The sequence below is a fragment of the Carassius auratus genome, unplaced genomic scaffold (assembly GCF_003368295.1).
Source record: "Carassius auratus strain Wakin unplaced genomic scaffold, ASM336829v1 scaf_tig00214211, whole genome shotgun sequence".
Lineage (NCBI taxonomy): Eukaryota > Metazoa > Chordata > Actinopteri > Cypriniformes > Cyprinidae > Carassius > Carassius auratus.
The window spans coordinates 142,521-283,847 of NW_020527560.1; the positions used below are offsets into that span (position 1 = coordinate 142,521).

At 42.0% G+C, this 141,327-nt stretch overlaps 3 protein-coding genes across 4 annotated transcripts; 2 read left to right on the forward strand and 1 right to left on the reverse strand.

Annotated features, from left to right (window-relative positions):
* The first annotated feature begins 42,893 nt into the window (after nt 1-42,893).
* LOC113091545 (myosin heavy chain, fast skeletal muscle-like) lies at nt 42,894-56,041 on the forward strand. The gene is made up of 40 exons (XM_026257124.1): nt 42,894-42,944; nt 43,096-43,308; nt 43,437-43,580; nt 43,650-43,806; nt 44,154-44,181; nt 44,285-44,396; nt 44,486-44,578; nt 44,665-44,728; nt 44,833-44,931; nt 45,015-45,118; nt 45,286-45,424; nt 45,507-45,625; nt 45,741-45,890; nt 45,978-46,148; nt 46,224-46,524; nt 46,782-46,852; nt 46,932-47,019; nt 47,100-47,217; nt 47,323-47,446; nt 47,810-47,946; nt 48,031-48,286; nt 50,391-50,633; nt 50,907-51,083; nt 51,181-51,326; nt 51,412-51,502; nt 51,605-51,994; nt 52,072-52,198; nt 52,295-52,413; nt 52,534-52,730; nt 52,822-53,005; nt 53,088-53,253; nt 53,351-53,475; nt 53,681-53,989; nt 54,096-54,299; nt 54,394-54,519; nt 54,662-54,832; nt 55,355-55,459; nt 55,548-55,643; nt 55,759-55,890; nt 56,024-56,041. Exons 2-40 carry the CDS (start codon nt 43,108-43,110, stop codon nt 56,039-56,041), a joined length of 5,802 nt encoding a protein of 1,933 aa, XP_026112909.1. The 5' UTR covers nt 42,894-42,944; nt 43,096-43,107.
* Nucleotides 56,042-69,928: 13,887 nt separating this feature from the next.
* LOC113091542 (myosin heavy chain, fast skeletal muscle-like) lies at nt 69,929-83,540 on the reverse strand. Its single transcript, XM_026257121.1, has 41 exons — nt 83,518-83,540; nt 83,077-83,122; nt 82,701-82,913; nt 82,427-82,570; nt 82,201-82,357; nt 81,690-81,717; nt 81,468-81,579; nt 81,286-81,378; nt 81,136-81,199; nt 80,934-81,032; nt 80,747-80,850; nt 80,441-80,579; nt 80,240-80,358; nt 79,975-80,124; nt 79,717-79,887; nt 79,342-79,642; nt 79,012-79,082; nt 78,847-78,934; nt 78,643-78,760; nt 78,418-78,541; nt 77,808-77,944; nt 77,471-77,726; nt 75,273-75,515; nt 74,959-75,135; nt 74,716-74,861; nt 74,540-74,630; nt 74,048-74,437; nt 73,844-73,970; nt 73,629-73,747; nt 73,305-73,501; nt 73,030-73,213; nt 72,790-72,955; nt 72,567-72,691; nt 72,053-72,361; nt 71,743-71,946; nt 71,523-71,648; nt 71,210-71,380; nt 70,580-70,684; nt 70,396-70,491; nt 70,149-70,280; nt 69,929-70,027 (listed from the first exon to the last, which is right to left on the reverse strand). The coding sequence occupies exons 3-41, from the start codon at nt 82,899-82,901 to the stop codon at nt 70,010-70,012; spliced, it is 5,802 nt and encodes a 1,933-aa protein (XP_026112906.1). The 5' UTR covers nt 82,902-82,913; nt 83,077-83,122; nt 83,518-83,540; the 3' UTR covers nt 69,929-70,009.
* A 20,193-nt stretch (nt 83,541-103,733) lies between these two features.
* On the forward strand, nt 103,734-120,215 carry LOC113091543 (myosin heavy chain, fast skeletal muscle-like). 2 transcript variants are annotated; one of them, XM_026257122.1, is made up of 41 exons: nt 103,734-103,757; nt 104,061-104,106; nt 104,270-104,482; nt 104,612-104,755; nt 104,825-104,981; nt 105,454-105,481; nt 105,592-105,703; nt 105,793-105,885; nt 105,972-106,035; nt 106,140-106,238; nt 106,322-106,425; nt 106,593-106,731; nt 106,814-106,932; nt 107,048-107,197; nt 107,285-107,455; nt 107,530-107,830; nt 108,091-108,161; nt 108,239-108,326; nt 108,415-108,532; nt 108,639-108,762; nt 109,687-109,823; nt 109,905-110,160; nt 111,200-111,442; nt 111,580-111,756; nt 111,854-111,999; nt 112,085-112,175; nt 112,278-112,667; nt 112,745-112,871; nt 114,992-115,110; nt 115,211-115,407; nt 115,499-115,682; nt 115,765-115,930; nt 116,028-116,152; nt 116,358-116,666; nt 116,773-116,976; nt 117,071-117,196; nt 117,339-117,509; nt 118,032-118,136; nt 118,225-118,320; nt 118,436-118,567; nt 120,198-120,215. In XM_026257122.1, the coding sequence occupies exons 3-41, from the start codon at nt 104,282-104,284 to the stop codon at nt 120,213-120,215; spliced, it is 5,802 nt and encodes a 1,933-aa protein (XP_026112907.1). In that variant the 5' UTR covers nt 103,734-103,757; nt 104,061-104,106; nt 104,270-104,281. The 2 variants fall into 2 exon arrangements, with proteins under 2 accessions (XP_026112907.1, XP_026112908.1); XM_026257123.1 differs by having other exon boundaries at nt 108,094-108,161.
* The last annotated feature ends 21,112 nt before the right edge of the window (nt 120,216-141,327 follow it).

The following is a 141,327-nucleotide window of genomic DNA, read 5'->3' on the forward strand; positions in this document are numbered from 1 at the left end:
AAACGCCTAATAGTAGACCTGTCATCTCCGCATAATTCCACAGTCCCGAGCATTAATAGTTTGATACCCCTCGACGAATTTTCACTCAAATACCAAGACATAGATCAGGCAGTCGAACTGATTAAAATCGCGGAACGAGGAGCCTGGTTAGCAAAAATAGACATCACTTCTGCTTTCAAAGTGATGCCTATCCATCCGGATTTTTGGCACCTGTTCGGGATACGATGGCTCGAGAAATACTATTTCGCCGTCCGGTTAACCTTCGGATGCAAAACCAGCCCCAAAATTTTCGATATGCTATCAGAAGCCGTTTGCTGGATCCTTTCCAACAATTACGCAATCAGCATTGCCCGCACGCTCGACGCCATGTTCATCCTTGCCTTTTTCGGTTTTCTCAGGTGCTCGGAGCTTACGATCTCTTCCAAATTTAATCCTAAAATCAACCCCACTGTGTCAGACCTAACCATACTAGATGACGAAACAATCGCTTATTTAATCAAACAAAGCAAAACGGACCAAACCAACAAAGGCCATTTCATATACATTTTCAATCTCCCCTCCCCAATCCAGCCTTACCAATCCGTCCTCGCCTTTTTACACCTTAGAAATTCCCAGGCAAAGTCCCCACATGAACCCCTATTCACCGATGAGTCCAAAAAAACAGTCACTCGTTTCTGGTTCCAAAAACACCTCAAATGCGTCCTGCAATTATCAGGCATCCCAGCGAACAATTTCTCCACCCATTCATTTCGCATCGGGGCAGCAACTTCAGCTGCACAAAAAGGCCTCTCCAACCAACAGATCCAAACTCTAGGAAGATGGTCCTCAGAAGCATACCAAAGCTACATCAGAATAAACCAGTTTCACATAAAGAAAGCCCACCAAACCCTCATCGGCCATATTTAAAAAAAAAAAAAAAAAAAAAAAAAAACCCCAGCGACACATCCCTATTGAATAACGACGAGTACATTTCTATAAATACCGCCGACTCCAGCCGCACACTCCCGGCCAAACAACCTAACCTTTTCTATCCTATGACCAGCGAGGCTTCTCTCTTCGATGACAGGAGCACGAGCTCCCATCGGATGCTGACGAGAGCCTCCCGGCCAGACAACCTCACCTTTTCCATTCTGCGGCCAATAAGGCTTACCCGTTCATTGCCAGGAGCTCACACTCCCTTCGGACGTAGGTGAAAGCCCCCGGCTACCTGCTTTGCCATTCTGTCTTACGTTCGGAGAGGTTTACCCGTCCAATGCATGGAGTCAAGGCTCCCATTGAACGTAGGCGAGAGCTTCCCGGCTAGACAACCTTACCTTTTCCGTCCTTTGGCCAGCAAGGCTTAACCGTTCTATTCGGGAGCTAAGCTCCTGTCGGACGAAGGTAAGAGCCTCCCGGCCGGACAAACTTTTCCGTCCTTCAGCCAGAGAGGTTTTCCCGTTTACCAGTTAGAGGCCCCATCGGATGCTGCGAGAGTCCTCCCAGTCGGGTTTTCCTTTCCAACCCTCCCCGTCCGCCGAGGCTTACCCGTCTGTCGCGTGTGCTCCCTTCAGACGTCTGGCGAGAGTCTCCCGGACGGGCCTATGCTTGCCAGCCGCAAGCGAGTCTCATCCATCCGATGCCGTGAGTCGGGATCTCCCTTCGGATGTTGCCAGAGTCCTCCTCGTCGGCTGGCCCAAAAGCTTTTTATCTGCCAAACCGAGAGGACCCAGACGTCCGTCATCCTGAGTCTCAATTTCCTGTCGGAGGCTTCATGGGCCCTCTCGGTCAGCGTTAGGCCCTTCACCCACTGAATAGCAGGGGCTATCAGCCAGTAGGGCCCGTACGCCGACACCGTGACCTATTCCGGTCGAGGCAACTCGGGTCCTCCCGGTCAGGCGCCACAACCACGCCGCTCCTCCTCATCGGCCGGTAGGGCTCACCGTTCCAACGCCAAAAAGCTCCAGTTGAGCATCGGCCCGAGCCCTACCGACCGGGCTGTCCTCTTGTACATTTGCCTTTTTGGGGGGTACTCTAGGTTCGGGCAATTCCCGAGCTTGGAGCCCTTCCCCGGACAGCACGGCAAATACGCATACCATACCTCAGCTAATTATATGTAAGCGTGAACTAGTGAAATGTAATTATCAATGAAGATTCGGGAGGAGCGCGTCAGATACTTAGCCTAATCATCACAGGTGGACCACAATCAAGTAATCAATCCCACAGTATAAATATCGCTGACTTACCTCTATTCATTGACGGTTTATCAGCATCCCTCCTCCACCCCATCTCCTCACTTCAAGTTCACTTTACAATATACGGGGAAGGGGGGGTACTCTAGGTTCGGGCAATTCCCGAGCTTGGAGCCCTTCCCCGGACAGCACGCCAAATACGCATACCATACCTCAGCTAATTATATGTAAGCGTGAACTAGTGAATTGGCCTTCAGGCCCTTTTAAACAGCCTCCAGAGCAGATAAATTTGGGATGCTGTTTTCCTGTTGTAGTATGGACTGTGGATATAGAGGCTTAGAAACGATGTAGCATGTTTAGTTTTATAAACCATTGTACCAATAGACATGTCTATAGCAGTAACGTTAATTGCAGTAATGTGATATTCAAATTCAAGCAGTTTCTAAAGATATTTACTTTGCATGCTTTTCATATTACAGTCCTAAAAAGACAATAGACAATTTACTCACACTTGCGGTTCTGCAGCCAAACACGAGGCAGTTGCGTTTTTAAAAAAATTCTGAATAATCATGCCAGTAAATGGTGAAAAACAAAAAAAAAAATCTCAGGCGTGCCGCTACGATGGCGACGAGCGCTCTGTGCAAACTTTGCTGTTTTTCGTGTTTTTTTTTGTGTTGTTCGTGTTACTTAGTATACTTACTTTTGCTCAGACAGTACAGACTCTAATACAATACGATCGGCAAACACTACTGGATATCCGATCAAATTTAAACTTCGGTTCGGAAACAACGCCGCCTCTGAACTCCAGCTTCAGCGTCTACGCGCTCCCTCTGTTGCCGGCTTGCGTCCTAAGACACCGTCGGAAAAGGAGGAAAGGCAAGCGTGCTGGAATTCTATGCAGATCACAGAAAAGAAGTTATAATCCTCCTCTCCCTACCATCTTGTTAGCCAGCAAACAGTCTCTGGATAGCAAACTTGACAAACTTAATGCGAGAATCACGTACCAACAGGACTTTCGTAACTGCTGCGTTCTGGCTTTCTGTGAGACGTGGTTACACTCAGAGGTACCCGATACGGCCATTACACCGTCTGGATTCTCCGTTTTTCGTCATGACCGATCGCTAAACTCCAGTAAGAGCAGAGGTGGAGGTGTGTGCTTTATGATTAGCACTCGCTGGGGCACTGATGTTACAGTTTTATCTACACACTGCTCCCCTGAGATTGAACTGTTCACCGTTAAAGTGCGCCCCTTCTACCTCCCGCGGGAGTTTAATTCAGTCATTCTCACAGTTGTTTACTGTACAGCACCATAAACAGATTGGAAATTGCTCATCCTGACTCTGCTTTTATCGTTGTTGGGGATTTTAACAGGGTGAATATGAGGAAAGTTCTTCCCAAATTCTACCAACACATAAATTTCCCCACACGAGGTGATCAGACATTAGATCGCTGTTATTCAACACTAAAGGACAGTTACAAACCCCTCCCCCGACTAGCATTTGGCAAAGGTGACCACATTAGCATACTGCTGTTACCAGCCTACAGACAATGTTTTAGAAACCGTTTTTTCCTGTTTGAGGCAGTCTACAAATGGAGTGAAGAGGCCATCTCCACACTGCAGGACTGCTTTGATTTCACAGACTGGCAGATGTTTCAAGATGCAGCTGGAGACAACATACAGGAATACACAGACTCTGTGATAGGCTACATTAACAAATGCACAGAGGATGTTGTTCCATCCACTAACGTTAAATCATTTCCAAACCAGAAACCATGTTCTAACCACACACGAAGTAAGGCCTCCAAGAGAGTCAACGGCTGCAAAGGTCCAGATGGCATACACGGACGTGTCGTGAGGGCCTGTGCTGTCCAGTTAGCAGATGTCTTCACCAACATCTTCAACCTCTCCTTGAGACTTACAGTGATCCCCACATGCTTCAAGCAAACCACCATCATCCCTGTTCCCAAGAAAACAACCGTCTCCTGCCTGAACGACTACCGCCCTGTAGCACTGACATCAGTCATCATGAAGTGCTTTGAACGACTAGTCAAATCCCACATCTGCTTCTCTCTGCCTGACACCTTGGACCCATTACAATTTGCTTACCGCTCAAACAGATCCACTGATGACGCCATTGCAATAGCCATACACTCTGCCCTGGAACACTTGGAGGGAAGAGATACCTATGTGCGGATGCTGTTTGTTGATTACAGCTCTGCATTTAACACCATCATCCCTACCAAACTTATAACCAAACTGAAAAATCTGGGTCTTAACAGTCACTTATGTAACTGGGTCCTGGACTTCCTGACCGGCAGACCCCAGGTGGTCAGAATTGGCAATCACACATCCTCCTCACTTATACTCAGCACTGGTGCCCCACAGGGTTGTGTACTCAGTCCTCTCTTGTACTCCCTGTTCACTTATGACTGCTCTGCTAAGCATAGCTCCAACACCATCATCAAATTTGCTGACGATACAACTATCTTAGGACTCATCACTAATGGCGATGAGACATCCTACAGAGATGAGGTTAATGCACTCACAACATGGTGTGCTGATAAGAATCTCTCTCTAAATGTCAGCAAGACCAAGGAGATGATTGTGGACTACAGGAAGTCACAGAGAGAGGGTCACGTTCCCATTCACATCAACGGAGAGATTTTCTGATAAATAAGTTTTAACAGGGTGGGTTACAGTAATGGCATGTGATTCAAATGAACCAGTACCTGTAGGTGATGGCTGAAGATCAAATTTCCATTCTTTGGATATAAGGAGACCCGTACCACCACCCCTCCCAGTGGTACGAGGAGTGTGGGAACAAGTGAACTTAGTGGAGAGGGCTGCAGGGGTGGCAGTATCTTCAGGTTTGATCCAAGTCTCTGTCAGTGCCATGAGGTTGAGACCGGAATGAGTAGCAATAGAAGAAATGAAGTCTGCTTTGTTAACTGCAGACTGGCAGTTCCAGAGACCAACTGGAATAGAGCGCATAGTAGTAGAGGTCAGAGGGACATGGCGTAGGTTTGTCAGACAGGCCTTCCTGCGACGTACATAGCGTGCTCTCCGAGTGTTAGTAGTGATAGTAGAGATCTGAAAGCACATAGTGACTACAAGTTTAAGATATATTTGAGAGGCTATACAAAAAGTAAAGAAAGAGAAAAGCAATACTCAGGTACCCTGTCTGTGTCCTTGCTCGGTGGAGTCGCGCAGGTGGAGTCGATTGTCTTTACACTCGTCGGTCTTCACACGAGGAGGAGTCACATGAGGGCTGCCGCGACCGCTGCCGCGGTGAAACCTAGCGCTTTGTATTAGCCTGATTACCTGTGATTGAAGTCAGCTGGACACGCCTCACTATTTAGCAGATCGAAACCAGGCAGTCCCGCGATAGGCAAACGCAAAACCAAGCGCCACTTTCAGCACGTATTAACCAGGTTAAGACGCACACAATTTAAACCAAAAACTTTTCTAGCAATGATGATCAAACACTAGTCTGATGAGGAAACAAGACAAAACACTCACAAGCTGCTGTCCTTCTATGTTGCTCGACTGTTTCTTCTCAAGAAACCGTTTCATTTCAAGAAACAGTCATAGAAAGACATTTCATAACATCATAACTTTCATAATCGGATAATTCAACCCGTTATAATTAAACTGACATACTGACATGACAGTCTCACGCATGCACGCACGCACGCTTTTCCGTCAGCGCGACCCACAACTTCACTTATATCCACTTATTGTAGTAGTAGCTATTATAAGCTCTAAAGGAATTAAATTGTAAACAGCACGAGACCCTGCTACCGCAACTGTCAAGACTGGCTTGCTCTGTGTTTAGTGTCCCATCTGCAGCAGCAGCAAAAGTTTCTTCAGTGCAGCGGGAAGAGAGGAGGACAGGGTTAAAACCTTCCACTCTGGATGCTATTCTTTTCTCCATGATGCTCTGTAAGAGACTGTTCTAACTTTTCATTTGACTTTATTTTCGTTTAACTGTTGGAAACTAATGGAAAAAAGAATGGACGTTCTGTGGTGCATTTTTGAGGTAATAGCCTATAACCTGCAAGTTTGTTTTTAATTAATTTGTTTAGATTGTAGGCTATTTCTCAGTTCGTTTGCGAGCGCTGTTGCGAGCCTGCCTCAGTATTTCAATTTGTTTTATTTTATTTTACTCACTGTGGTTTAATAAATAAACATTTATTAAACTAACTGTCTGTGTGATATGCTTGAAGTGTTTTATATATGGATTTTATTGTAGCCAAGTAAAGGATTAGCATTAATTTGAGAGGCTTAATTGATTAAATATGTTTTAGGCTACTCGCTGTCGGCTCGGCTGTTTAACGTTAATCGTCATTTTAAAAAAATGCTCCAAACATTTTTCTAAATTAACTTGATAAAGAAATGAAAAGAAACTTAACAAAAAACTGACCCATTTTTTTAATTGTTGCAAATAGGGCAGGCTTCTGCTGTGTAATAAAATAAATGAATAAATAAAAACATGGGCTCGTGTAGGACTTGGGCTGATAATTCTGATGAGCTGTATGACACGAGTCGGGCTAGGGCCTGAGCGTCTCTGGCCAGGTCTCTAGCGTCTCTAGCTCTGACCCCCGACACATGTGGCAGGGCATCCAGATCATCAATGACTACAAGTCAAGCAACTCCACTCCTACAGTCACGGATGTCTCCTTTTATGCTCGCTTCGACAGCGACAGCAAAGAGACGGCCACCAAAATTACACACTCAGCACACCACTAACCTCTCAAACTCACTTCCACAGATGTCCACACTGCATTGAGCCGGATCAACGCACGCAAGGCTGCTGGCTCGGACGGCATTCCTGGATGTGTGCTTAGGGCATGTGCAGAGCAGCTTGCACGGGTCTTCACAGACATTTTCAACCTGTCCCTCACCCAAGCAACTGTGCCAACATGTTTTAAGTCCACATCCATTGTGCCAGTACCGAAACACTCCTCCCCAATGTGCCTGAATCACCCTGTAGCACTCACACATATCATTATGAAGTGCTTTGAATGACTTGTCCTAGCTCAAAAACTACCTCCCAACCACACTGGACCCACACCAATTTGCCTACTGTAAAAATAGGAGCACAGAGGATGCAGTATGCACAGGGCTGCACTCTGCACTCACACACCTGGACAATAACAACACGTATGTTAGGATGTTGTTTGTTGACTTCAGTTCAGCATTTAACACCATCATTCCCTCCAAGCTGACCACAAAACTTGGAGTCCTGGACATTAACACCTCCCTCTGCAACTGGATTATGGACTTTCTGACCAACAGACCTCAGGATGTTAGGTCAGGCCACACCCACTCCACCACCATCACACTTAACACCGGCGTACCACAGGGCTGGGTGCTAAGCCCATTTATTTTCTCCCTTTGTCAATAATGCAAAATGATAGTTAAAGGCAGTTCATCATTGAATTCAGTTATGTCATCTCTGTTCAGTTAAATAGTGTATGTGCATTTATTTGCAATCAAGTCAACAATATCGCTTTAGATGAAGTGACCCCAACTAAGCAAGCCAGAGGTGACAGCGGCAAGGAACCGAAACTCCATCGGTGACAGAATGGAGAAAAAAACTTTGGGAGAAACCAGGCTCAGTTGGGGGGCCAGTTCTCCTCTGACCAGACGAAACCAGTAGTTCAATTCCAGGCTGCAGCAAAGTCAGATTGTGCAGAAGAATCATCTGTTTACTGTGGTCTTGTCTCTGCTGTCTTTCAGTACAGTAGAGGTCCATGGGAAGTGTTTCCGGTTTACCTAATTAATGCAACCTTAAAATCCTTTAACGGATTTGGATATTAAAAGCATATTAGTATGTTATGTGTAAGCCAGGTTAAAGAAATGGGTCTTTAATCTAGATTTAAATCAATCAATCACCTTTATTTATATAGTGCTTTAAACAAAATACATTGCGTCAAAGCACTGAACAACATTCATTTGGAAAACAGTGTCTCAATAATGCAAAATGATAGTTAAAGGCAGTTCATCATTGAATTCAGTTATGTCATCTCTGTTCAGTTTAAATAGTGTCTGTGCATTTATTTGCAATCAAGTCAATGATATCGCTGTAGATGAAGTGACCCCTTAACTAAGCAAGCCAGAGGCAACAGCGGCAAGGAACCGAAACTCCATCGGTGACAGAATGGAGAAAAAAACCTTGGGAGAAACCAGGCTTAGTTGGGGCGCCAGTTCTCCTCTGACCAGACGAAACCAGTATTTCAATTCCAGGCTGCAGCAAAGTCAGATTGTGCAGAAGAATCATCTGTTTCCTGTGGTCTTGTCCTGGTGGTCCTCTGAGACAAGGTCTTTACAGGGGAACTGTATCTGGGGCTCTAGTTGTCCTGGTCTCCGCTGTCTTTCAGGGCAGTAGAGGTCCTTTCTAGGTGCTGATCCACCATCTGGTCTGGATACGTACTGGATCCCGGTGACTGCAGTGACCCTCTGATCTGGATACAGACTGAATCTGGTGGCCACGGTGACCTCGGAACAAGAGAGAAACAGACAAATATTAGCGTAGATGCCATTCTTCTAATGATGTAGAAAGTACGGTGTTATGCGAAGTGTTTCCGGTTCCGGTTTACCTAATTAATGCAGCCTAAAAATCGTTTAACGGATTTGGATATTAAAAGCATATTAGTATGTTATGTGTATGCCAGGTTAAAGAGATGGGTCTTTAATCTAGATTTAAACTGCAAGAGTGTGTCTGCCTCCCGAACAATGTTAGGTAGGTTATTCCAGAGTTTAGGCGCCAAATAGGAAAAGGATCTGCCGCCCGCAGTTGATTTTGATATTTTAGGTATTATCAAATTGCCTGAGTTTTGAGAATGTAGCGGACGTAGAGGAGTATAATGTAAAAGGAGCTCATTCAAATACTGAGGTGCTAAACCATTCAGGGCTTTATAAGTAATAAGCAATATTTTAAAATCTATACGATGTTTGATAGGGAGCCAGTGCAGTGTGGACAGGACCGGGCTAATATGGTCATACTTCCTGGTTCTAGTAAGAACTCTTGCTGCTGCATTTTGGACTAGCTGTAGTTTGTTTACTAAGCGTGCAGAACAACCACCCAATAAAGCATTACAATAGTCTAACCTTGAAGTCATAAATGCATGGATTAACATTTCTGCATTTGACATTGAGAGCATAGGCCGTAATTTAGATATATTTTTGAGATGGAAAAATGAAGTTTTACAAATGCTAGAAACGTGGCTTTCTAAGAAAAGATTTCGATCAAGTAGCACACCTAGGTTCCTAACTGATGACAAAGAATTGACAAAGCAACCATCAAGTCTTAGACAGTGTTCTAGGTTATTACAAGCCGTATTACGAGTTTTTAGGCCCTATGATTAACACCTCTGTATAGAGCTGAGTATCATCAGCATAACAGTGAAAGCTAACACCATGTTTCCTGATGATATCTCGCAAGGGTAACATATAAAGCGTGAAGAGTAGCGGCCCTAGTACTGAGCCTTGAGGTACTCCATACTGCACTTGTGATCGATATGATACATCTTCATTCACTGCTACGAACTGATGGCGGTCATATAAGTACGATTTAAACCATGCTAATGCACTTCCACTGATGCCAACAAAGTGTTCAAGTCTATGCAAAAGAATGCTGTGGTCAATTGTGTCAAACGCAGCACTAAGATCCAATAAAACTAATAGAGAGATACACCCACGATCAGATGATAAGAGCAGATCATTTGTAACTCTAAGGAGAGCAGTCTCAGTACTATGATACGGTCTAAATCCTGACTGGAAATCCTCACATATACCATTTTTCTCTAGGAAGGAATATAATTGTGAGGATACCACCTTTTCTAGTATCTTGGACAGAAAAAAGGGAGATTCGAGATTGGTCTATAATTAACAAGTTCTTTGGGGTCAAGTTGTGTTTTTTTATGAGAGGCTTAATAACAGCCAGTTTGAAGGTTTTGGGGACATATCCTAATGACAATGAGGAATTAATAATAGTCAGAAGAGGACCTATGACTTCTGGAACCTCTTTTAGGAGCTTAGATGGTATAGGGTCTAACATACATGTTGTTGGTTTAGATGATTTAACAAGTTTACACAATTCTTCCTCAGGGGGTCTATAGTGCACTGTCTGATGTGGTTGAATGAATGGTTGCAATTTTATCTCTAATAGTATCGATTTTAGAAGTAAAGTAGTTCATAAAGTCATTACTGTTGTGGTGTTGGGAAATGTCAACACTTGTTGAGGCTTTATTTTTCGTTAATTTAGCCACTGTATTGAATAAATACATGAGGTTATGTTTGTTTTCTTCTAAAAGAGAAGAAAAGTAATCAGATCTAGCTGTTTTTAATTTTTTTTCTTTAGGATATGCTACTTTCGCGCCAAGCAATACAAAATACCTCTAGTTTTGTTTTCCTCCAGCTGCGCTCCATTTTTCGGGCTGCTCTCTTTAGGGTGCGAGTATGCTTATTATACCATGGTGTCAAACTGTTTTCCTTAACCTTCCTTAAGCGTAAAGGAGCAACTGTATTTAAAGTGCTAGAAAAGAGAGAGTCCATAGTTTCTGTTACATCATCAAGTTGTTCTGAGGTTTTGGATATGCAAAGGAATTTGGATACATCAGGAAGATAACTTAAAAGGCAGTCTTTTGTGGTTGAAGTGATGGTTCTTCAATACTTGTAACAAGAAGTAGAATTTACAATTTTGGCTATATGAAGTTTGCACAGAACTAAATAATGATCTGAGATATCATCACTTGGCTGAATAATTTCAACACTATCAACATCAATTCCATGTTACAGTATTAAATCTAAAGTATGATTTCGACAATGAGTAGGTCCTGAAACATATTGTCTAACACCAATAGAGTTCAGAATGTCTATAAATGCTGATCCCAATGCATCTTTTCCATTATCAATGTCACGGAGACGAACCCCGTGATTCCCCCTACTGGCCAGCAGACTGTCCGTCCACTTCTCCTGCTTCAGCTGGCTTCTTCTTTGTCCGTAAGAAGGATGGAGGTTTGCGCCCTTGCATCGATTATCGTGGACTCAACGAGATAACGGTAAAGTTTCGCTATCCACTTCCACTGGTGCCCTCTGCATTAGAACAGCTACGAACTGCACAATACTACACCAAATTGTATGCGCTGCGCATACAACCTCATCCGCATTAGGGAGGGGGACGAGTGGAAAACAGCTTTCTCAACCACCAATGGGCACTACGAATACCGGGTTATGCCGTTCGGACTGGTCAATAGTCCTTCGGTTTTCCAATCATTTGTCAATGACATCTTCAGAGACATGTTAAACAGGACTGTTATCGTATACATTGACGATATCTTGATCTATTCAGATACCCTGGAGGAACATATCCAACATGTGAGGGCCGTGCTGCAGCGACTCATTGAACACCAACTCTATGCCAAGGCGGAGAAGTGTGAATTCCATACCACCTCTACCACCTTCCTGGGGTACGCCATCAGTCCAGAGGGGGGTCGCCATGGATGAGAGCAAAGTCAACGCTGTTCTCAAATGGTCCGAACCCAAAACACTAAAGGAACTCCAACGCTTTCTGGGGTTTGCTAATTTCTACCGCCGTTTCATCAGAAACTTCAGCTCTGTGGTCAGTCCCCTCACGTCAATGGTCAAAAAAGGAACCCATCGGCTACACTGGTCAGAGGCTGCTCTCCAAGCATTCCAAGAACTAAAAAGGCGGTTTGTGACTGCACCCATACTCCACCATCCTGACCCATCTCTTCCATTTCTCGTCGAAGTGGACGCCTCCAACACTGGTATCGGGGCTATTATCTCTCAACGCCAGAGTTTTACCACTAAACTCCACCCATGTGCCTTTTACTCCCGCAAACTCAATGCTGCTGAACGTAACTACGACGTAGGGGACCGTGAACTCCTCGCCATGAAGGCGGCCTTCGAGGAGTGGAGACACTGGCTGGAGGGGGCCTTTCACTGTACTAACAGATCCTTTCACTGTACTAACAGATCATAAGAACCTTGAGTATTTGCGCTCAGCCAAGCGCCTCAATCCACGGCAGGCAAGATGGTCATTGTTTTTCTCCCGATTCGACTTTTCAGTTACCTACCGTCCGGGCTCCAAGAACACAAAGGCAGATGCGCTATCCCGTATTCACGAAGATGAACAGATCTCATCCGAACCTGAATCCATACTCCCTTTCAAGGTAATCATTGCACCCGTACAATGGGACATCATGACGCTTATAGAGCAACACAACTCTCAACATGCACCTCCAACAACTTGCCCTCCTGATAAGGTTTACGTACCACCCACTCTACGCGATCAAATACTCAACCACACGCACTGTCTGCCCGCATCCGGCCATCCAGGTATCACAGCTACCATTCATCTGCTTCAGAACCGGTTCTGGTGGGAATCATCACCCAAAGACACCACTGCCTTCATCCAACAATGCCAAATCTGTAATGCGCACAAGACTCCACGCCAATTGCCAGCCGGATTACTCCAACCACTCCCTATCCCACAACGACCTTGGTCCCACATTGCAATAGACTTTATCACTGATCTACCTGTCTCTCAAGGTAACACTGTCGTTCTTACTGTGATTGATCAATTCTCCAAAGCCTGCCGCCTTATTCCCCTGCCCAAACTGCCTACTGCTCTGCAAACTGCTGAACTACTCTGTAACTGGGTCTTCCGTCTCTACGGACTACCTGAAGATATCGTCTCTGATAGAGGCCCTCAGTTCACATCTTGTCTCTGGAAAGCCTTCTTCCAAGCCCTCGATGTAAACGTGAGCCTGACCTCCGGTTACCACCCTCAATCCAACGGTCAGGTCGAAAGACTCAATCAGGAACTCACCCGGTTCCTGAGATCATACTGTAGTTCCAACCAAGAAGATTGGGCCCGGTACCTCCTTTGGGCTGAGTACGCACAGAACTCCCTGGTCAAGCCAGCTACTGGTATCACCCCCTTTAAATGCATCCTAGGCTATCAGCCTCCCATGTTTCCCTGGTCCGGGGAACCCACCGACGTACCCGCCATCACGGACTGGTTGCAACGCAGTGAGGAGACTTGGAACCAAGCTCATGTACATCTTCAACGAGCCATCCACCATCAAAAGGAACATGCTGACCACCGTCGGCGTCCTGGGCCTGTATACCAACCAGGACAATGGGTGTGGCTCTCTACCCGAGATCTCCGTCTTCGACTACCCTGCAAGAAGTTGAGTCCAAGGTACGTGGGTCCATTCAAAATTACACATCAGATCACTCCTGTTTCATTCCGTCTTGCATTACCTGACACCTATCGCATTTCTCCCACTTTTCATGTATCTCTGCTCAAGCCCGCTGTTGCCCCTGGAGAGGAGGGAGAGGGGAGGTCCCGTGAGCAGAGTCCCCAGCCCGTCCAGATTGAGACTGAGGAAACTTACCAGGTGCGAGAACTTCTTAACTCCAGACGTCGTGGACGCATCCTGCAGTATCTGGTCGACTGGGAGGGGTACGGTCCGGAGGAACAATCCTGGGTCAATGCTGACGACATACTAGACCCCAACCTCATCACTGAGTTTCATCGGTTACATCCGGAGAGACCGGCCCCTCGACCACGCGGTAGACCCTGACGTCGTCTACCATCTCGCGCCAGGAGTCGCTCGCAGGTAGGGGGCTCTGTCACAGAGACGAACCCCGTGATTCCCTCTACTGGCCAGCAGAGGGCTCCATCTCCTGAATATTGACACTCACGCACCCACACACTCACTTAAACTGATTCACAACTACACTACCCATCTACCCCGTGCCTTGGACTCTGATCACAACCCAGGTGCAGCTTATTTGTACTGCTATATAAGCTGCACAACTACATCAGTTTAACGCGAAGTCTTGTTTTGCTCCGGCTGACATTTCCAAGCGTTATTTCACGTGTTTGATTTCCCGTTTACCAGTTCTGTTTGTTTGCCGTTTCTTGAACCATTGCTGCCCGCCTCTTGACCTTGGATTGTTTATTGGACTCTGAATATTGCCTGTGATCCCGTTCTATTGCCTGTGTTTGACGACGATTCTGGTTATATCTATTGTTGTGTTTGCTGGTTTTGACCCCTGCCTGTACGACCACGAGTCGTTTAATAAAGCTTGCAAGATGGATTCCCCGTCTGGTGATGACTCATTACAATCGACATGGATATTACAATCACCAACTATTAAAACTTTATCTGCAGCCAAAACTAACTCGGATGTAAAATCACCAAACTCTTTAATAAAGTCTGTATGGTGCCCTGGTGGCCTGTATACAGTAGCCAGCACAAACATAACAGGGGATTTATCATTAACATTGGTTTCTCTGGATAATGTTATATGAAGCACCATTACTTCAAACGAGTTATATAAATTGAAGCAACTCCTCCCCTTTTGCGTTTTAGACACGGCTCATGTTTATAAGAGTAATCTTGGGGGGTGGACTCATTTAAAATAATGTAATCATCAGGTTTTAGCCAAGTTTCTGTTAAACAGAGCACATCTATATTATGATAAGTTATCATATTATTTACAAAAAGTGTTTTCGTACAAATGGATCTGATATTCAATAAGCCAAGCTTTATCATTTGTTTATCCATATTGCATTTGTTTTTTATTTGTTGAACCTCAATTAAATTGTTATCCTTAACTTGGTTTGGACGTTTTTTGTATTTTCTAGCTAGCAGACTGTCGGCTTAGCCAGTCTGTCTGCTTCCTGACCTGGGACCAGTTAGTCAAGTATAAACACTAAGACTATTTGCCATATTTCTAGAGAGAAGAGTGGCGCCACCCCAGGAGGGATGAAGACCATCTCTTTTAAACAGGTCAGGTCTGCCCCAAAAGCTCGCCCAATTGTCTATGAAACCTATGTTATTCTGTGGGCACCACTTAGACATCCAGCCATTGAGTGATGACAATCTGCTATGCATCTCGTCACCACGGTAAGCAGGGAGGGGACCAGAGCATATTACAGTGTCTGACATCATGCTTGCAAGTTCACACACCTCTTTAAAGTTATTTTTAGTGATCTCCAAACACTCGAATATCGAGTCGAACATCATTAGCGCCGGCATAAATAACAATCTTACTGTATTTACGTTTAGCATTAGCCAGCACTTTTAAATTTGCCAAGATGTCAGGCGCTCTGGCTCCCGGTAAACATTTGACTATGGTGGCTGGTGTCTCTATATTGACGTTCCGTACAATAAAATCACCAATAACTAGAGCACTTTCATCAGGTTTCTCAGTGGGTGCATCACTGAGTGGGGAGAACCTGTTTAATGTTTTGATCGGAACAGAAGAGTGGTGTTTTGACACGTGACTACGCTGCCTTACCATCACCCAGTTGCCCTGCTGCAGGGGCTCTGTTTCCAGAACCGAACAATGTACAGGAATACCTGAGCTAGACGCATCAGAAGCTGTATCTAGAGCCCTAACATTCCTACTGTCCTCAATTAAAGTTTGGATGCGTGTCTCTAATTCTGAAATCTTCTCTGTCAGCCTAACTATTTCCCTGCATTTAACACATGTGAATCCCTCATCAGCGACAGAGATAGATAAACTGTACATGTGGCAAGAGGTGCAAATAACGATAGCAGGCGAAGCCATTACTCACCGTGCTTGATGAAATATTCTTACTGCGGTTGTTTGATGAACTTGTGAAAAACTGCAGCGTGAGAGAGGAGAGGAGAGGAGAAAAGAAAATGCTAATGACAAGCTAACGAGTGCTAACGCTTTGCAGGTGTACTGCAGTCACGGAAGAGTGAACGATCAAAGTTAATCTGATAAGATTGATCGATAATATCAGAAATATGGTGTGAATTAAGTTATATTTTACAACTTAAAAAACAAACAGACAGTGATAGTAAGAAAGATTATAGAGAAAAAAATAAATAAAATAAAAACAGCTACACGGAGCTACGATTAGCTACAGAAGGCCAACAGGAAGTAGAGAAAACACTGTCCAACAGCGACACCAACAGGCAGGAGGCTCCCTCGAGATATTCTGGGCCCTTCCCAGTTAGTCCAACAGTTCATTTCAGCCAAGGCATGAGGTATCCATCGAACTCATAAAACTTGTTGAGGCGGCATAAGTCATTGCAGAAATGGAGGGTGCCATACCATTTTGTGACCATTACAATTGGGCTGGACCACGGGCTGCATGATGATCTTGACCAAAGCCAATGTAGTGAGGAGGACTGTCTTTAGCTACATAAACTTAAGCTGTACTGACTGCAGAGACTTGAAGGGCTCCTGCTTCCATGCCATCAGGACCAATGGGAGATTTCAAGAGGGTACCAGGTAAGGGCCCAGAGGATTCAGCCTCCTTGCCCCCCTAAGGAGCCTGATGACCAGGTCGTGCTTCCTATGGACTGCATCATGATGTGCAGCAATAGTGGCAACATACACTTTGTGGGTGGAGGCAGACAGCCTTCACTCCAGCCCATCTTGCAGAAAGGGGAGCACAACCACGATCAGGCATCTACGGGGGTCTTCACGGTAGAAAGAACACTAATCGATGAACAGGTTCCACTTCAGCATGTAGGCAAACCTCAAAGCGCGTAGGCATGCTGGCTTTCTTGGTGCCAGCTCCATGCCACAACCGGTGTGAAGGCTGCTGCTAAGCCTGGGCTGGAGCAGAGGTGGAGGCAGCAGGAGAGCTCCCTCTGTGATGAGCAGGTGGAGGGTAACAGCTGGTGGCGGGATGTTGACAGCAGCATGGCGCTGGGGCAGGATTGGTTTAATCGCCTCCGTCTGCTTCTGTGTGGCAGACCTGGTTCAGAACTACCCTCGTGGAGCTGCTTTAGTGACTTAGACTGTTAGACCTCCAGGAGGGCCATGGCGTGAAGGGTGGAGATGCCTGTCCAGCAGCTCCATAAGCCTTGGCCATCAGGGTGGACGAGAACTTACAGACCCTGGACAGGAGGCCTGTACAACTCCGCCAGGTGGCTGTGCTTTGTCAAGGGTAGTAAGGGTGGAGGATGCACTCGATCTGTTCCGGGCAGAAAAAGGTGCCATCCAGGACCAAATACCCTCCTCATGCTCTCCAAGAAGAATGGATCCGGAGGTCGGTGTGCGGCACCCCCAGGAACCAATCATCCAGCCTTGAGCATTTGGGAGATGAAGGGGCCTTCCATGGCAACCAGATGCTCTCTGTGGCCCAGGCAAGTATAACAGTCAGCTCCAGATCTGACTCAGGCAGCGCCACTCTCCCAGGAGGAGGCAACACAGCCGAGTCCTTATCTCCAGATCCAAGCTCATCCCCCAATGCAGTGTTCGATATCAGGTCATCTACTGGTGGCCCAGATGAATTCTTAAGCTCCACCCTGTCCTAGGCTTCAGCATCCACATCCTGGTACACCAAAGGGTATGATGCGCCGGAGGAGTGAGGGGCTCATGGAGACTCACTCATCGGGGATGCCATCACTGTATCCCTCAGATCATCCTGGCCATGATCCAAAGTAACCCTCCTCTGGGCAGAGGACATAGAATTGGGCATGGGGAGGGGGACTCTGAAGTGAGAACATGACTCATCCACAAATGCTGCCTCCACGTGCTAAAAGCACAGTCACTTGATGTATCAATCGTGACCATCAAATAAAGGCAAGAAGTGACCACATCCAGAAACGCATCAGTGGAAAGAAATCTTTTGAAAGACTCTGCGTCACTCATGGAGCTCTTTTAGTTTGAAAGGAATTAAATTATTTCCTTACAAAATTAACTCCCCAAGCCAAAACTCAAGAGCTCAAAGAATACCATTCTGCCATGCAATAAAACAGTAAAACTGATCTGGAAAAGAGATCTTCAAGGAGTGTAAACAACACCTATTTACGACCTCCTTCCTCCCTCTACTCTCCCCTCCTTGCCTCTGACTCTCACTCTTCTCCTCCAAAAGCAAGAATATCCATATGCCATGTTATATCTTGGGAAAATGTTTTTTCCACTACATGTTTAGTATCATTTTAAACGTCTCTGTGCGATTGGTAAAATGGTTTAAATTTCAGAATGTCATTTATATTATGTGTAAGATTAAGAACCTTTGTAGAATTGTGTTCTGCTTAGGAGGGGTGTGTTCCCCTTTAGGGGTCTTTGAGAATGTTTAACTCCAACCAGGTCTGACCCTCATGTGACCACGGGAAACTATTGAACCAAATTGACCGTTATGTTTTTACAACTGATTTGAAGATTTCTTTGTTGTCTGGTCTGAGTATTTAAGGGGAGTGACAAAACAGTACGGGGCGATTCTGTAGTCAGATCAGCCCATAATGTGGAGTGTATCTCATATTGTGGCACGTGTTATGGGCTGAGCGGTCACACCGAGGTGAGCTTCCGCCAGTAACAGATCAATCAATCAATCAATCACCTTTGTTTATATAGTGCTTTAAACAAAATACATTGCGTCAAAGCACTGAACAACATTCATTTGGAAAACAGTGTCTCAATAATGCAAAATGATAGTTAAGGCAGTTTATCATTGAATTTAGTGATGTCATCTCTGTTCAGTTAAATAGTGTCTGTGCATTTATTTGCAATCAAGTCAATGATATTGCTGTAGATGAAGTGACCCCAACTAAGCAAGCCAGAAGCGACAGCGGCAAGGAACCGAAACTCTTTCTGTTTTTTCAGAAATTAGCAGTAAGAAATTACTCGTCATCCAGTTTTTTGTATCGACTATGCATTTCATTAGTTTTTCAAATTGGTGTGTTTCAATGGGCCGCGAGGAAATATAGAGCTGGGTATCATCAGCATAACAGTGAAAGCTAACACCATGTTTCCTGATGATATCTCCCAAGGGTAACGTATAAAGCGTGAAGAGTAGCGGCCCTAGTACTGAGCCTTGAGTTACTCCATACTGCACTTGTGATATGATACATCTTCATTCACTGCTACGAACTGATGGCGGTCATATAAGTACGATTTAAACCAGGCTAATGAACTTCCACTGATGCCAACAAAGTGTTCAAGTCTATGCAAAAGAATGCTGTGGTCAATTGTGTCAAACTCAGCACTAAGATCCAATAAAACTAATAGAGAGATACACCCACAATCAGATGATAAGAGCAGATCATTTGTAACTCTAAGGAGAGCATGGAGCACATGGCCTCCCGACAAGGTGAAACAGAACGCGAGCTCACCGCCCCCTCTGCAGGACCGTCGCCATGCAAACTCCACTAACTGACCCCGAGCCCTGGCTACCCAGCTCATCCCCCAAGATGACTGTGCATGATGACGTCAAGACATTCCTCCAAATGTTCGAAACAATCTCCGCCCTGGAGGCATGGCCCAGGGACGAGTGGGCATGGATCGTGGTGCCTTTGCTGATGGGAGAAGCACAACGGGCGTACTTTATGCTTAGCCCCGGAAATCTTTGGGCGGGTTGGACTGTCTCCCATTAGTGCCGCCCAACTCTTCCATGACTGGTCCTACAACCCATGGTGGCCGGCCCGTGAGCAAATTACTGACCTCTCATGCCATGATCAACACTGGCTACTGGCCGAGGGTCCCACCGTACACCAGGTAGCGGAGCGCTTAGCAGTGGACAGCCTCTTACTGACTCTTCTCCCCCCTCTCCGGCAGGTGGCCGGTATGCGGAACCCCACCAACGTCGACTAGCTGGAGGCCATCAAGCTGGCAGAGGTCACCCAACACCGGGAGGCTAGGGAGCGAGCGCAGCCCTTTCCCCGAAGTGTGATCCAGGAGCGACGCACACTTGAGGGCACCCAACAACCAGAGAGCAGGCCGGTGGTCCCCAGGCCACAGGACAAGCCCATGCCCATCGAAGCTCCCCGCTCCCCACTCCCCTGGACGGGCTTGGCTGGCAGACTGTGCTGTACACGTGGAAACTCTGAAACAGGCCCCAAGGGCGGTAGTGAAGATAAATGGCCAGGCCTCGCCCTCCTTGTTTCTGGCAGTGCAATCACCCTCGTCAGGCCAACCGTAACTTCCTCCACGGCCCATACCCAAAGCCAGACTGCCCATCACTTGCGTCCATGGCGATACCAGGGAAGTGCCAGTGTGACGAGTCACCATCATCGCGCCATCTGGCGCCTGGTCGGTAGAAGTCAGGATAGTCAGAGATCTGCCAGTTCCGGTCCTCCTCAGCAGGGGTTGGCCGGGAATCGACCGCCTACTCGCTTCCACTAGCCACCCTGTCAGCCCTGCCGGGAAACGCCCACCGAAGAAACCCCAACGACACCCCGTGCTGCTAGCCTCGGACAGCCCCAGAGAGGGTGAGTCATCCCACCATAACCCTAACCTCTACTTTGACCTCTTCCAGCAGGTAACTAGGGCTGGGGCCTTCACCAGGGAGCAGCACGAGGATGACCGCCTAATACACTGCTGGGCCCAAGTGAGGATCGGCGATGGGAAGGAGCTCCAACCAGCACCTCATGCGACGCCTCACTTAGTGGTGAAAAACAACAGGTAGTCCCGCAGACCAAGACAGAAGGGGTGATAGAGCTGGCACATGCCCATCCCATGGCAGGCCACCTGGGGGCCCAGAACACTGTCCAGCGCATATGTGACCGCTTCCACTGGCCGGGCCTGGAGGCTGAAGTCAAATGCTTCTGTCAGGCCTGTCCCACCTGTCAGCGGACATCTCCACACACCCATCCCCCCAGGCTTGCTGATTCCACTGCCCATCATCGAGGTGCCCTTCAAGCAGATCGGAATGGACCTAGTGGGGCCGCTGCCGAAGTTTGCCCGGCGACACGAACACATCCTGGTCATCCTTGACTACGCCAACCGCTACCCTGAAGCCATCCCCCTCCATAAGGCCACTGCAAAAGCCATCACCCAGGAGCTCTTCCTGCTGAGTAGTCGGGTCGGCCTACCATCCCAGATACTGACTGACCAAGGCACCCCCTTCATGACCCGGGTGATGGCTGACCTCTGCAAACTGCTCCAAATTAAACAGCTCCGCACCAACGTGAATCACCCACAAACGGATGACCTAGTCGAGCGGTTCAACCAAACGCTCAAGCAGATGGTGCTTTGAATGGCAGCTGAGGACAAGAGTGACTGGGATAAGATGCTGCCCTATGTCCTGTTTGGCATCCGGGAAGTACTCCAGGCTTCCACCGGCTTTACCCCTTTGAGCTCCTCTTCGGCCGACAGCAAATTCCCCACCACTGCCTACAAATTCTTGGCCGGCTGCAAAGGTCCCTACACCGTCACAGAAAGGATTGGCCCTGTCACCTACTGAGTCCTCACCAAGGGCTACTGGCAGATCCCCTTAACTAAGCAGGCCAAGCCAAAGACGGCATTCTCGACTCCTAGTGGCCACTGGCAATACTGGGTCCTTCCCTTCGGCCTGCACGGGGCTCCCGCCACCTTCCAACGTCTGATGGACATTCTCCTGCAGCCCCACCCAGCCTATGCGGCTGCCTACCTGGAAGATGTTGTCACACATTCTGAGACTTGGGAAGATCACCTGGAGCGGCTGCGAAGGGGTGCTGTCGGAACTCCGCCGGGCTGGGCTGGGTATTTTTATAGATACAACCACGATCAGATGATAAGAGGAGGTCATTTGTAACTCTAAGGAGAGCAGTCTCAGTACTATGATATGGTCTAAATCCCAATGACAATGAGGTATCAATAATAGAGATCGCTAATGTGTCATCATCATGACGTATTCCCAGTGGTGAACGCAAAGAATTTTGGGAATCCATGGCACAAACATTAGGCGCTAGACTTCTTTGCATGGAGGGAAAAATGCAGTGTTCAAGATGCCGTCTACCTGCTGTGTTATAAACTGCAATAGTCGTTCTCACGATAGAAGTGGCATAAAGCTTAAGAACGGAATATCCTTTAATCGTTTTCCAGCATGGAAAAATAATAGTACAAACCATGTTTCAGAGGTGACAAAAAGGCGACGAATGGCATGGATAGCAGCGGTAAGAAGGCAAAAATTACCTTTCATAACACTCCACCACACATGATGTTGATCTCTGTAAATGTTAACTGTTAACTAGCATGACATGGCTAGAAAATGAGCTTAAGTTACCAATGTACTAAAGCGTAACGTTAATCAGTTTTAAATGTTGTACATCTTGGCTACATTGCAATTTATTTGGTGACTGTGTTTGCAGGCAAACCTGCCTATGAAATGTTGGAGTGTGATCCTACTTTGATTACAGGAATAAATTAGTTTAAAATATATTAAAATAGAAAAGTCATTTTAAATTGTCATAATATTTCACAATATTACATTTGTTATTATTATTATTATTATTATTATTATTATTATTATTATTATTATTATTATTATTTTATCCAATAAATGCAGCCTTGGTGAGCAGAAGATGCTTCTTTTAAGAAACATTTACAAATCTTACTGACCCCAAACTTTTGAATGGTAGTGTACAGTATGTTGTGTGTATCCTGTGTATAGCTAATCTGGATTCCTCAGGAATAGAAGTTGTGATATGACACAATTTCTTTATATTGTTACTGTCAGACACTACACCTGCACCTGAGATGGAAGATCCTCTGAATCCACCCCATCGCCGGGCACTTTCCACACCGGTCATGAGACTGAGCTGAAGACTTTGCTGGATAAAATTGTGGTTGTTTGCTGTGCTTTGACCAATATGTGTCCAAGTATTGTTGTGAAGGTGTCATGTTAGAATTATACAGCATGCTCACATTTAATATGTAAATGTTTTGTGTTTTCCAAAAGATTTTGTAATGTCTCTTCTCACATGTAATGTTTTTTAGCCACATCTGTCAATAAAATACACAAAGATTGAATTAAATTCTGCCTCCTTTATCTGTATTAAGGAAGAATTGTGCAAAATCAGTGTTCTTTGGTTGCAAACACAATTACATAACTTAAATAATAATAACATCCAACTTAATTTCAATTTCTTTACATATTTAAATACATTTGGGGTAAATGGGGTAAATACATTTAGATGAATACATTAACATGTAAATACATTTAGATGAATAAATTAACATTATAAAGAGTCCAGAGAAATGATGAGAAACTGAAGATGTATGAGGTAGGTTGTGGATGATAAGTCACAGACACATGACTCTTCTCTGGCTGGTACGCTGCTGAGTCCAACGCAGTCTAAATGGAACCACTGTGTAGGACAGTTCTGATTATCGCAAGCAAACATGTCATCAAGCTCTTCAGGCTGTTTGCAAAAGCACCACAACACAGCCTTTTCACATGCCCTTCTTTTGGGCTGGAGGGTGTTACCTTATTTCATCTGTGCATTACGATTTAATTTTAGGCGGTATGGTCTGACAATGTTTTCTTTAGCCCGCTGCATTTTGTAGGATTATATTTAGTTTTTCACGCAAATTTTTCATTATTTTCATGCCAGAACATTAGCCTGCAATGCCAAACTATGTTAACTGGCCAAACATACCCATAATTCTTTGCATTCTGATGACGTTGCTGCCCAGTTGGTCACATGTGCTAGCGATCTCTATAATCAGAAGAGGATCTATGACTTCTGGAAGCACCTCTTTTAGGAGCTCAGATGGAATAGGGTCTTACATACATGTTGTTGATTTAAATGATTTAACAAGTTTATACAATTCTCCCTCTCCTATAGTAGAGAATGAGTGGAACTGTTCCTTAGGGGGTCTATAGTGCACTGTCTGATGTGATACTGTAGCTGACGGCTGAATGGTTGCAATTTTATCTCTAATAGTATCGATTTTAGAAGTAAAGTCATAGTTCATAAAGGCATTACCTCTGTGATGATGGGCAATGTCCTCACTTGTTGATGCTTTATTTTTCGTAAATTTAGCCACTGTATAGGATAAATACCTGGGGTTATGTTTGTTTACTTCTAAAAGAGATTAAAATTAATCAGATCTAGCAGTTTTTAATGCTTTTCTGTAGGATAGGTTACTTTCCAGCCAAGCAATATGAAATACCTCTAGTTTTGTTTTCCTCCAGCTGCGCTCCATTTTTCGGGCTGCTCTCTTTAGGGTGCGAGTATGCTCATTATACCATGGTGTCAAACTGTTTTCCTTAACCGTCCTTAAGCGTAAAGGAGCAACTGTATTTAAAGTGCTAGAAAAGAGAGAGTCCATAGTTTCTGTTATATCATCAAGTTGTTCTGAGGTTTTAGATATGCTAAGGAATTCAGATACATCAGGAAGGTAACTTAAAAAGCAGTCTTTTGTGGTAGAAGTGATGGTTCTACAATACTTGTAACAAGTCTGCACAAAACTAAATAACGATCTGAGATATCATCGCTTGGCTGCATAATTTCAACACCATCAACATCAATTCCATGTGACAGTATTAAATCTAGAGTATAATTTCGACAATGAGTAGGTCCTGAGATGTGTTGTCTAACCCCAAAAAAGTTCAAAATGTCTATAATAGCTGATTCCAATGCATATTTTTCATTATTGACATGGATATTAAAATCACAGACTATTTATCTGCAGCCAGCACTAAATCGGATGTAAAATCAGCAAACTCTTTAATAAAGTCTGTATGGTGCCCTGGTGGCCTGTATGCAGTAGCTAGTACAAACATAACGGGATTTATCATTAACATTTGTTTCTCTGGATAATGTTATATGAAGCATCATTACTTCAAACGAGTTATACTTGAAGCCTGCCCTCTGAGAAATCCTGAAAACATTTTTATAAATTGAAGCAACACCTCCACCTTTGCCTTTTAGACGTGGCTCATGTTTATAACAGTAATCTTGGGGGGTGGACTCATTTAAAATAATGTAATCATCAGGTTTTAGCCAGGTTTCTGTCAAACAGAGAACATCTAGATTATGATCAGTGATCATAATATTTACAAAAAGTGTTTTCATAGAAATGGATCTGACATTCATTAAGGCAAGCTTTATCATTTGTTTATCTGTATTGCATCTGTTTTTTTTTTGTTGAACCTCGATTAAATTGTTACTCTTAAATTGGTTTGGATGATTTTTGTATTTTCTAGTTCGGGGAACAGACATAAGCCCTATTCGGACGGGACTAGTTTTACAGGGGGTCGTTAGAGAAATCTGCGTTTCACAGACGTACTTGGTGATTTTAATCCCGTCCGAATCTGTCACGTCTGTGTTTTTCTCACACAACCTCTGTGATAATTCCAGAGCAAATTACCTACCGTTTTTCAGCAAACTCAGTGATCCTCTGAGAAAACTAATCCCGTCCGAATGCGAATGTCTGTGATTGCCGGTGATATTTTATTTCGCAACGCGTTTCCTTCTGTGTTTTGGCCAACGTGAATTACCGTAGATGCTCTTACCGCGCGCATGTTTCATATATTTGCTTAGCGGCAAATAAATAATAATAAAAAAATAATACAAATAATAAAATCAAGAGCAAGATCGCGTAAACTGTTAATACCGGCTATTGTAATATCAGCATCAGGTAAGATTACTCAGGTTCATTTATGTAATCAGTTACATAATGTTTTAATTACATTTAATAAAAAAAAAGAAAAGAAAAGAAAAACAAGTTAAACTAAAGGAACCACACATTAACATGGTTTTGCTATACTAGCCATTTAGTATTTCTTGTGTAATAATATTAAGGCAATCATTCTGAATGAATTAAATGCACGCATTCAGAGCGCGTGATCTCTGTGACGCCCAGATGCACAAATCAGACCCTCCCACCTCTGTAATAAACACGGAGATACTAGTCCCGTCCGAATTGGTACATGAAAATCACAGACGTCAGGTGGCAAGAATCAGTCTGTCTGCTTCCTGACCTGGGCCCCAGTTAGTCAAGTATAAACACTAAGACTATGTGCCATATTTCTAGAGAGAAGAGTGGCGCCACCCCAGGAGGGATGAGGACCATCTCTTTTCAACAGGTCAGGTCTGCCCCAAAAGCTCGTCCAATTGTCTATGAAACCTATGTCATTCTGTGGGTACCACTTAGACATCCAGCCATTGAGTGATGACAATCTGCTTTGCATCTCATCACAACGGTAAGCAGGGAGGGGACCAGAGCATATTACAGTGTCTGACATCGTGCTTGCAATTTCACACACCTCTTTAAAGTTATATTTAGTGATCTCCAACTGGCGCAGTCGAACATCATTAGCGCCGGCATGAATAACAATCTTACTGTTTTTACGTTTAGCATTAGCCAGCACTTTTAAATTTGCCAAGATGTCAGGCGCTCTGGCTCCTGGTAAACATTTGACTATGGTGGCTGTGTTGACTATTGGCTCTGTATTCACGTTCTGTACAATAGAATCACCAATAACTAGAGCACTTTCATCAGGTTTCTCAGTGGGTGCATCACTGAGTGGGGAGAACCTGTTTAATGTTTTGATCGGAACAGAAGAGTGGTGTTTTGACCCGTGACTACGCTGCCTTACCATCACCCAGTTGCCCTGCTGCAGGGGCTCTGTTGCCAGAACCGAACAATGTACAGGAATACCTGAGCTAGACGCATCAGAAGCTGTATCTAGAGCCCTAACATTCTTACCGTCCTCAATTAAAGTTTTAAATAATGTCTATAATTCTGAAATCTTCTCTGTCAGCCTAACTATTTCCCTGCATTTATCACATGTGAATCCCTCATCAGCGACAGAGATAGATAAACTGTACATGTGGCAAATGGTGCAAATAACTATAGCAGGAGAAGCCATTACTAACTGTGCTTGATGAAATATTCTTCCCACAGTTTTTTGATGAACTTGTGAAAAACTGGAGTGAGAGAGAGTTGCGAGAGAGAGGAGAAAAGAAAACAGCGACAGGTACCAATGAAACTTAAGCTAATGCACTGCACTCACAGACTTAAAATAAAAGTGAACAATCAAATTAATCAGGTTAGATTAATAGATAATATCAGAAATATGGTGGGAATTGCCCTGTTAATTCTCAGCACAGAGGTCAGTTAATTCTCAGCACATAGAGACTCTTTCACCTAGATATCACACTATAGAGACTGTGTCTGTTCCCCGAACTAGAAAATACAAAAAACGTCCAAACCAAGTTAAGGTTAACAATTTAATTGAGGTTCAACAAATAAAAAACAAATGCAATATGGATAAATGATAAAGATTGGCTTATTGAATATCAGATCCATTTCTACGAAAACACTTTTTGTAAATAATATGATAACTGATCATAATATAGATGTGCTCTGTTTGACAGAAACTTGGCTAAAACCTGATGATTACATTATTTTAAATGAGTCCACCCCCCAAGATTATTTTTATAAACACGAGCCGCGTCTAAAAGGCAAAGGGGGAGGAGTTGCTTCAATTTATAACAACGTTTTCAGGATTTCTCAGAGGGCAGGCTTCAAGTATAACTCGTTTGAAGTAATGGTGCTTCATATAACATTATCCAGAGAAACCAATGTTAATGATAAATCCCCTGTTATGTTTGTACTGTCTACTGTATACAGGCCACCAGGGCACCATACAAACTTTATTAAAGAGTTTGGTGATTTTACATCCGAGTTAGTTCTGGCTGCAGATAAAGTCTTAATAGTTGGTGATTTTAATATCCATGTCGATAATGAAAAAGATGCATTGGGATCAGCATTTATAGACATTCTGAACTCTATTGGTGTTAGACAACATGTTTCAGGACCTACTCATTGTCGAAATCATACTCTAGATTTAATACTGTCACATCGAATTGATGTTGATAGTGTTGAAATTATTCAGCCAAGTGATGATATCTCAGATCATTATTTAGTTCTGTGTAAACTTCATATAGCCAAAATTGTAAATTCTACTTCTTGTTACAAGTATCGAAGAACCATCACTTCTACCACAAAAGACTGCTTTTTAAGTTATCTTCCTGATGTATCCGAATTCCTTAGCATATCCAAAACCTCAGAACAACTTGATGATGTAACAGAAACTATGGACTCTCTCTTTTCTAGCACTTTAAATACAGTTGCTCCTTTACGCTTAAGGAAGGTTAAGGAAAACAGTTTGACACCATGGTATAATGAGCATACTCGCACCCTAAAGAGAGCAGCCGGAAAAATGGAGCGCAGCTGGAGGAAAACAAAACTAGAGGTATTTCGTATTGCTTGGCGGGAAAGTAGCATATCCTATAGAAAAGCATTAAAAACTGCTAGATCTGATTACTTTTCTTCTCTTTTAGAAGAAAACAAACATAACCCCAGGTATTTATTCAATACAGTGGCTAAATTAACGAAAAATAAAGCCTCAACAAGTGTTGACATTTCCCAACACCACAACAGTAATGACTTTATGAACTACTTTACTTCTAAAATCGATACTATTAGAGATAAAATTTCAACCATTCAGCCGTCAGCCACCGTATCATATCAGACAGTGCACAATAGACCCCCTGGGGAACAGTTCCACTCATTCTCTACTATAGGAGAGGAAGAATTGTATAAACTTGTTAAATTATTTAAACCAACAACATGTATGTTAGACCCTATACCATCTAAGCTCTTAAAAGATGTGCTTCCAGAAGTCATAGGTCCTCTTCTGACTATTATTAATTCCTCATTGTCATTAGGATATGTCCCCAAAACCTTCAAACTGGCTGTTATTAAGCCTCTCATAAAAAAGCCACAACTTGACCCCAGAGAACTTGTTAATTATAGACCAATCTCGAATCTCCCTTTTCTGTCCAAGATACTAGAAAAGGTGGTATCCTCACAATTATATTCCTTCTTAGAGAATAATGGTATATGTGAGGATTTCCAGTCAGGATTTAGACCGTATCATAGTACTGAGACTGTTCTCCTTAGAGTTACAAATGATCTGCTCTTATCATCTGATCGTGGGTGTATCTCTCTATTAGTTTTATTGGATCTTAGTGCTGCGTTTGACACAATTGACCACAACATTCTTTTGCATAGACATGAACACGTTGTTGGCATCAGTGGAAGTGCATTAGCATGGTTTAAATCGTACTTATATGACCGCCATCAGTTCGTAGCAGTGAATGAAGATGTATCATATCGATCACAAGTGCAGTATGGAGTACCTCAAGGCTCAGTACTAGGGCCGCTACTCTTCACGCTTTATATGTTACCCTTGGGAGATATCATCAGGAAACATGGTGTTAGCTTTCACTGTTATGCTGATGATACGCAGCTCTATATTTCCTCGCAGCCTGGTGAAACACGCCAATTTGAAAAACTAATGGAATGCATAGTCGATATAAAACATTGGATGACGAGTAATTTCTTACTGCTAAATTCAGAAAAAACAGAGGTGTTAATCATAGGGCCTAAAAACTCTGCTTGTAATAACCTAGAACACTGTCTAAGACTTGATGGTTGCTCTGTCAATTCTTCGTCATCAGTTAGGAACCTAGGTGTGCTACTTGATCGCAATCTTTCCTTAGAAAGCCACGTTTCTAGCATTTGTAAAACTGCATTTTTCCATCTCAAAAATATATCTAAATTACGGCCTATGCTCTCAATGTCAAATGCAGAAATGTTAATCCATGCATTTATGACTTCAAGGTTAGACTATTGTAATGCTTTATTGGGTGGTTGTTCTGCACGCTTGGTAAACAAACTACAGCTAGTCCAAAATGCAGCAGCAAGAGTTCTTACTAGAACCAGGAAGTATGACCATATTAGCCCGGTCCTGTCCACACTGCACTGGCTCCCTATCAAACATCGTATAGATTTTAAAATATTGCTTATTACTTATAAAGCCCTGAATGGTTTAGCACCTCAGTATTTGAATGAGCTCCTTTTACATTATACTCCTCTACGTCCGCTACATTCTCAAAACTCAGGCAATTTGATAATACCTAAAATATCAAAATCAACTGCGGGCGGCAGATCCTTTTCCTATTTGGCGCCTAAACTCTGGAATAACCTACCTAACATTGTTCGGGAGGCAGACACACTCTTGCAGTTTAAATCTAGATTAAAGACCCATCTCTTTAACCTGGCATACACATAACATACTAATATGCTTTTAATATCCAAATCCGTTAAAGGATTTTTAGGCTGCATTAATTAGGTAAACCGGAACCGGAAACACTTCACATAACACCGTACTTTCTACATCATTAGAAGAATGGCATCTACGCTAATATTTGTCTGTTTCTCTCTTGTTCCGAGGTCACCCTGGCCACGAGATCCAGTCTGTGTCCAGATCAGAGGGTCACTTCAGTCACCCGGATCCAGTACGTATCCAGACCAGATGGTGGATCAGCACCTAGAAAGGACCTCTACTGCCCTGAAAGACAGCGGAGACCAGGACAACTAGAGCCCCAGATACAGATCCCCTGTAAAGACCTTGTCTCAGACGACCACCGGGACAAGACCACAGGAAACAGATGATTCTTCTGCACAATCTGACTTTGCTGCAGCCTGGAATTGAACTACTGGTTTTCGTCTGGTCAGAGGAGAACTGACCCCCCAACTGAGCCTGGTTTCTCCCAAGGTTTTTTTCTCCATTCTGTCACCGATGGAGTTTCGGTTCCTTGCCGCTGTCGCCTCTGGCTTGCTTAGTTGGGGTCACTTCATCTACAGCGATATCATTGACTTGATTGCAAGTAAAAACAAACACTATTTCCACTGAACAGAGATGACATTACTGAATTCAATGATGAACTGCCTTTAACTATCATTTTGCATTATTGAGACACTGTTTTCCAAATGAATGTTGTTCAGTGCTTTGACGCAATGTATTTTGTTTAAAGCACTATATAAATAAAGGTGATTGATTGATTGATTGATTGAATTAACTTATATATCATAATATAAAACAATAGTGAACGATAGTAAGATAAAGATTCTACAGAAAAAAAAAACAAAGCTACACAGAGTTAAGATCACAAACAGCAGCAAGGCCAGCAGGAAGCAGGAATAACGCTGGATTGGTACACGTCAGGAACAGCTGACTGTCGGCTGATGCAAACTTGACTAACGTGGCCTGCCTGAACTAACGCGATGCTCAATTTATGTTAATCAAGAAACAAACAAAAAAAGACAGAAAATCGCGCACTGCTCTTGACTGAAAAACTTTAGTAGCCCTAAAGATGAACCTAAATCTATTTTTTGAAAGAATAAAGGATATGGTAAACATGTTACTATAAAGAATGCATGAGTAGTCTAAATAACCATTGGTATTTCATTAAAAAGAAAACAATGTTCTTGTTCTTTATGAGAATAATTTTAAGGCATGCTGTGTGTCACCGCAGTTAAATCAATGTCTATCATGGTAAAACCTTAATATCACACCTACAAAATATGTTTGGAAGTTTTAGATAAATGCTTAATAATGCACTGTAAAAAAAAAAACATTAGATTTTAGCTGACTAAATTTATGATTGATTTAGTTGATTAAAATGTTATGATATTTAGTCAACTAAAACTAAAAGCAAATAAGGTGACTAAAATACTAAAACTAAATCAAAATTTGTTCTCAAAATTACCACTGCTCCACACTATTCTCTGCTCTGCAACTTTCATAGCCTGCTTGTATTCTGACTTTATTTTATTTGTATGAAGACAGTATTTCACAATTTAATTGTACTCTAAAAAAAATTCCCTACACCTTGGATCAACACTGCAAAAACTACCTTCAAGACAAGTAAATTATTTTGTGGTTTGATGCTCCGTATTTGGGTTGTTGACGGCTGTACTGCGTTTGAGCTCCGTCACTATATTATTTTCATTGACTATTTTTAACTTAAATTTTTTTTTATACATCATCGTTTCCGTTTATATAACGTGTGAATATATCCTCTATTGTATTCTACAACAAAAACAATCAGAGCGCCTCGCTATCACTAGTTTTATTTGATCTCCCGGGTCCGCTAATAGCTTTTATTCTCGCTTTATTATCAAGCGTGGTTGCTGCTAACTGTGCTTACATGGCTAATACTCTATTCACACACATTACCACTGCTGTACTCACTGTTACTTGCTTTAATGGCGGATGAATGTCTCCACTCTGTGCAGCTCGAGTTCGAGGCCGTGGGGAAGCAGATTCGCGACCTGGAACAGAGGCAGGCCAAGCTGAGAGAGTGGAGAGCCGCGCTGGAATCATCCCGGGCTGACGCTCACAAGTCCGGGGTAAGTATACAGCATGCTGTTAACAGTCCCACCACGTCTACTCTGTGTGTTTCCGGTGCACCCAGGACGCGATCTTCCCAGATGTCCTTCACTGCGATGCCGGGACACCACGGACCCTGGGTGCATCCACAGCGGAGGATGCGAGCCGGGTCCCGGGCGAAGACTTCTCCCCCTCCTGCCTTCGAGATCTTCACCCGGAACCGCTTCGCTACCCTCCGTGAGACACGACGTGACGCTGTGATCATCGGAGACTCCATCGTCCGACACGTAAGTGCTATGTTAGCCAAAGGTAAAGTGCACACTCATTGTTTGCCTGGTGCTCGTTTTCTCGATGTTTCTGCGCAGATACCCGCGATCCTGAAGGACGACGAGAGCCCCAGAGCGGTCGTGCTTCACGCCGGGGTTAACGGCACCACGTTGCGGCAGACGGAGACGCTGAAGAGAGACTTCAGGAGCCTGATCGAGACGGTTCGCAGCACGAAGCCCGCGGCGACGATCGTCGTGTCAGGACCACTGCCCACGTATCGACGAGGACACGAAAGGTTCAGTAGACTTTTTGCTTTAAATGAATGGTTGTTGTCATGGTGTAAAGAACAGAAACTACTATTTGTTAATAACTGGAATCTTTTCTGGGAGCGTCCTAGACTGTTTCGCGCTGATGGCCTGCACCCCAGCAGAATCGGAGCGGAGCTGCTCTCTGACAACATCTCCAGGACACTTCGCTCCATGTGACTAGTAAGACAATTCTCAAATAACCATTATGATGAGTTTTGTTCCACCCGCTTAAATGCTAAAAGTACTTGCGCTCTAAAAACTATTAAGACTGTGTCTGTTCCCCGAATAGTGAGGTCAAAATATAAATATAATGTAGCATCTAGAAAAAATCTTATCGTAATTAAACCAGAAAAATGTAAAGTAAATGACCATAACAATTTTTAAAGTTTGGGCTCATAAATATTAGATCACTCACAGCAAAAGCAGTTATTGTAAATGAAATGATCACAGATAATAGTTTTGATTTACTCTGCTTGACTGAAACCTGGCTAAAACCAAATGATTATTTTGGTCTAAATGAGTCTACTCCACCAAACTAACATTATAAGCATGATTCCCGTCAGACTGGTCGTGGCGGGGGTGTTGCAACAATATATAGTGATATTCTCAATGTTACCCAGAAAACAGGATACAGGTTTAACTCTTTTGAAATACTTCTGCTAAATGTTACACTGTCAGACATGCAAAAGAAATGTGACGCAGGAACCACGATGGCAGCACAGACGGGTGAGTTGAGAAGTAGAGTGCGCTGATGATGATGACAGTGGTGATGACTCCAATGGTGGTGAGTATATTCCGTGAGTGAAGACAGGATCCGACAGAAACCAGTACGGAGACAAATCAAGGCAGGAACAACACGAACACGACATCAACACCGGAATCTACAAACAACGATCAGACAAACAGGAGACGAAAGACAGGGCGTTATATAGTCTGTTAGAATGAGCTGCACCTGCCGCTGATCAAGCGATCAGTGGCAACACCCACATGAAACAATCAACATGACTACAGCTGGAGACGGTGCATTCACGAATTGTGACAGTACCCCTCCTCCTAAGGACGCCTCCTGGCGTCCCCAGAATCTCTTACCTGTCGATTGTAATCATCGATAAGGGAATGATCCAGGATGTCCCTAGCAGGTACCCAACTTCTCTCCTCCGGACCGTAACCCTCCCAGTCCACCAAGTACTGAAATCCGCGTCCCCTCCTTCTAGAGTCCAGAATACGATTAACCAAATAAGTGGTTTCCCCATCTACGAGACGCGGCGGGGGAGGAACCGGGGTAGGCGGATTAATGGGAGAATGAAATACGGGCTTGATTTTGGATACATGAAAGGCGGGGTGAATTCTCCTGTACTTAGGAGGGAGTTTGAGGCGGACTGTCACCGGACTAATGATCTTGGTGACAGTAAACGGGCCGATAAATTTGGGAGCCAATTTATTAGATACGGAACGGAGGGGAATGTTCTTAGTAGAAAGCCACACCTTTTGACCCACGACGTATACGGGAGGCCTAGATCGGTGGTGGTCGGCTTTGGCCTTGGTGCGCGCCTCCACGTGGAGTAGAGTCTCGCGGGCTCTGGTCCAAGTGCGGTGGCACCTCTGGACGAAGGCGTGAACGGAGGGGACCGCAACCTCGGATTCCATACTGGGAAAGATAGGTGGCTGGTACCCTACACTACACTCAAAAGGAGATAGGCCCGTAGCTGATACTGGTAAGGTATTGTGGGCGTACTCCACCATAGACAATTGTTGGCTCCAGGAGGAAGGATTCTTGGAGACCAAACATCGCAACACCCTTTCCAAATCTTGGTTGGCTCTCTCGGTTTGGCCATTGCTCTGGGGGTGAAACCCTGAGGACAGACTTACAGTCGCTCCCAGTAATTTACAGAAATATTGCCAAAATTTAGACACAAATTGGGGTCCCCTGTCAGAAACCACATCTATCGGGAGGCCATGTAAACGAAAGACGTGGTCTATGACGGTCAAAGCTGTCTCTTTGGCTGAGGGCAACTTGGCCAAGGGAATAAAATGGGCGGCCTTCGAGAACCGGTCCACCACGGTTAAAACAACCGTGTTGCCCTGGGAGGGCGGGAGGACGGTAATAAAATCTAGTGCGATGTGGGACCAGGGTCTCGAAGGTACCGGCAGCGGTTGGAGTAACCCATCCGGGGGCCGATTGGAAGCCTTACCAGTGGCACATACCGAGCAAGCCAAAACAAAATTGTGAATGTCGCGAGCCAAAAGTGGCCACCAGAATCGTTGCTTGACTAAAAATCTAGTACGGTTAACCCCTGGATGGCAAGCCACATTAGAGCAATGTCCCCACTGGATAACATTGGACCTTAATCCCTCCGGCACAAATAAGCGGTTCGGTGGGCACCCGGGTGGAGGCATTACCCCTTCTAAGGCCGTTCTGACCTTCGATTCGATCTCCCATGTGAGAGTGGAGACCACTAATGTCTCAGGAAAAATACACTCGGGAGTGGACGGGCGTTCGGAATGGTCAAAAATACGAGATAAAGAATCGGGTTTGATATTTTTGGAACCCGGGCGGTACGAAATAGTAAAGTCAAAACGTCCGAAAAAAAGTGCCCATCGAGCCTGCCTGGAGTTCAACCTTTTGGCGGTGCTAATGTACTCTAAATTCTTGTGGTCAGTCCATACTATAAAAGGAACCCCCGATCCTTCTAACCAGTGTCGCCATTCCTCTAATGCCATCTTGACTGCCAACAATTCTCTGTTACCAATATCGTAATTACTTTCTGCAGGAGATAAACGATATGAAAAATACGCGCAAGGGTGGACCTTGTCATCTAAGGGAGAACATTGAGATAACACCGCTCCTACCCCCACCTCTGACGCATCGACCTCCACCACGAACTAACGTGTAGGATCAGGGGTAATCAGGATGGGAGCTGAAATGAAACGGCTCTTCAGTTTAGCAAACGCAGCTTCCGATGTGTTTGACCCCCTTGAACTCAGTTCTGGCGGAGGTCAAGGCGGTCAGAGGCGCGGCTAGTTGGCTGAAATTGCGAATGAAACGCCGGTAGAAGTTAGCGAACCCCAGAAACCTCTGTAGGGCCTTACGAGAATCTGGGCTTGGCCATTCTACCACAGCCTTAACCTTCTCGGGATCCATGCGTATTCCCTCAGTCGACACGATAAACCCCAAAAATGGAATAGACTTTGCATGAAACTCGCATTTCTCCGCCTTGACAAAAAGCCCATTCTCTAGCAACCTCTGAAGCACTCGTCGGACGTGCTGCACATGTTCCTGGAGAGAGGAAGAAAAAATCAATATGTCGTCCAGGTAGACATAAATGAACTGATCAATCATATCTCGCAGCACGTCGTTGACGAGTGCCTGGAAGATCCCTGGGGAGTTGGAGAGTCCGAAGGGCATAACCAAATATTCAAAGTGCCCTCTGGAGGTGTTAAACGCGGTCTTCCATTCATCCCCCTCCCTGATCCGAACCAAATGATACGCATTGCGTAAGTCCAGTTTTGTAAAAATAGACACTCCCTGCAACCTCTCGAAGGCTGAAGACATCAACGGCAAGGGATAAGTATTCTTTACCGTGATGTTGTTCAGCTCTCTGTAATAAATGCAAGATCGCAGTGATCCGTCCTTCTTTCCCACAAAAAAGAACCCCGCCCCCGCAGGAGAAGAGGAAGGGCGGATGAATTTGGAAGCTGGAGAATCAGAAATATATTTCTCCATAGCCTCCCTCTCTGGGACAGAAAGTGAATAAAGTTTGCCTTTAGGCGGAGACTTACCTGACAATAACTCTATGGCACAGTCGTAAGGGCGATGCGGAGGAAGAGAAGCAGCTTGAGACTTACTGAACACTTCCTTCAGGTGGAGGTACTCAGCGGGCACATTAGATAAATCCACCGCCTCCTCCTGTAACACAGACACAGACACAGACGGACAAGCAGACACTAAACAAGACTCATGACACTTTCGAGACCAAGAAAAAATGGAATTAGATGACCAGTCTATTTTGGGGTTATGGAGAAGGAGCCAAGGGTGCCCGAGAACAATGGGTGCCAGGGGAGAGTCAAGGATGTGAAAAGAGATGGTTTCGGAGTGATTGCCAGAGGTGATGAGTGTGATGTCCTCAGTATTGTGAGAAATAGTGGGGAGTTGCTGTCCAGTGAGGGCATGTACCGTGATGTGGTGCGGAAGTGGTTTGAGGGGAAGGTGGAGCTTGTGTGCAAGATTACGGTCCATGAAGTTACCTTCTGCCCCAGAGTCCAGTAGTGCCTGACAGTGGTGTGTCTTTGCTGACCACCGCAGTCTTACCGGAAGGAGCGTAGATGATGGTGATGATGAGGTCTTCTCGGCAGAGATCCCACCCGATAGTAGCCTCATAGTTACTATCGGGACAGGTATGGGCTTGATGTCCGGCTCCCCGGCAGTACATACATATGCCTAGGGATCTCCGCCTCTCCTTCTCCTCCCGGGAAAGCCGAGCTCGCCCTACCTGCATGGGCTCGTGATCGTAGGTGGGGCTGACCACATCTCCGCCGCTGAATCGCCCGTCCGCCGGGCCCCTGGATGGGGTGTTGAGCAGCCCCCTCCTCTCCATCCGAGTGAGGCGGGCATCCACCCGTAACGCTAGCTCAATGAGTCCATTAAGAGAGGGGGGCAGATCCAGGGCGTAGATCTCCCTGTGGACGCGGTCAGCCAGCCCATGCAGGAACATGTCCCACTGCGCCTCCTCGTTCCAATGGCACTCTGCCGCCAGGGTCCTGAATTCAATCGAGAAGTCTGAGACGGATCTCTCCTGCTGGCGTAACTCCGCCAGCATCCTGGCCGCCTCCCGTCCTGCGACGGCCTGATCAAAGACCCGCCTCATCTCGGCGGAGAGCGCCTGAAACGAGTCGCAGCATGGGTCCTGGTTCTCCCACACCGCCGTCCCCCATAGTGCCGCCCTCCCAGAGAGTAACGTTAGGACAAACGCCACTTTAGCTCTCTCATGGGCGAATGTTCTGGGTTGAAAAGCAAAATGCATATCACAACGGGTTAAAAATGCTTTACAGAAGCTGGGCTCACCCGAGTATGCTTCCGGGATAGGAAGTCGTGGTTCCGGCTGGGAGGCGGTCACTGGTGGTATCGGGAGAGCGGGCGGTGTGGGTGGCACAGTGGGTGCTCGAAGAAGATGGAACTGCTGAGTGAGCTCAGACACCGGCGTCACCAGGGCTTGGACCGCGCGACCAGTGTCATTAAGAGTCCTCTCCTGGGAGTCCATCCTCCGAACACTGGCGCTGACAAACTCCTCCAGAGATGACGGTTGAATACTCGCTGCCTCCATGTTGGTCTGATCGTTCTGTAACGGTGGCTATGGAGGACAGGAGACAAATGCAAGTAAAAGTAAGTTTATTGATATGATGAGGTGATGGAAGGCCGGAGAGTGACGCAGGAACCACGATGGCAGCACAGACGGTGAGTTGAGAAGTAGAGTGCGCTGATGACGATGACAGTGGTGGTGACACCAATGGTGGTGAGTATATTCCGTGAGTGAAGACAGGATCCGACAGAAAACAGTACGGAGACAAATCAAGGCAGGAACAACACGAACACGACATCAACACCGGAATCTACAAACAACGATCAGACACACAGGAGCCGAAGACAGGGCGTTATATAGTCTGTTAGAATGAGCCACATGAAACAATCAACATGACTACAGCTGGAGACAGTGCATTCACGAACCGTGACACCACCAGGGCCGTATACAGAATTCCTAAATGAATTTGCAGATTTCCTCTCAGACCTTCTAGTTACAGTTGATAAGGCGCTAATCATGGGAGATTTTTATATTCACTTTGATAATGCAAATGATACATTAGGACTGGCGTTAACTGACCTAATAAAATCCTTTGGAGTCAAGCAAAATGTCACCGGGCCCACTCATCGTTTTAATCATACACTAGATTTAATTATATCTCATGGAATCGATCTTACTGCTATAGATATTATACCTCAAAGTGATGATATTACAGACCATTTCCTTGTATTGTGCATGCTGCGTATAACTGATATTAACTATATGTCTCAGAGATACCGTCTGGGCAGAACTATTGTTCCAGCCACCAAAGAAAGATTCGCAAATAACCTGCCTGATCTATCTCAACTGCTATTTGTTCTCAAAAATACACATGAATTAGACGAAATGACTGACAACATGGGCACTATTTTCTCTAATACATTAGAAGCTGTTGCCCCGATCAAATTGAAAAAAGTTAGAGAAAAACGTACTGTACCATTGTATAACAGTAATACTCACTCTCTCAAGAAAGTAACTCGTAGTGTTGAACGGAAATGGAGAAAAACTAACTTAGAAGTTTTTAGAATTGCATGGAAAAACAATATGTCCAGCTATAGACAGGCTCTAAAAACTGCTAGGGCAGAGCATATACACAAACTCATTGAAAATAACCAAAACAATCCAAGGTTTTTATTTAGCACAGTGGCTAAGTTAACAAATTACCAAGCACCACCTGATTCAAATATTCCACCAACGTTAAATAGTAATGACTTTATGAATTTCTTCACTGATAAAATAGATAACATTAGAAATACAATAGCGAATGTAGATTCTACAGCATCTAACACTTCAGTTTCATCCATCGCACCCAAAGATAAACTGCAGTGCTTTACAACCATAGGACAGGAAGAGCTAAATAAACTTATCACTGTATCTAAACCAACAACATATTTATTAGATCCTGTACCCACTAAATTACTGAAAGAGCTGTTATCTGTAGCCGAAGAACCGCTTCTCAATATCATTTAATCGTCGTTATCTTTAGGTCACGTCCCAAAACCATTCAAGCTGGCGGTTATCAAGCCTGTTATTAAGAAACCAAAACTAGATCCTAGTGTACTGGCAAATTATAGGCCTATTTCAAATCTTCCATTTATGTCTAAAATTTTAGAAAAAGTTGTGTCTGCTCAATTGAGCACCTTCCTGCATAAAAATAATCTGTATGAAGAATTTCAGTCAGGTTTTAGGCCCCACCATAGCACAGAAACTGCAATTGTTAAAATTACAAATGACCTGCTCCTTGCGTCAGATCAAGGCTGCATCTCATTTCTAGTCTTACTTGATCTTAGTGCTGCATTCAACACCATAGATCATGACATACTCATAGATCGATTACAAAACTATACAGGTATTCAAGGGCAGGCTCTAAGATGGTTTAGGTCCTACCTGTCCGATCGCTACCATTTTGTTTACTTAAATGGGGAGTCATCTCATTTATCATCAGTAAAATATGGAGTGCCACAAGGATCCGTCCTAGGTCCCCTTCTATTTTCAATATACATGTTGCCCCTTGGTAATATTATTAGAAAATACGGAATTAGCTTCCACTGTTATGCTGATGATACTCAGCTATATATCTCAATGAGACCAGATGAAACTTCCCAATTATCTAAGCTAACAGAGTGTGTTAAAAATGTAAAAGATTGGATGACAAATAATTTTCTTATTTACGGAGATACTAATTATTGGACCAAAAAACACTACACAGAATCTTGTAGATTACAATCTGCAACTAGACAGATGTACTGTTACTTCCTCTACAGTCAGAAATCTGGGTGTTATATTAGACAGCAATTTGTCTTTTGAAAATCATATTTCCAATGTTACAAAAAACTGCATTCTTCCATCTTAGAAACATTGCCAAGCTACGAAACATGTTATCTGTTTCTGATGCAGAAAAGCTAGTTCATGCATTCATGACCTCTAGACTGGACAATTGTAATCCACTTCTAGGTGGTTGTCCTGCTTTGTCAATAAACAAGCTACAGGTAGTCCAAAATGCAGCAGCTAGAGTCCTTACGAGGTCAAGAAAATATGATCATATTACCCCAATTTTACAGTCTCTGCACTGGCTACCTATAAAGTTCCGTATCAGATACAAATTATCATTACTTACCTATAAGGCCCTAAATGGTTTAGCTCCTGCGTACCTAACTAGCCTTCTACCACGCTACAACCCATCACGCACCCTAAGGTCACAAAACGCTGGACTTTTGGTAGTTCCTAGGATAGCAAAGTCCACTAAAGGAGGTAGAACTTTCTCACATTTGGCTCCCAAACTCTGGAATAGCCTTCCTGATAATGTTCGGGGTTCAGACACACTCTCTCTGTTTAAATCTAGATTTAAAACACATCTCTTTCGCCAAGCATTCGAATAATGTATCTTTTAAATTGTGAGTGTAGTTGCATCTGATCAAAGGTGCATTTTTATAGCATTTTATATTAAGCTAATGATGTCTGTATTTTGTTTCTATGTTTCGCCACGGGTTTTACATCCTGTGGTAACTAGGATTTACACAAGCTCCAGTCTGGATCCAGAACACCTGAGAAGAGATGATGCTGACCCTCAGAGGACCTCAGATGATGCTAACCCTGAATCAACAAACAGAACTAACAATTATTGCTAAATGTGTGACTGAATCATATAATAACTTAATTAATAATATTGATAGTTCACCGTCTAGCTGACTACGTCTTGTATTATTATTATTAATTTTATTTTTTCTAAAATCCTGTCAAATGTGCACAAACTACTAGCTACTACTAAATATTGTAGAAACATAATTTTCTGTAAAGTTGCTTTGTAACGATTTGTTTTGTAAAAATCGCTATACAAATAAACTTGAATTGAATTGAATTGAATTTAATTTAATTGAATGGAATTTGACTTGATGCACAGGACAGATTTGGTGTGATTACAAACAGTACCATATTCATATTGAAATGCATCTGGAAATGTAACTCACAATACTTGACCCCAATATGAATAAGTTCTACACCACATATTAACTGTTGTCTTTAAATTTATATTTAAATCAAGCAAAATTAGGCTAGTGACTCTAACATAAAAAGTCAGTTAATAACAATCTATCACAATAGTATACTGCAGCAGCTAATAAATGTTAACATTTAAAACATAAATCTAGAGAGTCTAGAGTCTCCTAAACATTATAACTTTTTATTTATTTCAGAAGTACAGTAAACTGACAAAGCAGTGTACTTACTGAGAAATCTTACAGTAATGTCTCGATAGGTCAAATAATTCTTCACTGTGGCTTGGATGTGTAACCTAAACTTAATAATACAAACAAGAGCTCTCACTGTGCTATATTTATGATTTGTCCATATATGAACATGCTGTTTATAACTTTGAGAGTCATTATATGACCATGAAATAAGATCCGTATGTGCAGTGATCACTGAGGTTTAATTGCCCAAGAAAAGCCTGCCAGATATATGTATATATTTATTTCTTTATTTTTTCATTTGGAACGACTGTTACAGTCCATCTTTGGTAATTAAAGAGGAAATAATATAGATGACAAATGTCAAAAAATAAATAGTTATTAATATGACAGTTGCCCAGAACAGAAGTCGTATATTACCAGTTTTCAAAAGTTAAAACTTTTAGTCATCAAATTGTGCCAGTCTTGCTTTCACCTCTAAAATTAAATAGTAATGACAGTTGACTGCTTCTTTGGATCTGAACCAAGTTGCTCCTCTTTGCCAAGATTGAAATAAGATACAACATTGAAATAAGACCTCAGTGACATCAAATTAAAGATTGTAAACAAACACATACACTCAGCATGAACGCCTACATTAAAAAGAAGAGACACAACATAAAACATGGACTGTTAAACTTTTATATCCTATAAGTGTAGTATCCAAATGTCTATGATTAATATGTTATTGCTTTAAAATTAAAACATATCAACATCATGAATTTAAGTATAGAAAGGCTGTTCAGTTGATCTAAACCATGAGAATAATTAAAATATCACATGTTCCAACAAACCAATGAAACAAAAGAAGGACAACGTGTTGCTATTTTACACTAGGACTGAAATGCATCATCATAAACCATGTAGAATAACATTACCAAATCCAGCTGAACAGTTCAGCTGAGTCTTCAGTAAAGATACTATATAAATGACAACCTCTGATTGCAGCACAGTTGCCCATCAAAACTGGTGAGTCACTATCTATCTATCTATCTATCTATCTATCTATTTACCAATAATTACATATATATATATATATATATATATATATATATATATATATATATATATATATATATATATATATATGTAATTGTTATTTTTCAGAATCCCGAACTTGACAGCTGCAATTTCCATCTGAGATTAATACAAGGTAAAGAACTTCCCAGCTGATGGTGACAATATGATATGTTTGGATGTTTCACAGGTTGGAATGTATTATGAGAGTTAAAAGTTAGACAATGACAATCAAAAGTGAATCTAATGAAGTATATCAGCATGGTGATGTCAGTTGTACTCCACAGTAAAGTACAATCATGGGAGATGGTGAAATGGAGTGTTTCGGCCCGGCGGCCATTTACCTCCGGAAGCCAGAAAGAGAGCGACTCGAGGCTCAGACCGCCCCCTTTGATGCCAAAACAGCATTCTTCGTGACAGATGCTGCGGAGATGTACTTGAAAAGTACTCTTATTAGTATAGAGGGTGGCAAAGCTACCGTCAAAACTCACTGTGGAAAAGTAAGTATCATAGATTTTTAAAAAAAACTATTTTATATGTGACTGTGCTCGAGTCTTCAGAGGTTAAAGTTTGTCACTTTAATAGTGTAGAAATATGTGTACAAAAGTCTAAACAATGTTCATTACAGACCGTCACAGTAAAAGAAGATGAAATCTTCCCAATGAATCCTCCCAAGTTTGACAAAATGGAGGACATGGCCATGATGACCCACCTCAATGAGCCTTCTGTGCTGTTTAACCTCAAAGAGCGTTATGCAGCATGGATGATCTATGTAAGTTAATCATAATTTATTCCTGGAATAGGGCAGCAACATTGTAAAACTGGACGATCTCCATTTCAGACCTACTCTGGTTTGTTCTGTGCCACTGTCAATCCATACAAATGGCTCCCAGTGTACGACGCAGTTGTTGTGTCTGGATACAGAGGCAAAAAGAGGATTGAAGCCCCACCTCACATCTTCTCCATCTCTGACAACGCCTACCAGTTCATGCTCACTGGTGAGTGGACTCCAGCAGTCTCGACAAATAACAGTTAAAAAGACAATGGAAAAATACTTTTGATAAAAACTAGCATGAAGTATTAGTATATAATTCATGGTCTATACATTTCTGTTTTGACAGAGTTCATAGAAAAGCTAAATTTACTCCAAATTCTTCATAACAACCATTATTTTGTCTTCTATATGTACTTATATGATTAAAAAACTGAAATGTTAACTTTGGGATATAACCTATTATCTAATAATAAAAAGGAAAAAAAATAAATAAAAGATTCATAGCTTCAAATTAATACAGAGTGCTACCTATTTTATATACCCTGTTAATATTTCATGGTTTAATTTCAGATCGTGAGAACCAGTCTGTCCTGATTACGTGAGTAAATATTATTCTTCTGACACAACCTGAAGCTTTTCAATTATAATTGTAAGTCAGTAAAAGATTCATGACTAAATGATGATATCATATAAATCTCCAGTGGAGAATCTGGTGCAGGAAAGACTGTGAACACAAAACGCGTCATTCAGTACTTTGCAACTGTTGCGATGGCTGGTCCAAAGAAGACAGACTCTGGCCCTGGAAAAATGCAGGTTAGTGAGTATCTATTCTAGACAGTGTTATTGAGGACAGTGTTTGTGATTCACCTCATGACTGCCCACTGTGCTACAATTACGTCTAGGGATCACTGGAGGACCAGATCATTGCAGCCAACCCTCTGCTGGAGGCTTATGGTAACGCCAAGACTATAAGGAACGACAACTCCTCTCGTTTTGTAAGTTGCACCTATGAATCATCATTAATAACATCATAAATTTTCAATCACCAACAGCTGAGCTTTTATCTATGTTTTCAATCTAGGGTAAATTTATCAGGATTCACTTTTCGGGCACTGGTAAACTGGCAAAAGCAGATATTGAAACTTGTAAGTCAACACAGCTTGCAGCCAAACATTTTATTTGGAGTATAAGATGTGGGTTAATCAATTGAACACAATGTCTTTTTTCCTCTTTTTTTTTTCTTGGAAAGATCTGCTAGAGAAGTCAAGGGTAACATTCCAGCTGTCTGCTGAAAGGAGTTACCACATCTTCTACCAGCTCATGACTGGACACAAGCCAGAGCTGCTCGGTGAGAAATCTACAGGATTGTGTTTTTTACTTATTTCTATGCTTGAGAGCACTGGCAACATACTGCACTTCAATTCTTTACAGAGGCCCTGCTCATCACCACCAACCCTTACGACTATCCAATGATCAGCCAGGGTGAAATCACTGTCAAGAGCATCGATGATGTGGAGGAGTTCATTGCCACAGATGTATGTGGACAGCTGAAATAATATTATTAGTAGTAGTATTTTTAGATTTATGCAACATTTATAAGCAAACAAACATCAGAAAATCACCAGCTTGAACTGAATACTGCATGAAACGGTATAAAATACACCAATAAACAAAATGATTTACTTTGTCTGTGTAAAAACAGACTGCCATTGACATTCTGGGCTTCAATGCTGATGAGAAGATCAGCATCTACAAGCTGACAGGTGCGGTGATGCATCATGGGGCCATGAAGTTCAAACAGAAGCAGAGAGAGGAGCAGGCAGAACCTGATGGCAATGAGGGTAAGATCAAATTTGAGCACAAATTAACATATAAATGGTCACTTAAATAGCAACAATAATGCATAAAACTCTGCTTCCCTAGCGGCTGATAAAATCGCCTACCTCATGGGCATCAACTCCGCTGACATGCTGAAAGCTCTGTGTTACCCCAGAGTGAAGGTCGGGAATGAGATGGTGACCAAAGGCCAGACCGTACCACAGGTGATGACTTCATCAACACATTTTACTTGTGGATATAGTGAGACATGTCTCAGACATAGTCATCATGAGAAGTAAGGGTACTAATATAATCTACAATGACCTTTGAATTTGTCAGGTGAACAATGCAGTCTCTGCACTCTGCAAGTCTGTCTATGAGAAAATGTTCTTGTGGATGGTCGTCCGTATCAATGAGATGTTGAACACGACGAATCCTAGAGAGTACTACATCGGTGTGCTGGACATCGCTGGATTTGAGATCTTTGATGTGAGTATCAGTCATTAATGTCTCTGAAAGAATCAAGACATAAAAGACAACAGTCAGTTGCAATAATTGCTTCTGTTGAATTATCAGTTCAACAGCTTGGAGCAGCTTTGCATTAACTTCACAAATGAGAAACTGCAACAGTTCTTCAACCACACCATGTTTGTTCTGGAGCAAGAGGAGTACAAGAAAGAAGGCATTGATTGGGCGTTCATTGACTTTGGTATGGACTTGGCTGCCTGCATTGAGCTCATTGAGAAGGTAAGAGGATATTCGGTAAATAAATATTACTATTCTCACTGTGCCTGTACTTGAGTGTGAATATTTCTTCAACAGCCAATGGGTATCTTCTCCATCCTTGAAGAAGAGTGCATGTTCCCAAAGGCTACAGACACAAGCTTCAAAAACAAGCTGCATGACCAGCATTTGGGAAAATGTTCAGCTTTCCAGAAGCCCAAGCCTGGGAAAGGCAAAGCAGAGGCCCACTTCTCTCTGGTGCACTACGCCGGCACTGTGGACTACAACATTAGTGGCTGGTTGGAAAAGAACAAGGATCCACTGAACGACTCTGTCGTCCAACTTTACCAAAAGTCAGCACTCAAAGTGCTGGCCTTGCTGTATGTCGCTGCGCCAGAAGGTACAAACAACTCTGTTTCCACAAATCTTTTGTGTTTAAATTATATACAAGCCACCTGCTTTCAAAAACTAAACAAGGAATGAGGTCATCAGAGAGCAACAAACTATGTGATCACAGATTTTGGAGTTTCAAAACATGAAGTATATCTATGCAAGAGAATAGTTAGATTCAACAAGATGTAAATATAAATTTATTGAAGGGCTTACTGAACAGCAACACAATATTAACAGAAAAAAACTCCTGTCATTGATATACAGCAGAGGCAGCTGGAAAGAAAGGAGGCAAGAAGAAGGGCGGTTCCTTCCAGACGGTGTCTGCAGTTTTTAGGGTAAACAGATTCTCTCTCTTTTTGAAGTTTGTGAATTTTTCACCATTACAGATTCGATTAATCACAAACATTTCCACAGGAGAACTTGGGTAAGCTGATGACTAACCTGAGGAGCACTCACCCTCACTTTGTGCGCTGCTTGATTCCTAATGAATCCAAGACTCCAGGTAATCTTGAACCTTGAAGACTCAAATACATCACAGTTTTGATAGAAATGTCTGGAACCTTAACGAAATTTGAATTTCAGGTCTGATGGAGAACTTCCTGGTTATCCACCAGCTCAGGTGTAATGGCGTGCTGGAGGGCATCAGAATCTGCACGAAGGGTTTCCCCAGCAGAATCCACTACGGTGACTTCAAGCAGAGGTACAGACATCTTTTTTCAACTTCTTACTTAGAGATGATGTATTACCTAATCTTCACTTCATTACATATTCACAAGAACACTACTTTCCCCTAAATGTCCTCTAGATACAAAGTATTAAACGCTGCCGTCATCCCTGAAGGACAGTTCATTGACAACAAAAAGGCTACAGAGAAACTCTTGGGCTCTATTGATGTTGACCACAACCAATACAAATTTGGACACACCAAGGTGAGCTGTTCAGCAAAAACACCATGTGGACAAAACTATTTCAACTCTTTCCTTCTAATTTTTTACTCTGCTACAACACAATGATATTGTAGAGAATTCTGAAGCTTTTGACTAGGAGTTTGAACGGACACTGTCATGCCTCCTCAAACTGCTACATCAAAAAAGAAAGAACAGAATACTCTCAAATGTCATTCTATTTTATAGTATTGAACTTATATATAAGTTTATCAGCAACCACTGTAATTACAGGAACAGCCAAACTTAATTATCATTAGGGCCATATCCCAGGCCACATCAATGCTGAAAATAACTTATTGGCTTCTTCAACACTACAGCACTAATTTATTACAAATGTTCTTGTAGGTGTTCTTTAAAGCTGGTCTGTTGGGTACTCTTGAGGAGATGAGAGATGAAAAACTATCAAGTCTGGTTACCATGACTCAGGCTTTGGCCCGAGGATATGTAATGAGGAAGGAGTATGTCAAAATGACGGAGAGGAGGTACAACTTACAATAATGTTTGGAACACAACTGTTTAGTAACACAGTGTGATAAAGGCTGATTTACTGATTACAATTTTCACAGGGAGGCAATTTATTCCATCCAATACAACATCCGCTCATTCATGAATGTAAAACATTGGCCATGGATGAAGGTGTACTTCAAGATCAAGCCTCTTCTGAAGACTGCAGAGAGTGAAAAAGAAATGGCATCAATGAAGGAGAACTTTGATAAAATGAAAGAAGATTTAACAAAGGCATTAGCTAAAAAGAAGGAACTTGAGGAGAAAATGGTATCACTTGTTCAGGAGAAAAACGATCTTCTACTGCAAGTAACTTCTGTGAGTATTTCACCTACAGTTATGAACATAAGTAGGGATGCACCAATATGAACATTATTGACCGATACCCTTAACAGATAATTCTTTAAATATGAAAGCCAAGAACTGATATGTTGGCCGATAAATATCAATCCACCTTTCAAAGAATTTATGAGAGCTTGATTACCAAAAAGTCTCACCATTAAAAGGTATTAATATAGCATATATATATGCACCATGGACAGTAGTGTAGCAGAGTGTGTTGAAAGACGTTAATCATGTAAAGACTATAGCCAGAGATCAATACATATCAAAATCATTAAATATTATCATTATTAAGAGTACTTGGCATTTCCAATTAATGTAGACCTGTTATTTTCTGGCTAGTAATATTATGTTACTTTTATTATCAAATTAATATTAGAATGAATTTGCTTCACAAAAATTTCATAGTGCATCACCCCATAACTGACACGCTGTGACGCTATGATAAAAGAAAATGGCTATAAGCATAGGCTACTCTTCACTGAAAATGTTTTAATAATGTCTTTTAAAACAGGTTTATTATAGCCTACAACAAGTCATAGCCCTACAGCTTGAATAAAATTTTTACACTTCAGTAATACTTTATCAATGAAGCAAAAGAGCAGCTTTATTTCATGCACCAACTTTCAAAAACAACCTGTTCAACAACAAAAAGTTTCTTCTCATTGTTTTCACTCTGTTCGGGCCCCAAGAGAAACATTTAAGAAATAAATTAAAACAGATACCATATATTAGAATATTTGTCTCTCTTCGTTTCTGAGAGAATACGCACTGTTAATACGTTGTCAGATGCCGAAAGTGCAGACAGTTTTTACTTTAACTATCATGTTGAAAGACGTTCACCAGCATAAATTTGACTTGCACATAGTTTGCACGTTGCTTGTATGATATCCTCTGGCTTTCCTTCATGGTTTAAAACAGAAGTAGCCTATTTCCAATACTGCAATACACCTGCGCTACAGCTCGAATAGTCAGATGTGTTGTGGACACACTCTGAACATCCTGAAACACGGCAAATAAACCCAAATAATTCACAACTTTCTTTATTACGGTAATATTCTCTTTATAATATTGTGTTTATGAGATTCCCAGTTATAGTTATTAATATTGTACATTGCTGTTCAAGCTGCGTGTGCTGAAGCTGAGGAGCTGAATGAACACCAGTAAACTGAAGTGCTGCCTTCTTATTAAACACATGGAAACGCATCAAATATTCAGATATTTCTACAACATAAATATCATATTACAACATATTTACAAAAATATGCAAATGCACACGTGACTTGAACTAAGTTCTGTTCTAATCAGAATGTGTAACTTCTGTTGTGGATGCGCTCTTGGCACTGAAATATGGAAACCTAACCGAAAGAATTCATAACGTTTTATTATAATATTTTTCTCATTATAATCTGCACATATATATATATATATATATATATATATATATATATATATATATATATATATAAAATCTCATTCATAGTTATTAATGTTGTAAACTGATGTTCGAGCTGCGTGCACTGAGCTAAAGATTATCACCAGCAAATTGAAGCGCTCTATCAAACCTCTATAGATTATAGCTTAAACAAATGCATTCTATATGAGAAAAATCTGATTTATATGCATAAAATAAACACAATACTACAACGTACAATTGAACAAAAGACTGTTAATGCACAAGCGAACTTAACTGTGCTATTCACGTGTGTATCTGTTGTGATTGTGCTCTTCCCTTAACAATGCACTATAATACAGGCGAACAAAGATTCTGTTACATTATTTTACAGTAGCTAATGATCTCATTATAATATTATAGACTTGCCATGCACATGCTGCAGTTCACTGTATTTTCCATTTCAAAGTGATTCAAATAATATTTCAAGCAATTAAAAACCATCATGGTGAACAGTGCACATCTGGAGTGTCTCTGCAGGAAATAATGCATTGTTTATCAGCTCTAAGATATCGATCAAATTCTCTTACCGGTCCGATAAAAATAACAGAAAAATTCTAATTTATCAGCCAATATATCGTGAATCCCTAAGCATGAGTCATTAACTATATCCATTCCAATGAACAGGAATCTGAAAACCTCAATGATGCTGAGGAGAGATGTGAAGGGCTCATCAAAAGCAAGATCCAACTTGAGGGCAAACTCAAAGAGACAACAGAGAGACTAGAAGATGAGGAGGAAATCAATGCTGAACTGACTGCCAAGAAGAGGAAACTGGAGGATGAATGCTCTGAACTGAAAAAAGACATTGATGACCTGGAGCTCACCTTGGCAAAAGTGGAGAAGGAGAAACATGCAACAGAGAATAAAGTCAGTATATATATATATATATATATATATATATATATATATATATATATATATATATATATATATATATATATATATATATTGTATACATTAAGTCATGTTTTCTCCCTTTTTTCCAAACCATGACAAACGCCAGTCTCCCTTTTCAGCAGAATGCGATAAATCTGCTTAACCAGTCGTAGTTTTCCTCCTTGGAACCAAACTCTTAGTATACACTGCTGATTATGATTCAGGCTCTTGGTAATGAAACCAGTAATTAATGTTTCTATTTAGGTCAAAAACCTGACAGAGGAGATGGCCTCTCAAGACGAGAGCATTGCCAAGCTGACCAAAGAGAAGAAAGCCCTCCAAGAGGCACACCAGCAGACTCTTGATGACCTTCAGGCAGAGGAAGACAAAGTCAACACTCTGACTAAAGCTAAGACAAAGCTTGAGCAGCAAGTGGACGATGTAAGATGTTTCGCATAGGAATAAGACCTTGAATCAATAAGAAATCAAATTTATTGCTCTATACCAGATGTTAATGTTTCAGTTTCTGTAACAATAGCTTGAGGGCTCATTGGAGCAAGAGAAGAAACTTCGTATGGACCTTGAGAGAGTCAAGAGGAAGCTTGAGGGTGATCTGAAACTGGCCCAGGAGTCCATAATGGACCTGGAGAATGAAAAACAGCAATCAGATGAGAAGATCAAAAAGTGAGTGGCCATCAGATTTTGAACTTTACACAACTACACAAAATGAGTATTTGGCACATTTTACAAAACACTACTTTCAAAACAGGAAGGATTTTGAGATAAGTCAGTTTCTCAGCAAGATTGAGGATGAACAGTCTTTGGGAGCACAGCTTCAGAAGAAGATCAAAGAACTTCAGGTAACACTAGCTCTAATCTTTCTGATGTGAAATAGTGAAGTTAGATGCATAGCTGGAAAAATCCATATACAAATATCAGTAAAGAAGCCATTTTTTATTTAGGCCCGTATCGAGGAGCTAGAAGAGGAAATTGAGGCAGAGCGATCTGCTCGTGCCAAAGTGGAGAAGCAGAGAGCCGATCTTTCTAGGGAACTTGAAGAGATCAGCGAGAGGCTTGAGGAAGCTGGTGGTGCCACTGCTGCTCAGATTGAGATGAACAAGAAGCGTGAAGCCGAATTCCAGAAGATGCGTCGTGATCTGGAAGAGTCTACCTTGCAGCATGAAGCTACAGCTGCAGCTCTCCGAAAGAAGCAGGCAGACAGTGTAGCTGAACTCGGAGAACAGATCGACAACCTCCAGCGGGTCAAGCAGAAGCTGGAGAAGGAGAAGAGTGAATACAAGATGGAGATTGATGATTTGTCAAGCAACATGGAGGCTGTGGCTAAAGCAAAGGTAATGTCACTAGATGATCATTAATAAGTACAAAATCATCTTTACAAACATATTCATATAATCTTTAATCTCTTTAGGGTAATTTAGAGAAGATGTGCCGCACCCTTGAAGACCAGCTGAGTGAAATCAAGGCCAAAAATGATGAAAATAGTCGCCAGTTGAATGACATGAATGCACAACGAGCAAGACTTCAGACTGAAAATGGTAAGAGAGTAAGCTACACTTAAAAACTCTTAAAACAAAATTGAGTTAAAATATTCTGTTATTATATTTAATGCTAATATCTAACTTGTTTCTAAGGTGAATTTAGCCGTCAGCTGGAAGAGAAAGAAGCACTTGTTTCACAGTTAACTAGAGGAAAACAGGCTTTTACTCAGCAAATTGAAGATCTCAAAAGACATGTTGAGGAAGAAGTCAAGGTAGAGTTGCAAATATTAGTGTTTTGATAATCAAATTATTTTTTATGTTTTTCTTTTTTAAATCCAAGCCATCGTGTAGATAGTAAAGTGTTTAATATCCCAAAATGTGCCGCCCTATAGGCCAAGAATGCTCTGGCCCATGCAGTTCAGTCTGCCCGCCATGACTGTGATTTGCTCAGAGAGCAGTACGAGGAGGAGCAGGAGGCCAAAGCTGAACTCCAGCGTGGAATGTCTAAGGCCAACAGTGAGGTGGCCCAGTGGAGAGCCAAATATGAGACTGATGCCATCCAACGCACTGAAGAGCTTGAGGAATCCAAGTAAATACAGCAAAGAAAAAAGTCTTGAGTACCCTACATTTAATTTCACAAATATTAGTAAGGTTGCATCATTTTATACTACTTTCTTCAGGAAAAAGCTGGCACAGCGTCTCCAGGATGCTGAAGAATCTATTGAGGCAGTGAACTCCAAGTGTGCCTCTCTGGAAAAGACCAAACAGAGGCTGCAGAGTGAAGTAGAGGACCTCATGATTGATGGGGAGAGGGCAAATGCATTGGCTGCCAACCTTGACAAGAAGCAGAGAAACTTTGATAAGGTAAGAAAGATGTGGATAATCTTCAAATCTAAACCTTGAACCATGGACTTGGCTAATTAACAATGATTACATTTTTCCCCAGGTCCTAGCAGAGTGGAAACAGAAGTATGAGGAAAGCCAGGCTGAACTAGAAGCTGCTCAGAAAGAAGCTCGTTCTCTCAGCACTGAGCTTTTCAAAATGAAGAACTCCTATGAAGAAGCTCTTGACCACCTCGAGACCCTGAAGAGGGAGAACAAGAATCTGCAACGTAAATGCCACTTTTATTTTTACAGCAAGGATTTTAAAAAACAGAGATGTCTACAAAAACAGAAAATGATGTACAATTGATTTTTAAATACTTTCAGAGGAGATTTCTGACCTCTCTGAGCAGCTTGGAGAGACTGGAAAGAGCATTCATGAGTTAGAGAAAGCCAAGAAGACAGTGGAGTCCGAGAAAGCAGAGATCCAGACTGCACTAGAAGAAGCTGAGGTGCCATTCCTTTGCTACAACACTAACATCACACCAGTACTTTGAACAATATTAAAACATTGTATTTATAGTGGTTCAAAACCTTAAATGAATGTAATTATTTCCTTCTTAAACAATCACAAATATACCTGCCATAACTCCGGAGCCATATAGTATGATTTTACAAGTTTAAACAGTAAGTAAATTATTTCCTTTTTGCTTGCAGGGCACCCTGGAGCATGAAGAGTCCAAGATTCTCCGTGTGCAGCTGGAGCTGAACCAGGTGAAGAGCGAGATTGACAGGAAGCTGGCTGAGAAGGATGAGGAGATGGAACAGATCAAGAGGAACAGCCAAAGAGTGATTGATTCCATGCAGAGCACTCTGGATTCTGAGGTCAGGAGCAGAAATGATGCCCTGAGAGTCAAAAAGAAGATGGAGGGAGATCTGAATGAGATGGAGGTCCAGCTGAGTCATGCCAACCGCCAGGCTGCTGAGGCCCAGAAACAGCTCAGGAACGTCCAAGGACAACTCAAGGTATTTCTCTGTAGAATGAGGAGTTTAAGTGCTTGATCATAGGAATATGACACATGAATTAACTGAAGAATGACATGCAACTAACAAAGAAAGAACATTTCCACAGGATGCCCAACTGCACCTTGATGAAGCTGTCAGAGGACAGGAGGACATGAAGGAGCAGGTGGCCATGGTGGAGCGCAGGAATGGCCTGATGCAAGCAGAGATTGAGGAGCTGAGAGCTGGCCTGGAGCAAACAGAGAGAGGACGCAAAGTGGCTGAGCAGGAGCTGGTGGATGCCAGCGAGCGTGTGGGACTGCTGCACTCACAAGTACAAAAAGATTATTAAATACTAAGAGCAAATTCAGATTACACGATAAATAATTAGTTAAATATACACTAAACTACCTGCTTAAATCCTGCAGAATACGAGTCTTATTAACAGCAAGAAGAAGCTTGAGACTGATCTGGTCCAGGTTCAAGGTGAGGTGGACGATGCAGTCCAGGAGGCCAGAAATGCAGAGGAGAAGGCCAAGAAGGCCATCACTGATGTGCGTGTTTGCATTATGTTACTCTATGCTAATTTAAACAGTTATTTGACTTTGTTTAGTTGCATGTGGTAGCAAAGAGAACATTCATGGAAGCTAATTATATCTATATTAGTTAGCTCGTTTTAATTGACCTATATTTCAGGCTGCCATGATGGCTGAGGAGCTGAAGAAGGAGCAGGACACAAGTTCTCACCTGGAGAGAATGAAGAAGAACATGGAGGTGACTGTCAAAGACCTGCAGCACCGTCTTGATGAGGCTGAGAGTCTGGCCATGAAGGGTGGAAAGAAGCAGCTCCAGAAACTGGAGTCCAGGGTAAATCACTGGCTAAATACAGTCTTAGCGTGTACTCATACTAGGAGCGGGTGTCTTCTAATGAGCCAGAGTGCGATTATACAATGATTATGGAATCAGATGACACTGATGGAGGAATTTGCAGCTATACTCACAAAGTATTAATAATGTTTATCAACAAGGTGAAAACCAGACCTGTTATTGATCTATATTATTCAATACTCAAATTAACTAAAAACTGCTACTTTTCAAGTAGTAATATATGTTTTTTTGTATAAAATATGATAGTAGTGCACACACAGTAGCTGTCCAATGCTCCAGTGCAGTTAGCAACCACACTACATACATGTGTATCACACCAGAGCCCAACTGAACCATGCTCTGGCTCACCTCTTCAAATGAGGTACAGAGTGATCACACTAGTCAAAAGAAATTAACTTTGGGGGTGCTCGGGAATGGTTCAGATCGCCTAGTGTGAGTAACCCTTAGATGAACTGGCCATAGCAGAGATTTCACAGTTATAACAATAACTATGTACTGAAGGTGCATGAGTTGGAGGCTGAAGTTGAAGCTGAACAGAGACGTGGTGCAGACGCTGTGAAAGGAGTGCGCAAATATGAAAGGAGAGTGAAGGAGCTCACCTACCAGGTAAAACTACACACAAATTAGATATCTAACACCTTTCATGATTGTATACATTGTTTAAACAAGACCATGAACAATTTTACACCCAAAGACTGAGGAAGACAAGAAGAATGTGGCTCGGCTGCAGGATCTGGTAGACAAGCTACAGCTGAAAGTGAAGGCCTACAAACGCCAAGCTGAAGAAGCTGTAAGTCTAATGTCACATGTCTTGAGTTTGTAGCTTTGACATTATCTATTCAATACACTCAGTGACATGAGTGCAATGCTCTGAAAGGATTGGATATCTTGTGTAATCCTAACAGGAGGAACAGGCCAACACTCACCTGTCCAGGTACAGGAAGGTGCAGAATGAGCTGGAGGAGTCTCATGAGCGCGCTGACATCGCCGAGTCCCAGGTCAACAAGCTGAGAACCAAGAGCCGTGAAGCTGGGAAGGTAACAACAGATGAACTCTTCAACTTTTCTCTGATTATACAGAAAAAAGTTACTTTTTTACATAAAATCTAAGAAATGTTTTAAACAAAATGTTTTCAATTAATTAATTTATTAATTTTTTGCTTTTTTTAAGACTAAAGTTGAAGAATGAAGACAAGAAACTGCACATACAAGCAAGCATATGACTGACTTGTGTTGAGTTCTTCTGTGTCCATTAAATGGCAGAGTTTGACTTTGTTCTTCATTATTTTTCCACTTTCAAACTTCATTACATTAACTGTTTTAAAAGACAACTCATGAGGCATGATATGACAAAGAACACAAATGCAGAGTACTGAAACTGGGATAGTGACATAAAGAACCCAAAAATGAAAAGAAGGGGAAAAAAAACTAAACCGGAAACAGCCTGAACTTCATAACAAAAATGTGAACTTATCCTTATATGAGACTTTGGATGAAAGTGTCTGCTAAGTGCATAAGTGTAAATGTGTTGGGATTACCCAAAAGTCACTGGCAAATAAGAACACAAAATACTCAAGGAGACCAAAGAAAATGGGTATATTAATGTACTGTAAAAAAGGCATTACATGAAACCATGACAACAAAGGAAATACCAAAATACAAAGGAAAGGGGAAACATGAACATAAAACAGCCAGCCATATCACCCTGTAGCCCAAGACTGGTTTCCCACTGAAGCTAAGCAAGATTGAGCTGGTCAGTACCTGGAAGGGAGACCTGGGAAAAATAGGTTGCTGCTGGAAGAGGAGTTTGTGAGGCCAACAGGGGGTGCTCACCCTGTGGTCCCTGTGGGTCCTAACACCTCAGTATAGTGACGGGGACACTATACCATTAAAAGCACCTTTCTTTGGATGAGATGTTAAACCAAGGCCTTGACTCTCTGTGGTCATTAAAAATCCCATGACATTTTTCATAAAGAGTAGGGGTGTAACCCCGGTGTCCGGGTCAAATTTTCTCCACTGGCCCTTGTCAGTCATGGTCTCCTAATTATCCCATCCACAGAATTGGCTCTATCTCTCTTTCTTCTCCACCTGTAGCTGGTGTGTGGTGAGCGCACTGGCGCCAATGTACTGTGGCTGCCGTCGCATCATCCAGGTGGATGCTGCACACTGGTGGTGTTTGAGGAGAAGACCCCCTCACATGATTGTAAAGCAGTGCTGGGTGCACAGGTATACACAGTAAAGCCATTCCAAAGCATACCAAAATGTATGAACATTACATGCAGAGCCATTGAGAAAGTTACAAAAATTTTGATCTTCCTGCCATGCCTGCCAAGTGGTTCACGAAGCTCTCAATAGTTACAAACAACTCTGTGCTGCTTATATGTTTGAATGTGTTTATTCGGGACAGACAGCAGTTTAACTATATTTGCAGCAATTTCTCGTACTTATGTGCATTGATAACTACACTGACTTCACTTTACAAAATTATTAAATTCTTTCAAGTTATAAAAATACAGCATTGCTAAGTCCCATTAGCCCTTTGCAGTTATAGGTGACCAAACACCTTACCTGTAACTTTTAATCAATTAAATAATTTTACTATATTTTCATTCAGTTCTATTTAGTTATTGTTTTGAAAAGATTTTTGCAACTGAATGATATGTGCACCCATGAATGACCAAATAAAATATAACATTCTCTAATTGGTTTATCATTTATATTATTATGTAGCATTTAGGGTAAAAATTTACAAAAACATTTTTAAATTCCAGTGCAAAGAGAAAAATAATATTCATATGTGATTCCATGGTTTAACCACTAGATGCCAATATGGCCATTTAATAAATATAGTCTACATGTATTTAGCACTAGTCTAGTTGCTCCAAAGAGTTTGGCCATTCATAATTGCTTATTCCCTCAGCATTTAAGCAGGCTCGGGTAAGTCCACTGCTCAAGAAACCATCTCTAAATCCAGCGCTTCTTGAAAACTACAGACCGGGATCCCTTCTTCCTTTGCAAAGACACTTGAGCGAGCTGTATTTAACCAGCTTTCTATGTTCCTTGTACAGAACAACCTCCTGGACAACAACCAATCTGGCTTCAAAAATGGCCACTCAACTGAGACTGCTCTGCTCTCGGCTAGAAAGATGGGCATCTCTGGAACCTCACTCCTGTGGGTTAAGTCCTACCTCTCTGACAGATCCTTCAGTGTGTCTTGGAGGGGTGATGTTTCTAAGTCACAACACCTTGCTACTGGGGTTCCTCAAGGCTCAGTACTTGGACCACTTCTCTTCTCCATCTACATGACGTCATTAGGATCTGTCATTCAGAAGCATGGCTTTTCTTATCACTGCTACGCTGATGACACCCAACTCTACTTCTCATTCCAACCAGATGACCCAACAGTAGCTGCTCGCATTTCAGCCTGTCTGAGTGACATTTCTAGCTGGATGAATGACCATCACCTTCAGCTTACGAAGACAGAACTCCTGGTGATTCCAGCTAACCCATTGCTTTATCACAACTTCTCTATACAGCTGTGTTCGTCAACCATTACTCCTTCGAGAACAGCCAGAATCCTAGGAGTTGTGATGGATCACATTGCTACAACGACACGGTCCTGCAGATTTGCCTTATACAACATTAGGAAGATTAGACCCTATCTGTCAGAGCAAGCCACCCAACTTCTTGTCCAAGCTCTTTTTCTCTCCAGACTGGACTATTGTAATGCTATCCTGGCTCTTCCTGCATGTACTGTCAAGCCTCTGCGATTGATCCAGAATGCAGCAGCGAGGACTGTCTTCAATGCGCCCAAAAAAAAGCTCATGTTACTCCTCTCCTCATCAGGTTACACTGGCTACCAGTAGCTGCCTGCATCAAATTCAAGGTACTAATGCTTGCCTACAAGACGACCACTGGCATGGCACCAATATACCTAAACTCGCTGGTTAAATCTTATGTGCCCTCCAGAAGTTTTCGCTCTGCAAGTGAACGACACCTTGTGGTGCCTTCCCAAAGAAGTTCAAAATCACTCTCACGGACCTTTTCCTGGACTGTGCCCAGCTGGTGGAATGACCTCCCAATCTCAATTCGTACAGCAGAGTCTTTACTTATTTTCAAGAAAAATCTAAAGAATCATCTTTTTCGCCAGCCCTTATGAAACAAAAATATGTTGCAGTATATTGGAAAATATCATGTAATATATTAGGCATATATTCTTATATATATTTATTTTTTCCAACATATTGCAATATATTGAAAGCGGCAATCATTTGTATATTTTGCAATATATTATATAATATATGTATCATCAATATATTATTATATGTATTCAAATATATAAAATATTAGAAAATAAAAAGGGAAAATAATATATTACAATATATCACAATATATTTTAAGAAATATATTGGTAAATATATTTTCCTTTCGTAAGGGAGCACTTGACCAACTAATACTAGAACTTTTCCTTCTTTTCTTGTCTTTTCATTTATTAAAAAAAAAAAAAAACCTGGCTATACGTTCTGTACTAGACTGAGACTTGTCATGGCACTTGTATACTGTTGTTGTTCTCTTGTTGATTTGACTGCTTCTATTGTTCTCATTTGTAAGTTGCTTTGGATAAAAGCGTCTGTTAAATGATTAAATGTTAAATGTTATTTTTTTTTTTAGGTTTGTGCATAGACAACATTAAACACTTGATTTTAGTTTCATTTATATATATATATATATATATATATATATATATATATATATATATATATATATATATATATAATTAGTAAAGGTTAATTACTTACTTCCCAGTGTTATCAAAACTCAGGCAATTTGATAATACCTAGAATATCATTTTAATATTTCACAAGCTAGGACCATGCCACAAACAAACTAAGGAACTGGGGAAGAGTAGAAAAAGGATGAAGGGGTCGAGGGAATGGGATGAAGGTCAGGTTGATCAGGGCGTCTCAGGGTGGGGGTACCATCTCTAGCATATATTTAGGCCTGACAATGAGGACACCCCTGATACAACCTGATAGAGATAAAATGTGGGAGAAGGTTGACTAAATGGATGAGAAGGGAGGGAAGGGTGGGTTTGAGAGAACGAGACTAGCAGTGCAGTGTGACGTGGCCCGGTATATATGGATGTTCTTAGAAGTCAGGTGATTGTTTGGTTGTGCCCCAGCCCCAAACTTTAGTTAATACCAATTAACTCCATTTCAAAAGCTAGGACCACGCCACAAACAAACTAAGGAACTAGGGAAGAGTACAAAGAGGATGACGCGGTCGAGGGAATGGGATTAAGGTCAGGTTGATGAGGGCGTCTTGAATTGAGGGCTCAGAGAGACTCAGGGTGGGGGTACCGTCTCTAGCGTATATTTAGGCCAGACAATGAGGACCCCCAAAGATGGGAAGAGCTGAGTCAAGTGTGAGCTCGGAATGCCCGATCATACAGTGAGGACGCAGAGACTGATTAGTTCAGGTGTTAACGCAGGTTCTTGTTTTCGTAAGCCTTTAGAAGTAAGAAAGTGTGAGAATGAGAGAAGCTGGCGATCACAGACAGTGGTTATTTGAAGGAATAGATGATCCCCCAAGTAGGATTAAAGGTATGTGGGGATCTGAAGAAGGAATGACTGTAAGATGTTAAGTTGTAGATGGACAGTGGGTCAGTTGATGGGAAAGGAAGCTTTGACACAGTTCCAGGTGGAGTGGTATCGTGGAGATCATACAATTAAGAATAGCTTCTTAGAAAGCCTATTTGGTGTTTGGTCTGTGGTGCGACTGGCGAGAGATGCATTTATTTCAGAACGAAGTATAACTTCTGAAATGGGAAATGAGACGAAGAGCCGGTTTACGAGATTAAGGAGTCATGGTATAGGATTGCTTGGAGGAGGAATTGTTGTTGAGTAGATTAGTGGCCTATGCATTAATTGCATAACTACCAAACATAGTCATCCCTTTTTTATGGTTTCAATTTCTACTGCATAGAAATTTATCTACTGCTCTGAGCAGATGCGGGCTATTCAAACCCCTAGGATGGCTGTTATGACTATGGGATACGTTTCATAATGCTGTGGCGACTGATCGACTGTGGATTGTAGGAACTGAACTCTGGATGCTGTTCAGAATTGACCCGGCAGCCACCATATTACTGCCGAAGTCTATGATGGATAGGCAAGACTTGGCATTTAGTGGTATTGGCTTTGGTCGGCCAGTTCCATGGCTTGCAAGTGAATGGGTATTCTGTGGTTGTGATATAGTTAATGGTTGGAATGAGAGTGTCATTGAGAGAAGATAAGTTGGTTTGATTCAGTCTCTTCTGCTAGTGATCAGTCGACCATGTCAGGTTCTTGATAGGACTGCGGAGGTGCTTTGCAAGTCAGTCTGCTCGTGTTATGAGAGCAGGAGGGGTTGAGGATGAGAGGATATAGGAGGGGGAGGAGGTAGGGGAAGGTAGGGAGAGAGGAAGGGTGGAAGAAGGGATGTTGGGATGAGAGGATATAGGAGGGGGAGGAGGTAAGGGAAGGTAGGGAGAGAGGAAGGGTGGAAAAAGGGATGTTGGGATGAGAGGATATAGGAGGGGGAGGAGGTAGGAGAAGGTAGGGAGAGAGGAAGGGTGGAAGAAGGGATGTTGGGATGACAGGATATAGGAGGGGGGAGGAGGTAGGGAAGGTAGGGAGAGAGGAAGGGTGGAAGGAGGGATGTTAGGATGAAAGGATGTTTTTAAGTGGGGTGTGTTGCAAGAAGTAGGGAGAGAGGGGGAGAACAGAAAGAGGTTTGGGAATAGAATTGAAGGTTGAAGGGTCTTTGTGAGCAAACACTATAGAACATGCAATGTTCAATACGTCACTTAATCGCAGGAAGCCCCACCTTCTGAATGAAAGAACCGAACAGTAAGTCAGCGCGTCACTGCAGCTGCCAATAGAAGCTTCCCGGTTGCTATTGAAACAGTCAGCAGTCTTAGACATGCACTTAGGACTGCGCGTTCACACTGACTGATCTAGCCTGAATAAGATAACAGTGCTGTTGTTATCTGCGGGATGTCCGCATGAGGCACCACCGTGATGGTGTGGTTGGCTGCGGGCTCTTCCGCTGAGGTGCTGCCTTGGTGGTTGTTAACTGCATGATTGTTCGCCTGAGGCTCTGCTGTGGTGGTGCTGCTGTAGCTGTATGATCGTTTCCCCTGAGGCGCTGCTGGCGGTGCTGTTGTAGCTGTATGATAGTTTCACCTGAGGCGCTGCTAGCGGTGCTGTAATAGCTGTATGATTGTTCACCTGAGGCTCTGCTGTGGTGGTGCTGCTGTTGCTGTATGATAGTTTCACCTGAGGCGTTGGTGGTGGTGCTGTTGTAGCTGTATGATCGTTTCCCCTGAGGCGCTGCTGGCGGTGCTGTTGTAGCTGTATGATAGTTTCACCTGAGGCGCTGCTAGCGGTGCTGTAATAGCTGTATGATCGTTTCACCTGAGGCGCTGGTGGCGATGCTGTTGTAGCTTTATGATCGTTTCTCCTTAGGCGCTGCTGGCGGTGCTGTTGTAGCTGTATGATCGTTTCGCCTGAGGCGCTGCTAGCGGTTCTGTAATAGCTGTATGATCGTTTCGCCTGAAGCACTGGTGGTGATGCTGTTGAAGCTGTATGATTGTTTCACCTGAAGCACTGTTGGCGGTGCTGTTGTAGCTGTATGATCGTTTCGCTTGAGGCGCTACTGGCGGTGCTGTAATAGCTGTATGATGGTTTCGCCTGAAGCGCTTTTGGTGGTGCTGTTGTAGCTGTATGATGGTTTCGCCTGAAGCGCTGGTGGCGGTGCTGTTGTAGCTGTATGATAGTTTCACCTGAGGCGCTACTGGCGGTGCTGTTGTAGCTGTATAATTGATTCGCCTGAAGCGTTGATGGCGGTGCTGTTGTAGATGTATGATCATTTCTCCTGAGGTGCTGATGGCTGTGCTGTTGTAGCTCTATGATCATTTCACCTGAGGCGCTGCTGGCGGTGCTGTTGTAGCTGTGTGATCGTTTTGCCTGAGGCGCTGGTGGTGGTGCTGTTGTAGCTGTATGATCGTTTCACCTGAGGTGCTGGTGGCGGTGCTTTTATAGCTGTATGATCGTTTCACCTGAGGCGCTGGTGGCGGTGCTGTTGTAGCTGCATGATCGTTTTGACTGAGGCGCTGCTGGCGGTGCTGTTGTAGCTGTGTGATCATTTCACCTGAGGCACTGGTGGTGGTGCTGTTGTAGCTGAATGATCGTTTCACCTGAGGCGCTGCTGGTGGTGCTGTTGTTAACTGCAGGCTCGACCGCTGGGCACTGTAATGGTGGTGCTGTTGTTAGCTGTGTGGTCATCCACCTGAGGTACCACCATGGTGGTGGTAGTGATAGCTGCGGATTTAATAATGCTATTTGAGCAAAATGGTGGATGTCGGATTTGTTAGAGATAATTAGAAACGCAGGGCCATATTTCATGTAAACAGCTGAAGTTAGGGTGGAAAAAAGGATGTCAGGATGAAAGGATGTATGTGAGTGGGGTGTGTTACAAGATGCGGGGAGGGAGGGACGTTGGGAGGTAGAGAATGAAAAGAATAGAATTGGAGGTTGAAGGGAAACGTATTGCTGTAATCAGCTGAAAGGAAGGGTATAGGAATGGATGTTGGGATGAAAGTATGTTTTTGAGTGGAGTTTTGTGAGCGAAATGTGAGCATAGAGAAGAGAGATCAGGTTGAATGAGTGCAGGTGGAATTACGTCTTGCCTGCCGCTAGTGGGCGCTGTGGTTTGATGCTGTGGAAGAGAATTCCCATGACCGTCACGTGTAATGGACAGGGGGCAAGGAACTCGACCGGAAGTTGAAGTCGGGTGGGGGCTGCCATCTTTTAGCAGAACTTCACTTGCATTAGCATTCCCATTGACTCCCATTCATTTTGGCGTCACTTTGACAGCGAATAACTTTCCATCTGAGGCATTTAAAGACTCCGTTTGTCCATTATTTATTTCTAAAGATACACGACAATGTATAAAGGGCTCCATTACCTTCTATGTTACATTATGGCCCCATATAAACAGTTTTTGTAAAAAATAGGCTAACGATTGCGTCATAACCACTCGTCTCTCTGTCGCATTACCGTAGAGACAGGAGGAGAAGCTCGCAGGCAATTAACATAATATGGCGTACTGGCGTTACATTTTAAAATACTATACAAAATAATTAATCAGAATACTTAATCCTGCTCACTCACGACAAAGAACTCCCCGCTCAAGCTCGCCGTCTCTGCAAGATTAACGATGGCAGTTTGCATGCACAGCCACTTAGAAGATTTACATCTGTCAGACAGGTTGCTGACATCGTCAAGCTTCGTTTGAGTCTGCGCGTCAGAAACGGAAGTGCTAAAAAATGCTAAAAATGGGCTTCACCTGTCTCAATTGAGTTCCAATGGGTTCGCTGTGTCCATTTCTTTTACTGTCTATGGTAATGGAGAGTGGAGTTGCCGGAAGTGATGAAGGGCTCAAAGTTTGTCATGACAGAAGTTTTATTGAAACTAAATATAGTTGAAATAACTGTTTGTTATCTGCACGATTGAATTGGGTACCTTGGATTTAAGTGCGTGTTGAAGGTGACCCGTGATTCAGTTGTCCTCGGCTCTGGATTCTAGAAGAAATGCAATGAGAGCGCTGAGGAAGCGTGAGAGAGCGGCGAGACGGGAGCGAGAATTCAGTTTCTGCATTCACCACCCAAATGATGGCGAACTCGGCTCGCGGATCTCACTGACTGAGAGCAAGGAGGTTGGGCTCAGAATCCGCCTGAGATGAGCCTGTGAGTGGGCGCTCGAGACCCAGAATGTGGGCGATCGAATGCCACCACTTCTGAAAGAGACTGTGATCGGAATGATGAGAGGTGATCGTTGAGTGTCGTCAGTGACATTGAATCAAACAGCGAGCCGTTCAGACCAGGCAAGTACACCTGTCCTTCGAGAGAACGAGACTAGCAGTGCGGTGTGACGTGGCCCGGTATATATGGATTTTCTTAGAAGTCACGTGATTTTTGGGCGTGCCCCAGCCCCAAACTTTAGTTAATACCAATTAACTCCATTTAGCGCCCAAACTCTGGAATAAACTACATAACATTGTTCGGGAGGTAGACACACTCAGTCAGTTAGGAAATCTGGCCAGTAGCGGCACTTTATGATGCATGTTTTACTTAACGTTTATCATTAGATAACAGACAGTAATATTATGATTGCAGTTAGATGATATGAGAAACACCATAATAAGATACTAGTTGTCATATTTTTTTGTTTTTAGCCATTCTGCAATCTTTCTCTCCCTATAGGAGGTTGAATAAGTTTCAATGAATACAATACAGAGCTGAATGCAATTAGTTGCTTTGTGTTTTTTTTTTAAAACATTATTTTAAACCTTTTTCTGGGGGGGGGGGTATGCTTGCCTTTTGTAGAATTATATTACATTGTATAGTAATGTGAATATTATAAAATAACACTGAGAAGTAAGTAATTAACCTTGTTAATTTAATATATATAAAAAAATGAAAGTAAAATCAAGTGTTTATTATTGTCTATGCACAAACCTTAAAAAATAAATAAGCAATTATGACCGGGCAAACTCTTTTGAGCAACTAGACTAGTGTTAAATACATGTAGACTATATTTATTAAATGGACATATGGGCATCTAGTGGTTGAACCATGGCATCACATATGAATATTATTTTTCTCTTTGCACTTGAATTTAAAAACATTTTTGTCCATTTTTACCCTAAATGCTACATAATAATATAAATGATAAACCAATTAGAGAATGTTATATGTTATTTGGTCATTCATGGGTGCACGTATCATTTAGTTGTGAAAATCTTTTCGAAACAATAACTAAATAGAACTGAATGAATATACAGTAAAATTATTTAATTGATTAAAAGTTACAGGTAAGGTGTTGACACATGGCTAAGTTTGGTCACATAGCTGCAAAGGGCTATGAGAACTTTGCATTGCTGTATTTTTATAACTCCAAAGCATAAAATAGTTTTGTAAAGTGAAATCAGTGTAGTTATCAATGCACATAAGTACGAGAAATTGCTGCAAATATAGTTAAACTGCTGTCTGTCCCAATTAAACCCATTCAAACATATAGCCAGCACAGAGTTGTTTGTAACTATTGAGAGCTTCGTGAACCACTTGGCAGGCATGGCAGGAAGATCAAAACTTGTTGTAACTTTCTCAATGGCTCTGCATGTAATGTTCATACATTTTGGTATGCTTTGGAATGAATCATTTTGAAAGAAAACTTATTTTTAACTTTTGTTATGAATGAATGCAGCATTTATGTAGTGCTTTACTGTGTATAGCTGTGCACCCAAAGTGCTTTTGTGACGGTGGGTTTTGGGAAAAACACAAGGTGAGGGCAGGATCCAAATGCAAGTATGGTTTATTGTAACAAAAAGGTAACATACAAAATAAACAGTCATGAGAGACAAATAAAACCAAAAATGAAAGAGGGAACCGGAAGGAACGGGAACTCGGAGGAAGGGAGAAGGTAAAGGGAAGACTCGGGAGACGAGCACAATTCACACATAGGGTAAGGACTCCATACAGACAACAGAGAAAGACAGCTCTATATAGGGAGACTAATGACAAAGGATTGTCAGCACCTGTGCAATTTAATTGGAGTGCAATAACTGTGAAGACATGACCAGACTAGCGGAATTAAAGTGCCTATGGTGAAGTGCCTAAGGAGAAGTGAGCTCATTAGTGGACACCCAGGAAAACAAAGACTGACAGCGTGACATTACCCCCTCCCCTACTGAGCAGCTCCCAGATGCTCCACCTGAAAACCCCAGAAAACCCAACAGGAAAAAGAGGTAGGAGGGAGGTGAAGCGGCGGCGGACTAGGGGGAGGGAAGGAGGGTCAGAATACAGGGACAGGAGAACCAGAAGCATGGACAGACAGGGACAAACAACCAGGGAGAATGGAAAGACAAAAGACAGGACAACCAGGTAAAATGGAAAAAACAGAGACGGAACAACCAGATGGAATGGAAAGGCAGAGGCAGGAAAGTGTAACATAAAACAAGGAGTCCAGGAGGGTGGTGGACCGGCGGAGGATGAAGGGGAGGGTCGGAGGGCCAGGTCCAAAGAAGGAGATAAGAAAAACAAATGAAAACAAAAATATGGGTACATGGAGGACATTAGGTGATGCCCACCCGGGCGGAACAGAGGGCCATCACACCCATGTGGTCAAGGCGGAAACCCCCCCCAGGGCGGAGCGGAAGACCACCACATCCTCGTAGTCAAGGCCAGAGTCCCCCAGGGCGGAGCGGAAGACCACCATATTCTTGTGGCCGGCCCAATGGGAGGACGAAGATCACCAGTGACTTGACTCAGTCCTTGAAGATCACCGGTGACTAGCCTTGTCTCTGGAGAGTTCATGGGAACCTGACTCGACTCTGAAAGGTCAATAGTGACAAGCCCTGACTCTGGAAGGCCATCGGTAACTAGCCCTGACTCTGGAAGGCCATCTGTGACTAGCCCTGACTCTGGAGCGTTATCGGTGACTAGCCATGATTCAGGAAGGTCATCGGTGACTAGCCCTAGCTCTGGAAGGTTGACAGTGACTAACCCTGACTCTGGAGGGTCCACGAACACCTGACTCGACTCCGGAGGGTCAACCGGGAACTGACTCAACTCTGAACAGTCAATGGGCACCTGACTTGACTTAAGACTGCCTGTGGAGACGTGAGACACCTCTGCTTCGGGCACTGCCTCAGGAACGGCCTTGGGCACCGCCTTGGCCTCGGAAACTGCATCGAGCACCGCCTCGGGAACTGCATCGAGCAACGCCTCGGACTCCCGAACAGCAGAGGGCACCGCCTCGGCCTCTCGAACAGCATCGAGCACCTCCTCGGGAACGGCCTTGGGAACAGCATCGAGCACCGCCTCGGACTCCGGAACAGAATCGGGCACCGCCTCGGCCTCCGAAACAGGATCGGGCACCGCCTCGGGAACATCCTCCTGGACGGCAGCTGTCTGCTCGGGAATGTCCTCCGGGACGACAGTGGGCTGCTCGGGAAAGTCCTCCGGACTTTGAGGAGCGGTAGACGCCTGTCTCCTCCTCCTCCGTCCTCTATGATGGCGAGTCGGTGGCCCCTTGTCTGAAGACTCAGGTGTTGTATCGACCATCTTGTGCTGTGGCGTTGGGCTATCGGCCATCTTGTGCTGTGATGCTGGGCTGGCGGCCATCTTGTGCTGTGGCGCTGGGCTGGCGGCCATCTTGTGTTGTGGCGCTGGGCTGGCGTCCATCTTGTGCTGTGGCGCTGGGCTGGCGGCCATCTTGTACTGTGGCGCTGGACTGGTGGCCATCCTGTACTGTGGCGCTGGACTGGTGGCCATCTTGTGCTGTGGCGCTGGGTTGTCGGCCATGCCAAGCAGCGTCGCTGGGTTGGCGGCCATTTTGTGCCGCTGCACAGGACTGGCGGCCATCTGGTACCACAGCGCTGGCTCGGCTGATCTGTGTCTCCCCTCTCCTCTCGGGACATACTGGGGAACTGGCGATCCCCAACCGAATCCCGGGTCGACGGGAGCCCACGGTGGAGATCGCTGCCGGACCTCCTCCCGACTCTTTGCTCCGGAGCGACCTCCTCTGGTCCTCCGGAACACCACTAGGCGAGAGCGTCCCGCTTGCTGGCTGAGGAAAAAGTGGCAGCAGACATACCGCTGGACCCTTGGTGGATGGAGTCCTTCTGTGACGGTGGGTTTTGGGAAAAACACAAGGTGAGGGCAGGATCCAAATACAAGTATGGTTTATTGTAACAAAAAGGTAACATACAAAATAAACAGTCATGAGTGACAAATAAAACCAAAAATGAAAGAGGAAACCGGAAGGAACGGGAACTCGGAGCAAGCAAGAAGGTAAAGGGAAGACTCGGGAGACGAGCACAATTCACACATAGGGTCCTTACCATCCTTACTCCATACAGACAACAGAGAAAGACAGCTCTATATAGGGAGACTAATGACAAAGGATTGTCAGCACCTGTGCAATTTAATTGGAGTGCAATTACTGTGAAGACATGACCAGACTAGCGGAATTAAAGTGCCTATGGTGAAGTGCCTAAGGAGAAGTGAGCTCACTAGGGGACACCCAGGAAAACAGAGACTGACAGCGTGACAGCTTTACAGTCATGTGAGGAGGTCTTCTCCTCAAACACCACCAGTGTGCAGCATCCACCTGGATGATGCGACGGCAGCCACAGTACATTGGTGCCAGTGCGCTCGGCACACACCAGCTACAGGTGGAGAAGAGAGAGAGATAGAGCCAATTTTGTGGATGGGATAATTAGGAGACCAAGACTGACAAGGGCCAATGGAGAAAATTTGACCCGGACACCGGGGTTACACCCCTACTCTTTATGAAAAGTGCTATGGGATTTTTAATGACCACAGAGAGTCAAGGCCTTGGTTTAACATCTCATCCAAAGGAAGGTGCTTTTAATGGTATAGTGTCCCCGTCACTATACTGAGGTGCTAGGACCCACAGGGACCACAGGGTGAGCACCCCCTGTTGGCCTCACTAACTCCTCTTCCAGCAGCAACCTATTTTTCCCAGGTCTCCCTTCCAGGTACTGACCAGCTCAATCTTGCTTAGCTTCAGTGGGAAACCAGTCTTGGGCTACAGGGTGATATGGCTGGCTTTTTTATGTTCATGTTTCCCCTTCCCTTTGTATTTTGGTATTTCCTTTGTTGTCATGGTTTCATGTAATGCCTTTTTTACAGTACATTAATATACCCATTTTCTTTGGTCTCCTTGAGTATTTTGTGTTTTTATTTGCCAGTGACTTTTGGGTAATCCCAACACATTTACATTTATGCACTTAGCAGACACTTTCATTCAAAGTCTCATACAAGGGTAAGTTCACATTTTTGTTTTGAAGTTCAGGCTGTTTCCGGTTTAGTTTTTTTCCCCCTTCTTTTCATTTTTGGGTTCTTTATGTCATTTATGTGTTCTTTGTCATATCATGCCTCATGAGTTGTCTTTTAAAACAGTTTATGTAATGAAGTTTGAAAGTGGAAAAATAATGAAGAACAAAGTCAAACTCTGCCATTTAATGGACACAGAAGAACTCAGCACAAGTCAGTCATATGCTTGCTTGTATGTGCAGTTTCTTGTCTTCATTCTTCAACTTTAGTCTTAAAAAAAGCAAAAAATGGATAAATAAATAATTTAATTGAAAACATTTAGTTTAAAACATTTCATATATTTTATGTATAAAAAGTAACTTTTCTCTGTATAATCATCATCTGTTTTTACCTTTCCAGCTTCACGGCTCTTGGTTCTCAGCTTGTTGACCTGGGATTCGGCGATGTCAGCGCGCTCATGAGACTCCTCCAGCTCATTCTGCACCTTCCTGTACCTGGACAGGTGAGTGTTGGCCTGTTCCTCCTGTTAGGATTACACAAGATATCCAATCCTTTCAGAGCATTGCACTCCTGTCACTGAGTGTATTGAATAGATAATGTCAAAGCTACACACTCAAGACATTTGACATTAGACTTACAGCTTCTTCAGCTTGGCGTTTGTAGGCCTTCACTTTCAGCTGTAGCTTGTCTACCAGATCCTGCAGCCGAGCCACATTCTTCTTGTCTTCCTCAGTCTTTGGGTGTAAATTTGTTCATGGTCTTGTTTAAACAATGTATACAATCATGAAAGGTGTTAAATATCTAATTTGTGGGTAGTTTTACCTGGTAGGTGAGCTCCTTCACTCTCCTTTCATATTTGCGCACTCCTTTCACAGCGTCTGCACCACGTCTCTGTTCAGCTTCAACTTCAGCCTCCAACTCATGCACCTTCAGTACATAGTTATTGTTATAACTGTGAAATCTCTGCAATGGCCAGTTCATCTAAGGTTTACTCACACTAGGCAATCTGAACCATTCCCGAGCACCCCCAAAGTTAATTTCTTTTGACTAGTGTGATCACTCTGTACCTCACTTGAAGAGGTGAGCCAGAGCATGGTTCAGTTGGGCTCTGGTGTGATACACATGTATGTAGTGTGGTTGCTAAATGCACTGGAGCATTGGACAGCTACTAACTGTGTCTGCATTACTATCATATTTTATACAAAAAACATATATTACTACTTGAAAAGTAGCAGTTTTTAGTTAATTTGAGTATTGAATAATATAGATCAATAACAGGTCTGGTTTTCACCTTGTTGATAAACATTATTAATACTTTGTGAGTATAGCTGCAAATTCCTCCATCAGTGTCATCTGACTCCATAATCATTGTATAATCACACTCTGGCTCATTAGAAGACACCCGTTCCTAGAATGAGTACACGCTAAGACTGTATTTAGCCAGTGATTTACCCTGGACTCCAGTTTCTGGAGCTGCTTCTTTCCACCCTTCATGGCCAGACTCTCAGCCTCATCAAGACGGTGCTGCAGGTCTTTGACAGTCACCTCCATGTTCTTCTTCATCCTCTCCAGGTGAGAACTTGTGTCCTGCTCCTTCTTCAGCTCCTCAGCCATCATGGCAGCCTGAAATATAGGTCAATTAAAACGAGCTAACTAATATAGATATAATTAGCTTCCATGAATGTTCTCTTTGCTACCACATGCAACTAAACAAAGTCAAATAACTGTTTAAATTAGCATAGAGTAACATAATGCAAACACGCACATCAGTGATGGCCTTCTTGGCCTTCTCCTCTGCATTTCTGGCCTCCTGGACTGCATCGTCCACCTCACCTTGAACCTGGACCAGATCAGTCTCAAGCTTCTTCTTGCTGTTAATAAGACTCGTATTCTGCAGGATTTAAGCAGGTAGTTTAGTGTATATTTAACTAGTAATTTGTCATGTGATCTGAATTTGCTCTTAGTATTTAATAATCTTTTTGTACTTGTGAGTGCAGCAGTCCCACACGCTCGCTGGCATCCACCAGCTCCTGCTCAGCCACTTTGCGTCCTCTCTCTGTTTGCTCCAGGCCAGCTCTCAGCTCCTCAATCTCTGCTTGCATCAGGCCATTCCTGCGCTCCACCATGGCCACCTGCTCCTTCATGTCCTCCTGTCCTCTGACAGCTTCATCAAGGTGCAGTTGGGCATCCTGTGGAAATGTTCTTTCTTTGTTAGTTGCATGTCATTCTTCAGTTAATTCATGTGTCATATTCCTATGATCAAGCACTTAAACTCCTCATTCTACAGAGAAATACCTTGAGTTGTCCTTGGACGTTCCTGAGCTGTTTCTGGGCCTCAGCAGCCTGGCGGTTGGCATGACTCAGCTGGACCTCCATCTCATTCAGATCTCCCTCCATCTTCTTTTTGACTCTCAGGGCATCATTTCTGCTCCTGACCTCAGAATCCAGAGTGCTCTGCATGGAATCAATCACTCTTTGGCTGTTCCTCTTGATCTGTTCCATCTCCTCATCCTTCTCAGCCAGCTTCCTGTCAATCTCGCTCTTCACCTGGTTCAGCTCCAGCTGCACACGGAGAATCTTGGACTCTTCATGCTCCAGGGTGCCCTGCAAGCAAAAAGGAAATAATTTACTTACTGTTTAAACTTGTAAAATCATACTATATGGCTCCGGAGTTATGGCAGGTATATTTGTGATTGTTTAAGAAGGAAATAATTACATTCATTTAAGGTTTTGAACCACTATAAATACAATGTTTAAATATTGTTCAAAGCACTGGTGTGATGTTAGTGTTGTAGCAAAGGAATGGCACCTCAGCTTCTTCTAGTGCAGTCTGGATCTCTGCTTTCTCGGACTCCACTGTCTTCTTGGCTTTCTCTATCTCATGAATGCTCTTTCCAGTCTCTCCAAGCTGCTCAGAGAGGTCAGAAATCTCCTCTGAAAGTATTTAAAAATCAATTGTATGTCAATTTTCTGTTTTTGTAGACATCTCTGTTTTTTAAAATCCTTGCTGTAATAATAAAAGTGCCATTTACGTTGCAGATTCTTGTTCTCCCTCTTCAGGGTCTCGAGGTGGTCAAGAGCTTCTTCATAGGAGTTCTTCATTTTGAAAAGCTCAGTGCTGAGAGAACGAGCTTCTTTCTGAGCAGCTTCTAGTTCAGCCTGGCTTTCCTCATACTTCTGTTTCCACTCTGCTAGGACCTGGGGAAAAAGGTAATCATTGTTAATTAGCCAAGTCCATAGTTCAAGGTTTAGATTTGAAGATTCTTTCTTACCTTATCAAAGTTTCTCTGCTTCTTGTCAAGGTTGGCAGCCAGTGCATTTGCCCTCTCCCCATCAATCATCAGGTCCTCTACTTCACTCTGCAGCCTCTGTTTGGTCTTTTCCAGAGAGGCACACTTGGAGTTCACCGCCTCAATGGATTCTTCAGCATCCTGGAGACGCTGTGCCAGCTTTTTCCTAAAGAAAGTGGTATTAAATGATGAAACCTTACTAATATTTGTGAAATTAAATGTAGGGTACTCAAGACTTTTTTTTTTGCTGTATTTACTTGGATTCCTCAAGCTCTTCAGTGCGTTGGATGGCATCAGTCTCATATTTGGCTCTCCACTGGGCCACCTCACTGTTGGCCTTAGACATTCCACGCTGGAGTTCAGCTTTGGCCTCCTGCTCCTCCTCGTACTGCTCTCTGAGCAAATCACAGTCATGGCGGGCAGACTGAACTGCATGGGCCAGAGCATTCTTGGCCTATAGGGCGGCACATTTTGGGATATTAAACACTTTACTATCTACACGATGGCTTGGATTTAAAAAAGAAAAACAAAAAACATAAAAAATAATTTGATTATCAAAACACTAATATTTGCAACTCTACCTTGACTTCTTCCTCAACATGTCTTTTGAGATCTTCAATTTGCTGAGTAAAAGCCTGTTTTCCTCTAGTTAACTGTGAAACAAGTGCTTCTTTCTCTTCCAGCTGACGGCTAAATTCACCTTAGAAACAAGTTAGATATTAGCATTAAATATAATAACAGAATATTTTAACTCAATTTTGTTTTAAGAGTTTTTAAGTGTAGCTTACTCTCTTACCATTTTCAGTCTGAAGTCTTGCTCGTTGTGCATTCATGTCATTCAACTGGCGACTATTTTCATCATTTTTGGCCTTGATTTCACTCAGCTGGTCTTCAAGGGTGCGGCACATCTTCTCTAAATTACCCTAAAGAGATTAAAGATTATATGAATATGTTTGTAAAGAAGATTTTTTACTTATTAATGATCATCTAGTGACATTACCTTTGCTTTAGCCACAGCCTCCATGTTGCTTGACAAATCATCAATCTCCATCTTGTATTCACTCTTCTCCTTCTCCAGCTTCTGCTTGACCCGCTGGAGGTTGTCGATCTGTTCTCCGAGTTCAGCTACACTGTCTGCCTGCTTCTTTCGGAGAGCTGCAGCTGTAGCTTCATGCTGCAAGGTAGACTCTTCCAGATCACGACGCATCTTCTGGAATTCGGCTTCACGCTTCTTGTTCATCTCAATCTGAGCAGCAGTGGCACCACCAGCTTCCTCAAGCCTCTCGCTGATCTCTTCAAGTTCCCTAGAAAGATCGGCTCTCTGCTTCTCCACTTTGGCACGAGCAGATCGCTCTGCCTCAATTTCCTCTTCTAGCTCCTCGATACGGGCCTAAATAAAAAATGGCTTCTTTACTGATATTTGTATATGGATTTTTCCAGCTATGCATCTAACTTCACCATTTCACATCAGAAAGATTACAGCTAGTGTTACCTGAAGTTCTTTGATCTTCTTCTGAAGCTGTGCTCCCAAAGACTGTTCATCCTCAATCTTGCTGAGAAACTGACTTATCTCAAAATCCTTCCTGTTTTGAAAGTAGTGTTTTGTAAAATGTGCCAAATACTCATTTTGTGTAGTTGTGTAAAGTTCAAAATCTGATGGCCACTCACTTTTTGATCTTCTCATCTGATTGCTGTTTTTCATTCTCCAGGTCCATTATGGACTCCTGGGCCAGTTTCAGATCACCCTCAAGCTTCCTCTTGACTCTCTCAAGGTCCATACGAAGTTTCTTCTCTTGCTCCAATGAGCCCTCAAGCTATTGTTACAGAAACTGAAACATTAACATCTGGTATAGAGCAATAAATTTTAGTTCTCATTGATTCATGGTCTTATTCCTATGCCAAACATCTTACATCGTCCACTTGCTGCTCAAGCTTTGTCTTAGCTTTAGTCAGAGTGTTGACTTTGTCTTCCTCTGCCTGAAGGTCATCAAGAGTCTGCTGGTGTGCCTCTTGGAGTGCTTTCTTCTCTTTTGTCAGCTTGGCAATGCTCTCGTCTTGAGAGGCCATCTCCTCTGTCAGGTTTTTGACCTAAATAGAAACATTAATTACTGGTTTCATTACCAAGAGCCTGAATCATAACCGGCAGTTTATATGAAGAGTTTGGTTCCAAGTAGGAAAACTACGATTGGTTGAGCATATTGTAGAATGTATATATATATACTGACTTTATTCTCTGTTGCATGTTTCTCCTTCTCCACTTTTGCCAAGGTGAGCTCCAGGTCATCAATGTCTTTTTTCAGCTCAGAGCATTCATCCTCCAGTTTCCTCTTCTTGGCAGTCAGTTCAGCATTGATTTCCTCCTCATCTTCTAGTCTCTCTGTTGTCTCTTTGAGTTTGCCCTCAAGTTGGATCTTGCTTTTGATGAGCCCTTCACATCTCTCCTCAGCATCATTGAGGTTTTCAGATTCCTGTTCATTGGAATGGATATAGTTAATGACTCATGCTTAGGGATTCACAATATATCAGCCACCATATCGGTATTGGCTGATAAATTTGAATTTTTCTGTTATTTTTATCGGACCGGTAAGAGAATTTGACCATTATCTTAGAGCTGATAAATAATGCATTATTTCCTGCAGAGACACTCCAGATGTGCACTGTTCACCATGATGGTTTTTAATTGCTTGAAATATTATTTGAATCACTTCGAAATGGAAAATACAGTGAACTGCAGTATGTGCATGGCAAGTCTATAATATTATATTGAGATCATTAGCTACTGTAAAATAATGTAACAGAATCTTTGTCCGCCTGGATTTTAGTGCATTGTTAAGGGAAGAGCACATTCACAACGGATACACACGTGACTAGCACAGTTAAGTTCGCTTGTGAATTAACAGTCTTCTGTTCAATTGTACGTTGTAGTATTGTGTTTATTTTATGCATATAAATCAGATTTTTCTCAGATAGAATGCATTTGTTTAAGCTCTAATCTATAGAGGTTTAATAGAGCGCTTCAATTTGCTGGTGATAATCTTTAGCTCAGTGCACGCAGCTCGAACATCAGTTTACAACATTAATAACTATGAATGAGATTTTATATATATATATATATATATATATATATATATATATATATATATATATACACATGTTGTAATATTATATTTATGTTGTATAAATATCTGAATATTTAATGCGTTCCATGTGTTTAATAAGATGGCAGCACTTCAATTTACTGGTGTTTATTCAGCTCCTCAGCTTCAGCACACGCAGCTTGAACAGTAATGTACAACATTAATAACTATAATTGGGAATCTCATAAACACAATAATATAAAGAGAATATTACCGTAATAAAGAAAGTTGTGAATTATTTGGGTTTATTTGCCGTGTTTCAGGACGTTCAGAGTGTGTCCACGACACATCTGACTATTCGAGCTGTAGCGCAGGTGTATTGCAGTATTGGAAATAGGCTACTTCTGTTTTAAACCATGAAGGCGAGCCACAGGATATCATACAAGCAACGTGCAAACTTTGTGCAAGTCAAACTTATGCTGGTGAACGTCTTTCACCATGATACTTAAAGTAAAATCTGTTCACATTTTCGGAATCTGATGACGTATTAACAGTGCGTATTCTCTCAGAGATGAAGAGAGACAAATATTCTAATATGTGGTGTGTATAACTGTTTTAATTTATTTCTTTAATGTTTCTCTTGGGGCCCGAACAGAGTGAAAACAATGAAAAGAAACTTATTTTTTTTGAACAGGTTGTTTTTGAAAGTCGGTGCATAAAATAAAGCTGCTCTTTTGCTTCATTAATAAAGTATTACTGAGGTGTAACAATTTTATTCAGGCTGTAGGGCTATGACTTGTTGTAGGCTATAATAAACCTGTTTTAAAAGACATTATTAAAACATTTTCAGTGAAGAGTAGCCTATGCTTATAGCCATTTTCTTTTATCACAGTGTCACAGCATGTCAGTTATGCAGTGATCCACTATGAAATTTTTGTGAAGTAAATTCATTCTAATATTAATTTAATAATAAAAGTAACATAACATTACTAGACAGAAAATAACAGGCCTACATTAATTGGAAATGCCAAGTACTCTTAATAATGATAATATTTAATGATTTTGACAATATCTCTGGCTATAGTCCTTACATGATTAACGTCTTTCAACACACTCTGCTACACTTCTGTCCACTCTGTCTATATATGCTTTATTAATACCTTTTAATGGTGAGACTTTTTGGTAATCAGGCTCTCATAAATTCTGTGAAATGTGGATTGAGATTTATCGGCCAACATATCAGTTCTTGGCTTTCATATTTAAAGATTTATCGGTTATGGGTATCGGCCAAAATTTCATATCGGTGCATCCCTACTTATGTTCATAAATGTAGGTGAAATACTCACAGAAGTTACTTGCAGTAGAAGATCGTTTTTCTCCTGAACAAGTGACACCATTTTCTCCTCAAGCTCCTTCTTTTTAGCTAATGCCTTTGTTAAATCTTCTTTCATTTTATCAAAGTTCTCCTTCATTGATGCCATTTCTTTTTCACTCTCTGCACTCTTCAGAAGAGGCTTGATCTTGAAGTACACCTTCATCCATGGCCAATGTTTGACATTCATGAATGAGCGGATGTTGTATTGGATGGAATAAATTGCCTCCCTGTGAAAATTGTAATCAGTAAACCAGCCTTTATCACACTGTGCAACTAAACAGTTGTGTTTCAGACATTATTGTAAGTACCTCCTCTCCGTCATTTTGACATACTCCTTCCTCATTACATATCCTCGGGCCAAAGCCTGAGTCATGGTAACCAGACTTGATAGTTTTTCATCTCTCATCTCCTCAAGAGTACCCAACAGACCAGCTTTAAAGAACACCTACAAGAACATTTGTAATATATTAGTGCTGTAGGGTTGAAGAAGCCAATAAGTGCTTTTCAGAGTAGATGTGGCCTGGGATATGGCCCTAATAATAACTGAGATTGGCTGTTCCAGTAATTCCAGTGGGGAAAAACATATATTATGGCCTATACTATAGTATAGAATGACATTTGGGAGAATTCTGTCCTTTCTTTTTTGATGTAACAGTTTGAGGAGGCATGACAGTGTCCGGTACACAAAGTGGAGTACAAAAATGTTTTGTGTAATCTTGTGTGGAATAAGGCTTGACCGACACAAAGCCTAGACTTGAACGCCTATTCAAAAGCTTCAGGCCTGCCTTCTTCATACTGATGCAGGGCAATTGGAAGGACTGAATTCTCTACAATGTCATTGTGTTGTAGCAGAGTAAAAAATGAGAAGGAAAGAGTTGAAATAATTTGTCCACGTGGTGTATTTGCTGAACAGCTCACCTTGGTGTGTCCAAATTTGTATTGGTTGTGGTCAATATCAATAGAGCCCAAGAGTTTCTCTGTAGCCTTTTTGTTGTCAATGAACTGTCCCTCAGGGATGACAGCAGCATTTAATACTTTGTATCTAGAGGACATTTACGGGAAGGTAGTAGTGAAATACGTTAGGAGGTGAAGATTAGGTTATACATCATCTCTAAGTAAGAAGTTGCAAAAAGATGTCATTACCTCTGCTTGAAGTCACCGTAGTGGATTCTGCTGGGGAAACCCTTCGTGCAGATTCTGATGCCCTCCAGCACACCATTACACCTGAGCTGGTGGATAACCAGGAAGTTCTCCATCAGACCTGAGATGCAAATGTTCTTAAGGTTCAGGTTTTCTTTTTTTTTTTCAAAACCGTGATCTACTTGAGTCTTCAAGGATCAAGGTTACCTGGAGTCTTGGTTTCATTAGGAATCAAGCAGCGCACAAAGTGAGGGTGAGTGCTCCTCAGGTTAGACATCAGTTTACCCAAGTTCTCCTGTGGAAAGTTTGTGATTAATCTAATCGCAATGGTGAAAAATTCACAAACTTCAATTAGAGAGAGAATCTGTTTACCCTAAAAACTGCAGACACCGTCTGGAAGGAACCACCCTTCTTCTTGCCTCCTTTCTTTGCACCTCCCTCTGCTTTATATCAGTGACAGGGTTTTTTTTTTGTTAATCATGTGTTGCTGTCCATTAAGCCCTTCAATAATCTCTATTTGCGTCTTGTTAATTCTAACTATTCTCTTGCATAGACAAACTTCGTTTTTTAAAACTCCAAAGTCTGTGATCACATAGTTTGTTGCACTCTGATGACCTCATTCTTTTTTCTTAGTTTTGTATAAGAAGGCGTCTTGTACATAATTCAAACACAAAGGAATTTAGGAAATGCAAATGTTTGTACCTTCTGGCACAGCGAGATACAGCAAGGCCAGCACTTTGAGTGCTGACTTTTGGTAAAGTTGCACGACAGAGTCGTTCAGTGGATCCTTGTTCTTCTCCAACCAGCCAGTAATGTTGTAGTCCACAGTGCCGGCGTAGTGCACCAGAGAGAAGTGGGCCTCTGCTTTGCCTTTCCCAGGCTTGGGCTTCTCGAAAGCTGAACATTTTCCCAGATGCTGGTCATGCAGCTTGTTTTTGAAGCTTGAGTCTGTAGCCTTTGGGAACATGCACTCTTCTTCAAGAATGGAGAAGATGCCCATTGGCTGTTGAGGAAATATTCCCACTCAAGTACAAGCACAGTGAGATTGTTATTTTAATTTACTGAATATCCTCTTACCTTCTCAATGAGCTCAATGCAGGTAGCCAAGTCCATACCAAAGTCAATGAATGCCCATTCAATGCCTTCTTTCTTGTACTCCTCTTGCTCCAGAACAAACATGGTGTGGTTGAAGAACTGTTGCAGTTTCTCATTTGTGAAGTTAATGCAAAGCTGCTCCAAGCTGTTATACTGATAATTCAACAGAAGCAATTATTGCAACTGACTGTTATCTTGTATGTCTTGATCCTTTCAGAGACATTAATGACTGATACTCACATCAAAGATCTCAAATCCAGCGATGTCCAGCACACCGATGTAGTACTCTCTAGGATTCGTCGTGTTCAACATCTCATTGATACGGACGACCATCCACAAGAACATTTTCTCATAGACAGACTTGCAGAGTGCAGAGACTGCATTGTTCACCTGACAAATTCAAAGGTCATTGTAGATTATATTAGTACCCTTACTTCTCATGATGACTATGTCTGAGACATGTCTCACTATATCCACAAGTAAAATGTGTTGATGAAGTCATCACCTGTGGTACGGTCTGGCCTTTGGTCACCATCTCATTCCCGACCTTCACTCTGGGGTAACACAGAGCTTTCAGCATGTCAGCGGAGTTGATGCCCATGAGGTAGGCGATTTTATCAGCCGCTAGGGAAGCAGAGTTTTATGCATTATTGTTGCTATTTAAGTGACCGTTTATATGTTAATTTGTGCTAAAATTTGATCTTACCCTCATTGCCATCAGGTTCTGCCTGCTCCTCTCTCTGCTTCTGTTTGAACTTCATGGCCCCATGATGCATCACCGCACCTGTCAGCTTGTAGATGCTGATCTTCTCATCAGCATTGAAGCCCAGAATGTCAATGGCACTCTGTTTTTACACAGACCAAATAAATCATAATGTTTATTGGAGTACTTTATACTGCGTCATGCAGTATTCAGTTAAAGCTTGTGTTTTTCTGATGTTTACTTGCTCATAAATTTAGCAAAAAGTCTAAAATACTTCTACTACTAATAATATTGCAGCTGTCCACATACATCTGTGGCAATGAACTCCTCCACATCATCGATGCTCTTGACAGTGATTTCACCCTGGCTGATCATCGGATAGTCGTAAGGGTTGGTGGTGATGAGCAGGGCCTCTTTAAAGAATTGATGTGCAGAATGTTTCCAGTGCTCTCAAACATAGAAATAACTGAAACACACAATCCTGTAGATTTCTCACCGAGCAGCTCTGGCTTGTGTCCAGTCATGAGCTGGTAGAAGATGTGGTAACTCCTCTCAGCAGACAGCTGGAATGTTACCCTTGACTTTTCTAGCAGATCTTTCCAAGAAGAGTGTGGTAAAAAAAAGACATTGTTTTCAATTGAGCAACCCACATCTTAGACTCCAAATAAAATATTTGGCTAAAAACAGTGTTGACTCACAAGTTTCAATATCTGCTTTGGCCAGTTTACCAGTGCCCGAAAAGTGAATCCTGATGAATTTACCCTAGATTGAAATCATTGATAAAAGGTCAACTGTTTGTGATTGACAATTTATGATGTTATTAATGATGATTCATAGGTGCAACTTACAAAACGAGAGGAGTTGTCGTTCCTTATAGTCTTGGCGTTACCATAAGCCTCCAGCAGAGGGTTGGCTGCAATGATCTGGTCCTCCAGTGATCCCTAGACGTAATTGTAGCACAGTGGGCAGTCATGAGGTGAATCACAAACACTGTCCTCAATAACACTGTCTAGAATAGATACTCACTAACCTGCATTTTTCCAGGGCCAGAGTCTGTCTTCTTTGGACCAGCCATCGCAACAGTTGCAAAGTACTGAATGACACGTTTTGTGTTCACAGTCTTTCCTGCTCCAGATTCTCCACTGGAGATTTATATGAGTTCATCATTTAGTCATAAATCTTTTACTGATTTACAATTATAACTAAAAAAGCTTCAGGTTTAGTTAGATTCAGCAGAAGAATATTTACTCACGTAATCAGGACAGACTGGTTCTCACGATCTGAAATTAAACCGTGAAATATTAACAGAATATATATTAGGTAGCACTCTATATTAACTTGAAGCTATTAAGTGTTTGTTTTTTGACAGTGTTATTAGATTAATAGGCTATATTCTAAAGTTAACATTTCAGTTATTTATTCATATAAGTACATATAGAAGATAAAATAATGCAAAATAATGGTTGTTATCAAACACTTACTAATTGAACATTCATTTGAAATGTACTACTCAGTTTCCTCAGCTTAAAAACCTCATTTAGGTACCGTTTATTAAGAAGTTGTTAACTAAGGATAAAAAAAACATCAGTCACCTTTGATGGAAAGATACTATTTGGAGTTAATTCAGCTTTTCTATGAACTCTGTCACAACAGCAATTTATGGACAATGAATTATAGGCTAATACTTCATGCTAGTTATTATAAAGTGTATTTTTCATTGTCTCTTTAACTGTTATATGTTGAAACTGCTGGAATCCACTTACCAGTTAGCATGAACTGGTAGGCGTTGTCAGAGATGGAGAAGATGTGAGGTGGGGCTTCAATCCTCTTTTTGCCTCTGTATCCAGACACAACAACTGCGTCGTACACTGGGAGCCATTTGTATGGATTGACAGTGGCACAGAACAAGCCAGAGTAGGTCTGAAATGGAGATCGTCCAGTTTTACAATGTTGCTGCCCTATTCCAGGAATAAATTATGATTAACTTACATAGATCATCCATGCTGCGTAACGCTCTTTGAGGTTAAACAGCACAGAAGGCTCATTCAGGTGGGTCATCATGGCCATGTCCTCCATTTTGTCAAATTTGGGAGGATTCCTTGGGAAGATTTGATCTTCTTTTACGGTGACAGTCTGTAATTAACTTTTTTTAGACGTTTTGTACACATATTTCTACACTATTTCTACACTATTAAAACTTTAAGCTTTGAAGACTCAAGCACAGTCACATATGAAATATTATTTTTTTATATTTGATACTTACTTTCCCACAGTCAGTTTTGACAGTAGCTTTGCCAGCCTCTATACTAAGAAGAGTACCTTTCAAGTACATCTCAGCTGGATCTGTCACGAAGAATGCTGTTTTGGCATCGAATTGAGCAGTCTGAGCCTCGAGTCTCTCTCTTTCTGGCTTCCGGAGGTAAATGGCCGCCGGGCCGAAACACTCCATTTCACCATCTCCCATGATTGTACTTTACTGTGGAGTACAACTGACATCACCATGCTGATATACTTCATTAGATTCACTTTTTGATTGTCATTGTCTTACTTTCAACTCTAACTTTCCTAATAAATTCCAATCAGTTAAACCAAACAGCCAAACAAATCATATTGTCACCATCAGTTGGGAAGTTCTTTACCTTGTATTAATCTCAGATGGAAATTGCAGCTGTCAAGTTCAGGATTCTGAAAAATAACAATTATATACTATAGACTATATACTAATTAGTAATATATATATATATATATAGACAGACAGACAGACATAGATAGATAGATAAATAGATAGACAGACTGATAGACATACATACATATTGATAGATAGATAGACATATAGATAGATAGATAGATAGATAGACAGATAGCCAGATAGATAGATAGATAGACTGATAGACATACATATAGATAGATAGATAGATAGATAGACAGACTGATAGACAGACAGACAGACAGACAGACAGACAGACAGACAGACAGACAGATAGATAGATAGATAGATAGATAGATAGATAGATAGATAGATAGATAGATAGATAGATAGATAGATAGATAGATAGATAGATGGATAGATAGTGACTCACCAGTTTTGATGGGCAACTGTGCTGCAATCAGAGGTTGTAATTTATATAGTATCTTTACTGAAGACTCAGCTGAACTGTTCAGCTGGATTTGGTAATGTTATTCTACATGGTTTATGATGATGCATCTCAGTCCTAGTGGAAAATAGCAACACGTTGTCCTTCTTTTGTTTCGTTGGTTTGTTGGAGCATGTGATATTTTAATTATTCTCATGGTTTAGATCAACTGAACAGCCTTTCTATACTTAAATTCATGATGTTGATATGTTTTAATTTTAAAGCAATAACATATTAATCATAGACATTTGGATACTACACTTATAGGATATAAAAGTTTAACAGTCCATGTTTTTCTTATGTTTTGTCTCTTTTTAATGTAGGCCTTCTTGTTGAGTGTATGTTTGTTTACAATGTTTAATTTGATGTCACTGAGGTCTTATTTCAATGTTGCATCTTATTTCACTCTTGGCAAAGAGGAGCAACTTGGTTCAGATGTAAAGAAGCAGTCAGCTGTCACTTCTATTTAATTGTAGAGGTGAAAGCAAGACTGGCACAATTTGATGACTAAAAGTTTTTACTTTTGATAAATGGTAATATACGACTTATGTTCTGGGCAACTGTCATATTAATAACTATTTGTTTTTGAACATTTAGCATTCATATTATTTCCTCTTTAAAAACCAAAGATGGACTGTGACAGTCCCTCCAAATGAATAAATAAATATATACATATATCTGGCAGGCTTTTCTTGGGCAATTAAACCTCAGTAATCACTGCACATACGGATCTTATTTCATGGTCATATAACAACTCTCAAAGTTATAAACAGCATGTTCATATATTGACAAATTATAAATATAGCACAGTGAGAGCTCATGTTTGTATTAAGTTTAGGTTACACATCCAGGCCATGGTGAAGAGTTATTTGACCTATCATGACATTACTGTAAGATTTCTCAGTACGTGCACTGCTTTTTTAATTGACTGTACTTTTGAAATAAATAAACAAATAATTAAAAGTAATAATGTTTAAGACTTGCTCTAAACCTTATATGTTAACATTCATTAGCTGCTGCAGTATACTATTGTAATATATTGTTCTTAACTGACTTTGTCTTAGAGTCACAAGCCTAAGAATTTTGCTTGATTTTAATATAAATTTACAGACAACAGTCACCATACTCAGAAGCCTTTGGCCCAGAGATGAATAAGTACTACACACTTATTCATCTTTGGGACAATTGCTTCTGAGTATGGTGAGTTGTATTTCCAGATGCATTTCTCTATGAATATGGTACTGTTTGTTATCATACAACATCAGTCCATCAGTCTAACGAACAATAAAGGGGGCCCTGCTCTTGTAGCGACCAGCAGCAGGTGTGTTGTTGTCTGCGTTTGTTTGTCAAAAAGTGCTAAAGTTTTCTGTTTTGACGTTGTTTGATGGAAATGGACTAGATACGATTGTTCATTTAAGCAGTCGCCATGGAAATATACTACGTTGTCATCTTATGGACTTTATGGATTTATTATGTCCAAGGCGAACACAGCCAGCAACGTGAGCCGGTAAGGACATACTCTCGGGAATGTTTGATGCGATGGCACAATCCGCTTATGGGAAATATATACTGGGACCCGCTTGTATCTGAAGATATTCTAGCCGAGATCTCTAGGCGTAGGTCTCCTGGAAATGGTTGCAAAAACTCTCGTAAAGAGAGGAAGCGAGGAAAGCAAGGTGGCGTACGACTCCGGTTAAAACAACAAAAAATACGACGTATTCTGCTCCCTTCAATAATATTTGCAAATTCTCAGTCACTCAGAAATAAGATCGATGAGCTACAAGCAAATTCAAACTATCTACAGGAATACAGGAACGCCTGTATTATGGCCTTCAGTGAGGCTTTGGGGCGCCTGTTAGGATGGATAGAGACTCTGAAGTTATGGGCAAATCTCAGGGTGGTGGAGTGTGTGTATATATAAACCAGCGGTGGTGTAGCAACATCACCGTCAGGGAAAAGATATGCACTCCTGACATCGAACTGCTTTCCATCTCCATTCGTCCGTTCTGTCTCCCGAGAGAATTTCCCCAGATATTTGTGACTATAATATATATTCACCCCAAAGCAAATACACAAACTGCTGCCGATATAATTCGTAAAGTGACTCAAAGACTTCAATCTCTTTCCCCGGATGCCCCATGTCTGCCTATGGGGGATTTTTATAATTGCAAACTGAGTAAATCCCTCAATTTTTATCAATATGTCACATGTCCAACTAGAAAAAATAAAACTTTGGACAAATGCTATGGTTCAATTAAGGAGGCATACAAGGCCTCCCCTCTGGCTCCCATAGGATCTTCGGATCACTGTACTATTAATCTCATCCCGGTGTACAGACCTATACTCAAAAGGGGGGAAGTTAAAACTAGAGAGATTGAGATCTGGGACGAAGAGTCTGTTCTGAAATTACAAGGTTGTTTTGACTGCACCGATTGGTCTGTTTTCATTGACTCTGCTTCAATCAATCAATCAATCACCTTTATTTATATAGTGCTTTAAACAAAATACATTGCATCAAAGCACTGAACAACATTCATTTGGAAAAGAGTGTCTCAATAATGCAAAATGATAGTTAAAGGCAGTTCATCATTGAATTCAGTTATGTCATCTCTGTTCAGTTGAAATAGTGTCTGTTTTTATTTGCAATCAAGTCAATGATATCGCTGTAGATGAAGTGACCCCAACTAAGCAAGCCAGAGGCGACAGCGGCAAGGAACCGAAACTCCATCGGTGACAGAATGGAGAAAAAAACCTTGGGAGAAACCAGGCTCAGTTGGGGGGTCAGTTCTCCTCTGACCAGACGAAAACCAGTAGTTCAATTCCAGGCTGCAGCAAAGTCAGATTGTGCAGAAGAATCATCCGTTTCCTGTGGTCTTGTCCTGGTGCTCCTCTGAGACAAGGTCTTTACAGGGGATTTGTATCTGGGGCTCTAGTTGTCCTGGTCTCCGCTGTCTTTCAGGGCAGTAGAGGTCCTTTCTAGGTGCTGATCCACCATCTGGTCTGGATACGTACTGGATCCGGGTGACTGCAGTGACCCTCTGATCTGGACACAGACTGGATCTCGTGGCCACAGTGACCTCGGAACAAGAGAGAAACAGACAAATATTAGCGTAGATGCCATTCTTCTAATGATGTAGAAAGTACGGTGTTATGTGAAGTGTTTCCGGTTCCGGTTTACCTAATTAATGCAGCCTAAAAATCCTTTAACGGATTTGGATATTAAAAGCATATTAGTATGTTATGTGTATGCCAGGTTAAAGAGATGGGTCTTTAATCTAGATTTAAACTGCAAGAGTGTGTCTGCCTCCCGAACAATGTTAGGTAGGTTATTCCAGAGTTTAGGCGCCAAATAGGAAAAGGATCTGCCGCCCGCAGTTGATTTTGATATTCTAGGTATTATCAAATTGCCTGAGTTTTGAGAACGTAGCGGACGTAGAGGAGTATAATGTAAAAGGAGCTCATTCAAATACTGAGGTGCTAAACCATTCAGGGCTTTATAAGTAATAAGCAATATTTTAAAATCTATACGATGTTTGATAGGGAGCCAGTGCAGTGTGGACAGGACCGGGCTAATATGGTCATACTTCCTGGTTCTAGTAAGAATTCTTGCTGCTGCATTTTGGACTAGCTGTAGTTTGTTTACCAAGCGTGCAGAACAACCACCCAATAAAGCATTACAATAGTCTAACCTTTAAGTCATAAATCCATGGATTAACATTTCTGCATTTGACATTGAGAGCATAGGCCGTAATTTAGATATATTTTTGAGATGGAAAAATGCAGTTTTACAAATGCTAGAAACGTGGCTTTCTAAGGAAAGATTGCGATCAAGTAGCACACCTAGGTTCCTAACTGATGACGAAGAATTGACAGAGCAACCATCAAGTCTTAGACAGTGTTCTAGTTTATTATAAGCAGAGTTTTTAGGCCCTATGATTGATTAACACCTCTGTTTTTTCTGAATTTAGCAGTAAGAAATTACTCGTCATCCAATTTTTTTATATCGACTATGCATTCCATTAGTTTTTCAAATTGGTGTGTTTCACCAGGCTGCGAGGAAATATAGAGCTGCGTATCATCAGCATAACAGTGAAAACTAACACCATGTTTCCTGATGATATCTCCCAAGGGTAACATATAAAGCGTGAAGAGTAGCGGCCCTAGTACTGAGCCTTGAGGTACTCCATACTGCACTTGTGATCGATATGATACATCTTCATTCACTGCTACGAACTGATGGCGGTCATATAAGTACGATTTAAACCATGCTAATGCACTTCCACTGATGCCAACAAAGTGTTCAAGTCTATGCAAAAGAATGTTGTGGTCAATTGTGTCAAACGCAGCACTAAGATCCAATAAAACTAATAGAGAGATACACCCACGATCAGATGATAAGAGCAGATCATTTGTAACTCTAAGGAGAGCAGTCTCAGTACTATGATACGGTCTAAATCCTGACTGGAAATCCTCACATATACCATTATTCTCTAAGAAGGAATATAATTGTGAGGATACCACCTTTTCTAGTATCTTGGACAGAAAAGGGAGATTCGAGATTGGTCTATAATTAACAAGTTAATAATAGTCAGAAGAGGACCTATGACTTCTGGAAGCACCTCTTTTAGGAGCTTAGATGGTATTGGGTCTAACATACATGTTGTTGGTTTAGATGATTTAACAAGTTTATACAATTCTTCCTCTCCTATAGTAGAGAATGAGTGGAACTGTTCCTCAGGGGGTCTATAGTGCACTGTCTGATATGATACGGTAGCTGACGGCTGAATGGTTGCAATTTTATCTCTAATAGTATCGATTTTAGAAGTAAAGTAGTTCATAAAGTCATTACTGTTGTGGTGTTGGGAAATGTCAACACTTGTTGAGGCTTTATTTTTCGTTAATTTAGCCACTGTATTGAATAAATACCTGGGGTTATGTTTGTTTTCTTCTAAAAGAGAAGAAAAGTAATCAGATCTAGCAGTTTTTAATGCTTTTCTATAGGATATGCTACTTTCCCGCCAAGCAATACGAAATACCTCTAGTTTTGTTTTCCTCCAGCTGCGCTCCATTTTTCGGGCTGCTCTCTTTAGGGTGCGAGTATGCTCATTATACCATGGTGTCAAACTGTTTTCCTTAACCTTCCTTAAGCATAAGGGAGCAACTGTATTTAAAGTGCTAGAAAAGAGAGAGTCCATAGTTTCTGTTACATCATCAAGTTGTTCTGAGGTTTTGGATATGCTAAGGATTTCGGATACATAAGGAAGATAACTTAAAAAGCTGTCTTTTGTGGTAGAAGTGATGGTTCTTCGATACTTGTAACAAGAAGTAGAATTTACAATTTTGGCTATATGAAGTTTACACAGAACTAAATAATGATCTGAGATATCATCACTTGGCTGAATAATTTCAACACTATCAACATCAATTCCATGTGACAGTATTAAATCTAGAGTATGATTTCGACAATGAGTAGGTCCTGAAACATGTTGTCTAACACCAATAGAGTTCAGAATGTCTATAAATGCTGATCCCAATGCATCTTTTTCATTATCGACATGGATTTTAAAATCACCAACTATTAAGACTTTATCTGCAGCCAGAACTAACTCGGATGTAAAATCACCAAACTCTTTAATAAAGTCTGTATGGTGCCCTGGTGGCCTGTATACAGTAGCCAGTACAAACATAACAGGGGATTTATCATTAACATTGGTTTCTCTGGATAATGTTATATGAAGCACCATTACTTCAAACGAGTTATACTTGAAGCCTGCCCTCTGAGAAATCCTGTAAACGTTGTTATAAATTGAAGCAACTCCTCCCCCTTTGCCTTTTAGACGTGGCTCGTGTTTATAACAATAATCTTGGGGGGTGGACTCATTTAAAATAATGTAATCATCAGGTTTTAGCCAAGTTTCTGTCAAACAGAGCACATCTATATTATGATCAGTTATCATATTATTTACAAAAAGTGTTTTCGTAGAAATGGATTTGATATTCAATAAGCCAATCTTTATCATTTGTTTATCCATATTGCATTTGTTTTTTATTTGTTGAACCTCAATTAAATTGTTAACCTTAACTTGGTTTGGACGTTTTTTGTATTTTCTAGTTCGGGGAACAGACACAGTCTCTATAGTGTGATATCTAGGTGAAAGAATCTCTATGTGCTGAGAATTAACTGACCTCTGTGACGGGAGGCAGCTAGCAGACGGTCGGTTTAGCCAGTCTGTCTGCTTCCTGACCTGGGCCCCAGTTAGTCAAGTATAAACACTAAGACTATGTGCCATATTTCTAGACAGAAGAGCAGCACCACCCCAGGAGGGATGAAGACCATCTCTTTTAAACAGGTCAGGTCTGCCCCAAAAGCTCGTCCAATTGTCTATGAAACCTATGTTATTCTGTGGGCACCACTTAGACATCCAGCCATTGAGTGAGGACAATCTGCTATGCATCTCGTCACCACGGTAAGCAGGCAGGGGACCAGAGCATATTACAGTGTCTGACATCGTGCTTGCAAGTTCACACACCTCTTTAAAGTTATTTTTAGTGATCTCCAACTGGCGAAGTCGAACATCATTAGCGCCGGCATGAATAACAATCTTACTGTATTTACGTTTAACATTAGCCAGCACTTTTAAATTTGCCAAGATGTCAGGCGCTCTGGCTCCCGGTAAACATTTGACTATGGTGGCTGGTGTCTCTATATTCACGTTCCGTACAATAGAATCACCAATAACTAGAGCACTTTCATCAGGTTTCTCAGTGGGTGCATCACTGAGTGGGGAGAACCTGTTTAATGTTTTGATCGGAACAGAAGAGCGGTGTTTTGACCCACGACTACGCTGCCTCACCGTCACCCAGTTGCCCTGCTGCAGGGGCTCTGCTGGAACCGGACAATGTACAGGAATCCCTGAGCTAGAAGCATCCAAAGGCATATCTAGAGCCCTAACATTCTTACCGTCCTCAATTAAAGTTTGGATGCGTGTCTCTAATTCTGAAATCTTTTCTGTCAGCCTAACTATTTCCCTGCATTTATCACATGTGAATCCCTCATCAGCGACAGAGATAGATAAACTGTATATGTGGCAAGAGGTGCAAATAACAATTGTAGGAGAAGCCATTACTCACCGTGCTTGATGAAATATTCTTACTGCGGTTGTTTGATGAACTTGTGGAAAACTTCGGATATTGATGAGATTGTTGATGCTGTATGTTGCTATATTTCTTTTTGTGTGGATTCTATTATTCCCAAAAAACATGTCAAAGTGTATGCAAATAATAAGCCATGGGTCACTAGCTCATTGAAACAAGTATTAATGAAAAAGCATAGTGCTTTTCATAACGGGAATGAGCATGAAATTAGGGAGACAACGAAGGAGGTCTCTGAACTGAACTGAACTGAACATCAAGTCAAATAAGTCGAATCACAAAATCATTTACTTTTCTTGAATGTAGTTTTTCATTGTTGATCCAGGATGTAGGGAAGTTTTTTAGTACAATTATAAGAGACAATCTTCATACAAGTAAAATCACATCAGAATACAAGCAGGCTATAAAAGTTGCAGAGCAGACAATAGTCTGGAGCAGTGTTCATTTTGACCAAATTTTGATTTTGTTTTAGTCATATTTTAGTCATCTTAATTGTTTTTAGTGTCAGTATAGTTTTAGTTGACTAAATATCATAAAATCTTAGTCGACTAAATCAACCATGATTTAGTCAGTGAAAATCTAATGGGTTTAGTTACAGTGCATTTATAAAGCATTTCTCTAAAAGTTCCAAACATATTATGTAGGTTTGATATTGTCACGGTTGTTTACCCCCGTCTGGCTTCTGTGTAGTTTGCATTTGGATGTCTGTGTTTCCCCAGAACCTCATCCACTCTCCGCACGATCACTCAGCCACGGACACTTACCTTCGGCTCTGTTCCCCGCAGTTCCTGTGCCACTCTCTCCTGCTGCCTCACGGCGTCAACACCCGGACTCCTCACCTGCACTCCATTACCGTCTGCACTTCTCACCGCCTAAATCATCCCTCTGGAGTGTTCCCGTATCATCGTCTTTGTGTGTCTTTGTACAATATCTCATCATCTCATTAAACCTTGTTAACTCGCTATTGTTTCCAGACTGTCCTTTCACCAGCCGTCACAGAACGATCTCACCAACATGGAAGCAGCGAGCACCAACACCCTCACCGATTTCATGCACCACAGCGTCAAGAGAATGGATCAGCAGCAGGAGAGCATCTCGAACACCGGTGGCACAGGTGTCCGAGCTCACCCAGCAGATCCATCAGCTCACGTCTCCCACTGCTCCCATCGCACCGCCTGTGCCGACCGTTCCCCCGGGGATTCCCCAGGACCACTTCCGGCCAGAGCCGCGACTTCCGGCGCCAGAGAATTACGCTGATGAGCCAACTTTTTGCAGAACATTCCTTAACAAGTGCTCTATGCATTTTGCCCTGCAGCCCCGCATTTTCGCCACAGAAGAATCCAAGGTAGCGTTCACGCTCACCCTTTAATCGGGCAAGGCTGCCTTATGGGGAATGGCGGTGTGGGAAAATCAACATCCGTGCTGTGCCTCGTTCCACCTCCTATCTGACGAGATGAAGAGAGTTTTCGACCGGGCCGCGACCGGCAGGGAGGCCGCCCATCGCTTCACGGAACTCTGACAAGGACATTCATCTGTCACCGAATATTCCATCGAGTTCCGTACCCTGCCGGCCGCGTGCCAGTGGAACGAGGCGGCGCAGTGGGATAGATTCCTGCATGGGTTATCCGACCGTGTTCAGCAGGAGATCTAGCTCCTCGAGCTGCCCCCTACTCTCAACAAACTCATCGACCTGGCGTTGCGGGTGGAGGCCAGGTTTAATCACCTGGGCCGCCAACACAGTCCTTCCAGACTTCCATTCTCTCCCAGTAGGGGGCGCTTGAGTCGAGAGAACACGGTCGGTTCTGTCGACGATCACGAGCCCATGCAGGTGGGTCGAGCTCGGCTCTCCCGGAGGGAGAGGGAACGGCGGAGGTCCCAAGGACTATGTTTATACTGTGGAGGCTCTGATCATAACAACTACTCTTACTCTTGGATTTACGTAACGCTTATCATTTGGTCCGCATCAGGAAGGGGGATGAATGGAAAACTGCCTTTAATACCCCTAGAGGGCACTTTGAATATTTGGTTATGCCGTTCGGCTCTCCAACTTGCCCGGGGTTTTTCAAGCACTCGTGAATGACATGTTGAGAGATATGGTAGATCAGTTTATATATGTTTACCTGGATGACATACTGATTTTTTCTTCATCTCTCCAGGAACATGTTCAACACGTCAGACGAGTGCTCCAGAGGTTATTAGAGAATGGGCTTTTTGTCAAGGCGGAGAAGTGCATATTCCATGCACAGTCGGTCCCCTTCCTAGGGTTTATCGTGTCGTCTGAGGGAATACGAATGGACCCTGACAAGGTAAAGGCTGTGATAGATTGGCCATCTCCAGATTCCCGTAAGGCCCTACAACAGTTTCTGGGGTTCGCCAACTTCTATCGGCGTTTTATTCGTAATTACAGCCAACTAGCCTCACCTCTGACAGCCTTGACCTCCCCCAGTACTCCGTTCAGGTGGTCTGACGCAGCTGAGACTGCGTTCTCTAACCTGAAGAACTGCTTTGTTTCGGCTCCCATCGTTGTCGCCCCTGATCCCACACGGCAGTTCGTGGTGGAGGTCGACGCATCAGAGGTGGGGGTAGGAGCAGTGTTGTCCCAACGTGCTTCTTCAGACGATAAGGTCCAGCCTTGCGCGTTTTTCTCTCATCGATTATCTCCTGCCGAACGTTATTATGACATTGGCAATAGAGAGTTGTTGGCGGTCAAATTAGCATTGGAGGAGTGGCGCCACTGGTTAGAGGGTTCAGGGGTTCCCTTTATTGTTTGGACCGATCATAAGAATTTAGAGTTCATTAGAACTGCTAAAAGACTCAATTCCAGGCAGGCTCCGTGGGCACTTTTTTTCGGCCGTTTTGAATTTACCCTATCGTACCGCCCGGGTTCCAAGAATGTTAAACCCGATTCATTGTCACGTCTTTTTGATCCCTCCGCCCGTCCCGTTACTCCCGAATATTTTGCCTGAGAGATTGGTAGTCTCAGCACTATGGGAGGTCGAGTCGAAGGTCAAGACGGCCTTAGAAGGGGTAACGCCTCCATCCGGTTGCCCACCGAACCACTTATTTGTGCCGGAGGAGTTAAGGTCCGAAGTTGTCCGGTGGGGTCATTGTTCCAACATGGCTTGTCATCCAGGGATAAGTAGAACTAATGGGTTGGTTAGACAACGATTCTGGTGGCCACATATGGCTCGCGACGTCTGCGATTTTGTTTTGGCTTGTTCAGTTTGTGCCAGTGGTAAGTCATCTAACCGACCTCCTGATGGGCTCCTTCAACCGCTGTCTCTCCCTTCGAGACCCTGGTCACATATCGCTCTACATTTTGTTACCGCCCTCCCGCCAGTCGTTTTGACTGTAGTGGACCGGTTCTCGAAGGCGGCACATTTCATTCCCTTGCCCAAATTACCGACAGCCAAGGAGACAGCGGTTACTGTTTTAGATCACGTCTTTCGGCTCCATGGCCTCCCGGTAGACGTGGTTTCAGACAGGGGATCCCAGTTCATATCCAAATTTTGGAAAGAGTTTTGCAAGTTATTAGGAGCGTCAGTTAGCTTGTCGTCGGGTTATCATCCCCAAAGCAACGGACAATCTGAGCGAGCCAACCAAGATTTAGAAAGGACATTGAGATGTTTGGTCTCCAAGAATCCTTCTTCCTGGAGTCAACAACTCTCTATGGTGGAGTCCTCCCACAATTCATTGCCAGTGTCAGCTACGGGCCTCTCTCCGTTTCAGTGTAGTGTAGGGTACCAGCCACCAGCGTTTCCCAGTCTGGAATCTGAAGTCGCGGTCCCCTCCGCTCACGCGTTTGTCCAGAGGTGCCACCGCACCTGGACCAGAGCCCGTGAGACTCTGCTCCGGGTGAGGGAGCGCACTAAGGCCAAGGCCGATCGCCACCGGTCAAAGCCTCCCGTCTACGTCGTGGGTCAAAAAGTGTGGCTTTCTACCAGTAACATTCCATTGCGATCCGTTTCCAATAAACTAGCTCCCAAATTTATCGGCCCGTTCACTATCACCAAGATCATTAGTCTACACCCCGCCTTTCATGTGTCCAAAATTAAACCCGTGTTTTATGCACGTATTAATCCGCCTACTCTGGTTCCCCCGCCGCCAGGTCTCGTAGATGGGGAACCGACATATTCGGTTAATCGTATTCTGGACTCGAGATGGAGGACGAGGATTCCAGTATCTGGTGGACTGGGAAGGTTACGGTCCGGAGGAGAGGAGTTGGGTACCTGCTAGGGACATATTGGATCACTCCCTTATTGATGAATTCAATCAGCAGGTAGGCCCTTCTGGGAACTCCAAGAGGAGTTCTTAGAGGGGGGGTACTGTCACGGTTGGTAAACAGTGATTTCGGGTTGTTTACACTTTGTGGTGAATTCTGTGTGTTCTGCGTCTGCACTGATTAGTTGTGGGCGTCTCCGTAAATTGTATCAGCAACAGCTGCCACTCATTACTCATCTCCTATATAATGGCTTGTCTCACGTCTTGTGTTTGTGAGATCGTTGTTTCATGTCGTTGTGTTTACCCACGTCTGGCTTTTCAATTTTCAATTCAATTCAAGTTTATTTGTATAGCGCTTTTTACAAAACAAATCGTTACAAAGCAACTTTACAGAAAATTTTGTTTCTACAATATTTAGTAGTAGCTAGTAGTTTGTGCACATTTGACAGGATTTTAGAAAAAATAAAAATAATAATAATAATAATACAAGACGTAGTGAGCTAGACGATGAACTATCAATATTATTAATTAAGTTATTATATGATTCAGTCACAAATTTAGCAATAATTGTTAGTTCTGTTTGTTGATTCAGGGTTAGCATCATCTGAGGTCCTCTGAGGGTCAGCATCATCTCTTCTCAGGTGTTCTGGATCCAGACTGGAGCTTGTGTAAATCCTAGTTACCACGGGATGTAACATGTTACATCCCGTGGCAAACATAGAAACAAGATACAGACATCATTAGCATAGCTGCTGATCCAACAAAGTAAAATTAGTTTAACCCAAGCTAATGAATAAAAATGCACCTTTGATCAGATGCAACTACACTCACAATTAAAATTAAAAAGATACATTATTCGAATGCTTGGCGAAAGAGATTTTAATCTAGATTTAAACAGAGAGAGTGTGTCTGAACCCCGAACATTATCAGGAGGGCTATTCCAGAGTTTGGGAGCCAAATGTGAGAAAGCTCTACCTCCTTTAGTGGACTTTGCTATCCTAGGAACAACCAAAAGTCCAGCGTTTTGTGACCTTAGGGTGCGTGATGGGTTGTAACGTGGTAGAAGGCTAGTTAGGTACGCTGGAGCTAAACCATTTAGGGCCTTATAGGTAAGTAATGATAATTTGTAACTGATACGGAAATTAATAGGTAGCCAGTGCAGAGACTGTAAAAATGGGGTAACATGATCATATTTTCTTGACCTCGTAAGGAGTCTAGCTGCTGCATTTTGGACTACCTGTAGCTTGATTATTGACGAAGCAGGACAACCACCTAGAAGTGCATTACAATAGTCCAGTCTAGAGGTCATGAATGCATGAACAAGCTTTTCTGCATCAGAAACAGATAACATGTTTCGTAGCTTGGCAATGTTTCTAAGATGGAAGAATGCAGTTTTTGTAACATTGGAAATATGATTTTCAAAAGACAAATTGCTGTCTAATATAACACCAAGATTTCTGACTGTAGAGGAAGTAACAGTACATCCGTCTAGTTGCAGATTGTAATCTACAAGATTCTGTGTAGTGTTTTTTGGTCCAATAATTAGTATCTCTGTCTTAACTGAATTTAATTGGAGAAAATTATTTGTCATCCTATCTTTTACATTTTTAACACACTCTGTTAGCTTAGATAATTGGGAAGTTTCATCTGGTCTCGTTGAGATATATAGCTGAGTATCATCAGCATAACAGTGGAAGCTAATTCCGTATTTTCTAATAATATTACCAAGGGGCAACATGTATATTGAAAATAGAAGGGGACCTAGGACGGATCCTTGTGGCACTCCATATTTTACTGATGATAAATGAGATGACTCCCCATTTAAGTAAACAAAATGGTAGTGATCGGACAGGTAGGATCTAAACCATCTTAGAGCCTGCCCTTGAATACCTGTATAGTTTTGTAATCGATCTATGAGTATGTCATGATCTATGGTGTCAAACGCAGCACTAAGATCAAGTAAGACTAGAAATGAGATGCAGCCTTGGTCTGACGCAAGGAGCAGGTCATTTTTAATTTTAACAAGTGCAGTTTCTGTGCTATGGTGGGGCCTAAAACCTGACTGAAATTCTTCATACAGATCATTTTTATGCAGGAAGGTGCTCAATTGAGCAGACACAACTTTTTCTAAAATTTTAGTCATAAATGGATGATTTGAAATAGGCCTATAATTTGGTTTCTTAATAAGAGGCTTGATAACCGCCAGCTTGAATGGTTTTGGGACGTGTCCTAAAGATAACGACGAGTTTATGATATTGAGAAGCGGTGCTTCGGCTACAGGTAACAGCTCTTTCAGTAATTTAGTGGGTACAGGATCTAATAAACATGATGTTGGTTTAGATACAGTGATAAGTTTATTTAGCTCTTCCTGTCCTATGGTTGTAAAGCACTGCAGTTTATCTTTGGGTGCGATGGATGAAACTGAAGTGTTAGATGCTGTAGAATCTACATTCGCTATTGTATTTCTAATGTTATCTATTTTATCAGTGAAGAAATTCATAAAGTCATTACTATTTAACGTTGGTGGAATATTTGAATCAGGTGGCGTCTGGTAATTTGTTAACTTAGCCACTGTGCTAAATAAAAACCTTGGATTGTTTTGGTTATTTTCAATGAGTTTGTGTATATGCTCTGCCCTAGCAGTTTTTAGAGCCTGTCTATAGCTGGACATACTGTTTTTCCATGCAATTCTAAAAACTTCTAAGTTAGTTTTTCTCCATTTGCGTTCAAGACTACGAGTTACTTTCTTGAGAGAGTGAGTATTACTGTTATACCATGGTACAGTACGTTTTTCTCTAACATTTTTCAATTTGATTGGGGCAACAGCTTCTAATGTATTAGAGAAAATAGTGCCCATGTTGTCAGTAATTTCGTCTAATTCATGTGTATTTTTGGGTACAAATAGCAGTTGAGATAGATCAGGCAGGTTATTTGCGAATCTTTCTTTGGTGGCTGGACCAATAGTTCTGCCCAGACAGTATCGCTGCGACATATAGTTAATATCAGTTATACGCAGCATGCACGATACAAGGAAATGGTCTGTAATATCATCACTTTGAGGTACAATATCTATAGCAGTAAGATCGATTCCATGCGATATAATTAAATCTAGTGTATGATTAAAATGATGAGTGGGCCCGGTGACATTTTTCTTGACTCCAAAGGAGTTTATTAGGTCAGTAAACGCAAGTCCTAATGTATCATTTGCATTATCAACGTGAATATTAAAATCTCCCATGATTAGCGCCTTATCAACTGTAACTAGAAGGTCTGAGAGGAAATCTGCAAATTCTTTTAGGAATTCTGTATACGGCCCTGGTGGTCTATACACAGTAGCCAGAGCAAGAGATACATTAGATTTCTTTTGCATGTCTGACAGAGTAACATTTAGCAGAAGTATTTCAAAAGAGTTAAACCTGTATCCTGTTTTCTGGGTAACATTGAGAATATCACTATATTGTTGCAACACCCCCGCCACGACCAGTCTGACGGGGCTCATGCTTATAACAGTAGTTTGGTGGAGTAGACTCATTTAGACCAAAATAATAATTTGGTTTTAGCCAGGGTTCAGTCAAGCCGAGTAAATCAAAACTATTATCTGTGATCATTTCATTTACAATAACTGCTTTTGGTGTGAGTGATCTAATATTTATGAGCCCAAACTTTAAAATTTTTTTTGTTCATTTACTTTAAATTTTACTGGTTTAATTACGATAAGATTTTTTCTAGATCCTACATTATATTTATATTTATATTTTGACCTCACTATTCGGGGAACAGACACAGTCTTAATAGGTTTTACAGCGCAAGTACTTTTAGAATTTAAGTGGGTGGAACAAAACTCATCATAATGGTTATTTGAGAATTGTCTTACTAGTCACATGGAGCGAAGTGTCCTGGAGATGTTGTCAGAGAGAAGCTCCGCTCCAATTCTGCTGGGGTGTAATCCATCAGCACGAAACAGTCTAGGACGCTCCCAGAAAAGATTCCAGTTATTAACAAATAGCAGTTTCTGTTCTTTACACCATGACAACAACCATTCATTTAAAGCAAAAAGTCTACTGAACCTTTCATGTCCTCGTCAATACGTGGGCAGTGGTCCTGACACGACGATCGTCGCCGCGGGCGTTGTGCTGCGAACCGTCTCGATCAGGCTCCTGAAGTCCCTCTTCAGCGTCTCCGTCTGCCGCAGCGTGGTGTTGTTAACCCCGGCGTGAAGCACGACCGCTCTGGGGCTCTCGTCGTCCTTCAGGATTGCGGGTATCTGCGCAGAAACATCGAGAACACGAGCACCAGGCAAACAATGAGTGTGCACTTTACCTTCGGCTAACGTAGCACTTACGTGTCGGACGATGGAGTCTCCGATGATCACAGCGTTGCGTCCTGTCTCATGGAGGAGAGCTAAGCGGTTCTGGATGGAGATCTCGAAGGCAGGAGGGGGAGAAGTCATCGCACGGGACCCGGCTCGCGTCCTCCGCTGTGGAACACACGGAGTAGACGTGGTGGGACTGTTAACAGCACGCTGTATACTTACCCCGGACTTGTGAGCGTCAGCCCGGGATGATTTCAGCGCGGCTCTCCGCTCTCTCAGCTGGGCCTGCCTCTGTTCCAGGTTGCGAATCTGCTTCCCCACGGCCTCGAGCTCGAGCTGCACAGAGTGGAGACATTCATCTACCATTAAAGCAAGTAACATGGAGTACAGCAGTGGTAATATGTGTGAATAGAGTATTAGCAATATAAGCGCAGTTAGCAGCAACCACGCTTGCTGATGCTAACTGGCTAAAAGCTAATAGCGGACCCGGGAGATCAAAATAAAACTAGTGATAGCGAGGCGCTCTGATTGTTTTTGTTGTAGAATACAATAGAGGATATATTCACGCGTTATATAAACGGAAACGATGATGTATAAAATTGATTTTTAAGTTAAAAATAGTCAATGAAAAGAATATAGTGACGGAGCTCAAACGCAGTACAGCCGTCAACAACAAACCAATTTGAGAATTGGCTTGCTAGTCATATTGAGCGTAGCGTCCTGGAGATGTTGTCCGACAGGAGTTCTAATTCAACTCTGCTGGGGTGCAGACCATCAGCACGAAAAAGCCTAGGATGGTCCCAGAAACAGAACGAAGAAACATGCAGAACTAGAGTGCATAAAAACAGTGAGATAACAACGCAGATTAGACGCATGAGCACTTTCTGTATCAGCATGAAGATGATGCATGCTGGAGGGTTAAAAGGTTGTGAGTGATGCACAAAACGGGAAACGCATCAGCTGTCGGTCATCTCAGGGACACTGATGGTATGGAAATATCTCTTCAATTATAAGAAGGACTGATTGTCACTTGAATCCATGTTGTTTGATTATTATAATATACAGTATAATATAAAGGAAAACAGTGATTTTTATTATACTTAAATGTTATATTATTAGGTGTATGACGCACAACTTTCGTGTATTCATAATTGCAGTAAAATGCCATAGATCTCATATGTTTGCTTAAACTGTTCACGTAAAATGTTATAAATGTTATGCTTACATAAGAAGAGAAAATAAGCTGAAAATATAAATGAACAATTGTAATTTGTAAAGTTGATTTAAATTGTATTTGTTCACAGTTGTTATCATTTCATCAGAAGTAATGATATATCCTTTTCTTGTTTTTTTGTTGTTTTTTTTGCAATGAAGGTTATCAACCTAATTGAATCTACTTGAGCCAAATTGAAACTATTGTCTAAACTACCAAACTGCCAAATACAAGAAATGTTCATGATAAAACCTTAATATCAAACCTACACTGTTAGCAATTGATGTAATTTTACAATATATTTTACAACAATACACTGTATTCATGGTTTTTATTGTAAATGCAAATGCATGATGGGAAACTGATGGACAGTCCTGTAATATTATTGTAACTACACTGTAGAAGCATTATTTTACAGACACCACAAAGCATTGTGGGATAGCATTAAAACTGGTACTTTCATATTCTTTCTAACATAAAAGGTCCAGTTTTCTTAACCTTAAAAGAAACTTTTTAAAAGGTATGATGTTTCTCAAACATTCTTTTAACTTAATTTTGATTTAAAAATTCAACATTCTAGGAAAGTTGATTTGTAACATTCCAAGAACATAAAAAGGTCCAGTTTCCATATTAGTATAATGTTATTTTAAGGTTAGTAAAATGTTCCTGCAACATTCTCTCAGTCATTCAAACACCTGCTGTGATCAAGCAAGAAAGAAAGAGAAATAAGAACACAAACTACTACTTTCTTCAGCCACAGTCTTAGGTGAACTGAAGATACAAGACTTTAAATTTCTCAAGATCTGAATAAACAACTCCACAAACAGCATTACCAGCTTCACTTGTAGTAATACTAACCAGAATGATTTTATTCCTGTCATGCATCTACAGAAGTTCTTATTCATAATTCACAGAGGTTTAGATGTTGATGTCTTAATTAAAATGTTTTTTTGAGATCACCATCCTAGAGATCAAGGTTTGCTTCAGTTGTGCTCTAAACCCTCAACTTTTGCTGCAATACTTTTTTTATGCAGTTGCATTTGTTTTCAGAAAACATTTCTGCAATTATAAAGCAGATCAACAAGTTGGTTTTAATAACAACCAACTGACTGCACTAAAATGGTTTAAAAGACCCAACTGATATAAAAATAAATAGTTTGAAACACTGTTGTGATTCATACGCTGATGTTTAATAGGGAATAAATATGGTTTATGCTAACTTTTTGCTAAAAACATGTTTTAGATTATTTATACACTCACAGACATCAACATTTGGAGTATTAAACACAACAATGGTGACATGTTTCATGCCAGCATACAAAACATGTTCATGGCTCCCAGCATGCATTGCTGCAATTTTTTTTTCGGGATTGTCACCACTGTTGAGGATTGAACGACAACAATACAAAATACAACATTTTATTGTATTAATGCTACTGTATTCACAGCACCACTGCTGTATAAACACCGAATTGTATTGTGTTAAATATACAGTATATTTTTTGTATATTGTTTGCTGTAAATTCACGGCAATTAGTTGCCAGGAGTTTCCTGTAACAATACAATACATTTTTAACAGTGTACATAATATGTTTGGAAGTTTTAGAGAAATGCTTTATAAATGCACTGTAATTAAACCCATTCGATTTTCACTGACTAAAGTCATGGTTGATTTAGTCGACTAAGATTTTATGATATTTAGTCAACTAAAACTATACTGACACTAAAAACAATTAAGATGACTAAAATATGACTAAAAAAAAATCAAAATTTGGTCAAAATGAACACTGCTCCAGACTATTGTCTGCTCTGCAACTTTTATAGCCTGCTTGTATTCTGATGTGATTTTACTTGTATGAAGATTGTCTCTTATAATTGTACTAAAAACTTCCCTACATCCTGGATCAACAATGCAAAAACTACATTCAAGAAAAGTAAATGATTTTGTGATTCGACGTTCCTTATTTGACTTGATGTGGTATGATAACAAACAGTACCATATTCATAAAGAAATGCATCTGGAAATGCAACTCACCATACTCAGAAACAATTGTCCCAAAGATGAATAAGTGTGTAGTACTTATTCATCTTTGGGCCAAAGGCTTCTGAGTATGGTGACTGTTGTCTGTAAATTTATATTAAAATCAAGCAAAATTCTTAGGCTTGTGACTCTAAGACAAAGTCAGTTTAAAACAATATATTACAATAGTATACTGCAGCAGCTAACGAATGTTAAAATATAGAGTTTAGAGCAAGTCATAAACATTATTACTTTTAATTATTTGTTTATTTATTTCAAAAGTACAGTCAATTAAAAAAGCAGTTCACATACTGAGAAATCTTACAGTAATGTCATGACAGGTCAAATAAGTCTTCACCGTGGCCTGGATGTGTAAGCTAAACTTAATACAAACATGAGCTCTCACTGTGCTATATTTATAATTTGTCAATATATGAACATGCTGTTTATAACTTTGAGAGTTGTTATATGACCATGAAATAAGATCCGTATGTGCAGTGATTACTGAGGTTTAATTGCCCAAGAAAAGCCTGCCCGATATATGTATATATTTATTTATTCATTTGGAGGGACTGTCACAGTCCATCTTTGGTTTTTAAAGAGGAAATAATATGAATGCTAAATGTTCAAAAACAAATAGTTATTAATATGACAGTTGCCCAGAACATAAGTCGTATATTACCATTTATCAAAAGTAAAAACTTTTAGTCATCAAATTGTGCCAGTCTTGCTTTCACATCTAAAATTAAATAGAAGTGACAGCTGACTGCTTCTTTACATCTGAACCAAGTTGCTCCTCTTTGCCAAGAGTGAAATAAGATGCAACATTGAAATAAGACCTCAGTGACATCAAATTAAACATTGTAAACAAACATACACTCAACAAGAAGGCCTACATTAAAAAGAGACAAAACATAAGAAAAACATGGACTGTTAAACTTTTATATCCTATAAGTGTAGAATCCAAATGTCTATGATTAATATGTTATTGCTTTAAAATTAAAACATATCAACATCATGAATTTAAGTATATAGAAAGGCTGTTCAGTTGATCTAAACCATAAGAAAAATTAAAATATCACATGCTCCAACAAACCAACGAAACAAAAGGACAACGTGTTGCTATTTTCCACTAGGACTGAGATGCATCATCATAAACCATGTAGAATAACATTACCAAATCCAGCTGAACAGTTCAGCTGAGTCTTCAGTAAAGATACTATATAAATTACAACCTCTGATTGCAGCACAGTTGCCCATCAAAACTGGTGAGTCACTATCTATCTATCCATCTATCTATCTATCTATCTATCTATCTATATGTCTGTCTATCAGTCTGTCTATCTATATATCTATCTATGTATGTCTATCAGTCTATCTATCTCTCTGTCTCTGTCTATCTATCTAACTATCTATCTATCTATCTATCTATCTATCTACCTATATGTCTGTCTGTATATATATATATATATATATATATATATATATATATATATATATATATATATATATATATATATATATATTACTAATTAGTATATAGTCTATAGTATATAATTGTTATTTTTCAGAATCCTGAACTTGACAGCTGCAATTTCCATCTGAGATTAATACAAGGTAAAGAACTTCCCAACTGATGGTGACAATATGATTTGTTTGGCTGTTTGGTTTAACTGATTGGAATTTATTAGGAAAGTTAGAGTTGAAAGTAATACAATGACAATCAAAAAGTGAATCTAATGAAGTATATCAGCATGGTGATGTCAGTTGTACTCCACAGTAAAGTACAATCATGGGAGATGGTGAAATGGAGTGTTTCGGCCCGGCGGCCATTTACCTCCGGAAGCCAGAAAGAGAGAGACTCGAGGCTCAGACTGCTCAATTCGATGCCAAAACAGCATTCTTCGTGACAGATCCAGCTGAGATGTACTTGAAAGGTACTCTTCTTAGTATAGAGGCTGGCAAAGCTACTGTCAAAACTGACTGTGGGAAAGTAAGTATCAAATATAAAAAAATAATATTTCATATGTGACTGTGCTTGAGTCTTCAAAGCTTAAAGTTTTAATAGTGTAGAAATAGTGTAGAAATATGTGTACAAAACGTCTAAAAAAGTTAATTACAGACTGTCACCGTAAAAGAAGATCAAATCTTCCCAAGGAATCCTCCCAAATTTGACAAAATGGAGGACATGGCCATGATGACCCACCTGAATGAGCCTTCTGTGCTGTTTAACCTCAAAGAGCGTTACGCAGCATGGATGATCTATGTAAGTAAATCATAATTTATTCCTGGAATAGGGCAGCAACATTGTAAAACTGGACGATCTCCATTTCAGACCTACTCTGGCTTGTTCTGTGCCACTGTCAATCCATACAAATGGCTCCCAGTGTACGACGCAGTTGTTGTGTCTGGATACAGAGGCAAAAAGAGGATTGAAGCCCCACCTCACATCTTCTCCATCTCTGACAACGCCTACCAGTTCATGCTAACTGGTAAGTGGATTCCAGCAGTTTCAACATATAACAGTTAAAGAGACAATGAAAAATACACTTTATAATAACTAGCATGAAGTATGAGCCTATAATTCATTGTCCATAAATTGCTGTTGTGACAGAGTTCATAGAAAAGCTGAATTAACTCCAAATAGTATCTTTCCATCAAAGGTGACTGATGTTTTTTTATCCTTAGTTAACAACTTCTTAATAAACGGTACCTAAATGAGGTTTTTAAGCTGAGGAAACTGAGTAGTACATTGTTCAATTAGTAAGTGTTTGATAACAACCATTATTTTGCATTATTTTATCTTCTATATGTTCTTATATGAATAAATAACTGAAATGTTAACTTTAGAATATAGCCTATTAATCTAATAACACTGTCAAAAAACAAACACTTAATAGCTTCAAGTTAATATAGAGTGCTACCTAATATATATTCTGTTAATATTTCACGGTTTAATTTCAGATCGTGAGAACCAGTCTGTCCTGATTACGTGAGTAAATATTCTTCTGCTGAATCTAACTAAACCTGAAGCTTTTTTAGTTATAATTGTAAATCAGTAAAAGATTTATGACTAAATGATGAACTCATATAAATCTCCAGTGGAGAATCTGGAGCAGGAAAGACTGTGAACACAAAACGTGTCATTCAGTACTTTGCAACTGTTGCGATGGCTGGTCCAAAGAAGACAGACTCTGGCCCTGGAAAAATGCAGGTTAGTGAGTATCTATTCTAGACAGTGTTATTGAGGACAGTGTTTGTGATTCACCTCATGACTGCCCACTGTGCTACAATTACGTCTAGGGATCACTGGAGGACCAGATCATTGCAGCCAACCCTCTGCTGGAGGCTTATGGTAACGCCAAGACTATAAGGAACGACAACTCCTCTCGTTTTGTAAGTTGCACCTATGAATCATCATTAATAACATCATAAATTGTCAATCACAAACAGTTGACCTTTTATCAATGATTTCAATCTAGGGTAAATTCATCAGGATTCACTTTTCGGGCACTGGTAAACTGGCCAAAGCAGATATTGAAACTTGTGAGTCAACACTGTTTTTAGCCAAATATTTTATTTGGAGTCTAAGATGTGGGTTGCTCAATTGAAAACAATGTCTTTTTTTTTACCACACTCTTCTTGGAAAGATCTGCTAGAAAAGTCAAGGGTAACATTCCAGCTGTCTGCTGAGAGGAGTTACCACATCTTCTACCAGCTCATGACTGGACACAAGCCAGAGCTGCTCGGTGAGAAATCTACAGGATTGTGTGTTTCAGTTATTTCTATGTTTGAGAGCACTGGAAACATTCTGCACATCAATTCTTTACAGAGGCCCTGCTCATCACCACCAACCCTTACGACTATCCGATGATCAGCCAGGGTGAAATCACTGTCAAGAGCATCGATGATGTGGAGGAGTTCATTGCCACAGATGTATGTGGACAGCTGCAATATTATTAGTAGTAGAAGTATTTTAGACTTTTTGCTAAATTTATGAGCAAGTAAACATCAGAAAAACACAAGCTTTAACTGAATACTGCATGACGCAGTATAAAGTACTCCAATAAACATTATGATTTATTTGGTCTGTGTAAAAACAGAGTGCCATTGACATTCTGGGCTTCAATGCTGATGAGAAGATCAGCATCTACAAGCTGACAGGTGCGGTGATGCATCATGGGGCCATGAAGTTCAAACAGAAGCAGAGAGAGGAGCAGGCAGAACCTGATGGCAATGAGGGTAAGATCAAATTTGAGCACAAATTAACATATAAATGGTCACTTAAATAGCAACAATAATGCATAAAACTCTGCTTCCCTAGCGGCTGATAAAATCGCCTACCTCATGGGCATCAACTCCGCTGACATGCTGAAAGCTCTGTGTTACCCCAGAGTGAAGGTCGGGAATGAGATGGTGACCAAAGGCCAGACCGTACCACAGGTGATGACTTCATCAACACATTTTACTTGTGGATATAGTGAGACATGTCTCAGACATAGTCATCATGAGAAGTAAGGGTACTAATATAATCTACAATGACCTTTGAATTTGTCAGGTGAACAATGCAGTCTCTGCACTCTGCAAGTCTGTCTATGAGAAAATGTTCTTGTGGATGGTCGTCCGTATCAATGAGATGTTGAACACGACGAATCCTAGAGAGTACTACATCGGTGTGCTGGACATCGCTGGATTTGAGATCTTTGATGTGAGTATCAGTCATTAATGTCTCTGAAAGGATCAAGACATACAAGATAACAGTCAGTTGCAATAATTGCTTCTGTTGAATTATCAGTATAACAGCTTGGAGCAGCTTTGCATTAACTTCACAAATGAGAAACTGCAACAGTTCTTCAACCACACCATGTTTGTTCTGGAGCAAGAGGAGTACAAGAAAGAAGGCATTGAATGGGCATTCATTGACTTTGGTATGGACTTGGCTACCTGCATTGAGCTCATTGAGAAGGTAAGAGGATATTCAGTAAATTAAAATAACAATCTCACTGTGCCTGTACTTGAGTGGGAATATTTCCTCAACAGCCAATGGGCATCTTCTCCATTCTTGAAGAAGAGTGCATGTTCCCAAAGGCTACAGACTCAAGCTTCAAAAACAAGCTGCATGACCAGCATCTGGGAAAATGTTCAGCTTTCGAGAAGCCCAAGCCTGGGAAAGGCAAAGCAGAGGCCCACTTCTCTCTGGTGCACTACGCCGGCACTGTGGACTACAACATTACTGGCTGGTTGGAGAAGAACAAGGATCCACTGAACGACTCTGTCGTGCAACTTTACCAAAAGTCAGCACTCAAAGTGCTGGCCTTGCTGTATCTCGCTGTGCCAGAAGGTACAAACATTTGCATTTCCTAAATTCCTTTGTGTTTGAATTATGTACAAGAAGCCTTCTTATACAAAAACTAAGAAAAAAGAATGAGGTCATCAGAGTGCAACAAACTATGTGATCACAGACTTTGGAGTTTTAAAAAACGAAGTTTGTCTATGCAAGAGAATAGTTAGAATTAACAAGACGCAAATAGAGATTATTGAAGGGCTTAATGGGCAGCAACACATGATTAACAAAAAAAAACCTCTGTCACTGATATAAAGCAGAGGGAGGTGCAAAGAAAGGAGGCAAGAAGAAGGGTGGTTCCTTCCAGACGGTGTCTGCAGTTTTTAGGGTAAACAGATTCTCTCTCTAATTGAAGTTTGTTAATTTTTCACCATTGCGATTAGATTAATCACAAACTTTCCACAGGAGAACTTGGGTAAACTGATGTCTAACCTGAGGAGCACTCACCCTCACTTTGTGCGCTGCTTGATTCCTAATGAAACCAAGACTCCAGGTAACCTTGATCCTTGAAGACTCAAATAGATCACGGTTTTGAAAAAAAGAAAAAGAAAACCTGAACCTTAAGAACATTTGCATTTCAGGACTGATGGAGAACTTCCTGGTTATCCACCAGCTCAGGTGTAATGGTGTGCTGGAGGGCATCAGAATCTGCACGAAGGGTTTCCCCAGCAGAATCCACTACGGTGACTTCAAGCAGAGGTAATGACATCTTTTTGCAACTTCTGACTTAGAGATGATGTATAACCTAATCTTCACCTCCTAACGTATTTCACAAGAATACTACTTTCCCGTAAATGTCCTCTAGATACAAAGTATTAAATGCTGCTGTCATCCCTGAGGGACAGTTCATTGACAACAAAAAGGCTACAGAGAAACTCTTGGGCTCTATTGATATTGACCACAACCAATACAAATTTGGACACACCAAGGTGAGCTGTTCAGCAAATACACCACGTGGACAAATTATTTCAACTCTTTCCTTCTCATTTTTTACTCTGCTACAACACAATGACATTGTAGAGAATTCAGTCCTTCCAATTGCCCTGCATCAGTATGAAGAAGGCAGGCCTGAAGCTTTTGAATAGGCGTTCAAGTCTAGGCTTTGTGTCGGTCCAGCCTTATTCCACACCAAATTACACAAAATATTTTTATGTACTCTGTCACAGTTTTCTGTCTTTCTATAACTGTCTTCTGTGAGTGTTGTGTTTATTTGGTGCCATTTGCTCTCTCCTTTCCTTTTCTGACCCCGCCTACCTTGTCACCTCATTACTGTTTAGTTGCTCCACCTGTTTTTCTCCCTTGCTCCCGGACTCATTACCTGGTTCACTCTGCACATCTGTTCAATTACTCACACACACAGCTGTCCCCCATTTGTCACTAGTATATAGTTTTGTCTCACACACCACTCTGCCTGCCTGGATTATTGTAATGTTAATTGTGAACAGTGTCTCTAATGCTTGTGCTGTTTCGGCTTGTTCTCTGTCATTTGTTTCTGTTACTTTTTGCCATGTTGGCCTTTTTGTTCTATTAAATTTAATCTTACCTGCATTTGGACCCTGACCTTGTTTTTTCCACGGCGATGCCCCTACCGCGCCGTGACAGTACTCCACTTTGTGTACCGGACACTGTCATGCCTTCTCAAACTGTTACATCAAAAAAGAAAGGACAGAATTCTCCCAAATGTCATTCTATACTATAGTATAGGCCATAAAATATGTTTTTCCCCACTGGAATTACTGGAACAGCCAATCTCAGTTATTATTAGGGCCATATCCCAGGCCACATCTACTCTGAAAAGCACTTATTGGCTTCTTCAACCCTACAGCACTAATATATTACAAATGTTCTTGTAGGTGTTCTTTAAAGCTGGTCTGTTGGGTACTCTTGAGGAGATGAGAGATGAAAAACTATCAAGTCTGGTTACCATGACTCAGGCTTTGGCCCGAGGATATGTCATGAGGAAGGAGTATGTCAAAATGACGGAGAGGAGGTACTTACAATAATGTCTGAAACACAACTGTTTAGTTGCACAGTGTGATAAAGGCTGGTTTACTGATTACAATTTTCACAGGGAGGCAATTTATTCCATCCAATACAACATCCGCTCATTCATGAATGTCAAACATTGGCCATGGATGAAGGTGTACTTCAAGATCAAGCCTCTTCTGAAGAGTGCAGAGAGTGAAAAAGAAATGGCATCAATGAAAGAGAACTTTGATAAAATGAAAGAAGATTTAACAAAGGCATTAGCTAAAAAGAAGGAGCTTGAGGAGAAAATGGTGTCACTTGTTCAGGAGAAAAACGATCTTCTACTGCAAGTAACTTCTGTGAGTATTTCGCCTACATTTATAAACATAAGTAGGGATGCACCGATATGAACATTTTGGCCGAGACCCATAACCGATAAATCTTTAAATATGAAAGCCAAGAACTGATATGTTGGCCGATAAATCTCAATCCACATTTCACAGAATTTATGAGAGCCTGATTACCAAAAAGTCTCACCATTAAAAGGTATTAATAAAGCATATATAGACAGAGTGGTAAGAAATGTAGCAGAGTGTGTTGAAAGACGTTAATCATGTAAGGACTATAGCCAGAGATATTGTCAAAATCATTAAATATTATCATGATTAAAAGTACTTGGCATTTCCAATTAATGTAGGCCTGTTATTTTCTGTCTAGTAATGTTATGTTACTTTTATTATTAAATTAATATTAGAATGAATTTGTTTCACAAAAATTTCATAGTGCATCACTGCATAAGTGACACGCTGTGACACTGTGATAAAAGAAAATGGCTATAAGCATAGGCTACTCTTCACTGAAAATGTTTTAATAATGTCTTTTATAACAGGTTTATTATAGCCTACAACAAGTCATAGCCTTACAGCCTGAATAAAATTGTTACACCTCAGAAATACTTTATCAATGAAGCAAAAGAGCAGCTTTGTTTTATGCACCGACTTTCAAAAACAACCGTTGTGAATGTGATCTTCCCTTAACAATGCACTAAAATCCAGGCGGACAAAGATTGTGTTACATTATTTTACAGTAGCTAATGATCTCAATATAATATTATAGACTTGCCATGCACATACTGCAGTTCACTGTATTTTCCATTTCGAAGTGATTCAAATAATATTTCAAGCCATTAAAAACCATCATGGTGAACAGTGCACATCTGGAGTGTCTCTGCAGGAAATAATGCATTATTTATCAGCTCTAAGATAATGGTCAAATTCTCTTACCGGTCCGATAAAAATAAGAGAAAAATTCAAATTTATCAGCCAATACCGATATGGTGGCTGATATATTGTGAATCCCTAAGCATGAGTCATTAACTATATCCATTCCAATGAACAGGAATCTGAAAACCTCAATGATGCTGAGGAGAGATGTGAAGGGCTCATCAAAAGCAAGATCCAACTTGAGGGCAAACTCAAAGAGACAACAGAGAGACTAGAGGATGAGGAGGAAATCAATGCTGAACTGACTGCCAAGAAGAGGAAACTGGAGGATGAATGCTCTGAGCTGAAAAAAGACATTGATGACCTGGAGCTCACCTTGGCAAAAGTGGAGAAGGAGAAACATGCAACAGAGAATAAAGTCAGTATATATATATACATTCTACAATATGCTCAACCAATCGTAGTTTTCCTACTTGGAACCAAACTCTTCATATAAACTGCCGGTTATGATTCAGGCTCTTGGTAATGAAACCAGTAATTAATGTTTCTATTTAGGTCAAAAACCTGACAGAGGAGATGGCCTCTCAAGACGAGAGCATTGCCAAGCTGACCAAAGAGAAGAAAGCCCTCCAAGAGGCACACCAGCAGACTCTTGATGACCTTCAGGCAGAGGAAGACAAAGTCAACACTCTGACTAAAGCTAAGACAAAGCTTGAGCAGCAAGTGGACGATGTAAGATGTTTGGCATAGGAATAAGACCATGAATCAATGAGAACTAAAATTTATTGCTCTATACCAGATGTTAATGTTTCAGTTTCTGTAACAATAGCTTGAGGGCTCATTGGAGCAAGAGAAGAAACTTCGTATGGACCTTGAGAGAGTCAAGAGGAAGCTTGAGGGTGATCTGAAACTGGCCCAGGAGTCCATAATGGACCTGGAGAATGAAAAACAGCAATCAGATGAGAAGATCAAAAAGTGAGTGGACATCAGATTTTGAACTTTACACAACTACACAAAATGAGTATTTGGCACATTTTACAAAACACTACTTTCAAAACAGGAAGGATTTTGAGATAAGTCAGTTTCTCAGCAAGATTGAGGATGAACAGTCTTTGGGAGCACAGCTTCAGAAGAAGATCAAAGAACTTCAGGTAACACTAGCTGTAATCTTTCTGATGTGAAATGGTGAAGTTAGATGCATAGCTGGAAAAATCCATATACAAATATCAGTAAAGAAGCCATTTTTTATTTAGGCCCGTATCGAGGAGCTAGAAGAGGAAATTGAGGCAGAGCGATCTGCTCGTGCCAAAGTGGAGAAGCAGAGAGCCGATCTTTCTAGGGAACTTGAAGAGATCAGCGAGAGGCTTGAGGAAGCTGGTGGTGCCACTGCTGCTCAGATTGAGATGAACAAGAAGCGTGAAGCCGAATTCCAGAAGATGCGTCGTGATCTGGAAGAGTCTACCTTGCAGCATGAAGCTACAGCTGCAGCTCTCCGAAAGAAGCAGGCAGACAGTGTAGCTGAACTCGGAGAACAGATCGACAACCTCCAGCGGGTCAAGCAGAAGCTGGAGAAGGAGAAGAGTGAATACAAGATGGAGATTGATGATTTGTCAAGCAACATGGAGGCTGTGGCTAAAGCAAAGGTAATGTCACTAGATGATCATTAATAAGTAAAAAATCTTCTTTACAAACATATTCATATAATCTTTAATCTCTTTAGGGTAATTTAGAGAAGATGTGCCGCACCCTTGAAGACCAGCTGAGTGAAATCAAGGCCAAAAATGATGAAAATAGTCGTCAGTTGAATGACATGAGTGCACAACGAGCAAGACTTCAGACTGAAAATGGTAAGAGAGTAAGCTACACTTAAAGGGGGGGTGAAATGCTTGTTTTCACTCAATATCCTGTTAATCTTGAGTACCTATAGAGTAGTACTGCATCCTTCATAACTCCAAGAAGTCTTTAGTTTTATTATATTCATAAGAGAAAGATAGTCTGTACCGATTTTTCCCGGAAAAACACGAATGACTGGAGGCATGACGTGTGGGCGGAGCTAAAGAATTACGAGCGCCAGTAGGCTTTTGCGTTGAGCGTGTCTGGAAGCTGTGACACCTTGAGGACAAAACCAACCAAAACAAACCATGGCTAACAGTCAGATTCAGCAGTTTATTTATGATCCAGAATCAGATCCAGAGGCTGAAATTGAACAAGAGCAGCATCAGCAATCAGTCTCTATGTGGTATGTACTGAAACTGTATATATTTGCTTAGCGGTTTTGGAAAATGACTAAGTTCCACTTTGTCGTCTTTTTTTTTTTTAAGCTGTACATGTGGAAAGTGCAGTTGGATGACAACATCGCATGTTGTTTACTTGATGTGCTTACGCGCCGATAGCTAAGTTAACAACACAGAGATATTTGAAGCAGTTTTACTCACCGCATGCGGTTCCAACACACGATCGTGACCCTTTCTCGTTGGGACTGCATTTTCCTTAAGAAATAAACGATGTGCAAATCCGGCGTCAAACTGGACCTTGTTTGTAAAACAAGCATCTTCGAAATGCAGGGAACAATCACAAACACTTGAACAACTCCGTTGATGCTCTGTAAAAATAAACTCCATCCACTCTGGTCCCTTAATGCTGTTTCTCTTTTGGTAATCTGTGCAGGGTTGTCTTGCCCTGGCAACCAAAAACACACTCCTTTTGTGACATTTCGCGACGCTCTCACTCTGATCAGTGAAGTCCGTTGTGCTCTCAGTGCTCTGCTATACGGTATGGAAGCATATGGGTAGCATTATTCAATTTGGGATGTAATATGCAAAATGACAATGCAATATGTAAAATGGCAATGCATTTCTGTTTTTACATTTACATTTTCCAATACATTTGTGCAACGTTTGGTGCAAAATGAAAATGAAAATTAAATTACATAATTTTCATGTGCCATTTCCTACACCAGTTTTAATATGTAAAATGAATATTAATTTCAACGCTTTATAAGTTGCAAAATTAAAATTAAAATGTATTACAGGAATGATTAGATATGTCTAACATGTTCAAGCAAAAACTGTGGCAAAATGATCATTTAAATGCTATTTTTCTTAAATGCATTAACACTCACAGTCAAGACACTTACGATTGCATTTTCATTCAATGTCCCGCAATGAATGTAGCAAAATTCAATGTGCACATTGAAAATGCATTCCGAGCCGATCACATCTCCGCCCCCTCCCGCCCTGTCAATCACTGCGTGAACAAGGCGGGGCTTACAGAAGGTCTGTGAGTGTTAATGCATTTAAGAAAAATAGCATTTAAATGATCATTTTGCCACAGTTTTTGCTTGAACATGTTAGAAATATCTAATCATTTCTGTAATACATTTTAATTTAAATTTTGCAACTTATAAAGCGTTAAAATTAATATTGATTTTACATATTAAAACTGGTGTAGGAAATGGCAAATGAAAATTATGTAATTTAATTTTCATTTTCATTTTGCACCAAACGTTGCACAAATGTATTGGAAAATGTAAATGTAAAAACAGAAATTAATTGCCATTTTACATATTGCATTGTCATTTTGCATATTACATCCCAAATTTAATAATGCTACCCATATGCTTCCATAATACGGGAGCGCGCACTCTTCCGGCAGAAGTGCCTCAGGACCCATATAAGGAAATTCCGCTCCATCTAACGTCACACAGAGCCATACTCGAAAAAAACTTTCCGAAACTTGTGACAAACCGGAAGTAGTATTTTTGGAACAGAAATACTCCTTCAAACGTACAACTTAATTTTTGATACTTTGTCCATGTTTAGCATGGGAATCCAACTCTTTAACAGTGTAAAAAACTCAGTGTGCATGAAATAGCATTTCACCCCCCCTTTAAAAAATCTTAAAACAAAATTGAGTTCAAATATTCTGTTATTATATTTCATGCTAATATTTGTAACTTGTTTCTAAGGTGAATTTAGCCGTCAGCTGGAAGAGAAAGAAGCACTTGTTTCACAGTTAACTAGAGGAAAACAGGCTTTTACTCAGCAAATTGAAGATCTCAAAAGACATGTTGAGGAAGAAGTCAAGGTAGAGTTGCAAATAATAGTGTTTTGATTTTTTGTTTTTTAAATCCAAGCCATCGTGTAGATAGTAAAGTGTTTAATATCCCAAAATGTGCCGCCCATAGGCCAAGAACGCTCTGGCCCATGCAGTTCAGTCTGCCCGCCATGACTGTGATTTGCTCAGAGAGCAGTACGAGGAGGAGCAGGAGGCCAAAGCTGAACTCCAGCGTGGAATGTCTAAGGCCAACAGTGAGGTGGCCCAGTGGAGAGCCAAATATGAGACTGATGCCATCCAACGCACTGAAGAGCTTGAGGAATCCAAGTAAATACAGCAAAGAAAAAAGTCTTGAGTACCCTACATTTAATTTCACAAATATTAGTAAGGTTTCATCATTTTATACTACTTTCTTCAGGAAAAAGCTGGCACAGCGTCTCCAGGATGCTGAAGAATCTATTGAGGCAGTGAACTCCAAGTGTGCCTCTCTGGAAAAGACCAAACAGAGGCTGCAGAGTGAAGTAGAGGACCTGATGATTGATGGGGAGAGGGCAAATGCATTGGCTGCCAACCTTGACAAGAAGCAGAGAAACTTTGATAAGGTAAGAAAGATGTGGATAATCTTCAAATCTAAACCTTGAACCATGGACTTGGCTAATTAACAATGATTACATTTTTCCCCAGGTCCTAGCAGAGTGGAAACAGAAGTATGAGGAAAGCCAGGCTGAACTAGAAGCTGCTCAGAAAGAAGCTCGTTCTCTCAGCACTGAGCTTTTCAAAATGAAGAACTCCTATGAAGAAGCTCTTGACCACCTCGAGACCCTGAAGAGGGAGAACAAGAATCTGCAACGTAAATGCCACTTTTATTTTTACAGCAAGGATTTTAAAAAACAGAGATGTCTTCAAAAACAAAAATTGACATACAATTGATTTTTAAATACTTTCAGAGGAGATTTCTGACCTCTCTGAGCAGCTTGGAGAGACTGGAAAGAGCATTCATGAGATAGAGAAAGCCAAGAAGACAGTGGAGTCCGAGAAAGCAGAGATCCAGACTGCACTAGAAGAAGCTGAGGTGCCATTCCTTTGCTACAACACTAACATCACACCAGTACTTTGAACAATATTAAAACATTGTATTTATAGTGGTTCAAAACCTTAAATGAATGAAATTATTTCCTTCTTAAACAATCACAAATATACCTGTCATAACTCTTGAGCTATATAGTACTATTTTACAAGTTTAAACAGCAAGTAAATTATTTTCTTTTTCCTTGCAGGGCACCCTGGAGCATGAAGAGTCCAAGATTCTCCGTGTGCAGCTGGAGCTGAACCAGGTGAAGAGCGAGATTGACAGGAAGCTGGCTGAGAAGGATGAGGAGATGGAACAGATCAAGAGGAACAGCCAAAGAGTGATTGATTCCATGCAGAGCACTCTGGATTCTGAGGTCAGGAGCAGAAATGATGCCCTGAGAGTCAAAAAGAAGATGGAGGGAGATCTGAATGAGATGGAGGTCCAGCTGAGTCATGCCAACCGCCAGGCTGCTGAGGCCCAGAAACAGCTCAGGAACGTCCAAGGACAACTCAAGGTATTTCTCTGTAGAATGAGGAGTTTAAGTGCTTGATCATAGGAATATGACACATGAATTAACTGAAGAATGACATGCAACTAACAAAGAAAGAACATTTCCACAGGATGCCCAACTGCACCTTGATGAAGCTGTCAGAGGACAGGAGGACATGAAGGAGCAGGTGGCCATGGTGGAGCGCAGGAATGGCCTGATGCAAGCAGAGATTGAGGAGCTGAGAGCTGGCCTGGAGCAAACAGAGAGAGCACGCAAAGTGGCTGAGCAGGAGCTGGTGGATGCCAGCGAGCGTGTGGGACTGCTGCACTCACAAGTACAAAAAGATTATTAAATACTAAGAGCAAATTCCGATTACATGATAAATAATTAGTTAAATATACACTAAACTACCTGCTTAAATCCTGCAGAATACGAGTCTTATTAACAGCAAGAAGAAGCTTGAGACTGATCTGGTCCAGGTTCAAGGTGAGGTGGACGATGCAGTCCAGGAGGCCAGAAATGCAGAGGAGAAGGCCAAGAAGGCCATCACTGATGTGCGTGTTTGCATTATGTTACTCTATGCTAATTTAAACAGTTATTTGACTTTGTTTAGTTGCATGTGGTAGCAAAGAGAACATTAATGGAAGCTAATTCTATCTATATTGGTTAGCTCGTTTTAATTGGCCTATATTTCAGGCTGCCATGATGGCTGAGGAGCTGAAGAAGGAGCAGGACACCAGTTCTCACCTGGAGAGGATGAAGAGGAACATGGAGGTGACTGTCAAAGACCTGCAGCACCGTCTTGATGAGGCTGAGAGTCTGGCCATGAAGGGTGGAAAGAAGCAGCTCCAGAAACTGGAGTCCAGGGTAAATCACTGGCTAAATACAGTCTTAGCGTGTACTCATTCTAGGAACGGGTGTCTTCTAATGAGCCAGAGTGTGATTATACAATGATTATGGAGTCAGATGACACTGATGGAGGAATTTGCAGCTATACTCACAAAGTATTAATAATGTTTATCAACAAGGTGAAAACCAGACCTGTTATGGACCTATATTATTCAATATTCAAATTAACTAAAAACTGCTACTTTTCAAGTAGTAATATATGTTTTTTTGTATAAAATATGATAGTAGTGCACACACAGTAGCTGTCCAATGCTCCAGTGCATTTAGCAACCACACTACATACATGTGTATCACACCAGAGCCCAACTGAACCATGCTCTGGCTCACCTCTTCAAGTGAGGTACAGAGTGATCACACTAGTCAAAAGAAATTAACTTTGGGGGTGCTCGGGAATGGTTCAGATTGCCTAGTGTGAGTAAACCTTAGATGAACTGGCCATTGCAGAGATTTCACAGTTATAACAATAACTATCTACTGAAGGTGCATGAGTTGGAGGCTGAAGTTGAAGCTGAACAGAGACGTGGTGCAGACGCTGTGAAAGGAGTGCGCAAATATGAAAGGAGAGTGAAGGAGCTCACCTACCAGGTAAAACTTCACAATAATTAAACATTTAACATCTTTCATGATTATATACATAGTTTAAACAAGAACATGAACAATTTTACACCCAAAGACTGAGGAAGACAAGAAGAATGTGGCTCGGCTGCAGGATCTGGTAGACAAGCTACAGCTGAAAGTGAAGGCCTACAAACGCCAAGCTGAAGAAGCTGTAAGTCTAATGTCAAATGTCTTGAGTTTGTAGCTTTGACATTATCTATTCAATACACTCAGTGACATGAGTGCAATGCTCTGAAAGGGTTGGATATCTTGTGTAATCCTAACAGGAGGAGCAGGCCAACACTCACCTGTCCAGGTACAGGAAGGTGCAGAATGAGCTGGAGGAGTCTCATGAGCGCGCTGACATCGCAGAGTCCCAGGTCAACAAGCTGAGAACCAAGAGCCGTGAAGCTGGGAAGGTAACAACAGACGATGATTATACAGGTCCTTCTAAAAAATTAGCATATTGTGATAAAGTTCATTATTTTCCATAATGTTATGATAAAAATTAAACTTTCATATATTTTAGATTCATTGCACACCAACTGAAATATTTCAGGTCTTTTATTGTTTTAATACTTATGATTTTGGCATACAGCTCATGAAAACCCAAAATTCCTATCTCAAAAAATTAGCATATTTCATCCAACCAATCAAAGAAAAGTGTTTTTAATACAAAAAAAGTCAACCTTCAAATAATTATGTTCAGTTATGCACTCAATACTTGGTCGGGAATCCTTTTGCAGGAATGACTGCTTCAATGCGGCGTGGCATGGAGGCAATCAGCCTGTGGCACTGCTGAGGTGTTATGGAGGCCCAGGATGCTTCGATAGCGGCCTTAAGCTCATCCAGAGTGTTGGGTCTTTCGTCTCTGAACTTTCTCTTCACAATATCCCACAGATTCTCTATGGGGTTCAGGTCAGGAGAGTTGGCAGGCCAATTGAGCACAGTAATACCATGGTCAGTAAACCATTTACCAGTGGTTTTGGCACTGTGAGCAGGTGCCAGGTCGTGCTGAAAAACGAAATCTTCATCTCCATAAAGCTTTTCAGCAGATGGAAGCATGAAGTGCTCCAAAATCTCCCAATAGCTAGCTGCATTAACCCTGCCCTTGATAAAACACAGTGGACCAACAGCAGCAGCTGACATGGCACCCCAGACCATCACTGACTGTGCGCACTTGACACTGGACTTCAGGCACTTTGGCATTTCCTTCTCCCCAGTCTTCCTCCAGACTCTGGCACCTTGATTTCCGAATGACATGCAAAATTTGCTTTCATCCGAAAAAAGTACCTTGGACCACTGAGCAACAGTCCAGTGCTGCTTCTCTGTAGCCCATTTTCTGCAAACGCCTGTGCACAGTGGCTCTGGATGTTTCTACTCCAGACTCAGTCCACTGCTTCCACAGGTCCCTCAAGGTCTGGAATCGGTCCTTCTCCACAATCTTTCTCAGGGTCCGGTCACCTCTTCTCGTTGTGCAGCGTTTTTTGCCACACTTTTTCCTTCCCACTGAGGTGCCTTGATACAGCACTCTGGGAACAGCCTATTCGTTCAGAAATTTCTTTCTATGTCTTACTTGTCAATGATGGCCTTCTGGACAGCAGTCAGGTCTGCATTCTTACCCATGATTGAGGTTTTGAGTAATGAACCAGGCTGGGAGTTTTTAAAAGCCTCAGGAATCTTTTGCAGGTGTTTAGAGTTAATTAGTTGATTCAGATGATTAGGTTAATAGCTCATTTAGAGAACCTTTTCATGATATGTTAATTTTAAGAAATTTTGGGTTTTCATGAGCTGTATGCAAAAATCATCAGTATTAAAAAAATTAAAGACCTGAAATATTTCAGTTGGTGTGCAATGAATCTAAAATATATGAAAGTTTAATTTTTATCATTACATTATGGAAAATAATGAACTTTATCACAATATGCAAATTTTTTGAGAAGGACCTGTACAGAGAAAAGTTACTTTTTATACATAAAATCTATGAAATGGGTTAAACCAAACGTTTCCAATTAATTATTTTATTTATTCATTTTTTTGTTTTTTAAGACTAAAGTTGAAGAATGAAGACAAGAAACTACACGTACAAGCAAGCATATGACTGACATGTGCTGAGTTCTTCTGTGTCTATTAAATGGCAGAGTTTGACTTTGTTCTTCATTATTTTTGCACTTTCAAACTACATCACATACTCAAACACTGTTTTAAAAGACAACTCATGAGGCATGATATGGCAAAGAACACAAATGCAGATTACCGAAACTGTGATAGTGACATAAAGAACCCAAAAATAAAAAACTAAACCACATCGGAAACAGCCTGAACTTCATAACAAAAATGTGAACTTATCCTTTTATGAGACTTTGGATGAAAGTGTCTGCTAAGCGCATAAGTGTAAATGTGTTGGGATTAACAAAAAGTCACTGGGGCGGCAGTGGCTCAGTGGTTCATGTAGGTTGTCCACAAACCGGAAGGTTGGTGGTTCAATCCCCTGCTCCACCTGAAAGAGTGAAAGAGGCAAAATTTTAAAGCGCTTTGGATGGCCATGTGGTCTGTTGAAAGCGCTATATAAATGCAGTCCATTTACCATTTACCACTGTAAAAAAGGCATTACATGAAACCATGACATCAAAGGAAATACCAAAATACAAAGGAAGGGGAAACATGAACACAAAACAGCCAGCCATATCACCCTGTAGCCCAAGACTGGTTGCCCACTGAAGCAAACCAAGGTTGAGCTGGTCAGTACCTGGATGGGAGACCTAGGAAAAATAGGATGCTGCTGGAAGAGGTGTTAGTGAGGACAACAGGGGGCGCTCACCCTGTGGTCTGTGCGGGTCCTAACACCTCAGTATAGTGACAGAGACACTATACCATTAAAAACACCTTTCTTTGGATGAGATGTTAAACCAAGACCGTGACTCTCTGTGGTCGTTAAAAATCCCATAGCACTTTTCATAAAGAGTAGGGGTGTAACCCCGGTGTCCGGGTCAAATTTTCTCTATTGGCCCTTGTCAGTCATGGTCTCCTAATTATCCCATCCACAGAATTGGCTCTATCTCTCTCTCCTCTCCACCTGTAGCTGGTGTGTGGTGGGCGCACTGGCGCCGATGTACTGTGGCTGCCGTTGCATCATCCAGGTGGATGCTGCGCACTGGTGGTGTTTGAGGAGAAGACCCCCTCACATGATTGTAAAGCACTTTGGGTGCACAGCAATACACAGTAAAGCACTACATAATTGCCTCATTCATTCGTAACAAATGTTAAAAATAAGTTAGTAGTTATTACACACCAGCAAGTGTCCAGAATTATGATTGATGAGACCTTTGACCTATGAATTATGTCCAGATGTGCCCTTTGACCTATGAATTATGTCCAGATGTGACCCTCCGGCATGCGTGAAATTGATCCGTCATGCTTTCAGTTCCGGGAGCTGATGTTGTTTGTTCAGCGACCAAGTGATGAATGAGTCCCCTGAAGAATTTGTTTGAAGATATTATGGTCTGATGTGAGGAATGTCTTTGATAATCATATGATTTGTACCAGCGTCAGGGTTTTCCACATCTGTGTCCGGTGGCATTCCAGGGATGGTCATAGATAAATAGGCCAGGCTGATCTGTGGAGAATTAGAAGAGAGCTGCGAAATACATAGTCATGGATGGCTTATACTCAACTAAAACTCCCGAGAAGGTATGGGATGAAGAGATGATGGAAAATCTGACTTTGGATCTGAGAAAACCGTACAATGCTAATCTGTATTTGACAAAATTTGTCCACGAAAATACCCAATTTCTGAGAGACAAATTTTTTCTAATTAGTGGCCGTGTGTTTGGGTACATATTTCACAAACCATCCTGAACGATCACACTCTGCACGGCTGACAAGACCAACGAATTTGTACAGGGTCAAGATCCATGCCTGGTATTTCCTGATAAAGATTGGCGGTTATTTTTCAACTATATCTGGAAAGATCTGAATGATTGTGGACAAGAACCATTGTACATTGTGGAGTGGGATGGAGTGGCCCCAAATATCTGATACTGAGTGATCGGTGATCATACCCAAAAGAGTCCGGATGATCGCGTGTACATATTTGCCTGCAAAGACAAGACAAAGCTCAGTGGTTGTTCGGGTGATGACCAGCTCAAGGAATATCACAAAATGTTCACCCTACAATTTTTGTTTAAATAGAGCGATCTTCATCTGCTGAGCTCTCTTTTTTCGATCGTAAACAAAATGTTCAAGTGGTGTGACATGCGTGATGGATACAACAAGATTAGAACACCGCCATCAGTTCGTAGCAGTGAATGAAGATGTATCATATCGATCACAAGTGCAGTATGGAGTACCTCAAGGCTCAGTACTAGGGCCGCTACTCTTCACGCTTTATATGTTACCCTTGGGAGATATCATCAGGAAACATGGTGTTAGCTTTCACTGTTATGCTGATGATACTCAGCTCTATATTTCCTCGCAGCCCGGTGAAACACACCAATTTGAAAAACTAATGGAATGCATAGTCGATATAAAAAATTGGATGACGAGTAATTTCTTACTGCTAAATTCAGAAAAAACAGAGGTGTTAATCATAGGGCCTAAAAACTCTGCTTGTAATAACCTAGAACACTTGTCTAAGACTTGATGGTTGCTCTGTCAATTCTTCGTCATCAGTTAGGAACCTAGGTGTGCTACTTGATCGCAATCTTTCCTTAGAAAGCCACGTTTCTAGCATTTGTAAAACTGCATTTTTCCATTTCAAAAATATATCTAAATTACGGCCTATGCTCTCAATGTCAAATGCAGAAATGTTAATCCATGCATTTATGACTTCAAGGTTAGACTATTGTAATGCTTTATTGGGTGGTTGTTCTGCACGCTTGGTAAGCAAACTACAGCTAGTCCAAAATGCAGCAGCAAGAGTTCTTACTAGAACCAGGAAGTATGACCATATTAGCCCGGTCCTGTCCACACTGCACTGGCTCCCTATCAAACATCGTATAGATTTTAAAATATTGCTTATTACTTATAAAGCCCTGAATGGTTTAGCACCTCAGTATTTGAATGAGCTCCTTTTACATTATACTCCTCTACGTCCGCTACGTTCTCAAAACTCAGGCAATTTGATAATACCTAGAATATCAAAATCAACTGCGGGCGGCAGATCCTTTTCCTATTTGGCGCCTAAACTCTAGAATAACCTACCTAACATTGTTCGGGAGGCAGACACACTCTTGCAGTTTAAATCTAGATTAAAGACCCATCTCTTTAACCTGGCATACACATAACATACTAATATGCTTTTAATATCCAAATCCGTTAAAGGATTTTTAGGCTGCATTAATTAGGTAAACTGGAACCGGAAAGACTTCACATAACACCATACTTTCTACATCATTAGAAGAATGGCATCTACGCTAATATTTGTCTGTTTCTGTCTTATTCGAGGTCACCACAGCCACCAGATCCAGTCCGTATCCAGATCAGAGGGTCACTGCAGTCGCCCGGATCCAGTACGTATCCAGACCAGATGGTGGATCAGCACCTAGAAAGGACCTCTACTGCCCTGAAAGACAGCGGAGACCAGGACAACTAGAGCCCCAGATACAGATCCCCTGTAAAGACCTTGTCTCAGAGGAGCACCAGGACAAGACCACAGGAAACAGATGATTATTCTGCACAATCTGACTTTGCTGCAGCCTGGAATTGAACTACTGGTTTCGTCTGGTCAGAGGAGAACTGGCCCCCCAACTGAGCCTGGTTTCTCCCAAGGTTTTTTTCTCCATTCTGTCACCGATGGAGTTTCGGTTCCTTGCCGCTGTCGCCTCTGGCTTGTTTAGTTGGGGTCACTTCATCTACAGCGATATCGTTGACTTGATTGCAAATAAATGCACAGACACTATTTAAACTGAACAGAGATTACATAGCTGAATTCAATGATGAACTGCATTTAACTATCATTTTGCATTATTGTGACACTGTTTTCCAAATGAATGTTGTTCAGTGCTTTGACACAATGTATTTTGTTTAAAGCACTATATATATAAATAAAGGTGATTGACAGTTGTTTCACCCCCGAGAGGTTCAGGGGTGTTACTGTCCCCGCCCATTTATTATCGCCATTATTAGGAACAGTGAGTACCCTCCCACCACAACATTTTGCACCATGTCTCAAGAAGACTCTTTTTGCTGCAATTACACTCCTTTCAACCTCATTGATCCTGATGATAATGCTGTTAATTATACCCTGACAGGACGATCCCGATCACCGGACCTGCACAAAGAATGCTTGGACAAATTCTGCACAGAGCTCGGATATCGCAACCTGACCTACCTAAAGGATCTGTGTACCACCTCCTGCCACACTGGGTTCGACACCACAGATGGGTGCTTCAGCGGCATCGGTTTCAAAATCATAAAAGCTACGATCGTGATACTGCTGTAACATATTATTGACAACAAACCATCCGAGTCAACTGCAACATTCCTGTCTGTTTGAGCCTATGGCTTACTATTTTGAAACATGCTTCGACAAGCTGTCCCGCAAACTGTTTAAACCTGATCTTCAGACCATTATTGACTTCACTCTATGCCGCTGCGGTTTAATGACCAACAACATTCTGAGGATTCAAGGAACTGCCAGAACTGTCCTGCATGAATTAGGAGATGAGCCATTCATCGTCGCAAACCTACAAGAAATTAGGGAAAAGCTGCTGGACGATTCCTACAAAAAAGTTGTTTACTACGCGGTAGATCTCTGGCAAAGTAGTGTGACGAGTGAAAACGACAACATGGGGTCTGTATGTAGCTTAAAGAATTTTCTCAGAGATGTGTTCAAATGCTCAATAAATTTGATAAACTCTTCTCTCGAATGCTCCCAGACACCCCAAATGTCATCCAAAAATCGGTAATAGGCAAACGGTTTCAAAATGGCCGTCGCCAGCGCGGTCTCTTCCCAGTGCCCCATGAAAATGTTGGCATACGAGGGTGCGAATTTCTTACCCATGGCAGTACCCTTGGTTTGGAGGAAGAATTTAGAATCAAACTCAAAGTCATTTTTGGTCAAGTTAATCTCCAGTAGTTTCAAGATATAGGGCCCTATCTTGCACCCAGCGCAATTGACTTTGTACACCGACGCATGTGTCACTCCTATTTTGCACCCACGCAAAGCGCGCTTTTCCCTCCACAGAAGCACGTCGCTAAACTAGTGAATGAACTTGCGCTCCCTGGGCGGCTCAGCGCAAAAAAGGAGGCGCAAACAATCCCTGGTGCTATTTTGCTGTTCCATTAAACAATTGCGCCACTGACCAGAAAAAACCTAGTCTAATGTCAGTGGCGTTGTTCATTATGCTATTTTAAGGGCGCATGCTTGACCATAATGTATAGCGTGCACAACGCGCATACACTTTGCTCATGTAATCTACACAGATGCAACAGTTATTTTCGCAAATCATAAATTGTTACACTAAAAAATATCAACACATGAGATGAAGGAAATCATTGTGGTGTGCCATGAAGATGTGAAAAAATAGGCATAAATTTAGCTTACAAATTATTCAGGCTAATTGTAGTAATTAAGGATCAGACCTGTTTGCCCAATAGTGGCAAGACATATATGTATATAAGGACATCTGACAAATTGGTTTGTCCGTCAAGAACAAGGAAAAAAAAATCGACTGAAAAACTGAAAGACCATAATGTAAGTACATTAAAAACCTTAGTCTTCAACTTACCAGTTAAGTTGAGCTTGCTCATATTTTTTTCTTTTGCACAGTGAGATTGAGTATGTCTTGGGACAATGAATTAGATGCCAGAGGGAGAGGGTATACTGGCCCAGACCTATCTCTCCCTCAGTGAGGAGGAATGCATAAGAAAGCTACGCCTGACCCGACAGGCTGTGACAGACATCTGCCATATCCTGGCAGATGAGTTGGGAACTGATGCACAATGTCCCTATGCCTTCCCCGTGGCAGTAAAGGTTACAGCAGCATTGCATTTCTATGCATCTGGGTCGTTCCAGCACCCCCTTAGCTCCATTGGAGGCATTTCACAATCTGCCATAATTTCGGCTATACATGCAGTTACATCAGGTCTAGTCCGACATGCTGGGGAATACATCAAATTCCCCGTCACACCTGACAACCAGGAAAGAGCAAAGCAGGTATTTTGTGCGAAGTATGGGTTCCCTGGTGTCCTTGGTGTTATAGACTGCACCCATGTGCAGCTACATGCCCCATCAGAAAACGCACTTGTATATATCAACCGCAAGGGAACCTATTCAATCAACGTACAAGTCATTTGCGATGCTTATAGTAAAATCACCCATGTCTTTGCGAATTATCCTGGCTCGAGCCACGACTCATTCATACTGGCAAACTCTACCATTCCTGCCATCTTCGAGGGGAATCCCCCGTTGGATGGGTGACTGTTAGGGGACAACGGGTATCCGTTAAAGACATGGCTGATGACACCATATTTGATGCCAGCAACAATTCGTAAAATGCAGTTTAACAGAAAACACACAAACACGCTGTGTAATTGAACGAACGTTCGGCATACTGAAAATGCGCTTCAGGTGTTTGAATAGATCAGGAGGCACTTTACAGTACAGTCCTCAAAAGGTCGCAGCATTCTTTGTGGCGTGTTGTGTTTTACACAACATTTCCATAAATCAAGGTTGTGTTGTTGACATAGATGAGAAAATATTAGAGGACTTAAGGAGACGTGATGGTGAACTGCATGTGCCGATGCCACTTAACCCAAATGCCCCAGCAGCAGCACGGGAGAGGAGAGCTTATTTGACAGAAGAACTGCTGCATCGTCTATAGTGAGGTAAGCAAATTTATCTCGGTCTAATGTTATACTACACTGCAAAAATATAGCCATACTCGTGATTCAGAGAGAACGAGTCCAAAACATTCAAAAGTATTTATTTGTGAAATTTCTTTTTATTTTGTCAAAAAGAAAAATCAATAGCAAAGAGTAATTGATGAAAAAAATACAAAGGGAAAATGAGGTTAAAAATATTTAAACAGTAAACGTTTATTTCTTTTTTCCTCCTCTGGTAGTTTTGCGACGCGCGACACGGCAGGATTGGACACCTGAGGGTCCGGGAATGGCATTGCGCAATGTGCGCCTGGTGGAACGGGTGGATGGAGATGGAGTGGGGGAAGGAGGAAGAGGCACAACAGGAGGTGGTGGTGTGCTGGAAGGGCCACGCTCCATGGCTGCAGCAATCCTCTCCAGGCTTGAGGAGATTCGCCCGAGAGGCCGCAGCAACATCGCCATCCGGTCAAGACGGCCATTCACACTTTGCCGCATCCCAGATAGCTCCCGCTCCAGCATTTCAAATCCGGTTTGCTGGAGCTGCAGGAAGGGGTGGTCCTCCAGTCTAGCAATGCTGCCACGGCGTGTAGTGGGTCTGGACCTTGATGGTTGCGCTGTTTCCTCCTCAGATGGCCCGTGCGCACGGCTCGCGAGGCCAGGGTCTTCCTGCGAAGCTGTTACATTGTTTTTCTTTATTGTGTGGCTGCGTTAAATGTTTTTCATGTAAATAACGATTAAAATATTTTCATAAGAAACCTTGTGTGTGAATTTGTGTACCTTGGGGTTATACTGCTTGCGTTTCTGATTGGGTGCCGATTTCAAAACCCCCAAATCCTTCAATGTTTTCAGCGGTGAGGGTGGACGCAGCGATGTCCTCTGCTGGCGTCAGGTCCTGAGTAGAGGCAGATCCACTTCCCGTTACACGGCGTGCCCGATTGATGCTGGAAAGCTTGGACTTTCCCCGTCTTCTGATGTCATTGTAGCGCTTGCGGCACTGGTGCGACGTCCTGGGGATGCCAGCTGATGAAACAATTGTGGCTATTTCCTCCCATGCCTGTTTAACCGACGCTATTTTGGGTGGGTTTCTCCCAGGTCTTTAGTCTTCTCAATGAAGTCGTACGTGTCTCTCAAATAGCTTGGATGCTTTTGTGAAATAGGGTTCAAGTGGTACTCTATGAATTCTGCGGTGTTGTACGTTTCGCTATTGCAATCCAATACAATGGGCCTGTCAGGTGGTATTTTACCCGGCAGGCTCCATTTTTTTCTTTCTTTGTGGATCTTTGGTAAAAGATAAAACCTGAAATGTATTCCCACTCCTTTCTATTTATGATCCTTCTATCGTGCATCTCCTCAAGTATCTCTCCCACCTCAAGTTTGGTATGTGGGTAGATAGGTTTATTGAGAGGAGTATAATGATCCGTGTTCTCTAACTGCTTCATTCCCTCCCACAAATAGTCTTTTTTATCTAAAAGTACAACAGCGTTGTCTTTATCGGCTTGCTTGATGACAATATCTGTATTGTTTTTGAGGAGACTGAGGGCCCTTTCTTCTTCTCGGGTCAGATTGGGTTCCTCCCTCCAGTTCCAGTGCAGATGTCGAAACGCCTGTAGGTCGGCGTCGATGATCTTATGGACATGCGTGGGAAGTCTGGAGAGAGGAGGTGTCCAGTCCGATCCGAGGGTGAAGGGGGTCTTTTCTTTCATCTTTTTCTTTTTCTCAAAGAACACCTCTAATTTGATCCTCCTGTGGTGTGTTATCTTTGATTTTGGTCGTTACATTATGCAAATGGTGCACAACACGTATCAGTTCATACATTAGTTATATGGTGAGCTTTAACCTGGGCGAAGGAGGTATATAATCAGGGTGACTATCTGTATTAGATTATTTTTGTCGCTCTCTCCACCTGTTGTTGTTTCTGGGGTGGAAATGGTTCCCTCTATCCCTTTGTGTGTCGTGTGTGTTGTGTGAGTCTTTGTTATAAGTCATTCTGGCCGTGGGTCGAGCAGAGTTATAGTAGACCTTACGTCTTGCTCTGTTTGGTCTGGAGTATAATGGTTCAGAGTCCTGATCATCGTACTCTGTGTACCGTTCTAGTCTAAATCTGTCCCCAGTGCCATGTTGATAATTTCTGTTTGTATATCGATAGAACCTGTCAGTAACCACATTGTATCTCTGCTGGTTGTTAAATCTGTTGAGATTACTACTTGTAAGATTCTCAGAGATATTTCTGTCGAATCTGGATGAAACTCTCTCATGTTGTGGGTACTCAGGTTCTATCAAAATGCCGACACTGTTTTTGTTTTTATTTTTGTTATGACCCTTTCTGATTTTTTTCAGTATTTTCTTTCTTGTCTGATTCAGTTGAAGCACCAACTGGTCCGGTCTCCTCAGCATTGTGTCTCTTTCATCAAACTGATCGTAGATCCTAGCTCTATAATCATCTTCAGGAATGATCTGTAATGATTCTCGTTGTCTGATATTTGTTCTATTTGTATTATTATATCTGAGTTCATGGTTGGCGTTTATAGGGTCAAGTTTAGTGTGTCTGTTGTCACGTCCGGTGTAAGTTTTGTCATATTCTGTAGATTTGTCATATCTGGTGTTTATTTCTTTTTGAACAAAGTCAAAGATTGTAGGCATGCCATGAGCCTGTTGAGAGACAGTTTTGAGATCGGCAGTCTGTCATCTGTGTGCTTTCTCTTCTCAACATGTTTCTGGGGGGTTATATTATCATATATCACGACCGTATCCTCTTTTTGATTTAAAACTCTTTCTGGTGTCTCTATATTAGGGTTAACTGCCCCTGTCTGATCCCTTTCCTCAACCACCCTCTCTCTTTTGGGTTCATTTGATGTTTCTAAATCCACCAATACCTGAGTGATACCCCTTCTGAGGGTTCTCTGCTCCAGGGGCTCTTGGTGTCTGGTGGGTGTGGACGTAGGTGTAAGTGGTTGAGGCTCTTCGGGAGGGTTCTCATCCGCTTCGAACGACCAATCCCCCCTCCCGTAGGGGTGCGTGAGGGGTCTGGTACGTTCAGCGGTGAGGTCTGTGCGTCCACAGTAATCCTCTCCCGTCTTGTTGTCTGTTGTACTACTATCTCCGTTTGTCTATTAGTGCCCGTGTGTGTTTGTGCTTCAGTGTTCATTTGTACAACATAGAGGGCCTCCACTTTTTCAAGCACCTCTTTGTTCAGTCTCTCACGGAAGTTTTTTCTCGCCCAGTTTGAAGCCACCTCAAATGCTTGTCTCCAATCCGCTTGATTGGTTCTTTCTTCTAATTCTGATAGGACCTCATGTGTGTGGGCCTCGTAGTGTTCCTCTAAAATAAGCTGGGTATTATGTAGCCAGTTTCTGGCGTTGCCCTCTAACAGCTCCTCTGTTTTTTTAGAAGGGGCAGCTGGTTTAATGGTATCAATCAGAAACTGTGCCATTTTTCGGAACCCAGTAGGTGTGTTATCTTTGATTTTCATCGTTGCATTAAGCAAATGGTGCACAGCACGTATCAGCTCATACATTAGTTATATGGTGAGCTTTAACCTGGGCGAAGGAGATATATGATCAGGGTGTTAGATTCTTTTTGTCGCTCTCTCCACCTGTTGTTGTTTCTGGGGAGGAAACGGTTCCCTCTATCCCTTTGTGTGTCGTGTGTGTTGTGTGAGTCTTTGTTATAAGTCATTCTGGCCATGGGTCGAGCAGAGTTATAGTAGACCTCACGTCTTGCTCTATTTGGTCTGGGGTCTAATGGTTCAGAGTCCTGATCATCGTACTCTGTGTACCGCTCTAGTCTAAATCTGTCCCCAGTGCCGTGTTGGTAATTTCTGTTTGTATATCGATAGAACCTGTCAGTAACCACATTGTATATCTGCTGGTTGTTAAATCTGTTGAGATTACTACTTGTAAGATTCTCAGAGATATTTCTGTCGAATCTGGATGAAACTCTCTCATGTTGTGGGTACATTGCCGACACTGTAATTGCCTGTAATTGCTGACACTGTTTTTGTTTTTATTTTTGCTATGACCCTTTCTGATTTTTTTTGGTATTGTTTTTCTTTCTTGTCTGATTCAGTTGAAGCACCAACTGGTCCGGTATCCTCAGCATTGTGTCTCTTTCATCAAACTGATCGTAGATCCTATCTCTATAATCATCTTCAGGAATGATCTGTAATAAATCTCGTTGTCTGATATTTGTTCTATTTGTATGATTATATCTGAGGTCATGGTTGGCGTTTATAGGGTCAAGTTTAGTGTGTCTGTTGTCACGTCCGGTGTAAGTTTTGTCATATTCTGTAGATTTGTCATATCTGGTGTTTATTTCTTTTTGAACAAAGTCAAAGATTGTAGGCAGGCGGCGTCCGCCCCTGCCCATGTTTCTAGACCCCCTGTGTGGTAGAGTGGCCTTTGTGCGTGCGTCGAAGAGAGCGCTCCCATTCCATTGAATCCGGAGAAATCTGCTAATGGTTCAGAGTAAATACGGAGTTTAGAAAACTTATGTCAGGGCTAAGAGTAGTCCAGGGTTAGAGTGGTTAGGTTAAGGGCCGTGATGTCACCGTGGTTACTGTTGGGTAAGTTTAGGGACAGGGCGGGTATAGCCACAGGGGTTACTAACGGGTAGGTTTAGGGCCAGGGTGGGTATAGCCATAGGGGTTAGGGTTAGGGTTAGAGGGTTAGATTTATGTAAAGTCCAATAATCGAGCTCCAGAGGAGCCCGAATATGGTTGTGCACTGTCCATTCTATCAACTGGCCGCTCCACACGCATAAGAAACCAAGAATCAGGAATGCCCGCATCGATAGCCCACTGTCCACTCTCCGGTCCACCATACAAAACAAAGATGATCACGTATATTCACAGATATAAGAAGGAAAAAAGGAAGAGGAATAATCTCCACCTCTGAAAAAGATCCTGTATAGATGTAAATTAAGTTTTTGAACCCCCATGGACTGTTTTTAGTTTTTTTATAACCAGGATGAATAAAATGATAGGAAAGGATAGTAGTTTTACAGTAACTCTGTATGGAGTTAACTGTGCTTCACTCCATATTAGAAAAAGGAACAATGTATCAGTTTAAAGCCCTTTATTCTATGCATGTTTTTAATCCCCATGAACTTTTTTAATACATTTATTTATTTATTTATAATAATCATCATTTTAAGGTTTATGATATATTAATAAAAGAGTCGTGAATGAATAATATATGTATTTTTAATAAAATGATATAATAATCATGTTGGGGTAAAAACCATGCGGGTTGTCGAGACCAGGGCTATATTCGTATCCGGTTTGTGCGGCAGAGGGTAAAAATCATAAGGGGTGAAGCAAAACAAAAAGATACTGACGGTTAAGTTTAGGTTTGGGGTGTGGGTGGGGGTTAGACAGTAGCGGGCTAGCAATACAAGGGGTCATTACTCCAGGTCAACCAAGGTTAGGTTTAGGGAGAGGAATGGGTGGGCGGATAACAGAGCTGGACAATTTTCTAGCAGTCTGAGGGCATTTTAAGACTCGTTTAGCCCTCGGGGAAACCGCGTGTCCAGTTTCTTTATCCACGCAGGTTAGGTTAGGGTTAGGGTTAGAGAGTTAGGGTTAGGGTTAGGTTTGGAAAAGTACAACAGCTCCCCCCAACCTAGCCCTCGTCTAGGCCGGTTTGGGATAGGGAGACTGAGGGAAAGGTGCAGGTTAGGGTTAGGAACGAATGAGATCCAGAAGCTGAAACATAGTTCAACGTCGGTAAATGCACTGTCCTTCTTATACTCCTGATGGCCACCTGTTTTCACCATTCGAGCAGAGCCCCACAGCCCAGGCCCACAACACCCCCCCAAATAAAATGAGACTAGGTTAGGGTTAGGTTAGGTTAGGGTTAGAGTTAGGGTTAGGGTTAGGGTTAGGGTTAGGGTTAGGGTTAGAGTTAGGGTTAGAGTTAGGGTTAGAGTTAGAGTTAGGGTTAGGTTAGATGAAGGAAAATCCAGAATCCGAATCCCGAAGGATTCGAAAACGGTTGTGCACGGTCCTGAGTCCCACCGGCCGCCAAGAGTCACAAGCACACCCCCAAATCACACACAACAGCCAACACTTCCCCACAGAAAGCCAACGCCAGTCTAAAATATTTTTTTAGGCTCTGTAAAAAATCCCAAACCCGGGCTACAGCCACACGGGCTGTTTTTCTCAGGGGTGTGTGAAGAAAAACCGATGGTAGGTTAAGGTTTAGATGTGGTGAGGGGTATATTACTCTAAAAGTACACATCTCAACGTCTGTATGGACGGAGAAGAAAAATTGAATAAACATATATTGTGCTCAGACGCATCACCACCCTAATGATGCCGGCTGTTTATTTTTAAATGTCTTCAAATTTTGTCATTCAGGTCTGTCGCGACGCGTTTCGAACCTTCCCACAGTGTTCTCATCAGGCGAATTCAATGACAAAATGACTCTGTCCCAGCTCGCTCCAGCATTTATGTGCCAGGAGGGCGGGGCTTCTCACCTCGCAACCAATAGCAACCGATAACCACCTTCAGCATTGTATGATGCTTCATGAATTGTTTCTTTCACACACTAATAAACTGTATTGTTGTTTTTTAATTTTTTACAGGTACTAGGCGAATAATGTCGATCAGCAGGCACTTGCAGCAGGTAAGTAGGCACCTTTGTGCATAATTCAGGTGAGTACAGGGAACTCGAGGTCCATAGGAACCCGGCACTGGCTTGGTTAGGTGAAGGAAAATCCAGAATCCGAATCCCGAAGGATTCGAAAACGGTTGTGCACGGTCCTGAGTCCCACCGGCCGCCAAGAGTCACAAGCACACCCCCAAATCACACACAACAGCCAACACTTCCCCACAGAAAGCCAACGCCAGTCTAAAATATTTTTTTAGGCTCTGTAAAAAATCCCAAACCCGGGCTACAGCCACACGGGCTGTTTTTCTCAGGGGTGTGTGAAGAAAAACCGATGGTAGGTTAAGGTTTAGATGTGGTGAGGGGTATATTACTCTAAAAGTACACATCTCAACGTCTGTATGGACGGAGAAGAAAAATTGAATAAACATATATTGTGCTCAGACGCATCACCACCCTAATGATGCCGGCTGTTTATTTTTAAATGTCTTCAAATTTTGTCATTCAGGTCTGTCGCGACGCGTTTCGAACCTTCCCACAGTGTTCTCATCAGGCGAATTCAATGACAAAATGACTCTGTCCCAGCTCGCTCCAGCATTTATGTGCCAGGAGGGCGGGGCTTCTCACCTCGCAACCAATAGCAACCGATAACCACCTTCAGCATTGTATGATGCTTCATGAATTGTTTCTTTCACACACTAATAAACTGTATTGTTGTTTTTTAATTTTTTACAGGTACTAGGCGAATAATGTCGATCAGCAGGCACTTGCAGCAGGTAAGTAGGCACCTTTGTGCATAATTCAGGTGAGTACAGGGAACTCGAGGTCCATAGGAACCCGGCACTGGCTTGGTTAGGTGAAGGAAAATCCAGAATCCGAAACCCGAAGGATTCGAAAACGGTTGTGCACGGTCCTGAGTCCCACCGGCCGCCAAGAGTCACAAGCACACCCCCAAATCACACACAACAGCCAACACTTCCCCACAGAAAGCCAACGCCAGTCTAAAATATTTTTTTAGGCTCTGTAAAAAATCCCAAACCCGGGCTACAGCCACACGGGCTGTTTTTCTCAGGGGTGTGTGAAGAAAAACCGATGGTAGGTTAAGGTTTAGATGTGGTGAGGGGTATATTACTCTAAAAGTACACATCTCAACGTCTGTATGGACGGAGAAGAAAAATTGAATAAACATATATTGTGCTCAGACGCATCACCACCCTAATGATGCCGGCTGTTTATTTTTAAATGTCTTCAAATTTTGTCATTCAGGTCTGTCGCGACGCGTTTCGAACCTTCCCACAGTGTTCTCATCAGGCGAATTCAATGACAAAATGACTCTGTCCCAGCTCGCTCCAGCATTTATGTGCCAGGAGGGCGGGGCTTCTCACCTCGCAACCAATAGCAACCGATAACCACCTTCAGCATTGTATGATGCTTCATGAATTGTTTCTTTCACACACTAATAAACTGTATTGTTGTTTTTTAATTTTTTACAGGTACTAGGCGAATAATGTCGATCAGCAGGCACTTGCAGCAGGTAAGTAGGCACCTTTGTGCATAATTCAGGTGAGTACAGGGAACTCGAGGTCCATAGGAACCCGGCACTGGCTTGGTTAGGTGAAGGAAAATCCAGAATCCGAATCCCGAAGGATTCGAAAACGGTTGTGCACGGTCCTGAGTCCCACCGGCCGCCAAGAGTCACAAGCACACCCCCAAATCACACACAACAGCCAACACTTCCCCACAGAAAGCCAACGCCAGTCTAAAATATTTTTTTAGGCTCTGTAAAAAATCCCAAACCCGGGCTACAGCCACACGGGCTGTTTTTCTCAGGGGTGTGTGAAGAAAAACCGATGGTAGGTTAAGGTTTAGATGTGGTGAGGGGTATATTACTCTAAAAGTACACATCTCAACGTCTGTATGGACGGAGAAGAAAAATTGAATAAACATATATTGTGCTCAGACGCATCACCACCCTAATGATGCCGGCTGTTTATTTTTAAATGTCTTCAAATTTTGTCATTCAGGTCTGTCGCGACGCGTTTCGAACCTTCCCACAGTGTTCTCATCAGGCGAATTCAATGACAAAATGACTCTGTCCCAGCTCGCTCCAGCATTTATGTGCCAGGAGGGCGGGGCTTCTCACCTCGCAACCAATAGCAACCGATAACCACCTTCAGCATTGTATGATGCTTCATGAATTGTTTCTTTCACACACTAATAAACTGTATTGTTGTTTTTTAATTTTTTACAGGTACTAGGCGAATAATGTCGATCAGCAGGCACTTGCAGCAGGTAAGTAGGCACCTTTGTGCATAATTCAGGTGAGTACAGGGAACTCGAGGTCCATAGGAACCCGGCACTGGCTTGGTTAGGTGAAGGAAAATCCAGAATCCGAAACCCGAAGGATTCGAAAACGGTTGTGCACGGTCCTGAGTCCCACCGGCCGCCAAGAGTCACAAGCACACCCCCAAATCACACACAACAGCCAACACTTCCCCACAGAAAGCCAACGCCAGTCTAAAATATTTTTTTAGGCTCTGTAAAAAATCCCAAACCCGGGCTACAGCCACACGGGCTGTTTTTCTCAGGGGTGTGTGAAGAAAAACCGATGGTAGGTTAAGGTTTAGATGTGGTGAGGGGTATATTACTCTAAAAGTACACATCTCAACGTCTGTATGGACGGAGAAGAAAAATTGAATAAACATATATTGTGCTCAGACGCATCACCACCCTAATGATGCCGGCTGTTTATTTTTAAATGTCTTCAAATTTTGTCATTCAGGTCTGTCGCGACGCGTTTCGAACCTTCCCACAGTGTTCTCATCAGGCGAATTCAATGACAAAATGACTCTGTCCCAGCTCGCTCCAGCATTTATGTGCCAGGAGGGCGGGGCTTCTCACCTCGCAACCAATAGCAACCGATAACCACCTTCAGCATTGTATGATGCTTCATGAATTGTTTCTTTCACACACTAATAAACTGTATTGTTGTTTTTTAATTTTTTACAGGTACTAGGCGAATAATGTCGATCAGCAGGCACTTGCAGCAGGTAAGTAGGCACCTTTGTGCATAATTCAGGTGAGTACAGGGAACTCGAGGTCCATAGGAACCCGGCACTGGCTTGGTTAGGTGAAGGAAAATCCAGAATCCGAATCCCGAAGGATTCGAAAACGGTTGTGCACGGTCCTGAGTCCCACCGGCCGCCAAGAGTCACAAGCACACCCCCAAATCACACACAACAGCCAACACTTCCCCACAGAAAGCCAACGCCAGTCTAAAATATTTTTTTAGGCTCTGTAAAAAATCCCAAACCCGGGCTACAGCCACACGGGCTGTTTTTCTCAGGGGTGTGTGAAGAAAAACCGATGGTAGGTTAAGGTTTAGATGTGGTGAGGGGTATATTACTCTAAAAGTACACATCTCAACGTCTGTATGGACGGAGAAGAAAAATTGAATAAACATATATTGTGCTCAGACGCATCACCACCCTAATGATGCCGGCTGTTTATTTTTAAATGTCTTCAAATTTTGTCATTCAGGTCTGTCGCGACGCGTTTCGAACCTTCCCACAGTGTTCTCATCAGGCGAATTCAATGACAAAATGACTCTGTCCCAGCTCGCTCCAGCATTTATGTGCCAGGAGGGCGGGGCTTCTCACCTCGCAACCAATAGCAACCGATAACCACCTTCAGCATTGTATGATGCTTCATGAATTGTTTCTTTCACACACTAATAAACTGTATTGTTGTTTTTTAATTTTTTACAGGTACTAGGCGAATAATGTCGATCAGCAGGCACTTGCAGCAGGTAAGTAGGCACCTTTGTGCATAATTCAGGTGAGTACAGGGAACTCGAGGTCCATAGGAACCCGGCACTGGCTTGGTTAGGTGAAGGAAAATCCAGAATCCGAATCCGAAGGATTCGAAAACGGTTGTGCCACGGTCCTGAGTCCCACCGGCCGCCAAGAGTCACAAGCACACCCCCAAATCACACACAACAGCCAACACTTCCCCACAGAAAGCCAACGCCAGTCCTAAATATTTTTTTAGGCTCTGTAAAAAACCCCAAACCCGGGCTACAGCCACACGGGCTGTTTTTCTCAGGGGTGTGTGAAGAAAAACCGATGGTAGGTTAAGGTTTAGATTGGTGAGGGGTATATTACTCTAAAAGTACACATCTCAACGTCTGTATGGACGGAGAAGAAAAAATTGAATAAACATATATTGTGCTCAGACGCATCACCACCCTAATGGATAGCCGGCTGTTTATTTTTAAATGTCTTCAAATTTTGTCATTCAGGTCTGTCGCGACGCGTTTCGAACCTTCCCACAGTGTTCTCATCAGGCGAATTCCAATGACAAAATGACTCTGTCCCAGCTCGCTCCAGCATTTATGTGCCAGGAGGGCGGGGCTTCTCACCTCGCAACCAATAGCAACCGATAACCACCTTCAGCATTGTATGATGCTTCCTGAATTGTTTCTTTCACACACTAAATAAACTGTATTGTTGCTTTTTAATTTTTTACAGGTACTAGGCGAAATAATGTCGATCAGCAGGCACTTGCAGCATGGTAAGTAGGCACCTTTGTGCATAATTCAGGTGAGTACAGGGAACTCGAGGTCCATAGGAACCCGGCACTGGCTTGGTTAGGTGAAGGAAAATCCAGAATCCGAATCCCGAAGGATTCGAAAACGGTTGTGCACGGTCCTGAGTCCCACCGGCCGCCAAGAGTCACAAGCACACCCCCAAATCACACACAACAGCCAACACTTCCCCACAGAAAGCCAACGCCAGTCTAAAATATTTTTTTAGGCTCTGTAAAAAATCCCAAACCCGGGCTACAGCCACACGGGCTGTTTTTCTCAGGGGTGTGTGAAGAAAAACCGATGGTAGGTTAAGGTTTAGATGTGGTGAGGGGTATATTACTCTAAAAGTACACATCTCAACGTCTGTATGGACGGAGAAGAAAAATTGAATAAACATATATTGTGCTCAGACGCATCACCACCCTAATGATGCCGGCTGTTTATTTTTAAATGTCTTCAAATTTTGTCATTCAGGTCTGTCGCGACGCGTTTCGAACCTTCCCACAGTGTTCTCATCAGGCGAATTCAATGACAAAATGACTCTGTCCCAGCTCGCTCCAGCATTTATGTGCCAGGAGGGCGGGGCTTCTCACCTCGCAACCAATAGCAACCGATAACCACCTTCAGCATTGTATGATGCTTCATGAATTGTTTCTTTCACACACTAATAAACTGTATTGTTGTTTTTAATTTTTTACAGGTACTAGGCGAATAATGTCGATCAGCAGGCACTTGCAGCAGGTAAGTAGGCACCTTTGTGCATAATTCAGGTGAGTACAGGGAACTCGAGGTCCATAGGAACCCGGCACTGGCTTGGTTAGGTGAAGGAAAATCCAGAATCCGAATCCCGAAGGATTCGAAAACGGTTGTGCACGGTCCTGAGTCCCACCGGCCGCCAAGAGTCACAAGCACACCCCCAAATCACACACAACAGCCAACACTTCCCCACAGAAAGCCAACGCCAGTCTAAAATATTTTTTTAGGCTCTGTAAAAAATCCCAAACCGGGCTACAGCCACACGGGCTGTTTTTCTCAGGGGTGTGTGAAGAAAAACCGATGGTAGGTTAAGGTTTAGATGTGGTGAGGGGTATATTACTCTAAAAGTACACATCTCAACGTCTGTATGGACGGAGAAGAAAAATTGAATAAACATATATTGTGCTCAGACGCATCACCACCCTAATGATGCCGGCTGTTTATTTTTAAATGTCTTCAAATTTTGTCATTCAGGTCTGTCGCGACGCGTTTCGAACCTTCCCACAGTGTTCTCATCAGGCGAATTCAATGACAAAATGACTCTGTCCCAGCTCGCTCCAGCATTTATGTGCCAGGAGGGCGGGGCTTCTCACCTCGCAACCAATAGCAACCGATAACCACCTTCAGCATTGTATGATGCTTCATGAATTGTTTCTTTCACACACTAATAAACTGTATTGTTGTTTTTTAATTTTTTACAGGTACTAGGCGAATAATGTCGATCAGCAGGCACTTGCAGCAGGTAAGTAGGCACCTTTGTGCATAATTCAGGTGAGTACAGGGAACTCGAGGTCCATAGGAACCCGGCACTGGCTTGGTTAGGTGAAGGAAAATCCAGAATCCGAATCCCGAAGGATTCGAAAACGGTTGTGCACGGTCCTGAGTCCCACCGGCCGCCAAGAGTCACAAGCACACACCCAAATCACACACAACAGCCAACACTTCCCCACAGAAAGCCAACGCCAGTCTAAAATATTTTTTTAGGCTCTGTAAAAAATCCCAAACCCGGGCTACAGCCACACGGGCTGTTTTTCTCAGGGGTGTGTGAAGAAAAACCGATGGTAGGTTAAGGTTTAGATGTGGTGAGGGGTATATTACTCTAAAAGTACACATCTCAACGTCTGTATGGACGGAGAAGAAAAATTGAATAAACATATATTGTGCTCAGACGCATCACCACCCTAATGATGCCGGCTGTTTATTTTTAAATGTCTTCAAATTTTGTCATTCAGGTCTGTCGCGACGCGTTTCGAACCTTCCCACAGTGTTCTCATCAGGCGAATTCAATGACAAAATGACTCTGACCAGCTCGCTCCAGCATTTATGTGCCAGGAGGGCGGGGCTTCTCACCTCGCAACCAATAGCAACCGATAACCACCTTCAGCATTGTATGATGCTTCATGAATTGTTTCTTTCACACACTAATAAACTGTATTGTTGTTTTTTAATTTTTTACAGGTACTAGGCGAATAATGTCGATCAGCAGGCACTTGCAGCAGGTAAGTAGGCACCTTTGTGCATAATTCAGGTGAGTACAGGGAACTCGAGGTCCATAGGAACCCGGCACTGGCTTGGTTAGGTGAAGGAAAATCCAGAATCCGAATCCCGAAGGATTCGAAAACGGTTGTGCACGGTCCTGAGTCCCACCGGCCGCCAAGAGTCACAAGCACACCCCCAAATCACACACAACAGCCAACACTTCCCCACAGAAAGCCAACGCCAGTCTAAAATATTTTTTTAGGCTCTGTAAAAAATCCCAAACCCGGGCTACAGCCACACGGGCTGTTTTTCTCAGGGGTGTGTGAAGAAAAACCGATGGTAGGTTAAGGTTTAGATGTGGTGAGGGGTATATTACTCTAAAAGTACACATCTCAACGTCTGTATGGACGGAGAAGAAAAATTGAATAAACATATATTGTGCTCAGACGCATCACCACCCTAATGATGCCGGCTGTTTATTTTTAAATGTCTTCAAATTTTGTCATTCAGGTCTGTCGCGACGCGTTTCGAACCTTCCCACAGTGTTCTCATCAGGCGAATTCAATGACAAAATGACTCTGTCCCAGCTCGCTCCAGCATTTATGTGCCAGGAGGGCGGGGCTTCTCACCTCGCAACCAATAGCAACCGATAACCACCTTCAGCATTGTATGATGCTTCATGAATTGTTTCTTTCACACACTAATAAACTGTATTGTTGTTTTTTAATTTTTTACAGGTACTAGGCGAATAATGTCGATCAGCAGGCACTTGCAGCAGGTAAGTAGGCACCTTTGTGCATAATTCAGGTGAGTACAGGGAACTCGAGGTCCATAGGAACCCGCACTGGCTTGGTTAGGTGAAGGAAAATCCAGAATCCGAATCCCGAAGGATTCGAAAACGGTTGTGCACGGTCCTGAGTCCCACCGA

What these genes read in the sequence shown, in the direction of transcription:
- LOC113091545 (XM_026257124.1), top strand. Translation starts at nt 43,108, where the DNA reads ATGGGAGATGGTGAAATGGAGTGTTTCGGCCCGGCGGCCATTTACCTC. An exon ending in AGGCTGTGGCTAAAGCAAAG is followed by an intron (nt 51,995 to 52,071) that starts GTAATGTCACTA and finishes TAATCTCTTTAG; the next exon opens with GGTAATTTAGAGAAGATGTG. An exon ending in CCAAGAAGGCCATCACTGAT is followed by an intron (nt 54,520 to 54,661) that starts GTGCGTGTTTGC and finishes CCTATATTTCAG; the next exon opens with GCTGCCATGATGGCTGAGGA.
- LOC113091543 (XM_026257122.1), top strand. Translation starts at nt 104,282, where the DNA reads ATGGGAGATGGTGAAATGGAGTGTTTCGGCCCGGCGGCCATTTACCTC. An exon ending in ACACAAGCCAGAGCTGCTCG is followed by an intron (nt 106,239 to 106,321) that starts GTGAGAAATCTA and finishes AATTCTTTACAG; the next exon opens with AGGCCCTGCTCATCACCACC. An exon ending in CCAAGAAGGCCATCACTGAT is followed by an intron (nt 117,197 to 117,338) that starts GTGCGTGTTTGC and finishes CCTATATTTCAG; the next exon opens with GCTGCCATGATGGCTGAGGA.
- LOC113091542 (XM_026257121.1), bottom strand. Translation starts at nt 82,901, where the DNA reads ATGGGAGATGGTGAAATGGAGTGTTTCGGCCCGGCGGCCATTTACCTC. An exon ending in TTCTACTGCAAGTAACTTCT is followed by an intron (nt 75,516 to 77,470) that starts GTGAGTATTTCA and finishes TCCAATGAACAG; the next exon opens with GAATCTGAAAACCTCAATGA. An exon ending in AACGCCAAGCTGAAGAAGCT is followed by an intron (nt 70,281 to 70,395) that starts GTAAGTCTAATG and finishes TAATCCTAACAG; the next exon opens with GAGGAACAGGCCAACACTCA.